This window comes from Mustelus asterias, chromosome 13 (assembly GCF_964213995.1).
Source record: "Mustelus asterias chromosome 13, sMusAst1.hap1.1, whole genome shotgun sequence".
NCBI classification, from domain to species: Eukaryota; Metazoa; Chordata; class Chondrichthyes; order Carcharhiniformes; family Triakidae; genus Mustelus; species Mustelus asterias.
In genome coordinates, this window is record NC_135813.1 from 105,123,703 (window position 1) to 105,246,795 (window position 123,093).

At 43.7% G+C, this 123,093-nt stretch overlaps 1 protein-coding gene and 1 non-coding gene across 2 annotated transcripts; one reads left to right on the plus strand and one right to left on the minus strand.

The window, feature by feature from the left end:
• Positions 1-17,097: 17,097 nt before the first annotated feature.
• On the minus strand, positions 17,098-81,447 carry LOC144502968 (cytosolic arginine sensor for mTORC1 subunit 2-like). The gene is made up of 9 exons (XM_078227416.1): positions 80,918-81,447; positions 71,241-71,311; positions 38,898-39,091; positions 36,913-37,045; positions 34,346-34,469; positions 31,413-31,520; positions 29,152-29,234; positions 20,167-20,261; positions 17,098-18,162 (listed from the first exon to the last, which is right to left on the minus strand). The coding sequence occupies exons 1-9, from the start codon at positions 81,076-81,078 to the stop codon at positions 18,097-18,099; spliced, it is 1,035 nt and encodes a 344-aa protein (XP_078083542.1). The 5' UTR covers positions 81,079-81,447; the 3' UTR covers positions 17,098-18,096.
• A 25,752-nt stretch (positions 81,448-107,199) lies between these two features.
• On the plus strand, positions 107,200-107,273 carry trnai-aau (transfer RNA isoleucine (anticodon AAU)). Its single transcript has one exon. It is a non-coding gene; the product is annotated as a tRNA-Ile (tRNA).
• Positions 107,274-123,093: the final 15,820 nt, after the last annotated feature.

The following is a 123,093-nucleotide window of genomic DNA, read 5'->3' on the forward strand; positions in this document are numbered from 1 at the left end:
CCCTTCCCTCGCCCTCCTGCCCCCTTCCCTCGCCCTCCTGCCCCCTTCCCTCGCCCTCCTGCCCCCTTCCCTCGCCCTCCTGCCCCCTTCCCTCGCCCTCCTGCCCCCTTCCCTCGCCCTCCTGCCCCCTTCCCTCGCCCTCCTGCCCCCTTCCCTCGCCCTCCTGCCCCCTTCCCTCACCCTCCTGCCCCTCTTTCCCATAGCAGCTGGTGCTGCCCTAGCTGGCCTCGTGTCCTCCTCCTACAGATGAAGGGGAATGCCGGCAAGATGCCGATAACCAAACATTCCCATTCTCCTGGTCATTTCTACACAAGTGTCCTTAGGAAAGCTAAAGTGATGCAATACTCACTTCCTTTCAGGTGGAGTCCTCGGAGGATTCCCAGAATAAATATTGATTAGGGTTGGTGAGCTTGTGTTGAGAGAGCCCCAGGAATTGCGCCAATGTGTTTTGAAACTTGTCTTCAGGATACCGACTTTTCAGCGGAATTCTGAATTCGAGGTGTTTAGTCATAATCCCACAGATGGTAGCTTCGCACAATTGGCTTCTCAGCCAAGCACACACATCAAATATCTGAAGCTGCGGTTCCCCTCGTGCTGAGCAGGATTACTATTGCAATAACACTTTGTAATCATCAGTAGGGTAAAACTAACCTGTCTCACGACGGTCTAAACCCAGCTCACGTTCCCTATTAGTGGGTGAACAATCCAACGCTTGGTGAATTCTGCTTCACAATGATAGGAAGAGCCGACATCAAAGGATCAAAAAGCGATGTCGCTATGAACGCTTGGGCGCCACAAGCCAGTTATCCCTGTGGTAACTTTTCTGACACTTGTTGCTTAAAATCCAAAGGGTAAAAGGTGATTACTATTAAGTAGAGCTCAAAATCTCCTGCAACAACTAGTTTACTCCCAATCAGCTGCTCCCCCTTCGGTGAGAGCATTAGCTCAAGGCCTGGGCACCAAAATGCCAGGCAGCCTCTTAAATTGCCCCTGAACGCTCATTAAAGTGGCAACCAGTTGCTTCACAAGGCTCCAATAATCTGTCACAAGCAACTGAAAAGCACCAACTACTCGATATTTTATGTGGTTTATCACTTCTGACCTACACAATTCGTTGCTTGGCAGCTCACTACCCAATTGAAAATAGCACAGGGAAAGTGGTGGATGTCAGCATATTTACAATGCTAAGTGCCAACTCATACCTCAATCATTCTAACTTCACATCAAAATAAAAGATAAAGCCTCTGCGTCATCAAACTGGTCAGACATGTCCAGCACCTTGCAGCCAACATCCCAGAAGAGGTTGCGCCCTCGTTCTTGCAAATACTCAAGAAACTCTTCTCAGTTCGATCAAACCTAAAAAAAAGTGAAGAAGAATCTTGCAGTCACTGAAACTTCACTTCTCTTCAATATCCCCTTGGCCCAATTCTTTTTTTCACCTTGTGGCTAATGCTGATGTCAGTAAACTTGACAATCGCTTTGCACCAAGCCGCAATGTTTTTTGTTAGAATCCCTGCAGTGCAGAAGGAGGCCATTCGGCCCATCGAGTCTGCACCGACCACAATCCCATCCAGGCCCTATTCCCACATATTTACCCTGCTAATCTCCCTGACACTAAGGGTCAACTTAGTACGGCTAATTAACCTAACCCGCATATCTTTGGAGTGTGAGAGGAAACCCGAGCACCCGGAGGAAATCCATGCAGACACAGGAAGAACGTGCAGACTCCACACAGACAGTGACCCGAGCCAGGAATCGAACCCAGGTCCTTGGTGCCGTGAGGCAGCAGTGCTGACCACTGTGCCACCTTGTTCCTTCGCAAAAACCAGTTTTCAATTCAGATCCGAATCTGGAGTCGCTGCGTTTGATGCACTGGGACACTGCACTGAAACTGCAGGCGAAAAGCAGCACTGTCAAATTCATTATGTTCAAATAATTCCATTCAACTACTCTGAGCATCTCAGCACTTATAAAAACTACATAAAGTGAGTGCCTAAAATCAAGAGACTTCTCCACGTATGTGTCACTCACTGATATTTACAATAAATGAATAACTATAGATGGTGCGAATTTAGAGTGCATCAAAACAAAGTGTGGGAATTATCCGCAGACCATTGAGCATTTCCCATTCACTGCCTCTCCTGGTTTCTGCGTGATGTTGAGGCACAGCCCAGTGCAAATTCCCAGCACGTCATATAGGAACATAGAATCCCTACAGTGCAGAAAGAGGCCATTAGGCCCATCGAGGCTGCACCGACCACAATCCCACCCAGACCCTAACCCCATAACCCCATGTACTTACCCTGCTAATCCCCCTGACACTAAGCCACACACCTTTGGACTGTGGGAGGAAACTGGAGCACCCCAGAGGAAACCCACGCAGACACGAGGAGAATGTGCAAACTCCACACAGACAGTCACCCAAGGCCGGAATCGAACTCTGATCCCTGGCACTGTGAGACTGCAGTGCTAACCACTGTGGGACTGTGCTGCCCTTAGTTGCCATAAGTGACCAATTCTCCTGCCAATGCTCAGTCAGAGTAAAACAGCTCGCAAATGCTGTGTAGGACACGACTGCCCTTACCTCGCCTCGTATCCATACTCACACCTACTTTCCAGTTTGATTATTAACACTCGCACACAGCAACATTGGGTCCGTTTATTTTCTTCCACAACAGCCACTGGTTGCAGAGGCCACTTGTTGCCCCTTCACCATTGCTCAGGTTGAGTACATCTAAATCAGCACAAAACAGGATAAAATCACATGCTTCCCTTATCAGTGCAGCCCAGTACCCACATCTAGTGCATTATCAATCAAGATGAGTCAATGCATTGGTAGATCAGGAGATTTGGCAAAGGTCACTAGTTTGGTTTAGTGGAGGATTTACTCCAGTATATGCAGTCAAGCCACAAACTGATAAGAAAGACTTTTTAAACACTTCTGAGAATCATTGAGTAGAAGATCTTAGATCTTTTCAATTTGGATCTGAGAGTATGATCGTGCAGGGTTAAAATCTTTCAGCCATCCATTCGATGACTATCCATTCCATTTGATCTATGTTCCCACAAAACCATTCAAACTTCAGAAAATTGCCCTCAAGTGTTTAAGGCCACTTCAGATGGTGAAATATTTCACACGTTTCAAGTGTAGTCACCTTCTATCAAATGATTACCGTTATGGAGGCATGTTGATGTCAAATATCACATTTCAATTTCACCTGCTGGGCTCACATTTGGAATGCTTTGGCCTCAGACTCTGCCTGCAGGGCTACCAGCCAACAATGGAAGCCTAACAAAATTGGTTATGTACAAGGGAAGCGTGAAGGACCCTACCCAGAGTCTATTACTGCTAATGGTTTGACCATGGGAGATGGAAGCTGCAGCAGAGATAAAATGACGAAAGGAATTGTGGTAACGTTCACGAGATCCATAGGGAATCATTGATTGATCTCCCTGTGGGACTTGTGGAGTATGAGCTCCCCTCGCAACAGGAAGTTACTTGTGCTGCTGGAACTCATTACCTAAGCCTTTTATATGACAAGCCCAAGACAGGGCTTGCTGAACTACTTATTCCAGCGAGGGACTAGTGTGTGTACACCACTGGAGTGGTTTTTATTTTGCATTCTGTAAATCATAGAATCCTTACAGTACAGAAGGAGGGCATTCGGTCTGTTGAGTCTGCCCCGACCAAATCCCACCCAAATCCTATTCCCATAACCCCACACATTTACCCTGCTAATCCCCCTGACACAAGAGTCAATTTAGCATGGCCAATCAACTTCATCCGCACTTCTTTGGACTATGGGAGGAAACCGGAGCACCCGGAGGAAACCCACGCAGACACGGGGAGAACGTGCAAACTCCACACAGTCACCCAATGCTGGAATTGAACCGGGTCCCTGAAGCTGTGAGGCAGCAGTGCTAACCACTGTGCTACTGTGCTGCCCCAAAGGTCGAAGGCTCATCCGGGATTTGAACCCGGGACCTCTCGCATTTTTTATGCAAATATCCTAAGCGGGAATCCTACCCCAAGACCAACGAGCCAATAGCCAAATAAACTATATTCCTTTCCAATCGGGCTTCCTGTGTTATTACACTGGCGACGAGGAACAAGAAAAGTTTTGGACAACGCTGCCTTTCAATGAACCCAATACGAAAGTGACGGGGAGATATTGAAAATGCTGCAGTTTGGAAAACTGGAATTTTAAGTTGCGCGTGTGGAGGATTAGCCCCGGTATGCCAAAGGAATGAGATATTTCTTCTGGGCAAATGGGATAGAAGTTGACGACCAGCAAAAAGTCATCCTCCTGACCGCTTGTGGGGCCCCGACTTTCAGCATCATAAAAAGTTTAACCTACCCGGCAGCCCCAATTCAAAATCTTTCAATGAATTGATAGATATAGTAGCGAACCACTGCAACCCTAAACCATCTATTATATTGCAACACTATAGGTAGAACACAGCAACTAGACTCCCTGGGGAACCAGTCACTGAATTCTTGATAAGACTGCAGAGACTGGTGGAACATTGGGTACAGATCAGCACTTGCGGAAATGTTAAGGGATCTTTTAGTATGCGGAATCAATGACATTGCTATCCAAAGGAAGCTACTGACTGAACCAACTCTGGACACCAAGAAAGCCTTGGACCTGGCCCTTTCCCATGAAAACACGGAAAAGGGGACCCAGGAGCTTCAGGGGTCCATAGACGGTACCACTATCAGCCTTGAGTGACCCCCATACCACAGAACCAAGCACCCACTGGGTAATGTTCGCAGTCCCCATTTGCTGCCCAGAAAGGGCGATTGGAACCAGAGGCCGCGAGATTCCAGAACTAGACGGGAAGTTTCTCCACAGTACAGTGGGAGCGACCACATCCGTGCTGCACTCGCAGTCATAGGATCCGCCCCAGGTAAGGCTACCGAAACGGGTAAAACTCATGCCACCCAGGTCAAACGGCGACACCAACTTAGGACAGGGCTTTACAAATAAACCAGTCCGAGAACGGGGAATCAATGCAGCTAAATTACATCGCCGCATCCAAAGCGGCTCCAACCAAGATTAAACTCCAGATAAATGGCCACCCCTAGACATGGAGGTAGACACAGGAGCCGCTGTATCTATTATTGAGGATCAAGCCATTAGGTAATTCCGATTGAAACTTACAGAATACCGAAAGGCCTGGATAGAGCGGAGGTGGGGAAGATGTTTCCATGAGTCGGAGAGACTCGGATCGGAGGGCACAGCCTCAGAGTAAAGGGACGACACTTTAGAACCGAGATGAGGAGGAATTTCTTCAGCCAGAGGGTGGTGAAAGTATGGAATTCATTGCCACAGAAGGCTGTGGAGGCCGGGTCATTGACTATATTTAAGATAGAGATAGATAGGTTCTTGATTGGAAAGGGGATCACAGGTTACGGAGAAAAGGCAGAAGAATGAGGTTGAGAATGTATCAGCCATGTTCAAATGGCCGAGCAAACCCGATGGGCCAAATGGGCTAATTCTGCTCCTATATCTTATTGTCTTATGACTCGCAAACCATTTACCTAAACCTCTCTCTTTGCAACTTACTGTGTATGAAGTTCTTAAGAGAGAGAGTTGGAGTTTAAAATATTTGTTTTTACACATCAATGTGTCACCTTGTTATACTTGCAAGAAAACCTGTGTGCGTCTCTTGCAGTTAAATATTTACCAAATTGGCAAGCAAATTCTTTTCGAACTTCTGCTAGTCAACCAAGAGTTGGAAATTCTCACCCCTTCTCACTTGGCTGTGATAAATGTGATTGTCCAAAGGCTGCTGTCACACATCTGTGAGCTGCCCTCACAACAAAGCTTCAGCCTTGTTCACTGTCAAGTCTACGTGTCACTATCAAGGTGACAACTGTCCAGAATCGTTTTGGCATCGGATCTCTGTGAAGTGCTGCGTCATCCCTCCTGTCTTTTAGTGTGAAGATTCACAGCTCTGTGGAGAGATGCTCCCCAGGATACACAGCTAGCCTGTGGTTGCTGAAGGGGATGGAAGATACCCCCTCGCCACCCCTCAACCCCATGATCAAAGGCAGAGAATCTACAGCGTCCCTCTGCTGTCCAAATGCTGTAACAAACATTACACCACTGGCCAACTTACCCAGGAAACCTGCCGACAGCACCCTCTGGTGGTCAATAGCAGAACTTTCCAACACAAGAGATAGAGGAAATTCAGTCAATATCATAAAATCTCACCCTCCAGATTTTCATGCTTTCACAGAGGGGTAATCAATTATATTCCTCCACTTAAGCACAATGATGTTAGTTTTGAGTCAGAGCAGGTCCTTAACCTTCACCACTGCTCATGAAGTGACAGAAAGTAATTACAGGGGGATAAATAATAGCCACCACCACACTAAACGGGATGAATTCAGTTCTGATCTGGCAACTCAAAACTGGGTGTCCACCAGGTGCTGTGGGGCCATCAGCAGAATTAAATTCAACCATAATCTGTAACCTCATGGACCAGCATATCCCTCACTCTACCATCAAGCCGGAGGTCCAACACTGGTTCATTGAGGAGTGTAAAGAAACATGCCAGGAGCTGTGCTCAGCAAACCTAAGGATGAGGTAAGGCTGCAACACAGGGCTCCATGCATGCTGAGCATCAGAAACAACATCTACAAACACAGCTAAGTGACCCCACAAGCAACTGATCAGATCAAAGCTTGGCATTCGTGCATCGTTCAGTCGTGAATGGCAGTGGATAGTTAAACAATGAACTGGAGGAGAAGCTTCCACCAGTCAAAAACAGAAAAATGCTGGAAAATCTCAGCAGGTCTGACAGCACCTGTGGAGAGAGAACAGAGCCAACGTTTCGAGTCTGGATGACCCTTCGTCACACTATGATACAAATATAAACTTCTCAAATTTTTCACCTCTCCACCCTCCCTCTTCTCCTTTAGGACTCACCTTGGAACCTCTCTCCAATAAAGCTTTTGGTTACTTGTCCTTGAGGTCACCTTCTTTGGTTCAGTATTCAGATTGCAATCTTGTGAAATGCCTTGGGATGTTTTATGAAAAGGTACCATATAAACGCAAGCTGTCATTTTGGATGATTATTGGAAAAGTATTCCCATAACACCTTGTTGTAATCAAAGCAGAACAGGGTGGCCATCCGAGACAAAGACTTTATGTGCATGTGGTAAAAAGAAAAGTACCACTAGCGTTACAAGTTTGAGACAAGAGCAGCACAAGCTGTAAGCACTCAGTCAGCAGGGGGTGGAATGAGCCAACCTCAGAATGAAAACACTGTTTGTGAGCATGCATATTAATCCAACTGGACATGTGTAAGATACACATATAACCCAGGGACATCATGATCAAAATTATCCAATCAAGTAGATAACAACATCAAAACATTAAAACACATGTGGATAAGGTGGTCAAGAAGGCATACAGCATGCTTGCCTTCATCGGCCCGGGTATCAAGTATAAAGGTTGGCAAGTTATGTTCCAGTTATATAAAACTTTAGTTAGGCCACATTTGGAATATTGTGTGCAATTCTGGTCGTCACACAACCAGAAGGATGCATCGGAGAGGGTGCAAAGAAGGTTTACCAGGATGTTGCCTGGTCTCGAGGGTGCTGGCTATGAGGGGAGATTGGATAAACTCATATTGTTTTCACTGGAAAGGTGGAGGTGGAGAGGCGACCTGATAAAAGTCTACAAAATTATGAAAGGCATAGATAGGGTGGGTCAGAGGTTTTTTCCCAGGGTGGGAGGGCACAGGTTTAAGGTGAGAGGTGATAAGTTTAGAGGAGATGTGCGAGGAAAGCTTTTCACACAGAGGGTGGTGGGTGTCTGGAACACAGTCAGTGGAGGTGGTGGAAGCTGGAATATTAGGCAAACAGAGGGATAGAAACCACGCATGGTGCAAGCTTGATGGGCTGAAGGGCCTGTTCCTGCGCTGTACAGTTCTTTGTTTGTATTAATAAAACTGAGCACGTGTAAAAGGTCAAAAGATCATGGGTTCAAGTCTCAGTTCCAAGACCTCAGGGTGAAGCTAAGCCCTGCGCTGTCAGAGATACCGGCTTGTACTTTCCGGCCGTGCCGGCTGGCAGGATCCTCCGGTCCCACCAATGGCAGACCCCTGCCGCGGGTTTCCCAGCAGTGCAGTGGGTGCATAAAATGGGAAACCCCATTGGCAGCGGCAGGAGCAGAAGATCACATCGACAGCCAATAGCAGGACACCTCTGCCACTGCAAAACACACAGTGAGAGGCACAGAACATTCTGTCCACCATCTCTCAGTTGAACAATTAAACACAGGCCAATGGCTGCCTATTTATAGATTTAGAACACTATGCAAAAAACAATAGGGGATATTCCCGGGTCCCTAAGTAACATTCCTCATTCAGCCAATACCATTACAGAGAAACCATTTACCTGCTTATGTTCCAGTGTATTATCAACTTTCAGACAATACTTTACAATTTTGAACACAAACTGTCTATTAAACTGGCCACTGCAAATCATGCAACCTTTAGCAGATAATCCTGAATCTCAACCTGATTAAATATGGACATTCACAACCATCTGGGAAATTCACATACCCCTTTGTTTAAGGATGGGCCGTCAAAAACAATTACAGCATTGCAGCTAACTCGTTTTCCATTTCACTGCGGACAAACAAAACATCAAGTTTAAAATCGAGTTAGTCAATTGTGAAATGGTTCCCATCAACTTTTCAATTAGCTATGTGGAGTTTGCACATTCTCCCAGTGTCTGTGTGGGTTTCCTCCGGGTGCTCCGATTTCTTCCCACACTCCAACAATGTGCAGGTTAGGTTGACTGGCCATGGTAAATTGCCCCTTTCTGTCAGGGGGATTAGTAGGGTAAATACATGGGGTTACAGGGGATAGGGCCTGGGTGGGATTTTGTCAGTGCAGACTCAATGGGCCAAATGGCCTACTGTAGGGATTCTATGATTATGGTGGTTCCTTATCCAAACTAGACAAGATGAAACAAGGTGTGTAATTAACACACTGCCTATCTGGGACATAGGACTTTGAACTGGCACAGGTAACATGGTAGACGCAACCATGTTTTTTCTGTCTACTTTTAAAACAGAAAAGGCTGTATGCAGAGACAGAGTTCCATCTGAGTCCATCGATAAATCCATCGAATCAGCTGCAAGTCAACTAAGCAACCAATATCATAAAAGTTCAAAAGGTTTTGAAAGCATGAGGATTCTCCCCACAGCCTGTTCCAACCTAGAGTCCACCAGAAAGCCAACCTCCTGGCAATTCAACTACAAGAAATCTCACAGTTACCCAGAAACCTCTGCTTTCGAGACTTTCACTTTAACTAAAAACCTAAAATTATAGAATCCAGTGCAGAAGAGGTCATTCGGTCCATCGAGTCGGCACTGACTATCTGACAGATTATCTTACCCAGGCTCTCTGCCCTGTCCTATATACAACATAGAGTCATAGTTTCAACTTGAGGGGTCAGCCATTTAGCAATGAGACAAGGGGAAATTTCTTTACCCATTTGGAATTCTCTACCCCAGTGGGCTATGTTTAGCTGAGAGCGTTTATGGAAGGGCATGAAGAGGACATGAGAGATTCAGATTGGCAGAAAATCCATATTAGGCACTAGTACCATCTTCCCACTCTGCACACCTCCGGCACACCCATGTTATTGCCCTCACAGGTACAGCAGCGGCTGTAGAGATTTGCATTCTAATTAGTATTCTGTAACTTGATTTCTGTGTCTGTGCACTGTTGGAGAACAGAGACCACTCCATCTGACGAAGGAGCAGCAAGCTCCGAAAGCTTATGGTATTTGCTACCAAATAAACCTGTTGGACTTTAACCTGGTGTTGTGAGACTTCTTATTAGGGCACTTAAGACAGGGCCGATCGGGCACCATTTCCTGGTCTCCAGAATCTGGTAGTGCCAATTAGGCAGAACTACGGAGACAAACTTGGCAGCCATTGGGTCTAGGAGCAAGTTCAGATATTGTTCTTGAAGCTTTTATTGGGCCCTTGCTGAAAAGTTGCACAAGGTTATTGATGTGGAGATGCCGGCGTTGGACTGGGGTGGGCATTGTAAGGAGTCTCACAACACCAGGTTAAAGTCCAACAGGTTTATTTGGAATCACGAGCTTTTGGAGTGTTGCTCCTTCATCAGGTGAGTGGAGAGTTGTGTTCACAAACAGGGCATATACAGACACAAACTCAATTACAAGATAATGGTTGGAATGCGGGTTTTTTCAGGTAATCAAGTCTTTACCGGTAGAGACAATGTGAGTGGAGAGAGGGTTAAGCACAGGTTATAAAGAGGTGTGTATTGTCTCCAGCCAGGACAGTTAGTGAGATTTTGCAAGCCCAGGCAAATCGTGGGGGTTACAGACAGTGTGACATGAACCCAAGATCGTCCTCATGTGTGCGGAACTTGACATTGGGCAGATTGGAAACATTGTTCACTCTCACACACTTAACTTTGCAGCCATGAATTTACACTGATATCCATTAGTTCCACTGATTCCAACCATAGTCCGAACCGTCCATAAACAATCCCATGGCGTTATACTATCCTGAGATAGTAGAATCTATGGGTCGAGAGTGCAAATATCAGTGCAAATTGAAATGGCCACAATCTGCAGTGTCGGTGTAGGTCTTTTTAAATAAATACTTTAATGGCTTTGCATTTGTACACCATCCCTTGGCACTTGAAATTCCATTTAGTTTTTTCACGCTTGATGTTCCCACTCTCCACCACCAGAGGGACCCTGTGAACAAGAACTGGAAAAGTTACCACTGTGCAAAAAATAAATTTTGATTAGAAATTGTGGCCCAGAATTTCCACTCCAGTGAAATTTATCCTAAATCAGCCAAAACAGTGCAAATTTAAAAACTGCAGAATTCCAAGTACAGATAACAATCAGCGCAAATAGAGTTTCTCTAATCTTTTGTGAATCTTTAGCTTCAATAACATTGAGCTGGAATGGTCCACCCACAAAAACTTGATCATATTAATCAGCCGAGCGAGTTCCATTGATCATGCCTGTTTGAGAACTTGAGGAGGTTCTTAAATACAAGATGGTTCTTTTAGGCACTGGGACACAGTAATTACTTTTTAAAAAGGATTCTATATTCAAATCGTTTTCAGATTGCTTAAGAAACAAACAGCTGAACACCAATATAACTAATGTTTCTGTATAATTGTTTAAAAAATTAAAATTGGGTTACTCAGGTGTTGGACTAGACCGATTAAAAATGGCTATATTTTGTGAGAAACCCATTCTCAGCTACAATAATACAACTGCAACAGGTTACCACTCAAATATATAAAAATATTTTTCCAGCAATTTTATTTTTAAACTATATTCTCAGTTGCTGGTTCCGCTGGACTTTTCCAGCAAATGAGTTTGATCACAAACTCTGAATGTGTGTGTGTGTGTGTAATGACTTTAATCAGGCAATTGAGGTGAGCCTAAAGAGAAAAGGCTGGAAAATCTCAGCAGCATCTGTAAGGAGAGAAAAGAGCCAACGTTTTGAGAACTGATGAACGCTTTGTCAAAGTCCCTTTGCCAGGATCATCCTGACTCGAAACGTCAGCTCTATTCTCTCTCCACAGATGCTGCCAGACCTGCATTTTCCAGCATTTTCTCTTTTGGTTTCAGATTCCAGCATCCGCAGTAATTTGCTTTTATTAATTGAGGTGGGCCTGTTAGAATATGAGCTCCCTGATTAAGGGCCAATTTGATGGGCCAATCAAGGAGCCTCTTGCTTTGTATTTAACCAGGACTGTCAGTTCCTCTGGCGCTCCGAGTGTAGGCTGCGAACTGAAAGCACTCTATATGCTGGTGTCAGACTTGTAAATGAAGGGATTTTGGTGAAGGGACTTCTGCCTCCAAGGACTTATTACAGTGTGTGACTCTTCAAAGATAACGATTGGTCTAGTTGGACCAAGGAGCGGCACAGGCTTGGAGGGCCAAAGGGCCTGTTTCCTGTGCTGTACTGTTCTTTGTTCTTTGTATAACTAATTTTGGACACAATTTATACGTGGATCAGAGATTCCCAATGGAAAACCATTAAAGACAGATAATCACTTTTCAAACCTACAGCAGCTCCAATATTCAGTTGCATCACTTCAGTAATTATTTCTTGCGAGCTTCATAAACACAATCAAGACTCGAGTGCAAATTGTGAACAGAAAATAAATTGAACGCGTCAAATAGAACGCTAAAGTCCTAGATTTACAAGTTAAAAACTGCCTTTGTCCAGAGAACAGGATTCCTTCATTCAAATACTTGCCCAGGTCTAACTGCAACAACTGGAGCATTACAGAACGCTTGGCACTGCTGTTCCCAAGAGTTCACATTGCCAATGACATAGAATCGCTACAGTGCAGGAGGAGGCCATTCAGCCCATCGAGTCTGCACCGACAACAATCCCACCCAGGTCCCATCCCTATTACCCCACAAATTTACCCCGTTAGTCCCCCTGACACTAAGGGGCAATTTAGCATGGCCAATCCACCTAACCCGCAAATCTTTGGATTGTGGGAGGAAACCCTCGCCGACACGGGGAGAAAGTGCAGACTCTGCACAAACAATCACCGAAGGCCGGTATTGAACCCAGGTCCCTGGCGCTGTGAGGCAGTAGTGTTAACCACTGTGCCAAACATAAACAGACATGAACAAATTAGAATATTAAAAAAATTAGAAACTCTTGTCACTGTAAAATTCGAACTGCGTATTAGCAAAAGGATTTTATCTTTCAGGAGAAATACTGGGTAAAGTGTGTGATTCCAGTCAAAATATGTTAACAAATCATCTTAAACATCTAACATGCTTCGATGTATGGCACCCAATAATTCTACAATACTGTCAGTTACACATTCCAACCTTGTACTTGGATCAGAAGCAGTTCGGAGAAGGTTCACCAGGTCGATTCCTCGGGTGAGGGGGTTGTCTCACCAGGAAAGGTTGAGCAGTTTGGGGCTGTGCAGATGGTAAGTTTAGAACAATGAGAGGCGAATTGATTACAAAATGTGGTGGTGAGGGTGCTCGCCAGGCTTGATGGTCCCCCTCATCCGGGAATCTAGAACCAGGGGACATATTTTAAGGGGTCTCCCATTTAAGATTGAGGAGGAAAGGTTTCTTCTCGCAGAGGGCAGTATTTGGAATTCTCTCCCACAGAGAGCAGTGGAGGCTGGGTCACTGAATATATGATGTGGAGATGCCAGCGTTGGACTGGGGTAAACACAGTAAGAAGTTTAACAACACCAGGTTAAAGTCCAACAGGTTTATTTGGTAGCAAAAGCCACACAAGCTTTCGGAGCTCTTAGCCCCTTCTTCAGGTGAGTGGGAATTCTGTTCACAAACAGAGCTTATAAAGACACAGACTCAATTTACATGAATAATGGTTGGAATGCGAATACTTACAACTAATCCAGTCTTTAAGAAACAAAACAATGTGAATGGAGAGAGCATCAAGACAGGCTAAAAAGATGTGTATTGTCTCCAGACAAGACAGCCAGTGAAACTCTGCAGGTCCACGCAGGTCCCACAGTTGTGTGTTGTTTCTTAAAGACTGGATTAGTTGTAAGTATTCGCATTCCAACCATTATTCATGTAAATTGAGTCTGTGTCTTTATAAGCTCTGTTTGTGAACAGAATTCCCACTCACCTGAAGAAGGGGCTAAGAGCTCCGAAAGCTTGTGTGGCGTTTGCTATCAAATAAACCTGTTGGACTTTAACCTGGTGTTGTTAAACTTCTCACTGAATATATTCAGGGCTGAGTTAGATGGAATTTTCAATGGCAAGGGTTCAGCAGGGCAGACAGAAAGGTGGAGTTACGGGTAGGCGGAGAAAGGCTCACCTCAACAAATGCAACGTCGATGTCAACGTCTGAGAGACTCTTGCTCAGAAGAAACCTACTTGGTGGAACCTCCCGATTGAAGGGACACAATCACCGGACAGCAAGAGGAGGCCCGGAAAAGGAACCGGAGAAAGGAATCCCAGTGATCTCGAATCCAAGGACCGAACCCACCTCCCACAAACACCTGCCAAGTGTGCGCTGGAAGATGCGGCTCTCGGATCCAGCACATCAGCCACGCAAAGACCCACAGAACCCAGACCAGTGGCTCGGAGCTTCTGAGGTGGACAATCATAGGTGTTAGCGAGTGACTGCCAAAGATGATTTCGGTTTAGCTGTAACATTAGCCATATCCGACAATTTGGTATCACCTGTAAATTCACCATGCCTTCAGCTCCCCAGTCTAGATTATGGGTCTGGAGAACAGCAGCAGCCCCAGCATGGATCCCTGCAGGGCCAACACTTCCCACTCTGTCTGAGAAACTTCCCCTCGCTCCTACCCTGCTTCCTGCAACCAGATTTCAATCAATTCTGCTACCCTAATACCTTTGACCTTTAAAGACCCTCTTATGCAGCAATTTATCAAACATTCTCTGAAGAGTCAGCTTCCTGCCACCACATCCATTGCATTGCTCTTCATCTATTCTCCGTTAGCTTTTCAAAGAATGAAAAAATGTTTGTTGGGTTAACATGACGTTCCTTTCAAAACGGTTTTTCTGGAGGAGATTAAGGTATGGACGCAGAGGCAAATCGAGTACAAAGCAGCTTAAATCAAGAAAGATGATTGAAGAGTGCAGCAAGTTTTGAAGAGGGTGGGCTAAAATCTCAGAGAACACAAAGCTCAAGCAGCCCGTGACTGTCCAAGCTTTCAGTTTATTCAGTGCAAACTCCAGCGGGAGTATGTAGGGAATTATTTGTGCCCTTGGAAATTTACTTACAACTGTATCCAATGCATTGTCCACTCAGGGAAAACAATGTCTAAGCTTGAATGGTGACCAGCTTTGTGATATGGGGCAGCACGGTGGTTAGCACTGCTGCCTCACAGCTCCAGGGATCTGGGTTTGATTCCTGGCTTGGGTCACTGTCTGCAGAGTTTGCACATTCTCCTCGTGTCTGCTTGGGTTTCCTCCCACACGCTGAAGATGTGCAGGTTAGGTTGATTGGCCACGCTAAATTGCCCCTTAATGTCCCGGGATGTGTAGGTTAGAGGGATTAGCGGGGTATCAGGAATAGGGCCTGGTGTGAGATTGTTGTTGATGCAGATCCGAATGGCTTCTTTCTGTACTGTAGGGTTTCTATGATTCTATGAATTGACACAATACCAGAATATATTGAATTGTAAAGTTCCAATGGATGGTTGGTGAGAAAGAAACCAAGTCTTTGCTTCTTCCAGGCAGGGTTTTATTCCAACTCACATAAAACTCTCCCCGTGTCATATGCACCCAGTGATGTGCTTAATATGTTATCTGCAATCTGCTAATTGCTAATTTAGTCACTTGTTGACCATAAACTATTTCCTACCTTAACATTAATTACTTTTAAAGCTGAAAGTTAATTGCTTTATGTTTCAGTTCAATGGAATTGATATAAATCTACAAGTTCACTGTGCACAATTTCCCAATCACAATGCAGTGGTTTAGTTGGGACGAGACAATAAGTAAACGGTCTCATTTCAAATCTAGGAAACAATAATTAATGATTTCTTTAGCATATTTACCTTTCTGTCATGACCCCTTACCCCCTCTCCAGATGGGTCTGCCCCACACACCAACCCCCTCTCCAGATGGTCTGCCCCACAGTCCCACAGCCTCCCCCACTCCAGTTTGGGTCTGCCCCATGCAACTACAAGGGGTCACTCAGCCATTTAAACTCAGGTACAGGCGCACCCTCCACAGTCTGAGTGTGAGTGAGTCATTGGCTGTTTGGATAGCCTACCTTACTTGTGCTTATTACTCTCCAGCAGATACTCATCATCCAACACAGGAAAATGATGATGATGATCTGCTCCCAGCTGCCCACTAACACTGCCCTGAGCTGGGTCACAATTGAGCCGCTTCCTGCAAAAAGGGGAGGAAATATTGTGCTTATCTCCACCACAAAAACAGTCACAATAATCACATCACTGATGCGCAGATGTTTGGGGAACGGAGCATACTATGGTATGCGGCACGGTGGCACAGTGGTTGGCACCGCTGCCTCACAGCGCCAGGTACCCAGGTTCAATTCCCGGCTTGGGTCACTGTCTGTGTGGCGTCTGCACGTTCTCCCCGTGTCTGCGTGGATTTCTCCAGTTGCTCCGGTTTCCTCCCACAGTCCAAAAGACATGCTGGTTAGATGCATTGGCCATGCTAAATCCTCCCTCAGTGTACCCGAACAGGCGCCGGTGTGTGGCAACTAGGGGATTTTCACAGTACTTCATTGCAGTGTTAATGTAAGCCTACTTCTGACACAAATAAATAAACTTTAAACTTGAAATTTCAATGGTCCGACGAATATGCAAACCTCCTCCTGTGACATTCGAATGTGCAAATTTAAAGCGTTCTACAAGGTCCGAACAAGGGAGTTTCACACCACTGGGATCATAAACAAGGCAACGCAGTTAGCTAAATCACAGCAAAGGGGACATGGTTACTGGTAAATGGAATAAAATCATCCATAATTGCCTTTCACGAATAGACTCATGCATGAATATAAGATGCTAAAGGGGATTGACAGGCTAGATGTGGAGAGGACGTTTACTCTTGTGTGGCAATCTAGAACAAGAGGTTATGGTGTTTGGATGAGGGGTGGCAGATTTAAGTGAGAGAAGTAATTTCTTCTCCTCTCTCTAAGGGTCATGAATCTAGAATTCACTACCTCAGCAAGGTGGGGCATTGAGGAGATAGACAGATTTTTAATTAGTAATGGGTTGAAGGGTTACGGAGAATGAGCAGGAAAGTGGAGTTGAGGCTAAGACAAGATCAGCCATGATTATATTGAATGGCGGAGCAGGCTCGAGAGGCTGAATTGCCTACTCCTGCTCCTAGTTATGTTCTTCTGAAGCCACTGAAAAAGCGAATCAGGCAGGGGACGGGACACCAGAAAACAGGAGAGAAAGGTAGAGCAAAAGGTGGAAAAAGATCAAGGAACACCTAACATTGAAAATAACCAGCACACTCAGCTACTGTTCTGTTCAATGTAGCACTGTCAGTTTCTGATCAGATTGTCTTTTCTAAAAGCACGCACACAGAAACACTTTGTTTGGTAAATTAATTATTTTAATAACACTTAATCTCAAAAACAAGTTTACAGCCAGCAACCCGAGGTCTGTCCAGCAAATAAACTTCACAGATACAGGACTTCAGTTCCTAATAGTAAAACAATTAACTTTTTTTAAGTCCAGCACACACTGGTTGCAGTGCGACTAAAGCACCTGTTATAAGTTTCATGAATAAAAACCGCAAGATGGCAGCTTTCTTATTCCACTCCCCTCGATCTCATCCTTTCAGCTTCCCGTGATAAAGGAAGCTCATTGTAGTGGAAGAATAGCAGCACCACTTAAATACAGACCTTGGAGGATTATAACTGCAAGTATATTAAAATACTTAGAAACCAAGTAGAATTAAATAAGACTTTCATGGATAATTAAATATAATTCATTACAGCCATACAAATCGGGCTAAAGATCCATCCAGAAATAGACTCCAATAACATATCAGAGAGGGTTGAATAATGCTATAAACCTCCCCACAACCACTATTCCCCATCCCCTCATCCCACCTTCTTCGTTTCTCTTCAGGCATAGATTCAAGGGGTAGGGGACTCGTAACAACTCAAACGTTTAAGGTTCATGACCCAGCTTACCTGCATTACATGGTGTTTGAAAGCTATTTCACACTACATCCAGTTTAACCTTAAGAAGCAAATGGAGCACTTTTGCAGGCCATCGAGAATTAAGACCATCCACACATTGGAAAAAGGTGTTAAATGCAAAACAGGAATGCAAATTCTCATGGCTGTTTGCAGGAGTAGTTCAATCATTGAAGTAGTAAACAGAATTTAACCCAATTTCCTGAAGAAAATTAGCTAACTTTAATTCTAAGTAAACTGTTTAACACCATTCGTCTAAATGTCGGTCTTGTGCTGACAGCGTAGGCTCCTGGGAGACAGTAATTCCTGGTTTTCAAAGCTTACACATCAACTTGATGGATGAAGTCATTGCAGTTGAAAGATCAGGTGATACAAGGTCAGGTGGTCTTTGCTATCTTTCACCGTTCTGACGCTTCTGCAGCATGGTGATAACACTATCAATATCTTCTTCAGGCACCTGGGGGAGGAGAAGAAGAAAACAGTGGTCGACTAATCTGGCTAAACAAAAAATAGTAAGAGTTTTAACAACACCAGGTTAAAGTCCAACAGGTTTATTTGGTAGCAAATGCCATTAGCTTTCGGAGCGCTGCTCCTTCGTCAGATGGAGTGGATATCTGCTCTCAAACAGGGCACAAAGACACAAAATCAAGTTACAGAATACCGATTAGAATGCGAATCTCTACAGCCAACCAGGTCTTAAAGATACAGACAATGTGAGTGGAGGGAGCATTAAGCACAGGTTAAAGAGATGTGTATTGTCTCCAGACAGGACAGCCAGTGAGATTCTGCAAGTCCAGGAGGCAAGCTGTGGGGGTTACTGATAGTGTGACATGAACCCAAGATCCCGGTAGCTGTAAAGATTCGCATTCTAATCAGTATTCTGTAACTTGATTTTGTGTCTCTGTGCCCTGTTTGAGAGTAGATTTCCACTCCATCTGACGAAGGAGCAGCACTCTGAAAGCTAATGGCATTTGCTACCAAATAAACCTGTTGGACTTTAACCTGGTGTTGTTAAAACTCTTACTGTGTTTACCCCAGTCCAACGCCGGCATCTCCACATCATAAACAAAAAATAACACATTTTTGAAGCTTTAATAAAGATACATCTTCCCAAGCAAAACCCCACATTGCCACTGTTCCTCACCTGGCCCAAATTAATGTAGAGGTATCTAAATGTTTATAATCAAAACCATATGGCTTTCATCTTTTTAACATCGTGTTCCTACCTTCCCTCAAACATCGTGATCCTACCTTCGCTCAGTGAAAAACTTTAAATACATGGAGACTAGAAAACCTGGGAGTACTTTTTATTTTATTCCTTCAAGAGATGTGAGCCTCACTGATAAGACCAGCATTTATTGCTTATCCCCAATAGCCCTCGAGAAGGAGGTGGTGCTGCCTCACCAAACTGTCGCAGTCCATGCGGCGTAGGGACGTCCACAGTGCCGTTAGGGAGTTCTGGAATTTTGGCCCAGTGACTTTGAGGTCAGAATAGTGAGTGGTTTAGAGGGAAACTCAGAGGGGGTGAAGTACCCATGCAGCTGCCGCTCTTGTCCTTCTAGATGGGAGGTGTCACAGGTTTGGAAGGTGATGTTGAAGGAGGCTTGGAGTGTTACTCTTCTTAGAAAAGATTAAAGGGAAGATATGATTGAGATGTTAACTGAGGAGTTGGAGACTAGAGGGACAGTCTAAAGTTAGAGTAAGGCCTTTCAGGATTAAAGTTAGGACACAAAAACATGGGAGAAATTTGGAACTCTATTCTGTAAATGCTAAGCAAATTGTTGGATCTATCAATTTCGGATTTAATACTCTGCAAACCAAAAACAGAGATATTGGACAGAGACAAAATATGGAATTAAATCAGGTCAGCCATAATCCGACTAAATGGCAAAACAGGCGCAAGAGGTTAAATGGCCACCTCAGTAAGATTCCCACATGAGCAGTTGGGAGAGAGAGCACATCCTGAGTGAGGCACAGCCAGAGTGTGAGTTTGGGAATTTGGTGCAGAGGGGAAAAGAGGTGCTGTTTCTGTTCTCTAACCTTTTAATCTTCAGAGAGTGGTCTTGCCCTGTTGCAAGAGGAGAGGCTACAAGAGTAGGGAGATGATTGGCAAGTGGTGGAGAAGCTGCTTTTCTCCACTTTAAAAACTACATTAAAAGGAAATATAAAAGAGTTCTAGCTTTTAAAAAAACATTGGCATCAATTTAATGCAAGTGTCTTTTAACTAAAAGTATGACTGGGGAGCTCAATCCCGCGGTTTGCGCAGTCAGCAATATGTGGAAACTCCTTGCAGTCTTGATGACTCTACAACTTGAGTAATAAATAAATTATCAAAAAAATTATCTTCACAAAAACACCTTCCTCTATCCATTGATATCCCATCACATCTATTGTTGTTAAGCAAACTGACACAGACGTAACAGGCTGTGTATAAATATGTGCAGAAAATGAAGTCTTTTACCAGAGCATGGTCAAAATGGAAGGTGCTGATGTAGTAAGCGGAAATGTCAGCATTCGCTAGAGGCTCAGAGATCTGTGCGACAATCCCACATTCATCTGAGGAGATAGATTTAACGGCATCAGGATTTGCAGAAATAGAATAATGGTTAGATCAAAGAACTGGCATCGTATTGACAACAATGATTATACTCACTGCATTATACTAACATTCAGGTGGCTCCTGCAATGAATTAAACCCTGAAAATTATCTGTGATCTCAACTCAAGCATTTGTTAAGAAATGTCACCTTTTCATGTCAATAAGGTGAAGGTCAGATAGTTGGGGAGGGAGTTACACCTTGATATTGGAGTTGAACAAACTACTAAACAATTAACAGGGCTTTTATTTCACATGTAAAGATTTCAGTCTCAGCAGCACAGGTTATATTTATGCTCAAGATAGCACAGTGCTGCCTCACAGTGCTGCCTCACCGCGCTAGGGATCAGAGTTCCATTCTGGCCTTGGGTGACTGTGCAAACTCCACACAGGCATTCTCCCTGTGTCTGTGTGGGTTTCCTCCGGGTGCTCTGGTTTCCTCCCACAGTCCAAAGATGTGCAGGTTAGGTGGATTGGCCATGGTAAATTGCCACTAGTGTCAGAGAGGTTAGCAGGGTAAATATTTGGGGATATGTGGGATTGATGTCGGTGCAGGCTTGAGGGGCTGAATGGCCTCCTTCTGCATGGTAGGGGTTCTATGAAAAGATTTCATTCTTAGCCAGTTGCCTGTGTGGAGTTTGCATGTTTTCCCCATGTCTGCGTGGGTTTCCTCCGGGTGCTCTGGTTTTCTCCCACATTCCAAAGATGCGTAGGTTAGGTGGATTGGCCATGGTAAACGCACGGGGTCATTGGATTAGGTAGGAGGGGAGGGCCTGAGTCGGATGCTCTTTCGGAGAGTCGGTGCAGACTCAATGGGCTGGATGGCCTTTTCCTGCACTGCAGGGATTCTATGGTTTTATAGCATAAAGATGGACCCAGAATGGCGTTCCAAATCTCTGAAATTTAAAATCCAAACTAGGAGAGATGAGGAGAGAGGAAAATCGACTAGAATCTCAATATTGTAACACCCTCCCCGAGATTAGAGCAATTACTGACGGATTCATTCCTTATTCAAGCAGATGGGGGAATAACTGATGGGCCAAAATGAAGCATCAAATACTTAAACCCATGAGACAGAAATTTCACAAAAAACAACCAAATAAAAGGAACATTTTGCTCATTCAGCTGGGCAAGTGCTTGGCATGTAAACTTTAAGCAAATGAGACTGGGATCCCATTACAAGGCAGTGCATTTAAAAAGGCAAAGAATCACGATCTCCTGCACATTTGTTAACAAAGCTATCCATTTTGATTTTTCAGCCAAAGTAAATGGACAAAAACCAATCCAGCCCATAAAATGTGCAAATCAACAGCCGCTTGTTGACTGCCACTATTAATTTGTTATTCTCCCAGGCACACAATACTTCAATTGTATCTCCCCACATCCCTCACCATTTCCCTCAAAGCATGCAATGAATATGGAATTTATACAGCAACGTGAAAACAGATCAGAATATTAAACAAATAGAAAATAGAAACCAGGGTTTTACGAGTTTTCCTGAATTGGATGTTTGTATAACTGGATCGGGCAGCTTTAAACGCATTTGTGATTTGGCGACTCATTTGCCAGATTTGGATGAACCACATCAAGCAGTATTGGGCCTCTCTCACTCTCTGCCCACTCCACCCACCACTCCACATGCACTGCTCCACCCATCCTAACCTAACCTGAACCTGTGTGTATCTCCGTCACATCTCCCCTCATGTCCTTCGAGCTCATGTTGCACACAGCCCGGATCTGCTGTCTTGACCCCCATTCCCATTAACTGATCCCCCCCCTCCCCCGATTTCTTTCCTGGCATCCCCGCCCCCAAAGCCTCCTTTCCTTCTGCCTCCCACCTCCCCCCCCCCACCTCATTTCCTGTTCCCTCAACCCCCCCACCACACCACAGCCTCATTTCCTGTTCCTGCCCCCTCTCCTTCCCCAGCCCACCTTCCTGTTTCCCCACAACTTCCTTTCCTGGCCCCCCTTGTGTGACAGACTCTCCAAAAGAGCATCCCACTCAGGCCCTCCCCTCCACCCTATCCCCATAACCCCGTGCATTTATCATGGCTAATCCACCTAACCTATGCATCTATGGAATGTGGGAGAAAACTGGAGGAAACCCACGCAGACACGGGGAGAACGTGCAGACTCCACACAGACAGTTGCCGAAGGTGCGGCTTATTGAGTGGGTGAGTACAGTAACATGTTGCTATTGCAAGCTCTCTAACATCCAGATGGGTGGTGAAACTTGGTTCTGGCCTTTGGCAGAATCATGATGCTCAGGTTCCGCTTCATACATTTCAGACATGGTGAATTGAGTAGGGCCCACATTCTCTGGTTATTTTCCGTGGGTCCCTTAAAACCACATGAATCCTTAGGGGGCAAACTGACCCTCAATTGATAATCCCTGCTTTATTTTAACAGATATAGCAAGTGATGCACCTCAATGAGCACCCGGAAACAAGGCTTTAGAACTGAAGGCTTTAATACATTAACAATGAAACTACTAACACAAATTCACCCGTTCAGACTGAAGGGGTCCTGCCGGAGCAGGGGGTCTTATACCCTGCCACCGGAGGCGGGACCCCACTGGAGTGTGCCATGATAACACTTAGGACAGGTAAACACCCTATCCCAACAACATAGTACAACCCCCATAACAACAACACCCTAGCCCAACAGTAACACAATAACAACCCCAGTGGTGAACCAACGATGGTTCACCACATTCACCCCTCCTTTAGGAACCAAAGGTGGCGGGGTGGATGAAAACAGACAATGACAAAAAAAAAAAATAACAGGATTCACAAGTCCAGACGGTCTGGAGGACCACACCGACGCTGCGATCTTCTCAACACCGGTTGCGAAACCGGAGCAGGTGCTTGCGGTGGCTCTCTCAAAGCAACATCTGGCTGTCCCCTCAAAGACTCCCGGGCCGGCCGGCCCTGATGAGGCGATGGTGCAGGGGATCTTGGAACGTTTGGTGGTGGTGGTGGTGGTGATGATGGTGGCGCCGATCTCCGAGTCTCAGGCAAGCTGTACATGGGAGTAAAAGTGTTATGCACTGGTCCCGGTGCTGACCGCGCCACGTCTGGGGAAGTAATGAGGAGTAGTGGATCTGTGACTGGGGGAATAGGAGCGACAGGAGTTGCTACGTCCCCTGCGGGCGCCAGGTCTCTAATGGAGACAGTGTCCTCTCGCCCGTCAGGATATGCCACATAGGCATACTGAGGGTTGGCGTGGAGGAGTTGGACCGGTTCGACCAAGGGGTCGGACTTGCGAGCCCTCACATGGCGCCGCAGAAGGACGGGTCCTGGGTACGTCAACCAGGCTGGCAATGAGGTCCCCGAGGACGACTTCCGAGGGAATGAGAACATCCTCTCGTGGGGAGTAGCATTGGTTGCCGTACACAGGAGGGAGCGGATAGAATGGAGCGCATTTGGAAGGACCTCCTGCCACCGGGAGACTGGAAGGCCCTTAGATTTCAGTGCCAGTAGGACAGCCTTCCAGACTGTAGCATTCTCCCTTTCCACCTGTCCGTTACCCCTAGGGTTGTAGCTCGTGGTTCTACTAGAGGCAATCCCGAATGAGAGCAGGAATTGCCTCAAGTCGTTGCTCATGAACGACGAGCCCCTGTCGCTATGAATATAGCAGGGGTACCCGAACAGGGTAAAAAGCTCACTGAATGCCTTGATGACGGTGGCAGTCGACGTGTCCGCACAGGGGAAAACAAACGGAAACCGGGAAAATTCGTCTATTATGTTAAGAAAATAGACATTCCGATCCGTTGAGGGAAGGGGGCCCTTAAAATCTACACTCAGCCTCTCAAAAGGGCGAGTGGCCTTGACCAAATGTGCCCGGTCTGGTCGATAAAAGTGTGGTTTGCATTCTGCGCAAATCCGACAACTTCTAGTAACTGACCTGACCTCCTCCACCGAGTAGGGTAGGTTGCGGGCTTTTATGAAGTGGTAGGGTCTGGTGACTCCAGGATGACACAGATCATTGTGGAGAGCCTTCAAGCGGTCCTCCTGCATGATGGCGCATGTTCCGCGCGAGAGGGCATCCGAGGGCTCATTGAGCTTCCCTGGACGATACATAATATCGTAATTATAGGTGGAGAGCTCAATTCTCCACCGCAAGATCTTATCGTTCTTGATCTTGCCCCTCTGCGTGTTACTAAACATAAACGCCACGGATCGTTGATCCGTGATCAGGGTGAACCGCTTACCTGCCAGGTAATGGCGCCAGTGTCTGACTGCCTCCACAATGGCCTGAGCCTCCTTCTCCACCGCTGAGTGCCGAATTTCGGGGCCTTGAAGGGTGCGGGAAAAAAACGCGACGGGCCTGCCTGCCTGGTTTAGTGTGGCGGCTAGGGCGAAATCAGATGCATCACTCTCCACCTGGAAGGGGATGGATTCATCCACCGCGTGCATCGTGGCTTTCGAAATGTCGCTTTTCAAAACCTTGAAGGCCGATTGGGCCTCCGGCGTAAGTGGGAAGGTCGTGGACTTAATGAGCGGACGAGCTTTGTCCGCATAGTTGGGGACCCACTGTGCATAGTACGAAAAGAACCCGAGGCATCTCCTGAGTGCTTTCGTGCTAGCGGGCAAGGGAAGTTCAGTGAGTGGTCGCATACGGTCTGGATCAGGGCCAATGACCCCGTTTTCCACCACGTATCCGAGGATGGCTAACTTACGCGTACGGAATACGCACTTCTCCCTGTTATAGGTCAGATTCAGGCGAGATGCAGTGCGCAGAAAGTGTTGGAGATTCGTGTCATGGTCCTGCTGGTCATGGCCGCAGATGGTGACGTTATCCAGGTACGGGAAGGTAGCCCGCAACCCGTTCTAGTCCACCATTCGGTCCATAGCACGCTGGAAGACCGAGACCCCATTGGTGACACCAAATGGAACCCTGAGGAATTGGTATAGACGACCATCCGCCTCAAAGGCCGTATATTGTCGGTCCTCTGGGCGGATGGGGAGTTGATGGTAGGCGGACTTAAGGTCTATGGTAGAAAACACTCGGTACTGCGCAATCTGATTGACCATATCAGAAATGCGCGGGAGAGGATACGCATCCAGCTGCGTGTATCTATTAATGGTCTGACTATAGTCGATGACCATCCGAGGTTTGTTCCCGCTTTTGACTACCACGACCTGCGCTCTCCACGGACTAGCACTGGCCTGTATGATCCCTTCCTTGAGGAGCCGCGGAACCTCAGATCTAATAAAGATCCGGTCCTCAGCACTGTAACGCCTACTTTTAGTAGCGATGGGCTTGCAGCCAGGTACCAGATTTTTAAAAAGGGATGGTGTCGTGATCTTCAGGGTGGATAGATTGCACGCGGGGCGTTTTGGGCAATTTGGAGGCTGCGGCTGGTTCCCTACGGCCAGTGAAGGGAGTGGCCCACCGTACTGTAGGATCACACTCTTCATGTGGACCATAAAATTTAGTCCGAGGAGAATTGGCGCGCAAAGGTGAGGTAACACAAGGAGCCTGTATTGCTCGTAGACTGTGCCCTGTACCTCAAGAGTTACCATACATCGTCCTTGGATCGGTACAGACCGGGACTGTGATGCCATGGAAATGGTCTGCTTGGCAGGGAGAACCCGGAGTCCACACCTTTTAGCAGTTTCAGGGTGTATGAAACTTTCGGTGCTCCCACTGTCAAACAGACAATTTACAGTTCTGCCACTAACCTTTACCTCCATCATAGAATGTTCCAGTCTGAAATGCCTGGTCTGATCCAGAGAGATCGACGCCACCGTTGGCCCCTGGGCGTCACTGCATGCTGCCGATGTGGATGCTGAGGACCCCTGCTGGTCGCTCCTAGTCGTCGTGGACCATGATGGCCGCCCCCATGAATCGCACATGGGCGAGGGCGCCAAGCGCAGCGACTCCTGGTGGTCTTCCTCCTCCTCTGTTTGCCACGATGGCGCCGTCCTGAGGTCGCACGTGGTCGGACCTCGTGGGTACTGCAGCGCCGAAGGAGATGGTCTCCGTTCTGGAGGGTTACAAGCTGCACTGCCGTTTTTAGGTTTGGACCTGCAGACTTTGCTGTAGTGGCCTTTTTTACCGCACTGGCTGCAGATTGCCGTTCTTGCCGGACACTGCTGCCGTGGATGCTTAGCCCCACCGCAAAAATAGCATCGCTGGCCCCCTGGAGCTGCCGCCGTCGTCGAATCGATCTGGGAGCGCGGGTTCGCGGGGCGAGGAGGGAGCAGAGCTTGCTCCAACCACGTTGACTGCACGTGGTCCTCGGGGTACAGCGCCAAGCTCTTCGACGCCGCCTCCAACCTCACGGCCATCCCCATTGCCTGGGTCAAGTTGAGTTTCCCCTTTTCTAGTAATTTAAGTCTGATATACGAGGACCCTACCCCTGCTACGAACGCGTCTCGGGCGAGGTCGTGCATGTACTGCTCGGCGGAGACGTCCTTACAGTCACAAGCCCTGGCAAGCTGCAGGAGTTCATTGGCGTAGTCTTCTATGGTCTCGCCCGACTGCCGACGTCGTGTAGCGAGGAGATAACGAGCGTGAATCTCGTTGGGTGGCGTAATGTACCTATTCTTTAGGAGCTCGACGGCACCCTGGTAAGTGGAAGCTGCACGAATGGCTAGGTAAATCGCGTCGCTTACCCTTGCGTGGAGGACCTGGAGTCTATCACTGTCCGTAGTGATAGCTACCGAGGCTGCCAGGTAGTCCTCGAAGCACTTCCACCAATGTTCGAACGTGTTAGCTGCACCGACCGCACGTGGGTCCAGTGTCAGACGATCCGGTTTTAGGATCTGCTCCATATTCTCAGTTAATGTATTAAATTGATGCACCTCAATGAGCACCCGGAAACAAGGCTTTAGTACAGAAGGCTTTAATACATTAACAATGAAACTACTAACACAAATTCACCCGTTCAGACTGAAGGGGTCCTGCCGGAGCAGGGGGTCTTATACCCTGCCACCGGAGGCGGGACCCCACTGGAGTGTGCCATGATAACACTTAGGACAGGTAAACACCCTATCCCAACAACATAGTACAACCCCCATAACAACAACACCCTAGCCCAACAGTAACACAATAACAACCCCAGTGGTGAACCAACGATGGTTCACCACAGCAAGCCTTCTGCATCTTTAGATTAAAATGAGTCGAATTATCATTTGGCCTCTAATTATCCTTCCCTTTCAAAACTACTGTCATCACCATCTCCCCTAAAATATCATTCTTCATCCGAGCAAATGTCCACCTCATCTCCAATCTCGCTTTCATCAAAGACCTCAAACGTCTTGGTCACCTCCCAAATCTTTGCCCTTATTCCCACAAATTCCAGAATACCCTGCTGGTATCTATCCAATCAGGATTCCACCGATCATGGTGCCAAAACGGACCCAAGCAAAGTAACCAATAACCTTATTTAGCCGAAGTAATTCACTTTTATTAGTTCTAAAAAAGTTACTTTTTTTTTGGAAGCAGCTTAAATCAGGCTCTATCGTCCACCCGACACGATGCCAGCATCTCTTAAAAGGCTGTGATGTTGCAATGCTTCAGCTGCTTTGCAGTTTGGTTATTGTTCAACAACAAAAACTAAATTCTGTGCAGTTTGCCTGGGCCCCACAGTCTACTTCATAACTTTCAAATCCAGTTCTAAAACAAAAGAAAGAGGATGGTGCTTCTGTGGATTGAAACATTCCATTTTGTTAATTCATGGGATGTGGGCGTCGCTGGCCAGCTCAGCGTTTAGTGTCCATCCCCGATTGCCCTCGAGAAGATGGTGGTGAGCTGCCTTCTTAAACCATTGCGGTCCATGTGGTGCAGGTACACCCACGGGGCTGTTGGGGAGGGAGTTCTGTGCAGCGTGCCAGTTCTGTGTAGCAATACCAACGTAGGGAGGGCACATGCTCAGCCCCTGGTCCTCACTGTGTGCGCCATATGCCAGGGCAGGGGTTTTGTAGTGTCTCGTCAAATTACACTGGCTTGTCTTAGGCTATGTGCATCATCAAAAGCATTCCTGAAACATTGCCAGGATTTTAAGAATATCATTCACATGGCTGCACAGTGAAATTCAGATGCAGCGATCACCATCTCCACAAACTGAATCAGCAGAAAAATCCCTGTTATTTTAAAGGTTTTTTCAGTCTGTGAAAATTCATGGGGGTCACCTAGGTGAAAGCATAATTTACTGCTGAATGCCAACCTTTCCTTACACCCTTTCTTAGTGAAACAGTGTCACCAAAGGAAACAAGATGGTAAGATGGTGGCACTGCGGTATTCCAGGGGCCCAGGCTAATGCTCCAGGGACAAAGGTTCAAATCCCACCTTGGGAACTGGTGGGATTTAAAAAATTCCTCACTAAATATGTTCACAGCTGAGATCGACAGGTTTTTAAAACCAGGAAGGGGATCGAGGGTTCTGGTGATAAGGTGAGAAAGTGGAGTTGAGGATTATGTCAGATCAGTCATGATCTCACTGAATTGCAGAGCAGAGTCAATGGGCCGAATGGTCTATTTCTGCTTGTCGATGTGCCTGCGAGCAATGTTCACCAGCAGGGACTTCATAAAATTGATTCCAGTAGATCCCAATAGCAGATCCCAATGCCATCTGCATTCTATTAAACCCGGGCATGACTAGGACATATGCATGCTCTTCAAAAATACATTTCTGGTCAAATAATGAAAAGGTTACCATGAGGGACTCTTGTAAAACTGATTGAAACTGTCTACAAGTCCTGGTGACCTCCACTGAAATCAACCTATACATCCATCAGTGGCACATCGCAGAGAAATTAAAACCAGGATCATTAGCCCATTAAATCTCAGTTTTTTCATCTCCTATCCAGCTACTCATACGACAGACACACACTCATAGTTACCAAATCCCAGGGGTTGTCCGCCTATCCGCACCATCCTCCATAGCTCACTCGAGGCACTTGTGAGTAGCAGGTTGCTGGGGAATCTGTTGAGAGGAAGCAGATAATCGGGTGAAAAGATGGAATGGCAAACAGTCCATTTGCCCGTGGGAAGGGCATCCTGCTGCATGTGGACATGGCCACAACCATTTGCATCACCCAAGGGGAAAGATCAGCGTTAAAATAGATAAACAATCTCCAACGATAAATCTAGTCAAGTATAGAATATTCACGCAACCTTACAGCTGCATCACTTGACCCTGGTTTGCTGCCCTCTAAACAATCGTCCATCCCAACCCTCAGCACAGGGGGTGGGACAATGGCACCACTGCCTCACAGCGCCAGGGACCCAGGTTTAATTTCCGGCTCGGGTCACTGTCTGTGTGGAGTCTGCACGTTCTCCCCGTGTCTGCATGAGTTTCCTCCGGGTGCTCCGGTTTCCTCCCACAGTCCAAAAGATGTGCTTTGGCCATGCTAAATTCTCCCTCAGTGTACCCGAACAGGTGCCAGAGTGTGGCAACCAGGGGATTTTCACAGTAACTTTAGCTTTATCCACATTGAGTCATAGAGTTTTACAGCATGGAAACAGGCCCTTCGGCCCAACTTGTCCATGCCGCCTTTTTTTTTTAAAACCCCTAAGCTAATCCCAATTGCCCGCATTTGGCCCATATCCCTCTATACCCATCTTACCCATGTAACTATCTAAATGCTTTTTTTTTAAAAAAAGCATTTTTTTTAAAAGACAAAATTTTGTCTTTTAAAAGACAAATTGTACCCGCCTCTACTACTACCTCTGGCAGCTTGTTCCAGACACTCACCACCCTGTGTGTGAAAAAATTGCCCCTCTGGACACTTTTGTATCTCTCCCCTCTCACCTTAAACCTATGCCTCTAGTTTTAGACTCTCCTACCTTTGGGAAAAGATATTGACTATCTAGCTGATCTGTGCCTCTCATTATTTTATAGGCCTCTATAAGATCACCCCTCAGCCTCCTACGCTTTAGAGAAAAAAGTCCCAGTCTATCCAGCCTCTCCTTATAACTCAATCCATCAAGAACATGGGTTCTATCTTTCCAAAATTTGCTCATTGGCCCGAATGAGAAAAAATTGTAATGTGGCCCCTCACCTGAAAAGGTTGACAAGTCTGATGTGGAACAACAGGAAACATTTAGTGGACACCACACTTTAGAAAGGACTCCAAGATCTTTGAGATGCTACAGAGGAAACTTACAAGAATGATACCAGGAATGAGGGACATCAGTTATGTGGAGAGATGAGAGAAGCTGGGATTATTCTCCTTGGAGTAAAGAAGAAGATGAAGGGAGCTTTAATAGAGATGCCCAAAATTAAATAGCTAAGGAAGAACAGAAATGTAACATAACGAGCAAATGATTTGGGATACGCTGCTGCAACAGAGTGACAGAAATAATTTCAATAGTAACTTTCAAAAGAGAACTGGATTCTGTCCTTGAAAAACGTAATTTCTTCAGGGATGTGGTCAAAAAAAAAGTGACTGAGATTAATTGGATAACTTTCAGAGAGCCAACACAAGCAAGGTGGGTCAAGTGGCCTCCTCCTGTGTTGTATGATTCAATGGATTGAAAGAGAAAGTAAGCAAAAGAAAACCAGTTTTATCTATGGGTATTTGAACGAGCACAATCTCCAGTAATCATTTGCTGCCATACTTCATAGAAGAAATCATAGAAACCCTACAGTGCAGGAACAGGCCATTCGGCCCATCAAGTCTGCACCGACCACAATCCCACCCAGGCCCTACCCCCATATCCCTACACATTTACCCGCTAATCCCTCTAACCTACACATTTCAGGACACTAAGGGGCAATTTTTTAGCATGGCCAATCAACCTAACCTGCACATCTTTGGACTGTGGGAGGAAACCGGAGCACCCGGAGGAAACCCACGCAGACACGAGGAGAATGTGCGAACTCCACACAGACAGTGACCCAAGCCGGGAATCGAACCCAGGTCCCTGGAGCTGTGAAGCAGCAGTGCTAACCACTGTGCCACCGTGCCACCCTAGGACAGGACAGAATAAAATTAACCCAAATTGCAATGCTGCCTCTGTTTGGTTAGTCCTTTGCATTGGTTGGAAAAACTGTTCAAATAATATGAAATGACAAAGCATAATTTTCAAAACACTTCAAACAAACTCCAAGCATTTACTGTCACCAGGTTCTCTTAAAAAGAGTTTCAAGTAAACCAACCTCTTCTGTGTCTGTGTGTCCACTACAATTGAAATATAGCCATCAATCAAGGAAAAGGAAAAGAAACGAATATAACCAAGATCCTGATCAGCAGAACGAGCTTTCAAACTGCAACAGAAAGACGATTAATCCTCTCACAGCCATTCCTTTTGAGCAGCAATTCATTTCATTCTGTAAAATCAAACACAGTTTGGCTATTCTCATGGCATTTTGTTCATTTGTCCATAGAGAGGGAAGATCCAAGTTCAGGCCCAATCAGGACGTGGGAGTGGTTTTGGTAGAGGTGAAAAAACAAAACACGCAAGAAGTCACTTGTGGGAGTGACGTACAGTCCCCCTAACACGTTAGGACAGAGTATAAAGGAAGAAATAATGGGAGTTTGTTAGAAAGGTACAGCAATAATCGTGCCAATTTTAATCTACTGGAAGAGAGGCTGGAAATATCAGATGGCCAAAGGACCCTGGATGGGGAGTTCATAGAATGTTTTCAGGATAGTTTCTAAGAACACCTAATTCTGCAGCCAACCAGCGAGCAGGCTATACGAGATAGATCTGGTATTGTGCAACGAGATAGGTCTAATTATTGACCTCATAGTGAAGGCATCTCTAAGTAGCAGCAACCATATTATGATTGAATTTTACTTTCAGTTTGAGGGAGAGAAGAGTGGGTCCAAGACTAGGAATATGAACTTAAATAAAGGTAAATTGACCTAAGGGATAGAACAATAGAGATGCAGCAGTCGGTAGACATGTAAATAAATATTTCAGAATACACAGAATAGATACATTCCAACAAGAAAGAAAAATTCCAAGGGGAGGACATGCCATCCATGGTTAACTAAAAAAAATTAATAATAGTAAAGAAAAAGTATATAATTGTGCAAGGATGGGTGACAGGTCAGAAGATTGGACAGAATATAAAAATAGCAAAGAATGACTAAAGAATTAGTAAGGAGGGAAAAATTAGAGTACGAGAGAAAGGTGGTTGAAATATAAAGACATAAGAATTTCTACAGGTATTTTTAAAAGAGTTAACAAAGTGATTGTTGGTCCTATAGAAAGTTAGTCTGGGGAATTAATAATGAAAAATAAGGAGTTGGCAGATGAATTGAACAGGTATTTTGCATCAATCCTCACTATAGAAAATGTGAGTAACATCCCAGAAATAGCTACAAATTAGGAAATGAAAGGGAGGGGGAGAACTCACTACAGTCACCAGGGAAGTGGCACTAAGCAAACCGTTGGAGCTGCAGGCTGACAGATCCTGACAGATGTCATCATAGGGTCTTAAAAGAAGTGGCTAATGAGACAGTTAATATTTCAGGGAAGATTCCATTAGATTGGAAAACACCAAATGTAACTCCTTTAATCAAAAAAGGGATGTAGACAGGAAGGAGGAAACTACAGGCCAGTTAGCTTAACATCTGTCATAGAAAACATGTTAAACTATTATTAAGGCTGTCATAACAAGGCATTTGGATAAATTCGTGGCAATCGGGCAAAATCAACATGGTTTTGTGAAAGGAAAATTGTGTTTAGCCAATGTATTAGAGTTCTTTGAAGAAGTAACATATGATGTGGATGAAGTGGAACCAATGGATGTACTGTACTTAGATTTTCAGAAGGAATTTGAGATGCTACATCAGGCTCATGGTGTGGGAGGTAATATATTGGCATGGATAGTTGGCTAGCTGACAGGAGATCATAAATGGGTCATTTCTGGTTGGTAAGATGTAATGAGTGATACGCCACAGGGATCAATGCTGGGTCCTCAACCTTTTACAATTTATGGAAAAGACTTCGAAGAAGGGACTAAGGGTGTGGTTATTAAATTTGCTGATGATACAAAGATAGTCAGGAAAAATGTGATTTTGTCAATTTTGGTGGGAAAAATAAAAAAGCATGTTATTTAGATGGTGAGAAATTGCAGAGATGTAAAAGGGATCTGGGTGTCGTAGTGCATGATTGTGAAAGGTTAGTATACAAGTAATTAGGAAAGTTAGCAGGACGTTATTGTTTATTGTGGGGTAAATATAATACAAAGTAGACATGTTACGCTTTAGTTATATGGGGCATTGGTGAGGCCACATCTGGGGTACTCTGTACAGTATTGGTCTCCTTATTTATGGAAGGGCATAAATGAACTGGAAGCATTTCAAAAGAGGTTTACTCACTAATACCTGGAATGGACAGGCTGAGTTATAAGGAAAGATTGGACAGGGTAGGCTTGTGTCCACTGGAATTTAGAAGAGGAGACAGCTTAATTGATACATACAAGATCCTGAGGGGTCTTAACCAGGTGGATTTGGAAAGGATGTTTCATCTTATGGGAGAATCTAGAACTAGGAGATCGCTGTTTAAAAATAAGGGGTTACCCAGTTAAGTCAGAGGGTATGAAGACTTTGAAACTCTCTTCCTCAAAAGGCAGTGAAAGCAGAGACCGAATATTTTTTAATGGCAAAACTAGATAGATCTTGATAAACAAGGGAATGAAAGGTTATCGGGGTAGGGGAAATGGCCAAATTGAGATTACAATCAGATTGGTCATGATCTTATTGAATGGCAGAGTAGGCTCGAGGGACTGTGTAGCCTACTCTGCTCCCAGTTCGGACGTTCATATGTCAATCAATTGTAAGAAGATAAAAGGACTGAAGTGGAACTGAAGATCACCACATGAACTATTCCAAATCATATGGTGAAACCTTGTGAGCCACGTAAAACATTAGGCAGAAGATTGAGCAAAAGCCATATTTACTTGCCTGAAGTTGCAGGTAAGGGTATTCCGTTAATAAGCAGAGAAAATAGAATCTTGGAAATGATAGCAGGCGGTCACTTAGCCCATCAAATTTAAGGATCAAATACAATGGCCTCTCTGTATTACAGCAAGTAATAATTAAGCACCATATATCCAACAACTTATCAAGAGATCCATACCTTGCAGAGTAGAACATTACATCCATGAGAATAGTGGCAATAGTGGGAAGAGTATCTGGGTCCAAGCTCATTACACAGAATTGGTTCTTGGGACTTAACACTGGATGAACTGTGGGGCTGGAAGCTAGAAGAGCAAAGAGTAAAGTTAAGATTCTGGTTAGCAGCTCACCACCAAGAATAAATCATGAGCCCTTTCCCTCTTCTCTGGTCCCTAAACATCATTAAAAGTGGCTATTCGAGCTCTCTCTCTTCCAATGAAGCAAGGGTTAATTTAGTTTCTTCTTAAAGATATGGACACACGTTCAGTTGGAGGAATGTGAGGAAGAACGTATTTTACCCAGAGGGTGGTGACGGTCTGGAATGCGCTGCCTGGGGGGGGTGGTGGAGACAGGTTGCCTTACATCCTTTGAAAAGTATCTGGATGAGCACTTGGCACATTACAACATTCAGGGCGATGGGCCAAGTGCTGGCAGATGGGATTTAGTGGGAGTTCAGGTGTTTCTAATGTGTTGGTGCAGACTTGATTGCCGAAGGGCCTCTTCTGCGCAGTTTGGTTTTATGATTGTCAACTTTTTAAAAGACATTTAAAAGCTGGGTTATTTTCTCTCCTTATAAGCTTCAGTTTCCAGTAGATTTCAATGACCATTTAATTCAAATTGCATCGCAGATGTCCCTGTGGAAGTACGTCAAGTTTAGAATCAAGTCCAATTGTATGAAACAAAAGTCTTTTGTATTTGCTTAAGAATCACAGAAACCCTACAGTGCAGAAGGAGGCCATTCGGCCCATCGAGTCAGCACCGACCACAATCCCACCAGGCCCTATTCCCGTAACCCCACGCATTTACCCTGCTAATCCCATGACGCTAGGGGCAATTTAGCATAGCCAATCAATCTAACCCACATATCTTTGGACGAGACAGCAGTGTTAACCACACACCCACACCGCCCCCCCCCCCCCCCCCTTTAATACAAACAGTCCAGACATTAAATAAAGCTGTCACTGATACCGATGCCTTCAGTAAAGGTGCGACAACCTTGAAAAAACGTGCATTCACTATCTACGCACTTAGTACTTTACCACTGATTCACATTTAAAATTAGATAAATGCTCTTTCAAGAGGAATCAATGCAGGACTATCTGTCCAAACTTTTTTTTTATCTGATCCAATCTAAATAGAAAGGAAAAGGGCCACAAGGTTTAAAAAAATTTCTAAAACAGAAAAGGACGAGGGAGTTTTTGAATCAATCCTTATTGTGTCCATCACAGGATATTGTAAAAGGGCCGAAATGTCAAACTCCCCGAGTGCCAGCCAGTCACACAACTTAGGAATTCTAAGAGCATTTCCGGTACACATTTCAGAACACAAGCCTAAAATGGTTTTGGCTTTAATTTGAATGTCATTAATTAGTGTCACAAAGCATGCAGAACAGACACAACACAGGTCCAGCATCTCTTCAGCCTCACCAGGAGAGCTGGGTGCTGTTGACGCAAGTCAGGAGATCTTGAGGGTGCCACAATGTGGAAGTGTCCTCAGAGGCATTCATAAAGCCCAAAGTGGTGAGGGCCGGAGACAGTAAGCCCCTCAGAGCGGAAGGGAAACCCCGTGTAGAGGATAGTTTGGGCCAGGGGTGTGGCCTTTTCTGCTCACAGCCCCACCATTGGGCCTTGGAGCCTCTGGCTTCAATAGACCATCCCCCAGACTGCCACAAGGAAGACACCTCCATTAAGCTGGTACCCTTCACATTTACTCATACTGTGTTTACCCCAGTCCAATGCCGGCATCTCCACATCAAGCCTCCACATGTAGCAGGGGAGCACTCGACCCACTGGCAAAATCCAATGAAGGTTGCAAAAATCACCCCTACTTCAGGCCTTAAAGCATTAATTGGTTGTGCATTTCTGTGCTGTGGGCAATTCAGTTCCCGTTCACCCCTGAGAAACTTTCCTGATGATGCGATTGCAACAGGGAACCATCCTGACATGGCTTCCCACAATTTTCCCAGACCTTCCACTGCCTTCTCACAACTCCAACACCATTTCCACAGGGCCAAGAAAGTCTGGCCAATCAATATTGGAACAGAAACAGGACATTTGGCCCAAATGCTGACATTCATCTTCTGCATGCACTTCCTCCTATCCCTCTTTATTCAAGCCCATAAACTTATCTTCTACTTGTTCTCCCTTAAATTCAGCTAGCTTCCCTTCAAATGCAATTATGCTAATTGACTCAACTACTTTTGAGTCCCACATTCTTATCGCTCTTTGGATGTTGTTCTTTCTCCGAAATGTCCAACTGCATTTATTAGTTACTAACTTGTATACATGATACCCGATTCTGGAGCCTTCTCAACAGTGCAAAGATTTCCTTCTATATCTACGCTGTCACATCCTTTGTGGTCCCCTGTGGAACATCCACTGGTTCCCCTTTATCCACCCTGCTTCCATATCTTCCTGTCACATTGTTATAACTACACGTATGATTTTGGGTTTTGTTCTCAGATGCCTGTTGTAGTCATGTGAAAAATAGAACAGTTATGAACACTTTAATCTGGTCATTTTACCGTACCGGTTTTGGGTTTTATAAAGCCGTTTGTGACATTGTTACTGTCCACTGGAACCGATTCCCCATTCTCCTCCTTGTAAATACTAAATTCTTCAGACAGGGTGTGGATAACTGCTGGTAAATCACTCTCCCGTACCTAGGCACACACATTCAAGGGAATATTATATTTGCAAGCAGACTCATTACATAAGTTCTAGACAAAATATATTTGCACCCAATCATACCTGGGGTTTTAGTAAGTACCAATCCGCTGCATAAAACCACAATATTTCACAGCAAGTAGTTTGACTTCTGCACACCTCAAGGATAATCACTTGGTGCAGAAGTTGGAGGTTAACACATATTGTTGAGCAGTGGACTGGTACTTCACTCTGTATCTGTTCCATAACAGACCCAAAATTGCTTGATGTCTATACTGGATGTAAAAAGCAAAATAGTGACAAATTCCCAAGCATAAGCACAATGAGCAATTATAAATGAATACTATCGGAGAGACTGTTCCCAACATTGCAAAGCATTGTGCAGTGGAATATAAAATCTCTGTCTGTTGGGATTATATCAAAGCAAAATTCTCCAGACCCAGAGTGATAACACTGGCTGATCACTTACTAGAATTCTGTTCAATTTCTCTTTGCTGAGTTGGGCTTTTTTTTAAAACAAAGAGGGAGATTGTTGCTAGTGCATATGTACAAGTACCCAATGGAAAATCTATGGTACCAGTCACAGTGCAACCAATACTCAGGTTTATGGCACTGTTATTAGCTTGTCCATTGCTTAAATTAGTGCTACAGCAGATATTTAAGTCACTTTTAAAAGGACCTGGTTTAAAAGAAAACTACTTTAGGTTATGACAAAATATTAGGAACATTGATTAAATGGACAGTAGCTCACATGTTGATTTTAACTCCCGGTGCATTTAGACAAGTTTTCAACTTGTACAGAACCATGAGTAAATAGTTCAAAAATTATCAAAATCCCTGTCACCCATAACCAGAAGATCTGATGTATGCCCAAGACTGCACCATCCCTGAATCAATCAGATTAATGTCATGTTGGTTGACTAGATGATTGAACTCCATCATCAGAAACCTTGCTACAATTACTAAAGGGGCATCATACAAGATCTTAAAATAGGTACAGATGAGGGAACCAATTAAACACATCTTAATTTATCCATTCTGAAAAAGGCCTACATCTAGCCATCACACTATTAAAAACTCACTTGAGTGAGTCTTTGCCTACATTATTCTACCAGGGAGCCCCTTCCAAGTTCCGATTATTCTTTGCCTTAATGTTTCTCGGTTTTCGCCCATATTCTTTGTTTTTAAAGTAGGATTCCAGATTAACCTCATCCAGGATATTTAAATGTCCTATTGAAGTATTAACTTTCTCAAGTTCCTTCATTTCAAGATTAAAAAGAGTTCTAGAACTTTCTGACGTTAAAAATCATCCTTCTGCTTCCCTCAGTGACCACGAGACATTGTTTCAAGATAGATTGTTTGGCAAACCTCAAGTTCAGGAGGGGCAAAAGAAGCAAGTATAATAAAACTGTAGCATCTCATGTACTATTACGATGAGGCTGTAATCGAGAGACACTGCATTGCTATTTTATTTCTTTGCACTGTAAGTAAATGGAATTTTCCAAAATGCACATAGGCACGAGACTGCAATGACATCCAGTGCCACTTTTTCTTTTCATTTATTCATTCATGGGATGTGGAGCATCGCTGGCTAGGCCTGCATTCATTGTCCATCCCAAATTGTCCAAGAGTAGGGTGATGGTAAGATCCCAACTTGAACTGCTGCAGTCCGTGTGGTGTAGGCACACCCACAATGTTGTTAGGATGGGAGTTTTGTGCCCAGAGTAGTAGTCTGGGTCTTCTAAATTATTGGCCCAGTGACATCATCACCACCCCATCACCTCCTCCTAAAGGAGACTGCACAAAAATAAAACCAGCAGCTGAGAAAGAGATCGACAGCACGCTCACCAGGATGAAGTCAGTCTGGTAGGTCGACAACATGAACACAGAAACATTATGTTGGGCTAGGGGAGCAATCACAGACTTTGCTATCTTTGTCACTCCAATTGTCTGAGAACAGGTTGACGAATGACCATTGGACACAACATTCAGCGCCAGCCATGTTGCTTCTGCCACTTGTAGATAGTCTGTTTGAGGCAATTCTGAAACCAAGAAGAGAGAGGGGAAGAAAAGATATTTAGACTTCTAACAACAGACCAGTTCGAACTTGCTCAATCAGAATGTAATATGGAGGAAGAAACAGTCACTCAAACACTTTTCTTTCCACAGACCTGATACAAAGACCAACCCAAGGTAAATGAGGAACCACAGATACAATTTGCAAGATAAATCCCAATGAAAGGCCAGCAAACCTTTGTCATTTCAAATCTCCTCCATTGAAATGTTGAGGAATGGTCAGTCAGCACCCAGGAAGGTCTTTGGCATTTAAGTAACTTCCCAGAGAGATGTTCAAAACTGTAGGTGTGTCTACACGGAAAGCACAGGCGGCGACACCTGGCTTTCTGAAGTCTATTTTGTGGAGGAACAGTGTCCATACTCCATGTTGCTTTTTTAAAAAGTAACAAAGTGTCCATCTCCCAATAACCTTTATAAATATACCATGATTGTTACAGTAAGAAGTCTCACAACACCAGGTTAAAGTCCCAACAGGTTTATTTGGAATCACAAACTTTCGGAGAGCTGCTCCTTCATCAGGTGCTCCGAAAGTTGGTGATTCCAAATAAACCTGTTGGACTTTAACCTGGTGTTGTGAGACTTCTCGCTGTGCCCACCCCAGTCCAACGCCGGCATCTACACATCATGATCGTTACAATACACGAAAGCTCAACAATCTGACATTGTAAGGTTGATAAACTGAACACAGAGCAAAGTACACAAGGCTGCAAGTTATCCTATTACCGAATATAATGTAGACACACATAGGAAGTGTGCTTAAATCTCTGACTATGAACCCCACCCTCTGTAATCTTCCTCGAAATTAAATCTTACCTTGTAAACTTTCTCTGATCTTATACCATCTCATCTTCAGGGTGGCACAGTGATTAGCACTGTTGCCTCACAGCACCAGGGACCGGGTTCAATTCCCGCTTGGGTCACTGTCTGTGTGGAGTCTGCACATTCTCCTTGTGTCTGCATGGGTTTCCTCCGGGTGCTCCGGTTTCCTCCCACAGTCCAAAAGATGTGCTGGTTGGGTGCATTGGCCATGCTGAATTCTCCCTCAAATGTACCCGAACAGGCGCCGGACTAGGGGATTTTCACAGTAACTTCATTGCAGTGTTAATGTAAGCCTATTTGTTATCATAGAATCATAGAAACCCTACAGTGCAGAAGGAGGCCATTCGGCCCATCGAGTCTGCACCGACCACAATCCCACCCAGGCCCTACCCCCACATATTTTACCCTCTAACCTTCGCATCCTAGGACTCTAAGGGGCAATTTTTAACCTGGCCAATCAACCTAACCCGCACATCTTTGGACTGTGGGAGGAAACCGGAGCACCCGGAGGAAACCCACGCAGACACGAGGAGAATGTGCAAACTCCACACAGACAGTGACCGAGCCGGGAATACCAATTTGCGATACCAATTTTAAAAAAAACTTAAAACTTCCAGCTCTCCCCCCTCCATTCCTTCACAATCAGCATGTCTTTGGCTACCTCTGTCCAATGCTCAGGAATTCCCTCCATAAACCAGTCATATAAGACACTTTAAGACATACATCTTTAGCCAAGCTATTGGTGATCCCTCCCCAACCTCACTCTTTTACTTTAATGGAGCATCCACTTTTCTCATGTTACTGCAGTGCCCTGGAAGATTTGATATTAAATACATACGGATATGGTTCTCGTGGTTAGACTACTGGATAAATACTCCAGAGGCTGCAAATCCAAATCCCACCCTATCAAATTATGAAAATATATTTTTCTTTTAAAAAGGCATTAATTTGTTGACAATAAATAACAGTCACCCACATCTCCAGAACTGTTATTTGAATTGGGCAAAACTATTTTTGAGACAGTGGCATAAACAAAAAAATAAGCAATCAAGAAATGCAATTTAGAAATGGATTCAGAAAAGATGGATGGCAAAAAGTGTGTGTGGGGGGGGGGGGGGGGGGGGGAGCACCAATTAAATACTAAGCCAAAGACACTGTCTCGATTAGTGGGTGAACGGTTGAGGAGCTGCAAGACATATTTTGATTCGATTCATTATTGTCACATGTATTGGGGCACAATGAAAAGTTTTGTTTCTTGCGCGCTATACGGACAGAGCATACCGTACATAGGGGAGAAGGAAAGGAGAGGGTGCAGAATACAGTGTTACAGTCATAGCTAGGGTGCAGAGAAAGATCAACTTAATAAATATCCAATATTATTTTCGAATAGTCAACGCATGGAAGATTGATCCAAACATCGCTTACAACACAACCTGCAGCAACTTTCAAAAGTTTTAACAAATTGCCTCTTAATGCATTAACATGTGGTACATGTTGCCATCTAGTGTTGCACAGGGTCAGTATTTAAAAAATCAAATCAAATCTTTCATTTCAGTTTGGAGTGGAAAGCTATTGCTTTGTATGACGATGGTCTCATTATTACAGATTGCTAAAAGCAAGAAAATCTCAGGTTTTATTACCATGAGCAAAATTATTTCTGCTGCAACTAACCAGCTCTCTCACAAAAATAAAAAAACTTTTATTTCTCCTAACACAATATTAATGCTTTTCCTTGGTCTCACCCAATAATTCTGATCATGCCTTTTAAAGTGCGATCCATATAGTGGACTTATCTGTAGCTATAGTTAGTCTGTAGACAGCAATTAGAGCAGAGTTTAGAATGTAATGCAGAAAATCAAATTCCACATTTACTACAGTAGATCACCAGATTACATGGTTCCTGCCAATACAATTGCATATTTTAGCTACTGCGTCAAAACGTGTTGTTAATGTACATTCAATTATCAAATGGCTTGGTGCTGTACAATATTTCATTCTCAAAGTCTCACTACAATTAATGGTCAGTGGCATTGCAGTGGGGTCTAAAGTTGGTGTGATGCTTTTGGAGCATATTTTCACTAGCAAGACATAGAATGAGTCCCGCCCCCCCCCCCCCCAAAAAAAACAGGAGAGCTTAAACGTACTGACAACAACTAGTAGATTACTTCAAGACATAGAATTCTACAGTGTAGGAGGAGGCCATTTGGCCCATCGAGTCTGCACCGACCAAAATCCCAGCCAGACCCTATCCCCATAACCCCATGCATTTACCCTAGCTAGTCCCCCTGACACTAAGGGGCAATTTAGCATGGTCAATCCACCTAACCCGCACATCTTTGGAGTGTGGGAGGAAACTGGAGTACCCGGAAGAAATCCATACTACACAGGGAAAATGTGTAAACTCCACACAGACAAGTCATTAAATTATATCAAAGTCCAGTTAGATATAACAAGACAGGCCACTATTTATTTTTTTCCTCCATTTCGCTGTACTTAGAAGAACTGAATGTGTCTAACATACTGTTTATTAATATTTACCAATTCACTTCCAAATGTTCTCTGAACAAATACAGGCATTAGCGAGCTTGCAATTTAGAACAAAAATCATTGCTGCAATATCCCTCCACCCCACAAGAAAATGGTTTCTCTGCCCACTCCCTTTCCTGCTCAGATGGACTGAGCAATAACCTGTCTCATCAACGTGACAGTGCCAGCCACAAGGAGCAATGTCCCAGTCAAATTAATGCATCCATCAAATCTGGCAGCCTGACATCAGGAATTCACTACATTAGATAAAAATCTAAATTTCAAGCATGTTCAACTCCTGCACCGCAGTGATAATAACAACATGACCCAATTTCAGTCAGTCAAATCCACTGGCATGGTTTTTCTTTCATGGGTCCCCGTCGTTGGGAATCTGGACCTCACACTTGCCGGTGCCAGGACGCACCCAGAGATTCAAGGAGATGGACAATTCAGTCCAATTAACAATGACTGGTGGGCTCCTAAGGCTGGAGGACCAGTCAAAGCCCCTCCAAGATAGATCAGCAACTCCGCCAGAGGTGGGCGAATAGAGGTGCCCTACAAATGTTTAAAATCAAAGAGGACACAGTTGCAGGACAGTATCGTTGAGGGGAAACCAGCAACCACAACTGTGGCTCGTCAGCTATGGCAGGTGGGGGGGGGGGGGGGGCGCTATCATTTGGATTTCCTAGCTGGATGGAGCATTAGCCCCATGGTCTGCCACTGGAAGGTTGCCTCCATTCCTCACTTCAGTGAGGGGCTTACATGACAACTGGAAAATTTCATTGGGTGCGTGCAGAGTGGTCTTGATGAAGCCTATGTTTGGTCCAATTAGCTCAGCCATGACTGAAGAGTTAGTAGCCATCAACCACCACCTCGTGCACTCCCACCCCCAAATTCTGCCTGGATTGATGGCAATTTTTAAAAACATGAAAAGGGCAAAATGTAAACTTGGTCTCATATCACTCTCATCCCGATCTTCCTTTAATTTTGCTTTTACTACCCAATTTGACACCGAATTCACTATTCTGACACTTCTTCAGACTTTGCACTACCTATGGGCACAATCTGCTGGGTTAAGGAGATTTGCAGTAGCTTGCTCCATCCGAGTAGTTCTGCAACTAGCTAACAGAAACTTGCCATACAAAAGTTGGATAAATGCAAGTCTCTTCACACACAGCGAATCTAGCCCAATGTAAACTGAACTTGGAACAAAGAGAGAGAGAGAGAGAGGTCCAGAAACTTGCCATACAAAAGTTGGATAAATGCAAGTCTCTTCACACACAGCGAATCTAGCCCAATGTAAACTGAACTTGGAACAAAGAAAGAGAGAGAGAGTAGGGTGGTGGAGGCAGGCACGCTGACATCGTTTAAGACTTACCTGGATAGTCACATGAGCAGCCTGGGAATGGAGGGATACAAACGATTGGTCTAGTTGGACCAAGGAGCGGCACAGGCTTGGAGGGCCGAAGGGCCTGTTTCCTGTGCTGTACTGTTCTTTGTTCTTTGTCCAATTTTAGTTAGAGCAAGATTATAATAAACCAACACTTGTGTCCTCGAGAGAATGGAAAATTACTTTATAAAAAAAATCAGCTGAACAATGTAAGGAACATAAGCCTCGAAAAGGACACAGATAAGAATTGGGGCCCTTAGTTCAAGGTTTTGTACCAAAAATAGTTATGTGACCTCTGCCAAGTCTTTGAGGGATTGTTACCAACAAAGAATCAGAAACAAGGAGGTTTGGTCTGATTTCGGAGCAGCTTCAGCTACCTCTTATCGAAAGCCACCCGGGGCGCCAATGTTATTTGGCTCTAAACTTAAACTACTTCCAAGAAGCAGCATTTCCAGAAGATGGAATGAAAACCTGGGTTAGGTGAACTCAGCATTTAGGAACAATCTCAACCGGTGATACCCTACTATTGTCCCCCATCCCAAGGCAACATGTAGTTGCATTGCTTGCTTGGGTTACTTTATCAAGGTAATCTGACTCCCAAGTCTTGAGCCTTTATTCACAGAGTGCAGATCACTCCAACAGGAAGGAGATGACAAGTTTTCCAGTGTGGTCAAAGAGAAAAACAATTACAACAACAGCGGTCATAAGAATGATAATGACAATACTAGCTGTAAAAGTAATTGTGACAACGAGAGTCAAGCAAGTTGGGACTTTGGTCAAGTTATAATCTAAACAGATGCAGGTCATAAAGTTGCTGCAAGCTGTGACCTGGCCTGTGAGCTGTGGCCTGACACTTCCTGTGTTGACAAAATAAGGATAGTTGTTTGAACTAAGCTAGATACAGCCGAGCCACATCCATATATGGGCAAGGAGCAGGAGCTCAAACCCCCACATCACAAAGGACCGCAAAAGGGCCCTTTGCATCCAAACAAAAATGGGGGGGGGCGGGTTAGTGAGCAATGTGGTGTTACAGAATGGAGAGAGAAAGGAACTATGTCCTCTCACCTTCCCCAGGAAATATTGTAAATTAATTGGCAAGATACAAAAACTTCCTACAGATAAACCTCTGAGCAGGAAACCGGTTGGGAAACTCAGTTTCATTACGAAACAGACAACATGGATGGAATTTTACCACCCCGCCTGGCACGAGAATCAGAGCGGGTGAGGGGCAGACCATGGAAAGGTCCGTTGACCTGGGGTGGGATTTTACTGTTTTGGGGCGAACGAGGCCATAAAATCCCACCCCACGTGTTTGGGAAAAGCTAATTAACAGCCTGGGGAAGATTTCTGAATGGTTTCATTCTGAGTGCATGTTTAAAACACAAGGTTGATTCAAGGAAAGCTGAGCTGATAAGTTGAGTTGTTGTTTGTGTTGCAGTGTGTGACAGAGATTTCTTTTTCCTAGTTTAAGTCTTCAGTTATTCTGTATGGTCTGGTTGTTTGTTCAATGTATGTTGTTGGATTAGATTGAGGAGAGGAGTTGTTAAAGCAATTGCTTTGTTCTGGTGAGAGTGGGGATTGTGCAGTAATAAAATGTGATGCATGAACTTTAGTTTAACTTTAAACTATGAGAAAGTGTTAAACTTAAGTTTAAAATTGCTTGAGAATTTGAGTTTTGATTGCAGTTTTGAAGAAACTGTCTTGATCTATTTCCTTTATTTTTATTCCAGTTTAAATCATTAAGATTGAATAAAAGCAAAATGCTGTGGAGATTATGGATCTGATTTTACCATCGCGTTGCACCCGTTTTGGGGCGTGAAAACTTGGTAAAGTTGGGCATGAGTTGAGTAATGCGATCCGCACTTTTACCAAGGCCTGAAAATGGCTGTGACCGGGACCGCGCCCAAAACATCTGCATGCATTTAAATTGACTTAATGGGCTGCACGCCCAACCTTATCAGCACTTCCCCCTTTACCACTGCTTTCACCCATCCAGAATCGGCGCCAAACAGACATGCTCCACAAAAGTCCGATTTGGGCACTCCAGTTAGTCCAACGGCTCTCTGCACGAGATCGGTGGTGGGGAGAGGTTGGGAAAGTGGGGGTCCACTGCCACTCTGCCTGAGATCAATAGGGAGGGGGGGGCGGTCACTGCCACTCTGCCCAAGATCAGTGGGGGGGGGGGGGGGGGGGGGAGAAATGGAATAAGAGGGTCAGTAATGTTGTGGGGGTGGAGCAATGTCTGCCAGGAAGAGGCATTATTCAGCAGCAATGTGACAGGGGAGCAGCATTCTATCATTTTTTTCTGTGCATGCTCAGTTGAAGGCGCCGATCACAGCTGCAGGATTTTGGGCGTGTTAAGCCCCTCCCACAGGCTTGTGCAGCACAATACGGAATTGCTGATATGTTTTCAGGCAGGGTGCGTATGGGGGTGCCTGAGAACGGGTCTAAAAGTCGGCTCTGAAACACTCCCAGTTTCAAGTCCGCCCGGCACTTAGGCCCCTCATTTACCATTTTGATTCTATGTGTTTGGAAACTTCCATGAGTGAATGTATATATGTGCATGTGTGTCTAATAAAGAATGTGTGGATTTTCTTTAATGCTTTAATATTTTCCACCCAATTGTGATTTTGAGTTTAAAATCAAATGGGAGTTGTGAGTTGGATTAGAAGTGTAATTTGAAACAAATGTTTGAAATTCCTTAATCTAGAGTATAATTGAAGGCCACAGTTACTCTCAAGTGGTGTAGGTTATACACATATTACATGTGTGGAAAGTTACTTTGAATACAATTTTTGCAAAGCAAACAACCAATCTGAATTTCGAGTAATCCTGGGTTAAAACTGTGAAAGAAAAGGATTTAAACCTTGGCAGGAAACCATGTGCCCACTCGCTTGGTCTTCAGTCTTCGAAGGTGTGGTGATGTTATTACATTTGAAACAGTTCCACCTCTTTTGTTTTCGAACTGACAGAGATGTCACTATTTTCTGTTTGATTCATTCTAATTTGGCGACTGAGAATTGATATACACTGGAGATTATGAATTTTATTTTTTATTTTAATTTGACAGATTTCTAGACCAAATTACCTCATTTAGCTCTAAGGCAAATGTATTTTTTGTGTTTTGTTTTTGAATAGGTGGATTGTGAATTACAGATGAACAAGTCTAGCAGCTTCAAGACTGTAAAAGGCTCTGCCTTTGTAGAAGAGTTTAACTCAGATTTTTTCCTGTTACCTCTTGAATTAAAAAGAGATTGGTTTCAGTTAATTGTAGGCATTACTTTTTCTGACATTTAATTGATTGAATAAATTAAATGCATTGAATAGGCAACTCATAAATAAGTTACCTAAATTGAGATAAATACATTTTAATTTTTGACAAATAAAGAGTACGAGAGTCTGTATGGGTTTTGTGTTTCAAGAATATAAACTTTTCTTTTGTTGTTGAAGAGAGACAAATTGAAACATATTCTCAGTTCATGGTGTCACTATTTGAATCTAGAATAGGTTTTAAAGTAATATTTGTTTTGCGTGTTACCTATATTGAGTAAATGTTATCTAAGATAATGCATGTGAACATGTAAAATCTGTTTTGATTCAATGTACCTAAATCCTAATAAATTGGGAGTTAATAACTTTCTGTGAAAGGATAAGGCTCTCAAGTGTTTATGAGCAAGGTGATCTGTAAGTGGAAAGATAGTGTTAAATCTGGGGAGTGTCAATGACGTTGCAACAGATGACAGGATTTTCCTATTATCAAGTTACCTGGGGTTATGGAAGTCAAAACCCTTAGAGGAATAAAGTAAACCATTTGTGCAGATCACCCTATTCATTAACTAAAAAAAATGGTAAAGAGAGTTGATGAAATAACGGGGGAGTTTCCTCTACAATTTTTTAAACTGGAATAAAAATCACTAGAGTTACTTCTTGCTTATACATTGAACCTTAAAATAACATAGCACGTGTGTGCTAATCGGAGTCAGCTTTCTGAGCTGTGACTATTGGGAATTTAGATTTACAGTGATAGCTATGACAAAAAGGGATTCTGCAGTATAGAGTAGAAAGCACTGGAGCAATGATAGGATCTGGATCAAAACAACGTTCAAAACAAAACCCAACCAGTTAATAATATGTCCCTATCCTATCTATGAGACTGACAGAACTAAATATGGATTTAGATCAGGAAAGGAGGTTAGTCGTACTTGGGAGATAGAGAGAAGTGAATAGATGTATGTAAAAGTAGGGTATATGGGAGATGGAAGATACTGTGTACGTGCTGATGAAGTAGAGACATTACAGTACAGAAATCTGCCCTATTCATCACCCTACTTGCTGTTTTAGCAAGGATGGGACAAATTGACCTCATTGACGTACACGTTAGATAATGAGTTATAATTAATGTCATTGACGAGGTGAGGGACATTTTCAGAAAATTATTTGGCAGATATTCAGAAACTAGATGAATTGAAAATCAAGACAATAGCATGTACAGATTTCACAAGAAACTTAAGGGAATTGATGAGGAAATTTAATGATATTTGGGATAGGGGTGCAAATGTACAAATTCATCCATGGATTCATCATGTCACAATATTAATCTTACGTACTTTAATTTATTTGTTCTTTGCAGTTCGGTTTGTAAGATGGAAAAGGGAGAAAACGCAACAGTTGAATGTGGAATTTCTGTTACATAAACAAGAGTTTCATTCATTGTAAATGTAATATCTGTCGTATGTTAATAGTTTAACCGAATTCTGATGCTACCTGGTTGAGAGAGTTTGGTCGTAGTCTGTGATCCATTTTGCTTTATGTTCCAGGATCAAGAGGAGGAACTGTGGTCAGACAGGAGAATGATGACAATAACAGCAATTATAACAACAATAATTGTGACAGTAAGAGTCAAGCCTGCTGGGATTTTGGTCAAGTTAGAATCAAAAACAGATGCAGGTCATAAAGTTTCTGCAAGCTGTGACCTGACACTTCCTGTGTTGACCAAATAAGGATAGTTGTTTGAACTAAGCTAGACACAGCAGGGCCACCCCATATATGGGTTGAGGATATGAGACCTACATGCCATTTCAACTAAGCATTATGGAGTTGTCTGTGAGTAACTCCATTGGCCTGGTCGAGCAATGTAATCGGCTTCTGGTTACACCATTGGCTGAGTGCCAGAGAACTTTCCGGAAGAATCAGAGAAGCTTAGGATAAAGGCATGTGTTTCAGCCCTTTATCTTCAGCGATAACTTAGAGATTAACCATCACAAGAGTACCCAGAAAGAACATATTCAGAGAAGACAACGAACCACATGGAAAATCTACATCACGAACGGATAGTATCCGTGTTGCAACTGTTGAGTTTGATACCAAAAAAATGTTAAATAAACAAAAGTTTAAGTTTGTTTCAGAGAATTTGAGTCGACTCCTGTCCTTTTGATTTGTAGCGCTAAACTAAGTACCTGGAAGGTGGTTTAAGTTTAGAGCTAAATAACACCAGCAAGACTGTCACTTAAACAGAAACGTTGCATCCATCATCATTGTGCCACCTACAAAATCTGCTACAGCAACTCACCAAGGCTCCTTTAATAGCACCTTCCAAACCCTTGACCTCTACAAACTAGAGCAGCAAACACACGAGAACACCACCCACACTTGGAAATACATCACCATTCCATCACTATCGCAGCATCAAAAATCTGGAGCTACCTCCCCAACAGCACTGTAGGTGAACCTACACCACATGGACTGCAGTGGTTAGAGAAGGTAGCACATCACCACCTTCTTAACAACAATAGGGATCAACATTAAATACTATCCTTGCCAGTGACACTTGCATCCAAGTACAGTCATGACACTCCTTGAGGTTCCATCTCAGCAAGCAAACAATGGTTCAGAAAATACCAAAAGTGGGAGCAATGCCAAAACTGGCTGGCAATGTCCTTAACCGAGTTCATGCAACAATTTTGCTCAAGTGCAAAATTTGGTCTTGAAGTGGGTGTAACAAATACATTCGAATCCTAAATACAGAACTTAACATAAATAGTTGGCAGGGGGTTAGGAAGGAGAGTTTTAAATTCTACTGAGAGTTGGCTAGAAAAAAAGTTAAATAAAATGCTGTAAGGAAGATGAAGAAGGAACAGAAGAGGTTTACCAGGATGTTGCCTGGTCTGGAGGGTATTAGCTATGAGGAGAGGTTGGATAAACTCGGTTTGTTCTCACTGGAACGACGGAGGTTGAGGGGCGACCTGATAGAGGTTTACAACATTATATGGGGCATGGACAGAGTGGATAGTCAGATGTTCTTTCCTAAGATAGAAAAGTCAAGTACTAGGGGACATAGGTTTAAGATGCGTGGGGAATAGTTTAGAGGGGATGTGCGAGACAAGTTTTTTTTTATACAGAGGGTGGTGAATGTCTGGAACGTGCTGTGGGGAGGTGGTGGGAGCAGGTACGATAGCGGCATTTAAAAGGACAGCTAGATGAATACATGAATAGGATGGAATGGGAGGATACGGACTCCGTAAGTACATACGGTTTTAGTTTAGGCAGGCATCATGATCGATGCAGGCTTGGAGGGCCGAAGGGCCTATTCCTGTGCTGTAACTTTTCTTTGTTGTTTGAAGTGGGTAGAATATACCTTCCAGCACCAGATATAAATGCTGCTTTCCCTACGAAGATGAATGTTTCCTCACTCTGCTTGGTGCCAGCATCACAAGTGAAAGGAGTTAAAGAAGCTTCAACTCAGCTCCAGGGTGGCAAAATTCCACCGCACTAAAGCTGCCAATTTATTGCCCAATGCAACAATGCCTTTTAAAAGCCAAGCACAAAAAAACACAAACATTGACATTCAAATAAGCTCCGAAGAAGAAGATCTTTCTACTGTAATTAACAATCCTCCCATTCACCCACAGCTCAAAGACACATTTATTTATATCATCTTATTTGGATTGGCACAAAAATACTGGATGGAGATAGGGGAAGAAAGAGGACAAAAAGGTTTGAGCAAGCATGCATTTTTATAGCATCCAAATCCTTACAGAAAACCTGCATTGCAAAGAGTTCAAAAACACCAAGAGTAAACATCACAACAAATTTTATTCGGGGCAATAAAGATGATGTAAGGCAGGTTGTCTCTTTTAACTGTTTTGTAACCCAGAAGTGATAAGCAGCAGATAACCCATTGATATGCACACCAAGCATTGCTATTATAAAATGGCTTTTATCTTTACAACCACTAGGATTTACAACGTAATGTCTTGATAACCAGGATTTACTGCACTCTGCAGGTTGCCACTGGAACAGAAAAAATATACAGCATGGAATATATGACCATCCAGACACAGATCAACTCTACTTGAGATTACAATCTTGCATCCGAGGACCTTGAACTTGTTATTCCTTATTCAGCTGGTAAATGCCGACTTTGCAGTATTCTTTTCCTTTTTTATTCTAACGAATGAGGACAGAGGGGAGGCTATCTACCAAAGCTGCATATAGTGCAGTTTTAATGGAAGGTTTTCAGTGACCATGAAAACTCAGACAGCTCTCCCTTCGGTTTTCCTTTGCTTTCGCTCCCTTCTCAAAACCAACACATCTGATTGTTAATTGCCATTTAAAGTTGTAAAAGTATTTGTGTAGAATTGGAAGACTCGAGTTGTCTTTGCATATATATTCCATATTGAGTGGCTGCCATGGCCCTATTGGCAGCACACTCATTCCTATTTATTTGCGGAAGGATGTATTGGCCTTGGAGGGAGTACAGAGAAAGTTCACCAGGTTGATACTGGAGATGAGGGGGTTAGCTTTTGAGGAGAGATTGAGTAGATTGGGCCTGTACTCGTTGGAGTTTAGAAGGCTGAGGGGAGATCTTATAGAGACATATAAGATAATGAAGGGGCTAGACAGGGTAGAGGCAGAGATATTCTTTCCACTTAGAAAGGAAACAAGAACTGGAGGACACAGCCTCAAAATAAGGGGGAGTCAGTTTAGGACAGAGTTAAGGAGGAACTTCTTCTCTCAGAGGGTAGTGAATCTCTGGAATTCTCTGCCCATTGAAGCAGTGGAGGCTACCTCGTTAAATATGTTTAAGTCACAGGTAGATAGATTTCTGATCAATAAGGGAATTAAGGGTTATGGGGAGCAGGCGGGTAAGTGGAACTAAACCACTATCAGATCAGCCATGATCTTATTGAATGGCGGGGCAGGCTCAAGGGGCTAGATGGCCTACTCCTGCTCCTATTTCTTATGTTCTAAGTCACAAGGTTCCCACTCCAGGATTCAAGCACAAAAATCAAGGCCAACATTACGTTACAGCTAGTTCGAGACACCACACTCTAGAAAGGCTGTGACAGTATTAAAGGGGGTGCAGAAAAGATTCACAAGAATGGTTGGCCCTTGAGATGAGGAACTTATATGGATTGACTGGAGAAGCTCAGGCCATTCTCCTTGGAGAAGAGAAGAGGAGAATTGGCCATCATCATGGCCAATGCGGAGGGGCACTGGGCAAACTAGGGAAAAACCTTTGTTGGCAGAAGGATTTGAGAACCAGATGACGCTGATTTAAGAAAGGTAACAATGACACGATGGAAAACCTCCTCACACCCAAGCAGTTGGGAATACTGAGTGTGCGGTGAGGCAGATTCAATAGAAAATTGGATAATTACATGAAGGGGAATGTGCAAGGATAGACAGAGGAGTGGGACTAGGCAAGTTGTTGATTGAGAGCCAGCACAGATACGATGGGCCAAGTGGTGTCCTGTGTTGCAAGCATTCCATGAAGCTATGTGATGCATGTATTTTGAGTTTTCCTTAAAAGTTTTCAACAAACTGGTTTAATTAAAATAAACAGTTTGGAGCCTTCGTGCAAGCAACACAAAGCCCACAGTCAAAATAAAATGGACTGGGGAGAACAAAGAACAAGAACAAAGAACAATACAGCACAGGAACAGGCCCTTCGGCCCTCCAAGCCCGCGCTGCTCCCCGGTCCAGGATTGAATCCTGAATCCAGGATCCCCGCCCAATTTTCCAGCCTATCTCCATCCTAATATCCTATCCACCGAGCTGTCCCTCACAGCTACGATGCTTTGTTCATCAGAGAAGGAAGGGAGGAAAAAGGAAATACTTTTATTTTAAAAGTCTTTCACGCAAAATTGGCATCACTAGCTAGGCAAGCATTTATTGCCCATCCCTAATTGCCCTAGAGATGGTGGTGAGCCTTCTTGAGCCAGTGCAGTCCACGTGCCACCTATTGCCTAGGCTAAGGGCTGTATTACTTCCTAACAATGCAAGGATGCCACGTTTTTGGCATCTAGAAGCCAAAGCTTAGTGTCTTCCACTAGCTCAGGATGTCCTGAGATGCTTTATAGTCAAGTAAATACTTTTGTGCTGCCATCACTTGTTGTAACAGGAAACATGGCAGCCAATTTGTACATAACCAGGCCCCACAAGCAACAATAAAGTAAGTGGAAAGGTCATCTGCTTTTAAAGTCTTAGTTTGAGGGATATAGCCTGGATGTCTTGCTTTTCTTCAAATACTGTCAGGTGTTCTGCTACGTAACTTGAGAGGGCAGACATTACATGTCTCAAACAGACAGAATCTTCAACAATGCATCATTCCCCTCAGTACGGCATCCAAAGGTTGTACTTTCTGAAATGGGGCTCGAAACCACAGGTCAGAGTGTGGCCATTGAGCTGTGGTTGACATGGAATGGGACACTCGGCCACACCACTGGGAATGGGGAAAGGCAGGGTCCATACATTATTTCAAACAGGGGGCGGTGGGTATGACTGAGTTGCAGGCGGCTATCCGGTGTAACGTGCCAATTGTCCAACTGACAGGTGACAATGAGGCTGCCGGACTTTTTGAGGCCTTGACTTCGGCTGCGTTGGAAAAGAAAGTTGCAGAGCGCCAAAGTGGAAAGTGCTGAGGATCAGCAAGGAGAGAGTGGACGACAGAGGGAGAGAGCGAGAGAGTGAACATGAGCGAAAAGAATACATGAGAAAGAAAAAGAGATGGTATAATCACAATCACCGCGAGGATGGAATGCAGACAGACACCTGAATTGTCATAGAGCCTACAGGCTCTATGACAATTCAGGTGTCTGTCTGCATTCCATCCTCGCGGTGATGTCCTTTCCACTTACCTCCAGTCCCACAAACATACCTTTGCTGGGCCTCTTTTCTATCACCCATGGAATTGATTACGACAATATCGCTTACTCCAATTAATTCTTTCCTAAAATATGTCCAAAATGGTGTCACAGGCCCCCCCCCAATTTTCACACTAGAGTCTAAAACAGGCAGGTGATTCACATGCAGCAGCAAAGCCCATCATTTGAATTAACACAACAGTAAAAAACAGGCAAGAAAAGAAGTTCAGGAATTGTGCTTGGTACCAGTGCGATGGGTATAAATGAACGCATTGAACCTTCTCCCCTTTGACTTCCAAATTGCTCACAGCTTGCTTGAAAGTAACACTTCACACGTGCATCAAACTTAAACACCTTCCACCACCGTCTATTTCCTCTACACTCAAAATTAGAAACGTTCACATTTTATATTTCTCATTTTTCAAGAAGTGCTACATTTTACAGAAGTAGGTTTTATGCCCACTAGACAAGTACATGGAATAGATTCTAAATCAGCCTGAAGCTGGAAGAACTCGCAATGTTAAGTCTCTGTGACTTTCTTTACTTTCATACTCAACACTTCTGTAATCAATCCTGATAAAAAACTGACTTTAATTTCGAGCCAGTGTTTAAGATGCAATAAATGTGTCAAAAAAAAAAGCAATTTCTGGCAGAGGGCCACAGATTTCAGGTGTCCCACTCAAAGAACAAAACAGCACAGGAACAGGCCCTTCGGCCCTCCAAGCCCGTGCCGCTCCCTGGTCCAAACAAGACCATTCTTTTGTATCCCTCCATTCCCACTCCGTTCACATGGCTATCTAGATAAGTCTTAAACGTTCCCAGTGTGTCCGCCTCCATCACCTTGCCTGGCAGCGCATTCCAGGCCCCCACCACCCTCTGTGTGAAATATGTCCTTCTGATATCTGTGTTAAACCTCCCCCACCTTCACCTTGAACCTGTGACCCCTCGTGAACATCACCACCGACCTGGGGAAAAGCTTCCCACCGTTCACCCTATCTATGCCTTTCATAATTTTATACACCTCTATTAAGTCTCCCCTCATCCTCCGTCTTTCCAGGGAGAACAACCCCAGTTTACCCAATCTCTCCTCATAACTAAGCCCTTCCAAAACAGGCAACATCCTGGTAAACCTCCTCTGTACTCTCTCCAAAGCCTCCACGTCCTTCTGGTAGTGTGGTGACCAGAACTGGGCGCAGTATTCCAAATGCGTCCAAACCAACGTTCTATACAACTGCAACATCAGACCCCAACTTTTATACTCTATGCCCCGTCCTATAAAGGCAAGCATGCCATATGCCTTCTTCACCACCTTCTCCACCTACTCCCCCACCGTTCCTATGTGAAGCAAACACTCAATGCTGGGTAAAACCAGGCTCGCTCACAATCATACGGCTGACACTTGCTGTGACGGCATTAATCACAGAAATTCAATAAATGACCCGCACTTCATTTCCCACAGCACCAACAGTTCAAGTCGGCACATCTTGGCAACCACTTAACGAAGGCACAGCCAGTGACATACTGCTATGGTGTTAAAAGCTGGTGAAATTACAGCAGCATGGTAAATATTCAAGATAGAGATACGGTGACAGGTCAGTCTCCAGCCACATACAGCAATTTTTTCTTCTAAATTGGTTTTCTTTCAAAGAACAAAAAGAACAAAGAAAATTGTAGCACAGGAACAGGCCCTTTGGCCCTCCAAGCCTGCACTGACTATGCTACCTGTCTGAACTAAAACTCCCTACCCTTCCTGGGACCATATCTCTCTATTCCCATCCTGTTCATGTATCTGTCAAGACGCCCCTTAAAAGTCACAATCGTATCTGCTTCCACTACCTCCCCCGGCAGCGAGTTCCAGGCACCCACCACCCTCTGTGTAAAAAACATGCCTTGTACATCTTCTTTAAAAAACTTGCCCCTCGCACCTTAAACCTGTGCCCCCTAGTAATTGACTCTTTCATCCTGGAAAAAAGCTTCTGACTATCCACTATTCAAGGAATCTGGATCTATATGTGGTATGCATGGTTTAATTGGTAGAGAACACACATTTCCCTCACCACCCCCTCCAGTTAAAAGAACAGGATCAAGTATTTTGAAGTGAAACATGGTACATACGAAGTGCAACAATCACTGTATTCAATGAGTGCACAGAATCTAATATTAAAGAAAACCCATTTGCCTCCAAAAGAAGAGAATTTGCATTTATTAGCGAACAATAGTAGTTTATCACTCTTTCGGCCTTCATGATGCTACATAAAAGTGATTTGTGGTTGGGTTTCATTATTCATATCATTACTCTGTTTCTAAACAGTGTTTTGGCAAATCCTTTGCATCAAGGGAAGCCTACATTACTGCTGCACAGAACACTCACAGGCTTCTGTTATTGAGAAACAGCATTTTGTGGGAAAATTGCAAATGATTTTTTTCTTGGAAACGAAGTTGACAGATTTCATCAAGTTTCTATACATTTCATTAATGCCACCAAATGCACACTCGCCTTTTAAACACCAGTTCAGGCTGGTGACTCCCTTTTCTCCTTGTGGCAAGAAGTAAATGTGCAACTGAATAAAGTATTTTGTTTTGGACAAGAAAATTGTGACGAAACCCAACCACAAATCACTTTTATGTAGCATCATGAAGGCTGAAGGAGTGATAACACACTATTGTTCACTAATGTCTACACAGAATGAGGAATGTCAAACTAGCACAGGTTAAATTTCTATTAATTCTGAAGAGCATGTCCAATTAGGAATGTTATTCAGGCAACTTTACAAATGTTGATGCATCTTAATGCATTAGTATGCCCATAGTTTCACAAAATAATAGCACACATGTTCACACATAGCAAATAGTCTATGCATCTTTCAGTCATGCAGAATCAGAGTGCAAACACCAACGGGAAACAGAAGACATAGAAACTTAAAAAAACAGGGACAGGCAAGATTATATTTGCAACTCGATACCACACTTGGCCACCTCAACAATGACTAGTTTGAGAACTTTTCTACAAAATAAAAGGATATGCTATAACAAACACTTGCTGTTTAATAATATCTCAGTGCCAATGAAGTGAGAAGGAAATGCGAAAGCTGATACTGTCGCAATTGACTATAACATTTTTTTTTTAAACTGGCTCCTTCAGATTCCACCATTCTAGAACAGTGGCGGGCAACCCTGAGACCCAGGGCCACATGCGGCCCATGGGACATTTTGTTGATCATTGCCCAGGTGTGCTTTGACCTGAACAGGCTCCGGAGTGTGGCAACTAGGGGAATTTCACAGTAGCTTCATTGTAGTGTTAAAGCAAGCTTTACTTGTGACCAATAAATAAACTTTACTTTACATGCAGGGTTGCCACATTCAGCTGATTTCCATCTGCATAGATATTTTTCTACTGGTATGACGGAATTAATATGCACACAAAGCAAGGGCGAGTGAAGTGAGGTGTATATGATTGCTCACAACATTCACTGTGAGAGCCGTGCGCTCTCTCTGTGCCCAAAGTGCAAATATTTATTTTGTTTTTACCATTTGAAGTTGATAGTTCTGAATGATTAGATATTTTCCATAACTTATGAAATATTCAGTCTGTATTCAATCTTATTCATGGAGTCATAGCTGGCAAACAAGCCTGATTTCAATGATGCAGTGCACTGAGGTGAAGGAGGGCCATTCGCACAGCCCACTCGCCGGCCTAGGTTGCCCATCACTGTTCGAGAGCCAACTTCCAGAACTTAAAAAGCTGAAAAGGCTTCAAAAAGCCTGCAGCCCCACAAAACCCAAAGAGTCAACAAAGAAAAATGAACCACTGTGAAATATGTTTACAACCAAGGACATTGCCGCAGGCAACTGAAATTATTTACTGTCCTTTTCACTGCACTGTATTTCAGGACTTTATATAAATCAGTTTGTTTTACTGTGAAAGCTGAAACCAAACGACCTCTGTCAGGTTTGTACCATTGTCAATCCTCCTCCAATAGCATCTCTTTACATTAAGACATCGGGCATTTCGGAAATTGAACTGCAGGTGTATGGATAAATACTTTCAAACTTCCCTTTAACAACTAAACTTCAACATTAGTAGAAACATATTCCAAATCTTTGATGCAGAAGATTAATGTAGAGGACCAACAATTTAAAAAGTATTAGTTAAGATCATACAGGAAAACCTGAATGAGAGAACAGTTAATGCTCCCGTTTTGAACAAAAATGAAAATCAAACTCAAGATTGTACCGAATTAGGAGTCTGAGAGAAAAGTCAATTCCTTATATTGTGGCACCAAATAGATAGATCATCTTTCCCCATCATTGCTGGGTCAATGTCCTGGAACTCCCTACCTAACTGCATTACAAGTTTAAAATTTTAAAGTTCATTTATTAGTGTCACAAGTAGGCTTACGTTAACACTGCAATGAAATTACTGTGAAAATCCCCTAGTCGCCACACTCCGGCACCTGCTCAGGTACACCGAGGGAGAATTTAGCATGGCCAATGCACCTAACCAGCACGTTTTTCGGACTGTGGGAGGAAACTGGAGCACCTGGAGGAAACCCACGCAGACATGGGGAGAACATGCGGACTCCGAAAGACAGTGACCCAAACCAGGAATCGAACCCGGGTCCCTGGCACTGTGGGGCTAACCACTGTGTCACCGTGCTGCCCAAATAGCACAGAATACCCACATCTCACAGGCTACAGCTCACCACCACCTTCAAAAGGGCAACGAGAGATGGACAATAATTCCTGGCCTTGTCAGCAACACCCACATTCTATGGATGAATAAAAAATAATCCTCAAAATTGAACGAAAAAAAATCATTCACCTGCAACACAGGATCATTGGCTGACATCGCACTGTTTTTTTCCATTTATAAACACAAGTTGTTCAAGTTCCATGTACTCAGACACTGTTCTACAAAACTATGTCTTGCATCAGTAACAAGCTATACCAAAGGTCCTGTCCCTTTAGCTAAAACTTAACAGAATAAAACCACAGGCTGCCAAAGCCAATTAACCTTGCCTTCATCAGAAGACTGTTAAGAACCAATAGTGTTCAGTTAAACAAGTATTGCTGTAGTTTCACAAAAGGTCTGTGTTATAGGTCAAAGAAAGTTGGCTTATTTACAAGGTTAAGCAATGGCTTTTTAAAAAATCACAATCATTTAACAGTTTTATGGGGTTGATCTTTTCAAATCTACATAATTCTTTATTATTCATAATTCTTCAGTATTCACAAAGGAGAGGGACATGTTGACTGGTAGTGTCTCAGAAAGATGTGTTGACCCGTTCGAAAAAATCTCAATTACAAGGGAGGAAGTGTTAGGTTTTTTAGGAAACATTAAGACAGACAAATCCCCAGGGCTGGATGGCATCTATCCTAGACTCCTCAGGGAGGCGAGAGATGCAATTGCTGGGCCTCTAACAGAAATCTTTGTCTCTTCGCTGGACACAGGTGAGGTCCCAGAGGATTGGAGGATAGCAAATGTGGTCCCGTTATTTAAGAAGGGTAGCAAGGATAACCCGGGTAATTATAGGCCGGTGAGCTTGACGTCCGTGGTAGGGAAGTTGTTGGAGAAGATTCTTAGAGATAGGATATATGCGCATTTAGAACTGAATAATCTCGTTAGTGATAGACAGCATGGTTTTGTACGAGGGAGGTCATGCCTCACAAATTTGGTTGAGTTTTTTGAGGAGGTGACAAAAACGATTGACGAAGGAAGGGCCATGGATGTAGTCTATATGGATTTTAGTAAAGCGTTTGACAAGGTCCCTCATGGCAGGCTGGTGCAAAATGTTAAATCTCACCGGATAAAAGGTGAGCTAGCAAGATGGGTGGAGAACTGGCTTAGCCATAGAAGACAGAGGGTAGCAGTGGAGGGGTCTTTTTCCAGTTGGTGGTCTGTGACTAGTGGTGTTCACAGTAAGGAGTCTAACAACACCAGGTTAAAGTCCAACAGGTTTATTTGGTAGCAAACGCCACTAGCTTTCAGATGGAGTGGAAAATGGAAAAAAAACAGATTTCCACTCCATCTGACGAAGGAGCAGCGCTCCGAAAGCTAGTGGCGCTTGCTACCAAATAAACCTGTTGGACTTTAACCTGGTGTTGTGAGACTCCTTACTGTGTTCACCCCAGTCCAACACCAGCATTTCCACATCATGACTAGTGGTATTCCGCAGGGCTCTGTACTGGGACCTCTGCTGTTTGTGATATATACAAATGATTTGGAGGAAGATGTAGCTGGTGTGATCAGTAAGTTTGCAGACAACATGAAGATTGCTGGAGTTGCGGATAGTGATGAACATTGTCAGAGAATACAGCAGGATATAGATAGGCTGGAACATTGGGCTGAGAAATGGCAGATGGAATTTAATCCAGATAAATGCGAAGTGATGCATTTTGGTAGATCTAACGTAAGGGGGAGCTATACAATAAATGGCAGAACCATCAGGAGTATAGACACACAGAGGAACCTGGGTGTACAAGTCCACAGATCCTTAAGGGTGACAGCACAGGTGGAGAGGGTGGTCAAGAAGGCATATGGCATGCTTGCCTTCGTTGGACGGGGCATAGAATATAAAAGTTGGCATATGATGTTGCAGCTGTATAGAACGATGGTTAGGCCACATTTGGAATACTGCATCCAGTTCTGGTCACCACACTACCAGAAGGACGTGGAGGCTTTGGAGAGAGTACAGAGAAGGTTTACCAGGATGTTGCCTGGTATGGAGGGTCTCAGCTATGAGGAGAGATTGGGTAAACTGGGGTTGTTCTCCCTGGAAAGACGGAGGATGAGGGGCGACCTAATAGAGCTGTGTAAAAATTATGAAGGGCATAGATAAGAGTGAACAGTGGGAAGCTTTTTCCCAGGTTGGAGGTGACGAACACAAGGGGTCACGGGTTCAAGGTGAGGGGGGCAAGGTTCAACACAGATGTCAGGGGGACGGATTTTTACACAGAGGGTGGTGGGGGCCTGGAATGCACTCCCAAGGAAGGCGATTGAGGCGGACACGCTGGGATCGTTTAAGACCTATCTAGATAACCACATGAACAGACTGGGAATAGAGGGATACAAAAGAATGGTCTAGTGGGCACATGAGCTGCGCAGGCTTGGAGGGCCGAAGGGCCTGTTCCTGTGCTGTATTGTTCTTTGTTCTTATCATTTAGGTTTAAACTTTTGTTTTACATTCAATGAGGGGCGATCCTCATCTGTGGTACATCAGCATGAGAAAAGGTAATATGGAAGGAAATCTGCCAGCCTTACCTGGTGTGGCCTAAATGTGACTGCAGATCTGTGGTAATATGATTGACTCTTAAAATCATAGAATTCCTACAGCGCAGGAGGCTGCCCACTTCCCATGAAAGAATGTGTCACGTGGTAACTCAAGGACGCTTCTCCTGCCCTGGACAACCATATGTGCAAGAGATGTTGGGAAGGAATTCAACTAACTTGGCAGGGAGTGAGAATTGGTTTCTCCTTCCTAATGATTCATTGAAAGTGAAAAAGCGATTGGGAAAGATACTAGACTAAGAAGAAATAGTAAAGTAGTATGTCAAGTCAAACTAAGACAGAATACAACATGGTCTAAATTAGTTCGACAGCACAGATATGCAAATACACAGAGTGGTAAATAAGGTTAGTGAGCTAAGATCAAGGGTGCTCTATAAGGACAAGCTGTTGCTGTAGTGACCAGGCAACATCATCATTATGTAAAAAGGTCAATATTTTCAAGGGAGCTTAGAAACAAACCACTATATTTTTATCTTTAAGAAGGGGCGGCATGGTAGCACAGTGGTTAACACTTCTGCTTCACAGCTCCAGGGGCCTAGGTTCGATTTCCGGCTTGGGTCACTGTCTGTGCGGAGTTTGCACATTCTCCTCGTGTCTGCGTGGGTTTCCTCCGGGTGCTCCGGTTTCCTCCCACAGTCCAAAGATGTGCGGGTTAGGTTGATTGGCCATGCTAAAATTGCCCCTTAGTGTCCTGAGATGTGTAGGTTAGAGGGATTAGTGGGTAAAATATGTAGGGATATGGGGGTAGGGCCTGGGTGGGATTGTGGTCGGTGCAGACTCGATGGGCCAAATGGCCTCTTTCTGCACTGTAGGGTTTCTACGATTTGGATTTCTCTCTTCAGGTTTCAATGTTGCTCCAGTATGTTTTCACCAACGTGGGGGGAAGAAACGGTGGATATAATCAACAGATAAATTACTAACCTATGTAGCTACTTGCTTCTACTGTTCATAATTTGGGTTAGTCTTGAAGCGTCAGCATTTTAGGGAACTCAATTTGTCTGATTATTGATGCTTCTTTAAGCCAACATGTGCTTCCATAAGAAACTTCCGTGGACAAGAATGCAACAGCTGCTGGAATGTGAACACTTTCATCTGTAATTCAGCTAAGAATCAAAGGGGTTAAGCAAGTACTGCACCAATCATTGTATTTGGAATTCATCCAGTGACATAGCTGCAACACAGGATATTTAATTCCCTCAGATTCCCGTGGCCCACTGGACTCCACCAAGTATAATCATGCCCCAAGTTAATAAATGACTGTCTAATAAAGAGACTCTACCAAGAAATTATATTTCTCAATTATCCTAATTGGCAGTTAAAAAAATCAGAATCCTGCTCAACAAACCATGAATCAAATTTCTCCAATAAATCATTCAACAATACTGATAGCTGGGACAAGACGATTATTTACCCAATTAGCTACTAGTCTACATAATGTGGAATCATTCACACAACTAATTGTACTTTTTAAGTGGAATCAATGTTATTGTCATGCTCTAAATCCCCCCACACCATGACCAGAATGAAGCTAGTTGACATGGATTTAAAGAGTAATCATTACAGAAAGGCCACTGCCTGCATTTAAGGGGGTGAATTTTATCACACATTATTGAAGAGTAAATCAAACAGCAACTTGCAGAAATCAGGAAGCTGCTGCTCAGGTTCCTCAGCTCCTTCAGAAGATTCATTATCTCATCAAGAGACTCGGAATTCAAATACATGCAAAGTGGGGATAATTAAGTGATGACTACTCACGATACTTACAAAAATTGTGAAGTGTTTGTCCATTCAAGTAGGATTAATTTTCTTATGGCTTAGTTTTGAAATCTCAATTACTGACAACTTCTTCAGCACTGAAAATTAACTTTTACAAGTGTGGAGTTCCATTCTTGCATCAGCTTTTTTTTTAAAAAAAGAGAATCATCTTTCCTTTGCATTTTGTACTTGATTTGACAAGAATCAAATATCCTAACTGATACTTCCTAATTCAGACTCTACACTGTTCAAAGATTCTTCAAACCTTGGCTAAGGACGCACTGTTGTTGCCGGTGCAGAGATCCCAGATCCCCTCGAGAGCCCTGCACTATTTAGGATTTCTAATTATGGCAACGAGTGGCAGAGTTCCTAAACTGTGGCACTGCATGCGAAACATCGCCCCAGGGGGAGGGGTTACATGGGAGAATGATGGAACCTCTCGCATGTCCCTCCACCCACACTCTTCCTTGCATGTCCTATTTTCATAACAACTTGTTACAATACACATTAAATTAGGAACTGTAGACCCTTAGTCACTGGCATTGATGACACTATGGGCCCGATTGTACCATTTTCATTCTAAGTGCTGAATCTGGGTGCAATGCAGATCCAACTTGGAAATCTGCTTTCAGGCGCCCCCATATGCACTCAGCCCGAAAAAAAAATCATGGGTCCCATTCGCGCTGTGGGTGGGGCTTAGCGCGGCCAAAATGATCGGAGCTCTGAACTGCGCATGCGCAGTTAGAAAAAAATTTGAAAAAGCGCACCCGTGTCAGATCGCTCCTGGGCCACAGAAAGCGGCCTGGGAGCGATGGACCCCGCAGACATCACTGTCCCCCTTATCCACCCCCACCACCCCAATACCTGGACTGATTGTGACCCCTTTACCAACCCCACCGCTACCCAGACCAATCGCGACTCCCTGCCCCCCTCCCCCCCCCCACCGATCGCCCGCAGAGTGGCAGCGGACCCCCCCCACCCCAAGAGATACATCTTACCCGCCTCCCCCCAGGTAACGATCTGGCCTCAAACCCCCCCCCCCCCCCCCCCGCCAGAGAATGGTCTGGCCTCACTCACCACCAGACATCTGACCCGCCTCCTCCTCCCTCCCCACCAGACAACGATCAGCCCTCCCCCCCCCCCGTCCCCACCAGAGATACATTTGACCCACCTCCTCCTCCCCCCGCCCCCCCAAACCAGAGAATGATCTGACCTGCCTCCCTCCTTCCCCCCCCACCGCTGATCTGAATCAGAGAGCCGTTGGAAGCTCTGAACATGCTCTTCAGCAGCTGGAGCGCCCGATTCAGACTTTTATTTAGCAGGTCCATTACGGCGCGGTTCCGGATTGGCAAACGCCACGGTAAAGGGGGAAATGCTGATAAAGTTGGGCGGGCAGTTCATTAATTCAATTTAACTGAATGCAAAGCAGATCGCCGCCATTCCCGGGTTTCGGTAAAGTGGCAATCTGTGCGGACGCGGATCGCGTTAATGGCCTCACACCCGACTTTACCACGTTATCGTGCCCATGCAATGGTAAAATCGGACCCTACGTCAAATTAAATGAAAAGGATCTTCAGAGATCACTGGCAGCATTTGATCAGGTTTAAACCTTTTTTAGTAAATGGAGCTGCTACTTCCTTTGTTAAGATAGTTTAAAATTAAGTCTACTACTGATCAGACATTTCAGGAAGTGGTGGTGTATGGTCACGTATCTGCTGGGGTGTGTACTCGGTTAATATGTCAATGAAATTGAATTTCGTTGACCAAGACTTTCTCCATTGCAGTCTATCATTCAAACTGCTAGCGCTGAATTAAAAAAAAATTTTTTTTGGAAGAATTCAAATTACATTTGAAAACAGAGAAAATCTTGACTTATTTTCACCAACTTCACAGGCTGACTGATCTGGTCTCTTTGTAGAATTGATTCTTTTTATTAAGTGTGCACCAATCCCATTTTAAATCTAAAACACTTGACTAAGAAAGACAACATCATTAAAATGTGAAATGTTTTATTCCAAAAATGTTAACACTTTGAAGAAGCTAAATATTCAAAGCGACTGCGTAAAGCAATCCTATTTTTAGATGTGGTGGATGTTAAGTACAATAGGCTGCAAAATGTGTTGCTGTTTACAGGTACAGTGATTACAAAACTATTTTTAAAAATGCAAAATATCCAATTCAATGGAAGAAGTGGAAGATGATGTGATGGACGGATGAAAGTGGCAAATCTGTTCCAGAGTGGGATTCTAATGATGATGCCATAGCCAAAATGACTCAATTAAACCTATAAACTCTCCCTCAGATGCCAAAAACACTTAATTTGATGGTTTTAAAATGGTTAAAAGTTATGGTACAACTATTAATTCAATAAAATAGCATCCACTCAGTTCACACAATCTCCATTCTTGTGCTAACGCATTGACTGAATGAGGTCCTGACCCCAACCAACCCTTCAAAATGGCAAAAACAAACTTACTGGTCAGTTTGTCAACACCATGTCCTTCTCTTTAATTCCTCATAAGAACTTCTTAAATGATGGCGCAGTGGTTAGCATTGCTGCCTCACAGTGCCAGGGACCCAGGTTCAATTCCAGCCTGGAGTCACTGTCTGTTGGAGTTTGCACTTTCTCCCCGTGTCTGCGTGGGTTTCCTCCAGGTGCTCCAACTTCCTCCCACAGTCCAAAGATGTGTGAGTTAGGTTGATTATCCATGCTAAATTGACCCTAGTGTCAGGGGGATTAGCAGGGGAAATGAGGGTTGTGGGAATAGGGCCTGGGTGAGATAGTGGTCAGTACATACTCGATGGGCTGAATACCCTCCTTCTGTACTGTAGTGACTCTAAAGCCTAAATTAACAATTTGAAGACTGCTCCAATATCCGAAAAAGCTTTTCCAGCAACTTCCTTGCACTCAGGATACATGACAATAAACTATGATAGAAAATTCCTTTATTACTGCTAGGCTGCATCTTATTGTTTCAGAAGGTCCTGACATTTGGACAGCAGTAGTGAAAGAAACCTTCCAAATTTCAGTGACATGCAAGTCTTCCCTATATTTAGATCACCAGCAGTGACTCCGCACACTCATACCACAGAAAATAAAAATCAGCATAAGTTTATTTTTGACATGCTCGTCACCTCAGATTCTTAATTTTAATGAGACATCATAGAAAAGATGTTCTTAAGATGCACTTTCACAACCTTCATTAATTAACACAAAAGATATTTATTAATAAGAATTGTACAGCAGCCACATGGCTGTAGCTAGCTCCCAAAAAGTGTCTCTGCCCAGGAGGCTCGCTCACCCTGGGGTGATTCCACACAACAGGCCTGCTTGGTTACCCAGGCCTGGTCACCCTTACTGTGTGTTGCCCTGAGACAATCACCAATTCCTTCCCCCTTTAGGTCCTTCACACAATAACTCATTCACTCAGTCCTAAATACCAACAAAGTATTTATGTACCAGTTGGACAATTATAATTCAACTATTTGGGGAGGTTTTCTGTTCCTTCTAGAGTGATGAAGTTCTGTTGTCTGAGACACTTCTGCAAACATTAATCGATATTAACAGTATCTGCAATAATGGGTGCCTCTTGTAGCACAGGCGATTCATCACAATTTGCTTCCATGGAGACATCAGTTATGTCGATAACAGGTACTTTGGTGTTTATGGGCTCAAAAATATTTTCTTGATGGCAACACTGCTGGAGCATCTCTCTACTCGGTCCATGTTTATATATGATCTGTCCCTCTATGTCCACTTGGTCCAAGTGTGGTCCAGTCTTGGACAATAATTCGGGGATCCAACTTAATCCACTACCCATGTTTCACACATATACAACTTCATTTACCATAAATGATAGTACAACACAATGTGAATCATGGCTTGCTTTCTGATTATTTTGGTTGGCTTCTACCCTCTCTGGCAAATTTGGAAACATGAGGCTCAGTCAATTCTGAGACAATGTTTCATTAGCAGTTTTGCTGGCAGAACCCCCATTGTTGCGTGTGGTGTGGTACACTAACCAAGGAGGAATCGTGAGCTTTGGCTACCAAGGTTCCTCTTGACAGTTACTCGAGGCAATGACTTGAAAGTTTGGACTCAACTAATCCATCTGATGCTAGATGAGAAGGCGAAATTCCAATGCGTTTAACACCGTTGAAAGTGGCGACGTTATGAAACTCAGCACTTGATGACTTCAGGTAATCTACGAGTTGAAAACCATTGGCGTAATCTTTCGATCCTCACCTCAAAAATGTCCATCCGTTTAGAGTGTGTATCAATCACGAACAAAAACATTGGGCCTAGGAATGGACCAACATAGTTTATATGGACCTGTATCCGTGGCTGGCCAGGCCATTCCCAAGGGTGCAGTGAGGATGTAGCAGGCAACTTTTGTTCCAGTTGGCACTGTTGACAGTGCTTGACTAGATTCTCAATGTCAGCATCAATACCAGGCCACCTAGCAAGCATCTTCATCTTAGAGATGCCAGGATGGAATTGTTATGTAATGCTATGGAATTCAATTAGCACTCTCTGCCTGGTACAGGAACAACTGTGGATCTGGAGTCACATGTAGGCCAGACCAGGTAAGGATGGCAGATTTCCTTCCCCAAAGGACATTAGTGAACCAGATGGGCTTTTACGACAATCATAGTCATCATTTAGACTATTTTTTAAATTCAGATTTTTATTGAATTCAAATTTCACCACCTGCCATGGGGGAATTTGAACCTGGGTCTCTGAATGACTAGTCCAGTGACAATACCACTACACCACCACTTCCCCTGTTGAGATAACCCATTCTGGGGCATACTTTTTTTTTCAGACTTTGATTAAAACACGATGCTCACAGCTGTCAGGCCAGAGGCAGTGTTAGAATAATTTCTCACCACCAGATGTAAAGATGCACTTTGACAGACTTCATTAATGAACACAAAAGGTATTTATTAATAAGAATTATACAGCAGCCGCATGGCTGCAGCTAGTTCCCATCATGTCGCTGCCTGGGAGGCTCTCTCACCATGGGGTGATTCCACATCCTCAGTCCCGATTGGTCACCCAGGCCATGTGACCCTTACTCTGCTCTGTTGCCCTTAAAGCGACAATCACCACACATGGGAACTGACAAAGGCTCATTTGGAAGCTTTTCATGCTTTCATCCATTTTCTTGCCATTGATTCTCTCCTTCTTGGGGTCCTCCAGGCAAACCATTCCGGTAGCTGGTGAGACATTGCCAGCACCACTCAAGGCACAAAGAAGTGTGTGCGCTGACCTACATTTTCTCATTTTAAAAATCTTCAGTGAATTCTTCAGGTCATTACAATGAGAAATATCACTGCTGGCAATATTTTTCTTCAATATGAAGAAACTCGTGTGATTTTGTTTCTTTAATTTCCCCTACTGCGCAAACACTTTTCTTCAAAAAGGTGCAAATTCCAACTGATGTGTGGATTCATTCCAGCTGGCAACTCTCCAGTAGTTTACTCAGCCAGACAGAGGGTGAGGCTGGACAAGAGAATGCAAGCAGGCCATTCAGTCAAGAAACAGACCATAAACAATGGCCGGAACTTTACCACCTCACCCGCCACGGAATCGGAGTGGGCGAGGGTCCGACAATGGAAATCTCCTTTGACCTCAGGTGGGAATTTCTGGTCTCATTAGAACGAAGCCGTAAAATCCCGCCCAATGTGCCCATATGTGCACAGTTTTCAACACAGACCACCATCAGGTAAAAGGAACCCTCTGTGTTTCCCCATTCCTCACCAATACAGCAAAGTGTAGATATTATAGTGATAATACCAGTCACAGTGCTCGGTCTGCCGTTCTGCTGGAGAGCAGGGATGAATCCAGCATCTTCTTGGCTCTATTGCTTTGCAATACACGAGGTTGCAAAGGAAGCTAAATTTCCTCTTCTTTAAAAACAGACTCCCCTTCCTGCACAACCCAAATACTCCTTCCTGTGATGGAGTTTAAAACAACCCAACCCTCCAAATAAGGGCAGCACCATCTGAGAAGGTGAGAAACAGAAAGCCTTAGTTAAAATAAATTAAATCTGAATTGGTGTCAAGAGTGTCAATACTTCAAAATAATATACAATTTGATGTTTTACAAAAAAAGAACAATTGCGTAACACACCTGGGCTTTGCACTGATTTTTCAGTGTAAAAAGGTGCATGTTCTGTTTGAGATTTTCAGGGATTAGGGTCAGTGCACATGGCCAACAGCTCACTTGTCCAGTATGTGCCAAAACTTTACAGCAGTGAACTCAAAGTTCATTTTTAAATGTTAATTCCAATAAAGAATACTTGGAGCTGGTCAGTTCTGTAACTTGCAAATGAACAGTTGAATCTTACCGAACTAGAAAAAGAGATACGCAATACAATTTGAGAATTTATTTGGACAGAAGTATTGAATTGATTTGTTATTGCCACATGTATTGGGATCTAGTGAAAGTATTGTATCTTGTAGTCATTGATGCTAAGTTAATAGTTGAAGTACTGATGAAGGTATATTCCAGGGTGGCAGTGGTTAGCACTGCTGCCTCACAGTGCCAGAGACCCGGTTCGATTCCTGGCTTGAGTCACTGTCTGTGTGGAGTTTGCACATTCTCACCGTCTCAGTGTGGGTTTCCTCCCACAGTCCAAAGATGTGTGGGTTAGGTGATTGGCCATACTAAATTGCCCCTTAATGTCAGGGGGACTAGCTAAGGTAAATGCAGAGGGTTATGGGGCTGGGCCTGTGTGGGATTGTGGTCAGTACAGACTCAATGGGCCAAATGGCCTCCTTCTGCACCTAGGATTCTATGATTCTAACTGGACGAATATGTGACGAGGAACAGAATCCAGTGCCCTTCAATCAAAGTTAGACTACAGGAACATGATAGATTTTGAGCTATTGCCACCTCAGAAATGCTACAACAAAGAGCCATGGGTGAATAACATAACGCTTAGAAGTAAATGGGTACTTGAATTTTTGCTCAATTCATTTTACGGATCTGGAAGAAAGACTGCAGAACATTTCCTTGGGAGATTAAACACATTCAAAAGTTATCTGCGGTCTGCAAAGGGAATCAGCTTGATCAAGTGACCGATCTTTTCTCATCTTAGTGGAAGGTTTAAGAATAAGGAAATAGGATTTCATTAAAAAACAAAAACATCAGAGCTTCAGAGCCAAAACAGCACAAAGGGAGCCATTCGGCCCATTGAGTCTATATTAAATTGCTGTTGAGCAATCCAATTAGTCCCATTCCCCCGCGCTGCTCCCAAAGCTCCACAAGTCTATTTCCGTCAAGTAGCGATCCAGTATGTTAAATATTTTAGCATAATTTTGTTTCGGACTGACTTTTAAGATAGGTGCTGCATGGATGCATTTTGTAGAAATTGACTTTACCACTTTATTTGAGTATAGAGTTTAAAGTGAAACTTTAGCTTCGTGGGAGCATCCATACAAGTCCAATTTTAGGATTCACACACACCATCTGGCTAGCACTTTTAGTATGCTAATATGTTCTGCTTCATTGTTGGAGGTACTACCTTTCTGATAAGGCAATAAACCAAGACCTCTTCTGGCTATTCAAATAAATATAAAATATCTCATACTACATTGAATAGGAGCAGGTGGTTCTGTCAAGGTCCTCAACCAACATCCAAGCAGTTTAACTGGTCCTTCATCATGACACTAAGATCAGTAGGACCTTAGTGTCAGAAATTAATAGCCATGTTGCTCAACAAAATGATGCTAGACCACACTCCAAACAGTAATTAACTGACTACACTTTGCAATTTACTGAGGTGTTGTACAAATCCTTATTTAAACTTTGTTCATTCTTGGATTGGCCATCATGTAAACATTTCCCTGTATTATAAATGCAATTGTTAACCCATTTAAAACATGTCAACAAATGAATTAAAACAGGGCACAGCGCAGCACGTTAATCAATGTCCTGGATGGGAAAATTATACAGGTATCTAGGATAGCTTAACAAGCTTATTAAAGTAATGCATAGAGGAACCAAACTAACTAGTACTAAATATTGCAAAGGTAAATGAAATCCATTGTTGTTGAGTTTAATTGTCATCTGTAATAAAATATCCTACTGCAGGATTGCTACAGCATTGTAACTGAGGCAGGTGAACAAACGTTCAACATTGTGGAGAGAGAGGTGCTTTTTTTCAAGCAAAATAACATTGTACCTTTAAATCCCTCCTCGTCCAATACCAGCGTGTAGTCATCAGGCATTTCAGTCAGGCTGAAAAACTTACACCTGCAGAAGCAGAAGATAGGGATATTAGCATATTACAATGCATAATTCAGGATGCCACCTAGCTGAATGGAGAGAAAAGAAATGGGCAGTTGTTCATTTCAATTATCAAGATAATTTTATCAGTCAGCACCAAGAGAGCTGAGGCAGAAGAAAAGCTCCCCAGTCACTTGTTTCTATAGTACAGGAACATTGTCTTAATATATCAGCTGATTCCAGTGTGTGCTTAAGAACAATCAACAGTATTATATAGTACCTTAATAAAAACACACACTCTCATTCCTCAACTAAGCAATGATTCTGGAACCTGCACCAAGAAGCACGTCAGTGAAATTGTAGCAAGTTCACATCGCTGGTAAAATTAACAACATAAAATCAAATTCAAAGAATATCTTGAGATTGGTGCTGCACTATTAACTCGCCTCAATCTTGCGTTGGATTCCATTTCAAAATGAACCCAGTTTAGAAATCTTTGCAACAAAATGTTTCAAGTTGCCTTTAAAAAGCCACCTTCAATTTTTAGAAGTTACTAATTTAGGAGGTAATGTAAAAGTCGGAGTTAACATTGCACTGCAGTGAACATTTAGTATTAACTGTGTTATCAGGCTATTTTTGTTAAATAGGCATTTTTGTTTAAAAAGTAAATCTAACATTACTTCAACCTCTAACACACCAGTCTCTAGTACTGCCTGCCTCAACCCACATGCTTTTGGTATCTCCAGATGCAACTATTCCAAGCTCTCCCAGCCTACCATCTTCCCCTCTTCAAAAGCAGGAGCTCATCCAAGTTTTGCTGCCCATATCCTTTACTGCCAAATCCTGTTCATTCATTTCACCAGTGCTCACCAAATCCTACGGGCGGCACGGTGGCACAGTGGTTAGCGCTGCTGCCTCACAGTGGTTAGCACTGCTGCCTCACAGTGGTAGGGACCTGGATTCAATTCCTGGCTTGGGTCACTGTCTGTGCGGAGTCTGCACGTTCTCCCCGTGTCTGCGTGGGTTTCCTCCAGGTACTCCGGTTTCCTCCCATAGTCTGAAAGACATGCTGGTTAGGTGCATTGGCCATGCTAAATTCTCCCTCAGTGTACCCGAACAGGCACCGGAGTGTGACAAATAGGGGATTTTCACAGTAACTTCATTGCAGTGTTAAGGTAAGCCTACTTGTGACACTAATAAATAAACTTTACATTAACTCCTGGCCTGCCCAATGCTTCGATTTTAAAATTAACATCCTCACGTTCAAATCCTTCCATGGTTTTGCCCGCTCTCTCTCTGCCAGGTTTCCCCAGGTACTTATGGAACCACCACCCAAGGATCTGCTGTCCTCCAATTCTGGTTTTGCATGCATCTTCCTCTTCCTTCATCTCACTCCAGAATTGCCACCCAAAGCTACCTGTCCCCCATTAGAACATTATGAAATCTACCTCTTTAACCAAGGTTAAATCATATATCTCATTGTTTAGTTGTGTCAACATGTTTCTGATCACACTGGTGAAGTGCTTTGGGATTTTGTACCATATTAAAAGGCACTATATAAATGTGAATAGTTACTGTTGAAGGTGGAACCTTAATATAACAAAATTATAGATCAAGCCAAAGATTTGCTGCAGTAGACACTGGAAATGAAAACAGAAAATGCAGGAAATACACAGGTCAGGATGTGTTGCCAGAGAAACAGCTTTAACATTTTGGGTTCACAAAAGCAAAATACCACGGATGATGGAGATCTGAAATGAAAACAAAGTGCTGGAAGAACTCAGCAGGTCTGACAGCATCTGTGGAGAGAGAAACAAAGTTAACAGTGAGTCCAATATAACTCTCCATCGGAACTGATGAGTCATACTGGACACAAAACAAACGCAGTTTCTCTCTCCACAGATGCTGCCAGACCTGCTGATCTTTTCCAGCTATCTCCATGGTCTTGCCACAGGATAAGCTATTGAAGTCCCCACAATATCAATTAAAAATCACTGAACTGATAAGAACTTGCCCTTTAATGATATTAGTCTTGTTGTAAAGATCTTTGGAAATGTTACATCTCAGATGTAACTGGGTTTTCAATGGGGTTCATAATTACCACTGCACAATGTCTCAGGCCCCAAAAAAAATTTTATATTTGCAGTTTGTTAAATTTTCCTGATAGAATAAAAATTCCTACATGTTAAAAGAATGTTTTCCAAGATTTAGTGATTCAGTTTCCACCTTAATCCCAGGCTCATTTATTTCACTGTCAAATGTATTTAAAACCAAGTGCATTCACATTCTGGTTTGCTGTCCGTGAGAATATTTCAATATGACTGGCCGCTTACCCTGTGTGATGACTACCATTGTTGTTGGATCCAATGATCCCCTTGCCTTGGTACCAGATTAAACTGGCATCAGGAAGAGAGGAAATCCACACCACAGGGATCACTGGATCCGAGAGGGAAGCTTTCTTTAAAGGACAGTGGCAAACAGCAGCACGTCACCGCTGACTGTGAAACCCAGAGCAATATCTGGCACTACATGTGACACAAATGCTGGCCGGTAATGACCATTCTGGACAAGAGCAGCTCCACTCTGTCTAACCAGGAATGGCTAATGAAAAGTAACGTTCCATTTATGACAAACAGAACTTTGACAGATGAACGATCCTTCACCAACTAAATATTTAATCCAAGATAAAAATTCAAAGTCACGGTGGAGTCCAGTGTTACCACAGTAACCATGAAAAGGTGTTCTTTCACATTCTGATCTTAAAATTGCCCTGTTCAACACGCAAGTGTTAATTGCTCTGTCAATACGCATGTGTTATTCCATTACATTTTCAGGAACAGTGAACTCAAGAGGAACTCAGAATAATGCGATAAAAACACTTTCAAGTGTTATAAGTGGACAAGCACTTCCTGTAGCTCGCAGGGAGGTGCGACTTGGCAAGTTTCTTATGTTGCTCTGGAATATATTTCAGCCTGCCACAGAGTGGCTTGTTCCCAAGGTACTGGGTGGCACACTGATGTAATACTTAGCCTATCATATCCAGTATCTCAAATGGTATGAGAAGCTAGGTGGAGGGAGGAGGATTACAGAGTTAGGGCTTGTATGTAAAAAAAGTACAGCATCAATGTAAGTATGTTTGAGTCAACAACCTGCAGTCATAAAGTGCCTTTAACAGAATAAAATAGCCCAGCGTGCTTCACAGGAGTACAAAACATTAAACGGATTAATTTGCTGTAAATGCTAATAAACTAACCACTCAAACACCCTTCATGTTTCTCCCCATGATTACAAGAAAATCAAAGCAAAAACATTTATGTGTCCAAATATATGGCCCATTGCAGAACAAAAAGCCATTTGCGTGAAGTACCATGTTCACAGCCTAAAATGGTGTCGAGGGAATTTGGCTGGTTCAAACCAATGCATTATGGTCTCTGTTGTACTTAGAGAATGGTGATCATCTGGGTATGGCTGAAAATATCCTAAATCACCCAAGTAAATTGTGCTATGCGACAATTATCAAGTAAACAGGCATATCAAATAATCTGCTGTATAATTCCCTTCATTGTCCTTGCATGATTAAAACCACAAAATGTATAATACACGCAACAAAATGAACACAAATGACACCTTCACTGACAATAATCGAGGCAGGCCTTAGCTAGAACTAATGAATAAACCTTTCACCCTGGATTACTAAGAAAGCAGAATAACACAGATGCTGGAAACACTCGGCAGGTCGAGAGAGAGTGGGAGAGCAGTCGAGAGAGTGAGAGAGAGAGAGAGAGAAACAGTTAACGGGCAGAATCGTGAGCCCGCAATCTCCATCTGCAGAAATGGCAATGGGGGCTCAAGAGCCAGCGAGACCCAGAAATCACGATGATAATCGATTTTCACTGCCCCTCGCCAGCGGCAAAATCACATTCACGCTCATAATGGCCGTGAAGCTGATTTCGATACACTTAAATATAATTAAATATTCTCCCGATCATATACTAACCCCTGGACATATTTTCATACCTTGCCAATGTGACGTTACGCCAGCGTGGTTTACAACAGGTTCACCCAGCTGTGAACCTGTCATGGGATACCCCCAGGAGCGTAAAGGTGACTATAGCCCCTGGGGGGGGGGTTTGGGGGAAGAGAGACATGGCCATGCAATGCCCTGGCCATATCCGCTGGCAGTGCTCCCTGACACAGGGTTAGCACTTTTGAATGGACTTACCTCACATTAAGTTGATCTTTCTCTACGTCCTAGCCATGACTGTAACACAACATTCTGCACTCTCTCCTTTCCTTCTCTATGGCTGTACAGCGTGCAAGAAACAATACTTTTCACTATGTTAATACATGTGACAATAGTAAATCAAATAATAAATCAAATCAAAACAAGGAGGGCTGAGCCAGGGGGCAGTGCCAAGGGCAGACCCTAGTGAGGTCTACATGGTGGGGGGGTGCCAGCACTGACGGATTTGGGGGCTGGAGGGAGCCCCTGAGAGATCTCAGTGCAGCTAGGCTTTGCTAATGTGTTTAAGCCACACCCCTCAAAATGACATCATGAGACACACCACTGTTTTGTTTTGGGACAGAGTGGGTAAGAGGATCTGGAGAGAAAACTAGCCTGTTTCTCTGAAGAAAACACATCATTGGCCAGTCAAATTCTGGTAAGATCGCCCCCATCATTTCAGGATTGTGTCAAGGTGAAAGGTCAAACCTGAAACTCTGCTTAGCTCGCCACAAAACTCTGCCCGACCAACTGCGTGTTTCCAACATTTTCTGCTCGATCAGGCTAGTGGCTGATTTTTACAGTTGGATCAGAAATTTAAATTAACTTGCACCTTTTCTTCACCAATAGCACTGCAATAGTGTTTGTTATTGTAGAGTCACTATTGATGTTGTCATGCCTAACTTAAGGACTTAAATATTCTTAACTTCCCTCCCTACTCAAATAATCTTTTAAATTAACTCTTTCTCTGCTGTTGTTTGTGCATGAACACATTTTAAAAGGGATATATACACATCTATTACTGCCATGCCTAAAATGATCAAATGGGTAGCACGGTGGCTAGCACTGCTGCCTCACAGCGCAAGGGACCCATGCGCTATTCTGGCCTTGGGCAATTATGTGGAGTTTGCATGTTCTCCCCATATCTGCGGGGGTTTCCTCTGGGTGCTCCAATTTCCTCCCACAGTCCAAAAATGTGCGGATTAGGTGGATTAATCATGGTAAATGCATAGGGTTAAGGGAATAAGGTGGGGTTTGGGCCTGGGTGAGATGCTCTTTCAGAGAGAATCAGTGTAGACTCGATGGGCCAAGTCGCCTCCTTCTGCACCTATTCTATACCACAGGTCTGACAAAATATTTAGTTAAACCTGAAAGAGACGCTCAACTTGCCCTACAGAGCTTTCAACAATAGTCACAAAAAGTGCAAGTTGTGGATCAATGTACACAGGCACAAAATGATGAAAAGGTGAAGAAAAAGCCTGAAAGAAAATGAGGCAGACTGTGCATTGTTTCACAGAGTGCAGAAGATGAAGATCAGGAAGACACTTCCTCCTTCTAGGGCTGGAGGCCTAAGCCTCCTTTGCATATATCACACACTTAAGAGTGCAAGGACTCTACAAGAGAACAAACTTCCATAGAATCATAGAAATCCTACAGTACAGAAAGAGGCCATTCGGCCCATCGAGTCTGCACCGACCACAATCCCACCCACGCCCTACCCCCATATATTTTACCCACTAATCTATGCATCCCAGGACACTAAGGGACAATTTTAACATAGCCAATCAACCTATCCCGCACATCTTTGGATTGTGGGAGGAAACCGGAGCTCCCGGAGGAAACCCACGCAGACACGAGGAGAATGTGCAAACTCCACACAGACAGTGACCCATGCCGGGAATCGAACCTAGGTCCCTGGAGCTGTGAAGCAGCAGTGCTAACCACTGTGCTACCGTGCCGCCCACTTACGTAGCACATTTTAATGATCTCAGAATATTCTAAAGTGACTTACAACCAATTACTTGCTTTTGTTTGAAGTGTAGGGTGATATTGAAACATAGAGCAAAAGAACAGCAGCCAATTTGCACACAGGAAGGCTGTACAAACAGCAATGAGAGAAATCATCAGGTGATAGGATCATTTAGAACCTTAAAAAACAGATGGGGCCTCGGTTTATCACAACAACCGCAAGACAGCAACTTGTGACAGTGCAACATGCCCTCTGTACGACAGCAGAACAGTATTAATTTGTCATTTTCCCCTCTAAGGCACATTTAGTTATACTCATTAAGTATTAATAGCAATTTCCTGATTTACTGTACAAGTTGCTGACTAAAACCTGTGCTTCTACGCTTGCCAGTGATAAGGTTGCCATGAGAGCAACAATGTCGTGTCCTCGGGCAAATAGGTAAGACAAATAGAAACCTCAAAAACAGCATTGCCCCATTGAGTGCAAATGCAAGATTAGGTGGCACATCAGATACTGGTGCTTAGCAAGTGTACAAATTAAAACATTTTAAAATAATTTGTACAGTTGAATGTTCCTCCAGGGAGTATGCTCAGAATTCAAATCTCTCATTTAAAAAAAAGCTAATTTTGCATGGAAGTGTTGGCAAATACGGGCTTTGCAGGTGCTATTGTTGTATAATATTATTTTGTCCATACTTTTGGGGAGTGGCCCAGAAATAAGGAATACATTCATCACTTTGTTTGGGAAACTCTGTCATTATTTATTTCTACTTGCAAGGATTGGCTTTATGAAATCAACTTTGGAAAATAACTACATGCAACATTTATTTTTACCTGCCTGCTGCTTCAGCAATTGATTGGAACCTCCAATCCCAAAAGTCAACCCTAAAGATCCAATTTCAATACTGCCAGCCTTGTTTAGGAGTTTTTTTTCCACCCAGACAGGCTTTCCAGAAGCAGAAGAAATGGTAATCCATGCTCCACAAACAAAGGGTCCATTTGCCAACAGATCAACCAGAAAATCAACAGAGTGGCACTCTTCCAAGTGGATGATGGATTCCAGCAAGTTGCTGGCAGAGAAAGAGAGAGAGAGAATGTGTGGTTCTGTGTACGGGTAGAATCTGGAGAAGGAGCAAATCATATTGAAAACATTTCTCAAATAATGACCCACGCAGATACAGGGACCCCTTCAACATCACTATTTCAATATCGGTTTATTCACCACAGCAAATAAGATGGTAACAATCGGGCATGTCCCTCACTCCTACCTGAATGAGGTAATACAAGGACATTGTGATAAACAACCTGTTAGTCATATGACCAGAAATGCTCACAAAAAGAAAGGGTCTCACTCGCATACAAAATTTAGAAAAGATCATTTGGTCTTCTTTAGTTTACCGACTGTCTAAAAATGTGCATGGTTCATCCACAGAAGAAATGTTAAAAGTCAGGGGTCCTCCAGAGTGTAGTCAAGAAGTCTTAAAGACAGCATCCTTGAAATTATTGTGACACCATTTGCAGTTAAATCTCTAGTCTACCTTTCCAAGGTAACAGTAAACAGAGGCCTTCCTCTGCTCCAATTCCCAAAGAGGAGCAGGAGTTCTCCCAATCTCCCGGAATGTGTTTATTGCTAAGGTACCGTTACAAAGAAAAAAAGGAATTTCGAAGAAACCGCTTTCCAGTGAGCGGTGACAATGTGGAACTTGCTACCACATGAAGCAGTCAAGGCAAATAACATCAATGCATTTCAGGAGAAGCTGGATATCTACATGGTAGAGATAGAAACTGAAGGAATTACAAATAGAGTTAGATGAAGTGGAGTTGGGAGAAGGCTATAAACATTGGCACAAACCACAAGGTGTGGGTGGACCACACTCACTTTTAGACAGCTTTTCAGTAAACTAGAAGACTGAATGATCTTTTCTAATTCTTGTATTCGAGGGAGACACCTTTTGCAAGTTTGCAATTCTGGTTTTTACATTTGACTAACAGGCTGTTTATCAATAATGTTCCAATATTATCTCATTCAGGCAGGAGGAGTGAAGGACATGCCAGATTCTTGCTATTTTGTTTGCTATGGTGAATAAACCAAGATTGAAATTGCAATGCTAACGGGCTCCATTATCTTGGAGAAATATTGTTGGGATGGAATTGGTAGTTTTGGTGCTGTAAATGCCACATAAATACGGAAAGGTAGAAGTGCTAAATGTCTAGGGTCTCCCATCATTGGAAAGAACACAGTCAAGGAGGGATAGGCAACATCTTTGTCATTCTTTTCTTTGCTGTTTGCAGAATCTTGCTGTGCACAGTTACCACATTTGCCTACAGAGCAAAGGGTAATTCAATTTATTGAATGTGCTTTCAGGCATCCTGAAGGTGCAAGCTCTTTCTGCCTAGAATTTTATCATGTGCAGGAAATCTGCAGAATCAAACACATTCACAGCTGATCTCGGTTATGCCTTCACGGTAGCAGTGGTTAGCACTGCTGCTTCACAGCGCCAGGGACCGGGTTCGATTCCCGGCTTGGGTCACTGTGTGTGTGGAGTTTGATGTGGAGATGCCAGCGTTGGACTGGGGTAAACACAGCAAGAAGTCTAACAACACCAGGTTAAAGTCCAACAGGTTTATTTGGTAGCAAAAGCCATAGTGGCTTTTGCTACCAAATAAACCTGTTGGACTTTAACCTGGTGTTGTTAGACTTCTTGCTGTGTGGAGTTTGCACATTCTCCCCACGTCTGCGTGGGTTTCCTCTGGGTGCTCCGGTTTCCTCCCACATTCTGAAAGACATGCTGGTTAGGTGCACTGACCCAAACAGGCGCTGGACTGTGGCGACTAGGGGAATTTCACATTAACTTCATTGCAGTGTTAATGTAAGCCTTGTGACTAATAAATAAACTTTAACTTTTAACTTAGCGTCAAAACATTTACCTGGAGTTTTTAAGCCAGTGATAAAGAACAGGACACCCCTGGTCGGATTTACACTCTCCCTATTCACTGCAATACCCCACAACAATGTCCAACCCAGATCATCCAACTACTATACAGGCCATGAACATGGAACGAGGGCCCTGTGGAAGTGAGCTGAACTGCCAGAATTGGCCTTGAGGCGGAGTATTAAAAAAACAAAAGATGAATGAAGCAGAGCTAAATAACAAAAAAAACTCAGGTTTCAACATTTTAAACGCCGGGGGATTGTAGAACTCGTTGCACAAGAGAGGAACATTTCTTGGCACACCCATCTTGCTCATACGTCCCAGACCCTTAATGTTGCCCAAGATGGGACTGTAGACTTGTAAAATTAGAGTAACTATTTAACCTAAATATTAACAGCACCCCAATACAACAATTGGATTTTATTTCTCTTTAACTATCAAATCTGTTTAAGAAGCTGTACTCTGAACTTAAAGCTGCAAAAACAGAGTTCTTAGAATGACTGACCTCAAAAGTAAAGACTTTCCGCCACACACACAAAAAAATATATTTTGTTCTAAACCTTAAGGTTAGACATTAATTCCAAAAAGTGGTTAAAAGCCATCAGAAGCCGTGGATAACAGCAGTGGGTAGAAGCAGTGGGAGCGGGTTCTGCCTGGGCAGTACCTGCCGGAGCGGCTGTAATAGAACAGGGTGAGTGAGTGAGTGAGCCAGTCAATGGGCGCCGTTACCTGCTCTTGTCCCGCAGGAAGACCAGTTTGATGAGCCCGTGTGTGTACCGCTCCAGGCCAGCTTTGCTAAGGCTCGTTACCCTCAGCCGGTGCTCCAGGATGTGAAGGTCCATCTCTCTGGCAGACTCTGCGGTGGAATGAAACGCCCGAGCAAATCGCATCGGGTTTTGTGTCTGGAATGTGTTCGCTAAAACAAAAAGGCAGCAGCGAGCGAGCTGCTGGAGAGAGAGAGAGAGGAGCGCTCTTACATCAGGCTGTAACCCTCTGTAAAAGCTCTTGTTCCGGGGAGGAGGCTGCCTCGCGTTTAAATGGGCAATGCTTCACTTCCGAGCCACCCAGAGGGTTTATTTAAAACAGCTCAGCGCTCTCTCCTTCCACCAATTTTTACTGCTACACTGGGGGGAATCATTCAGAGCTGTCTCTTGAATAAAATCGAACCGTGCAGCATGAAGGAAGCCAACTCCGACCGGATCTGAACCGGATTGGAAAGCAGCTCAGTTCATCTGGAAAATTGCCCACAGTCTTTCCTCCCAACCAGAGTTAACAAAGAGCAAAATGCTGCCCAGTCTGGAAATCTGAAATCAAAACAGAAAATGCTGGGTAAACTCAGCAAGTCTGGCAGCATCTGTAGAGAGAGAAGCAGAGTTATCATTTCGAGACTGGATGACTCTTCAGAGCTGACGGGAGGGTTAGAAATATCATCCCAGACTCAAAGCATTAACTCTGTTTCTCTCTCCACAGACCTGTACAAGATTATGAGAGACGTAGAGAGATAGAGTGGATAAGGAGCGACTATTCCCCTTGGTTGAAGGGTCAGGTCACGAGGGGACATAGATTCAAGGTGAGGGACAGGAGGTTTAGGGGGATTTGTGAGGAAAAACATTTTTACCCAGAGGGAGGTGAGGATTGCACTGCCCGGGAGGGTGGTAGAGGCGGGTTGCCTCACATTCTTTATTAAGGTTTATTTATTAGTCACAAGTAAGGCTTACATTAATTCTGGAATGAAGTTAATGTGAAATTCCCCTAGTCGCCACAGTCCGGCGCCTGTTCAGGTCAATGCACCTAACCAGCACGTCTCTCAGAATGTGGGAGGAAACCCACGCAGACACGAGGAGAATGTGCAAACTCCGCACAGACAGTGATCCAAGCCGGGAATCAAACCCCGGGTCCCTGGTGCTGTGGAGCAGCAGTGCTACCTTAAGCACTTGGCACATCAGAACATTAAGGGCTATGGGCCAAGTGTTGGCAGATGGGATTAGGTGGAAGTTCAGGTGTTTCTAATGTGTCGGTGCGGACTCGATGGGCTGAAGGGCTCTTCTGCATTCTGCTGAGTTTTTTCCAGCATTTTTCTGTTAATGTTAGGGTGACAGGGACCCCTGAACTTGTGTGGGGTCTACCTGCTCTGATATTTCTGAGCACCTAGATAATACTCCAATGGTGTGTTGACAACTTTTTACCTACAGACCAAATTTATTCAGCGTCAGGAATCAAATTCAAGCTTCGCTTCAGACCTGAAACTAACTAAAAACCCATTAAATGTTGCCTTCCTCCAATGGCTGGCCTTGGTGAGGTCAAATGGACCCAATACAGAATTGCTGGGTTAATTTTAAGAGTGCCGACAGCACTCAGGGTTGTCACTCCTCCAGTACTACCCTGGAGTCTCCAGGAACTAAAGATTAATCCAGGACACACCACCAGTAACCCATAAGAAAAATCATTGGACCATTTAAAATCATGCTTCTTCGCATTCGCTTCGGACTATTGGTTTAAGATATTGAAGATAGTGGCAACGGCTAACAGTCAAGAATCGTCTAATTGGAAAATAAAGACTCTCAATGTTGAAAGGAGCATAAGAACTAGGAGCAGGAGTAGGCCATCTGGCCCCTGCTCTGCCATTCAATAAGATCACGGCTGATCTTTTCATGGACTCAGTTCCACCTACCCGCCTGCTCACCATAGCCCTTAATTCCTTAACTTTCAAAAAGTTACCTATATTTGCCTAAAAAACATTCAATGATATAGCCGCAACTGCTTCACTGGGCAGGGAATTCCACAGATTCACAACCCTTTGGGTGAAAAAGTTCCTCCTCAACTTCGGCCTGCCTTGCAATTTTGATATGGTTTCTGTCTTTCTCTTTTGAATGATGGCATTTCTGTCTCCCTCCAACTTATGTGCATTACAAGCACCTCAACTAGTGCATAAAATACCCCAAACTGCCTTCCAGAATCCGTGGCAATACCTAACTCTGTAATTCAATCTTAGAATTCCTAGAGTGCTGAAGGAGGCCATTTGAGCTTGCACCATCAACAATTCCACCCAGAGCCTATCCCCGTAACGTCACGTATTTACCCTGCTAATCCCCCTGACACTAAGGGGCAATTTACCATGGTCAATCAACCTAACCCGCACACCTTTGGAGTGCAGGTGGAAACTAGAGCACCCTGAGGAAACCCATGCAGACACGTGGAGAACGTGCAAACTCCACACAGACAGTGACTCGAGGTCTGACTTGAACCCAGAAGTGGAGATGCCGGCGTTGGACTGGGGTAAACACAGTAACACACAGCTGAACCCAGATCCCAGACGCTGTGAGGCAGCAGTGCTAACCATGTGCCACCCATTAATCCTAAAGAAATTCATTCACTGTGCGTATCATGTCACACCTTCATTGCAGTGTTAATGTAAACCTTCTTGTGACACTAATAAATAAACTTAAAACCTCTCCAAAAGCATTACACTTGAGTGGCCCCACGTCTGAGTTCCAGAATTCCAACTCTTTTAAGTCAACCAACTAAACTAAATCAAACCAAGGAATTCCTGAGCTCCGATGTGTTATATTTATGGGGCTACAGAACGATGATTAGCACAAGTGACGACTTATCTGTTAAGTCACGAATTAAATATCCGATTGATTCACTGTCAATGCATTAAAAAGTAGCAAATTGTACTGCCGAGAGAAAGGAGTATCTAACAGAAACCCCAGCATTCAGATATCTCGGCTTTTAATTCCAACATTATTGTTCACAAAACAACAGGTTCCATAAACCCAACCTTTCAAATCGCTCCAATAATTACTTCAGTTATCAGCTTGGATTTTCCGGCTTCATTTAAGCCAGTTATAGACCTGGAATAACATTTACTTGGAAATTAAATGGCATCATTTTCTGAATAAATCAACAAACTCGGTTATTTAATGTTTAGAGAGTTCGGCCTGTTTCTTTTGTCTCAACCTGAGTTTTAGGTTAAAAACGTTTCATTCAGCTTTCTTGATGGTGAACAAATTGTGTGTCTGTGAGTTCTCTCACCGGTAGGAGTGAAGCATTGTCGGAATTGTAGTTTTCAGCTTGTTTCTCTGTAACTACATTTCCCGGAATGCACTCACCACCAAACAAAACATTTTCATCGAATAACTTGCGAGACACTATCAGTGGGGGGAATCCATCAAATGCTAAAATGTTGCATGGTCCATACTGATTAAGTCATTGAATAAAGCTCTGTAGCTGATGGTGTTTGCTTTCCTTCAGCAGGGCCTCTCAGTATTGTTTTGCATGGCCAAGCCACCGCGTTTACCCGTGTCAACGGCAGCACAGACAGTTCCATTTCTTAAAACAGCTTTTCAAGCAATTAAAATTGAGACTTGTTCAAGTGATTCGGCCAAATGGTCAGCTGTTTCGGCTAGCCATGGGGGGTCACTAATAAATGAAGCTCTCCCACAACACATAGCGAAGCCAACGGGGAAGTATTTCCCCAACTTTTAACATTCATACCCTTCTATTTCCTTTCTCTGGAAGAATTTCAATGTTTTTTTAAACAATTCATTCACAGGATGTGGGCATTGCTAGCAAGTTGCTGGTAACGTTTGCTACCAAATAAACCTGTTGGACTTTAACCTGGCGTTGTGAGACTTCTTACTGTGTTTACCCCAGTCCAACGCCGGCATCTCCACATCATTGCTAGCAAAGCCAGAATTTATTGCCCATTCCTATTGCTTTTGAGAAAATGATGGTGAGCCGCTTTTTTAGTGGTTTGACCATTTGAGGGCAGTTGTGGAGTTAACCACATTGCTGTGGGTTTGGATTCACAGATAACCAGACTAGCTAAAGATGGCAGGTTTCCTTCCCTAAAGGACACTGGTTTTTACAACAATCAATGTTAGTTTCATGGTCACCATTAGTATTAGCTTTTTAATTCCAGATTTATTTAAATAACTGCATTTAAATTTTCCAACTGCAGTGTGGGATTTGAACTTTTGTCTCTAGATCATTAAGCAAGGACTCTGAGTGTCCAATACCATAACCACTCTACTACCATATTGCATTTTATTACCCCTATTCATTGTAAAACTTTACACTCTGTCTCAGCAAGTCTGAGTCAGTAGATTTTGGAAGATCAGGTGCTGTTAGGTCAGGCTGACAAATTTTGGGTAGCTCATTGATTTTGTTCAATAGGTTTGAATTTTGTTCTGAAACTTGTGGCTTTCCTCCTTGGAGTAATATTTGCTATTGGTAATTAATGCTGTCTGGTGCAAGTCACTCCACTTGGAGGAAATTAAATACACAAGGAAATGGGACTTTAACCATGGGCTATTCACTTATTGAATTTATTGAACATGTTTATTATTGTAGTCAATGCTAAGTGATATAACCTGATACCAGTTGGATGTGTTTAAGTAAACAAAAGCAATGGCCTACATTTATATAGTACCTTTAAGGTGGGAAAGCATCCCAAGGTGTTTCATGGGAGCATAATAAGATAAAAATTGACACTGAGCCAAAAAAAATAATATTAGGACAGGTGAGTAAAAGCTTTGTCAAAGACATAAGTTTTAAGGAGTGTCTTGAAGAAAGAGAGAGAGATGTTGAGATACAGAAAAGTTTAGGGAGAGTACAAAGAACAGTACAGCACAGGAAACAGGCCCTTCGGCCCTCCAAGCCTGTGCCGCTCATTGGTCCAACTAGACCATTTGTTTGTATCCCTCCATTCCCAGACTGCTCATGTGACTATCCAGGTAAGTCTTAAACGATGCCAGCGTGTCTGCCTCCACCACCCTACTTGGCAGCGCATTCCAGGCCCCCACCACTCTCTGTGTAAAAACCGTCCCTCTGATATCTGAGTTATACCTCGCCCCTCTCACCTTGAGCCCGTGACCCCTCGTGATCGTCACCTCCGACCTGGGAAAAAGCTTCCCACTGTTCACCCTATCTATACCCTTCATAATTTTGTACACCTCTATTAGGTCACCCCTCATTCTCCGTCTTTCCAGGGAGAACAAGCCCAGTTTACCCAATCTCTCCTCATAGCTAAGACCCTCCATACCAGGCAACATCCTAGTAAACCTTCTCTGCACTCTAGAATGTGAACTTTGTTCAGTCCTTATCGCTGCTGCCTTTGAGCTGGGATATTGTAAACTCAATCTCAAAGAACAAAGAACAATACAGCACAGGAACAGGCCCTTCGGCCCTCCAAACCCGTGCCGCTCCCTGGTCCAAACTAGACCATTCTTTTGTATCCCTCCCTCTCTCTAAAGCCTCCACGTCCTTCTGGTAGTGCGGCGATCAGAACTGGACGCAGTACTCCAAATGTGGCTTAACCAGCGTTCTATACAGCTGCAACATCAGACTCCTACTTTTATACTCTATACCCCATCCTATGAAGGCAAGCATACCATATGCCTTCTTCACCACCTTCTCTACCTGTGCTGCCACCTTCAAGGATTTGTGGACATGCACACCTAGGTCCCTCTGTGTTTCTATACTCTTGATGGCTCTGCCATTTATTGTATAACTCCCCCCTACCTTAGTTCTTCCATAATGCATCATTTCGCATTTATCTGGATTAAATTCCATCTGCCATTTCTCCGCCCAATTTCCCAGCCTATCTATATCCTGCTGTATTGTCCAACAATGTTCATCGCTATCCACAAGTCCAGCCATCTTCGTGTCATCCGCAAACTTTCTGATAACACCAGTTACACCTTCTTCCAATTCATTTATATATATCACAAATAGCAGAGGTCCCAGTACAGAGCCCTGTGGAACACCACTGGGCACAGACCTCCAGCCGGAAAGAGACCCTTCGACTGCTACCCTCTGTCTCCTGTGGCCCAGATGTGGAGATGCCGGCGTTGGACTGGGGTAAACACAGTAAGAAGTTTAACAACACCAGGTTAAAGTCCAACAGGTTTATTTGGTAGCAAAAGGTTTGTGTGGCTTTTGCTACCAAATAAACCTGTTGGACTTTAACCTGGTGTTGTTAAACTTCTTCCTGTGGCCAAGCCAGTTTTCTACCCATCTAGCCACTTCTCCTTGTATCTCATGAGCCTTAACCTTCTTAACCAACCTGCCATGAGGGACTTTGTCAAATGCCTTACTGAAATCCATATAGACGACATCCATGGCCCTTCCTTCGTCAACCGTTTTTGTCACTTCCTCAAAAAACTCCACCAAATTTGTAAGGCACCACCTCCCTCTTACAAAACCATGCTGTCTGTCACTAATGAGATTGTTCTGTTCTAAATGCACATACATCCTGTCTCTAAGAATCCTCTCCAACAACTTCCCTACCACGAACGTCAAGCTCACTGACCTATAATTACCCGGGTTATCCCTGCTATCCTTCTTAAATAACGGTACCACATTCGCTATCCTCCAATCCTCAGGGACCTCACCTGTGTCCAATGAAGAGACAAAGATTTCCGTCAGAGGCCCAACAATTACTTAAATGGAAAAAAATTACAACATGCTACTGTGCAAAGGGACCTGGGGGTCCTTGTGCATGAGTCGCAAAAACTCAGTCTGCACGTACAACAAGTGATCAAGAAGGCAAATGGGATGTTGGCATTTATCGCGAGGGGGATAGAATATAAAAGCAGAGATGTCTTGCTGCATCTGTACAGGGCATTGGTGAGGCTGCAGCTGGAATACTCTGTGCAGTTTTGGTCCCCTTACTTGCGAAAGGATATATTGGCCTTGGAGGGAGTGCAGAGAAGGTTCACCAGGTTGATACCGGAGATGAGGGGTGTAGATTATGAGGAGAGATTGAGCAGATTAGGTTTGTACTCATTGGAGTTTAGAAGGCTGAGGGGTGATCTTATAGAGGCATGTCATAGATCCTACAGTGCAGAAGGCGGCCATTTGACCCATTGAATCTGCACTGACCACAATCCTACCCAGGCTCTATCCCCATGCATTTACCCTAGCTAGTCCCTCTGACACTAAGGGAGAATTTAGCATGGCCAATCCATTTAACCTGCACGTATCTGGACTGTGGGAGAAAACCGGAGCACCCGGAGGAAACCCACGCAGACACTGGGAGAAGGTGCAAACTCCACACAGACAGTGACCCAAGCTAGAAATCGAACCGGGGTCAAAGCTTGCTGTATGCAAATTGGGTCCTACAAATTTTGTTCTTTATTCTTTCCTGGGATATGGGTGCCACTGGCAAGGCCACATTTATTGCCCATCCCTACTTGCCCTTGAAATGTGTGGTTGGCTCTGGGTCTGTGAATCATATCTAGGCCAGGTCAGGTAAGGATGGCAGATTTCCCTCCACAAAGGACATCAGTGAATCCAATTTGGTTTTGCAACAATCACTGATAGTTGACTGGGTCACCATTACTAAAACTAACTTTCTATTGTAGGTTTATTAATTTAATTTAAATTAAATTTGCTGAATCGCTGTGCAGAGCTTTGGTTTGGGGATTTTATAAGGTATTGATACAAAATACAACGTACTTCATCTGATGTCACTTGATCCACTCAGGATCCCATTCACTTGCACAAGTTGCATATATTCTTAATGCTGCTCCTAAGGGTGAAACAAACATTACAGGTAGCCTGGCTCCCGATGATCTAAAAAGTATTCTTGCAATAATAGATTATCATAGAATCCCTACAGTGCAGAATGAGGCCATGAGGCCCATCAAGTTGGCACTGACCACATTCCCAACCAGGCCCTATCCCCATAACCCTACTTATTTACACTACTAACCCCCTGACACTAAGGGGCAATTTAGCATGGCCAATCAACCTAACCCACACATCTTTGGAGTGTGGGAGAAAACCGGAGCACTCGGAGGAAACGCACGCAGACACAGGGAGAATGTGCAGACTCTACACAGACAGTCAGTGACCCAAGCCGGGAATCGAACCCGGGTCCCTGGCTCTGTGAGGCAGCAGTGCTAACCACCATGCCACCCCCAGTGTTGAACTTCCCATTTTAAAAATCCTTTTTTAAACCTAGTCTTGAAGACTACTGTCAACACCATTTTGTAAACCTTAACATTCTCATTTCCTTGAACGGATACCTGGCCCTGGCACACTGTTTCTGAGATTCAGAATAAATATGATCTGTGCTGATTATTCAAAATTCAACGAGGTTTAGTTCTACCACAACGGATCCTTGAACTGACCCCTCTTCATGAGCTCTAATAACAGAGAAATATTTGAACATTGCCTATTTTGAAATGGTTTTGTATCTCTTTATCATATTATCGTCAATGGTGTGTAGGTGTGTTTGCAGCAGCTGTCTTTACTCTTTAAGATTTGTTGGTGTATCCAGTTATTTCTTTATTGTTTTGTAATGCAGTGTCTCAATTCTATACCACCTAGTATGAATATCATGAAGTTTAAAAAGTAAAGGAAAGTGCCCATGAAGTTCAGCTCCAACTTATTGGCACTATTTAAAATCAGACCCTGAATTAATTGCCAATGACCAAGCCATGTGCTGACTATTCAAGCAGCCATTGCAGTAACCAACTGGAGATTTCTTTCACCCCATAATCAAACATAAAAAGGCAGACTAGCAACAGCTTAAAGGATACTGCTGATTTAAATGAAATTTTCATTTAATGTGTACGGTGGAGGCAATGCTTGTTGGGGGGGGAGGGTGAGTAGTTGTGCCTATGAAGAGTGGTGGGAGTGGTGCCTGGATAGGGAAGGGTACTGCCTCGGTGACTTTGCGGGGAGTGGGGGAGTAGATGGGTGGAGGAGCAATATCTGTGAGTGGGGTGAGTGTCCTGAAGCCCAGAGTGGGTGATGCTTCTGAAGAAGGGGGGGAAAGCTCTGATGCCGGGGGAGGCAGGAGGGGGTACCCTGATCTTCGTGTTGTGGGTGAAGGGAGGTTTGCACAATGTTTGCGTGATGAAGGTGGGGGAAGGGGGGTTATTCACCTTTTGTATGTGGGGGTTGGGGAGTATTCCCTTGTTTGCCAGGGGGTCCAGATCTCCACTGGGGGGAAGTCCCAATTTCCATGGGGTTGGGGGGGGCAGCGGGGTAGGTGGGGAGGGAGGCCTTAATTTTAACTTTGAGATCAAGTCACCCCTCAGTCTTCTCTGCTCCAACGAAAATAAACCAAGGCTTTACAACCTCTCTTCATAATTTAAATGTTCCATCCCAGGCAGCATCCTGGTGAATCTCCTCTGCACCACCTCCAACGCAATCACATCCTTTCGATAATGTGGCGACCAGAACTTCACACAGTACTCTAGCTGCAGCCTCACCAAAGTTTTATACAACTCCAACATGACTTCCCTCTTTTGTAATCGATGGCTCGACTGATAAAGGCAAGTGTCCCACATGCTTTTTTCACCACCCTAAAAAACATGTCCTTCCACTTTCAGAGATCTATGGACAAATACGCTAAGGTCCCTTTGTTCCACAGAACTTCCCAGTGTCCTACCAGTCATTGAATACTTCCTTATCAAATTACTCCTTCCAAAGTGTATCACCTCACACTTTTCAGGGTTAAATTCCATCTGCCACTTATCTGCCCATTTGACCATGCCGTCTATCTCTTCTTGTAGCCCAAGACACAACGCCTCTCTGTTAACTAACCATCCAATCTTTGTGTCATCCGCAAATTTACTAATCCTACCCCGCACATAGTCATCAATGTCATTTATATAAATGATGAATAATAGAGGGCCCAACACAGATCCCTGTGGTATGCCACTGGACACTGGCTTCCAATCACTAAAGCAGCCTTCTGTCATCACGCCCTGTCTCCTACATCTGAGCCAATTTTGAATCCACTTTATCAAATTACCCTGTATCCCATGTGAATTTACCTTCTTTACAAGTCTCCCATGTGGGATCTTGTCAAAGGCTTTGCCGAAATCCATACAAACTATATTGACTGCACTACTGTCTACACACCAGGTCACCTCCTCAAAAAATTCAATCAAATTTGTTAGGTGTGACCTCCCTCTGACGAAGCCATGCTGACTATCCCTGATCAAGCTTTACCTCTTTAAGTGGAGATAGATGCTCTTCTTCAGAAGTTTCTCTAAAAGTTTCCCTACCACTGACATGAGACTTACTGGTTTGTAGTTCCCTGGTTTAACTCTACAACCCTTCTTAAATAGCTGATCTCCAGTCATCTGGCACCTCCCCCATAGCCAGAGAGGAATTGAAAATTTGGGTCAGAGCCCCTGCAATCTCCTCCCTTGCCTCCCACAGCAGCCAAGGGCACAATTCACCTGGACCTGGAGATTTATCCACTTTTAAGGCTGCCAACACCTTCAGTACCTTGTCCTTCCCTATGTCAATTTGCTCAAGAACCTCACAGTCTCTCTCCCTGAATTCCACACCATTGTCCTCATTCTCTTGGGTGAAGACGGATGTGAAGTATTCATTCAACACTCTACCAATGTCCTCTGGCTCCACCCACAGATTGCCCACTTTGTCCCTAATTCTTTCCTTGGTTATCCTCTTCCCATTGATATACTTATAGAATATCCTTGGATTTTCCCTACTTTTACCAGCCAGAGCTTTCTCATATCCCCTCTTTGCATTCCTAATTGTTTTCTTAAGCTCCACCCTGCACTTTCTATACCTCACTAATGCCTCCACTGATTTGCTCCCCTTGCACTTTTTAAAAGCCTTTCTTTTCCTTCTCATTGTATCTTCAATATCTCTGGTCATCCATGGTTCTCTGGGTTTGTTATTCCTATCACCCTAGAGGGAACAAGCTGGGCTTGCACCCTCCCCATTTCCTTTTTGAATGCCCCCCACTGCCCTTCTATAGATTTTCCCATTAGTAGCTGTTCCCAGTCTACTTTGGCCAGATCCTGTCTTAGAATCTGCTCTCCCACAATCCAAAATATTTTTTGCAGCTTGTCAATTTCCTTGTCAGTAATAAGCTTAAATTGCACCATGTTGTGATCACTATCACTAAAATGCTCCCCCACTACCACCTCAACCACCTGTCCGACTTCATTCCCCAGAATCAGGTCCAGCACAGCTCCCTCCCTTGTTGGACCCCCCACATATTGATTTTAAAAAGTTCTCCTGTACACATTTCAAGAAATCTACTCCAACCAAGCCCTTAACACTATGTGTACCCAGTTAATGTTGGGAAAGTTGAAATCACCAAATAAGGTAACCCTAATGTTATTGTTTTTACACACCTCCACAAACTGATCACATATTTGCTCCTGAATATCCCTCTGACTATCTGGGGGTCTATAATAAGCACCTAACAATGTGGCTGCCCCTTTTTTATTCCTAAGCTTTACCGACAAAGCTTCATTTGATGCCCCCTCCAAGATAACATCTCTCCTCACTGCAGTAACTGACTCCTTAACTAATAATGCAATGCCTCCTCCTCTTTTACCCACTTCCCTGTCTCGCCTGAAGATTCTACATCCCGGAATGTTGAGTTGCCAATCGTATCCTTCCTTCAACCATGTGTCTGTGATGGCTACTATATCACACTTCCACGTGTCAATCATTGCCCTCAACTCATCCGTTTTCCCTGCAACACTCCTGGTGTTAAAGTAGAGGCCATCCAGCCTAGCCTTATTCCTATGAAATTTAATACAGCTGCACTCCCTCTGACTTGTTTGTTTTGCTATATGATTCCGTGCCCTTAATCTGCTCACAGTCTGTGTTCCCTCCCCTTGCCAAATTAGTTTAAACTCCTCCCAACAGCACGAGCAAAACGTCCCACGAGGATGTTCTGGTTCAGATGTAGACTGTCCTACTTTGTACAGGCCCCACCTTCCCCAGAAATGGTCCCAGTGATTCAGGGATTTAAAACCCTCCCTCCTGCACCAATTTTTAAGCTACGCATTCATCTGCACTGTCCTCCTATTTCTGTGGCACTGGGAGTAATCCTGAGATTACAACCCGGGAGGTCTTGCTTTTTAGTCTACTGCCTAACTCCCTGAATTCTTGATGCAAGATCTCATCCCTCTTTCTATCTGTGCCAATGGTACCAACAAGTACCATGACCTCTGCCTTATCAGCCTCCCCCTTCTGGATGCCCTGACGGCAAGTTTCATAAAGGTTTTCCTGCCTGATCCAACACCCTCCGCAATTTTGTGAAAATTGCACCCTGTATGTAAATAGTTGGCCAGAACAAATGTGGAATTTTCCCAGTTTCGTTATTTTTTCTGGATAACAGGATTATTCAAGCTGCCACTCAGACCTCTCTCCAAGGGCATGGTAAAACTATGCCCCCTCCCCACTACCCCCTGGATTCACTTTCTGGCCTATAGGTATTTCTGTGAAATGAATTTCCAAATTCATTCCTAAATCCATTGCCATTGTTTATATAAAAGAAAATGTATTCACCAACTGACAATGAGCAATCACACAGGCAACTTATTACTATTAGAATAACATTGATACGAGCACTTCTCTGTCACACTTCAGGGCTTCTGACATCCCACTTCAGCATCTATATAAATCATGTGAATTTCAATGTCACATTTCAGCTTGACTGGCTCAGATTTCATTTTTCTGACGCCGTGACGTATCACAAATGAACTTGTACTGAACATGCCAATCAAAAGGTAGCAAGAAAGAACATGCTATTAACAATTGCAAAAACCTCCAAATAAAAATCAATCGTCAGCAACAATAAACAGCTAGCAAGGAGCAGAATCAATTAACTTCCTCCAAATACTTTTAAAAGTATGTCATCTGCAACTTGAGTATTTATTAGCACCGAAAATAAGGAGTGCACCACAGTAAAAACAAAAAAATCTGCTCATACAACAGATTTTCTTTGTACACAACACCGTTTCTCATTGGATGTCTTACTTTATGCAAAAACATAGATTCAATTGATTTGAAAGACAAAAGATATTAGGGCTGGGATTTTATGGCCTAGCTCGAGCGAGACTGGAAAATCCTGCCTGAGGTCAACAGACATTTCATTGTCCTCCCCTCGCCCGCTCTGATTCCAAGGTAGGCGAGGCGGTAGAATTCCTGCGTAGGAATTCTCAGCATGCACATGTCCCTACAATTCCCATCATGCTGCAGGCTAAACATGGACACAGTGGGGGAAGCTTGCTATGATAGCTTAGCATTTGCACAGAAATTCTGAGCGGTGCTTGAAGCAAATACATTTGTAATGACTTCAACCAAACCGATGAGGTTGGGCTCTTTGAGTATGAGCTCCCTGATTGAGGTCATAATTGCCCAGCCAAACAGGGAGCCTCACCTGTATATAAATGTGGGAGTGTCGGGTCCACTAGCACTCCTGATTCTGACTTTGTACCTTACAAACTCTATTCTAGGAGTAGAATAGAGTTTGTAAATAAACAGAAATCTGGTGAAGGAGTACCGGCCTCTGAGGAGTTATTTCAAAATTATTAATCATAATTCTGAGTTTCTTTTTATCCCAGAAACCCTAACACAAATTAAAACACAAATACTCAAAACTATTTTTGAGAAAAGTTTTGACAAGAATCTATTTGAATTGTTTATTAACTGATACTTGATAAGAACGGGAGAGATAGAAAAAAGTTAAACAAAGAGAAAGATAGAGGGAGGAAAACGCACAGAGAGAATTCACCAAACGGCACATTCACATTACAAATTTAGCATCCTTTTAAGCATTGCATTACGGTGAAATGTGTAGTGAAAATCCAGAAAAGTCAAAAAGCTGAAACTCCCTCCACCCTAATACTCCATTTTGCACAATTCAGCTCAGGCCTTAACACAGTGTTTAGACTGGATTTACATTATAACTGCCATACAATGTGAATTGAAGCCACTTCATGCTTATGCTAGAGTTGTATTTGAATGCACAGAAAGCTAGAGATTATTACAGATGAGCAGACAAAAACAAGATACAGATGAAGAGGAATAACCACACACACCTTGGTGATGCTACATATAAGGTCAATTTAAATATAATATTTATTTCTAACTTTCCTGAGCTGTCTTATTTCCTGCAATGAGTTTATTGTAAAATGATGAGCATTATTTTTAATTTATTTAAGCTTTATTTGCCACTGTCGCCTCGTTGGATCATTCTCGGCAACTGCTTGCTTCTCTCTCTATTTACTGCTTATCCAGATCATCATGGGCCCATGATTGACAGAACATCTGCCTCCACACTTGAATTTGTTGATACACACTTTTTAAAAGGTGCTAAGGCAGGCTGGTTAGAAGGCCCACCTCACTTCTCTAGGGCTCTATCCCAGATGTTATGGATGCTGTTAGGCCCTTTAGCTCTCACCCCTTATGCCCCCCACACACCCACCATGACCCTCTCATATCCCCATGCCACCTTCATAGCCACTCACCCAGTATCTACCATGGCACACCTTAGGAGTTATGTGGAGATGAAAATAATGACATTCTAACAACCTATTACAGCTCTCACTCATACACAATTGATAAAAAAAACCTCTCAAGAAACCCATTCAAAGCTTCTAAATTTCAAGTGGTTAATGTCTTATAAAACAAACAAACTTCTATTCAGACTCCACATCAAAGACAGCTAATTCTTTAATAGCCTATTTAAGCTCTTGATCAAACTATGAACTCAGAACACCCTGCTGAGATAATTGTAGGCCTTTGATGAACTTCAGCCCAAGCATTCATATAACACAATAATAGCCCTGGGAAATGACAACAAAGTTTCTATTGAAACTGCATGGCCAGATAATAATGTTTTTTTTCTAACCTACATCCGGTGACCTGTAAATAAAATCAGTTCAGCAGAGGTTCATTTTAACTCTCAATGACAGCTTAAGCCTGTTCTTTTTATGTTTTAAAGAAAGGGTAATTTAAAAAAAAACTTAAGATCATAATACTTATATAGATTTTATCCATCCTTCAAATCAATCTCTGACTCCCACACTGCCGATTTAACAGCCAAAAATGGGTAGAATAGTCCAGGATTGAACTATTCAGCTACTACAGAACCCAGCTCCATGGAGTGGAAGAAAGTCATCCCCAAAAAAGGCCTATGTGAGCTCAGCACTAAGTTCAAATGACTCTGCTGAGTTCAGATATCCATCCTGAGTGATTCACAACCTGCCTCCTTCCATCTGGTGGTGAAAATGGGATCTTTTGGAAATGGGGGCAGAACTTCCCTATCCACTTCCCTTCCATTATTTTTTAACGTCTGCGAAGTCTTCCAGACACTGCAAAAATCAACCCTTGGTAAACTGTTTTATGGACCAAGCTGGTGGGAACAAAGGAAATGGAGATGAGGGATGTGGAGCAGGAAAGGGAGGAGATGAAATGAAAGGGGATAGTAATGAGTGATCTGTATCAATAGATCTTAACCACCATTCGCTCCCATTTTACAGACAGCAATTGCTGGGAACAATTCTGCTTTTGTCAGATTCAGCTCCTCCAGATATACCTTCTGCTTTTTATTATGGTCCCATTATGATCCTATTTGTCCAACACTATTATCAGTTTTATCATTTAATCTCTCCTCCGTTTCATCCTATCATAGACCTTCCCTTTTGTTGTTTCCTCCTCTCTTTCCCTGGCTCAGTACACGCTTAACACTTTGTTAGAGCTCTAACTTTCTCTCGTTCTGATGAAAAATCAAAACCCGCCCATTTGCACAGACTAAAAATCTGGCCCACTATCTTGGGTTTCTCCTTTCACAGATGCTGCCTGACCTGCTAAGTATTTCAGCACTTCCAGTGTTTATATCAGATTTCCAGCATCTGCAGTCTTCTTTGGCAGTCCCTCAGGGTCCAGGATGACTCACTCCCACTTTGGGGAGTTGGGTTCTGCAGTGGCTGTATTGTCCAATCCTGGAGCCGCGGATTCTGCCATAAGTTTGGCAGGTGGTGTTTGATGGGGTGGGTGGGTGCGACGCTCTGGATTCTGCATTCTTTTTCCACTGTTCACACTTGGCCACCGCGTGCTCCACCGGTGACTCTCAAGATGAATGGCGCCTTCATGGGTGCTTCTTCTCCAGTTTGTGCATTTCAAGGTACGCGATTCCCACGTGTCGATGGGGTGTTGCATTTATTTAGGGAGGCTTTCAGAGTGTCTTTGTAGCGTTTCCTCTGCCCTCGCTTGCCATTGCAGAGCTCGGAGTAGAGCGCTTGTTTTAAGAGTCTTGTGTTGGGCATGCGGACAATGTGGTTGAGTGTGACCAGTGCCTTGATCTGGGAATACTAGCCTGGGAGAGGACACTCATGTTGGTACATCTATCCTACCAGTGGATTTGCAGGATTTTGCAGAGGCAACGTTGGTGATGTTTCTCCAGGGATTTGAGGTTCTGCTGTACTTTGTCCATGTTTCTGATGCCTGCAGGAGGCAGGGACCACAGCTGCTCTGTAGACCATGAGTTGGTGCTGGATTTGAAATCTCAGTCCTTGAACACTCTTGTCCCTCAGTCGTCTGAAGATTGCACTGGCGCATTGGAATCGATGCTGGATTTCAGCGCTGATGTTTGCCTGCACCAGGAGGAGGCTGCCGAAGTATGGGAAATGATCTGCATTGTCCAGGAGCTCCCCCTGGATCTTGATGGCTGGGGGCAGTTTTGTTTGGCAGGAACAGACTGGGAGAGAACATTTGTTTTCCGGATGTTTAGTCAGAGGCCCATTCTCTCATATGCCTTGATGAATGCATTGACGATGGTTTGTAGCTCGGCCTCTGAGTGTGCGCACACACAGGTGCCATCTGCAGCTGGATGACAAAAGTTGGGGTGATCTTGGTACTGGCCAAGCAGAGGTTGTTGCCTGACCTGCTGAATATTTTCAGCACTTCCTGTTTTAATATCAGATTCAGTAAGAAGTTTAACAACACCAGGTTAAAGTCCAACAGGTTTATTTGGTAGCAAAAGCCACACAAGCTTTCGGAGCTCCAAGCCCCTTCTTCAGGTGGCAGTGGATTTGAAATCTCAGATTAATATCAGATTGCCAGCATCTGCAGTATTTCACTTTTGAACAAAATGCTTATCAACAGCATCAATTATTACAAATTCTGGTAGCCCTAGGTTACAATTCAATTCAATTAGAATAATTATAATTATTAACTACTTTCCCGAGTCCAGTTTACAATTTTGCTCTTGATTGCACAACGTTTCACTTCAGTCCCAAGTCTTTTGTGAAGGGGTTGATTGTCTGCTTTCTGCAAATCAAGATATCTATTAATTCGATCACGCTCCTACTAACTCAGTTAAATGAAAGATCCCAATTGTTTCTTCACAAATTTCTAACGGTTTCATTTTTTAAATTTTGCCTTTAGTGTCACATGAAGTAAATATCATTAATATCCCCATTATAAATAGCCACATGTTATTGATTCCGATGATCAAGCTCCTTAACTGTTTTTAAAGATGAAAACTCTTTGGAATACTCTCCAATCTTTTGGTTCCACCAGTGTATCGCAGACTAAAGTAAAGTAAACCAACTCCAAAGGAACTCGCTGTGACATTTGTGAACTTACCTGATGCAAATTTAATGTTATGTTTAGCTTTGTGGCACTCAGACCATGACATTGCTAATCAGCATCATTGAACATTTGATTTCACAGAATCACAGAATCCTACAGTGCAGAAGAGGCCCTTTGGCCCATCGAGTCTACACTGATACATGAAAGGCCCTCCTGACCTGCCCCACCTAATCCCACTTGCCAGCACTTGGTCCATAGCCTTGAATGTTATGGCGTGCCAAGTACTCATCCAGGTACTTTTTAAAGGATGTGAGGTATCCCGCCTCCACCACCCTCCCAGGCAGCGCATTCCAGACAGTCACCACCCTCTGGGTAAAAAAGCTTTTCCTCAAATCTCTCCTAAACCTCCCATCCCTCACTTTTAACTTGTGTCCCCTCTTAACTGACCCTTCAACTAAGGGGAACAACTCTTCCCTATCCACACTGTGCATGCCTCTCATAATCTTGAACACCTCAATCAGGTCACCCCTCAGTCTTCTCTGCTCCAGAGAAAACAACCAAAGCCTATCCAACCTCTCTTTATAACTTAAATCATCCCAGGCAGCATCCTGGTGAATCTCCTCTGCACCCCCTCCAGTGTGTTCACGTCCTTCCTATAATGTGGCGACCAGAACTGCACACAGTACTCCAGCTGTGGCCTCACCAAAGTTCTATACAACTCCATCATGACCTCTCTGCTTTTGTAATCTATACCCTGATTGATAAAGGTGAGTGAGCCATATGCCTTTTTCACCACCCTATTAACCTGCCTTTCCGCCTTCAGAGATCTGTGGACAAAAACCCCAAGGTCCCTTTGTTCTTCGGAACTTCCCAGTGTCAGACCTTTTATAGTATACTTCCCTGTCAAATTATTCCTTCCAAAGTGCATCAGCTCACACTTTTCAGGGTTAAATTCCATCTGCCACTTATCTGCCTATTTGACCATTCTGTCTATATCTTCGAGTAACCCAAGACGCTTGACCTCACTGTTAACCACCCGGCCAATTTGATTTGATTTAATTTGATTTATTACTGTCACATGTATTGGGATACAGTACTGTTGATGCTACGATCTTAGTAGGATAAACAGTTAGAACATTTGCTGATCTAGAGGGACCCTGTTAAGATGACTCTACTGAAAGAGTAACACAAGGAGCAATTGTAACCCTACCTGCCCCTTCAAAACACTCGTGGGAGTTACCCACTGAGATTCCACTGTCTTCCCACAGGTTTCAATTTTAATTTGCAAGATAGTTATCCACCGGAAACTCTTTAAATATGCATATTGGGTTTTGAAGATGTCTGGCCAACATAGTTGCCAGAGGGATCAGGGCCTGAAGAGCTCTGTCTAGTTTTTTCTTTGTTTTAAAACTTGCCATCTGGGGCCAGGAACAGCAGAAGTGTTTAAGCTGCCTTTTTCCTTGGCTTCTCACCTCCCCTTGCCATCCCGCCTCCCCTTGCCATGCATCCCAGTTAGTCACAAAGTTCTGTGCTTGGTCTTGTTTCTTTGGTCCCAGTGGCAGCCTCCCTTTCCCAACATTTTTCTCTTCTCCACCAGGGTAGCTGCCACATCCAACCAGTTTCGGGCAGGAGACCAATTGGTCCTATGCAGAGGAGGTGCAGGAATTAAAATCTTTGCGGCCTCGTACTGCTAAGGGCTGGACGTTTTAGCACTCACCTCAAATCCTACCCGCACACTCCTTTGAAAATCAGGAGATCATTGATTGCACCGATGTTGCCATCAGAGATGGAGAGAATAACAGTTGCACTTAACTCATGCTGCTCTCGTGAGGTCATTAAAACACATCCAACATTGAAGCCAGTTCTGCGGGGTGCCGCTGCTGGCACTGACCCTGTTAGCCACTTCTTTCAAGGTGTGCACAGTGGCTGTACCAGGGATGCTCCTGTGGGTGCTGCCAACCATACCTCTCCACTTTTCCCTGATATCCTCAGGACCTCCAGGAAAGTGTCCTCAGTTCAAAGATTCCCCCTTTGCATCAACATAATATTGAAATGTAAGGGCACAGAGTGAAGCTGACTTAAATAGGCCTAGGGAGGACTGCCTGAAATTGCACAGAGAAACTGGGCAGGTTGCCTATTTCCTGATGAGACTGGGTGGATAAAGACAATGAAAAGTGGTATGGTGGTACAATAAATTGTCATGCTTGTGTGGCATCCATCTAGTAGTGAAATAGCAATTTTCTGATTCTTTGAATTCTCAGTCTAAGCCACGCTGAACTGTGAAGCTGACAGGCAAGCCTTAGATGTTGTTCCATAAGGGTGGGGAAAGATTAGAGAGAAATCTTCTGGTTGTCTTTTAGAAATTCCATTGCCACATATGGAAAGGCACTGATAGTGCGCTCTAGTTGTCAAAAGGGCTCCAATGGCATAGTCCTATCGAAGGAGAAAAATGAATAAGCATTTTAACAATTGTCTTGAGTTAAAATACAGTTTGATCTGATGTCATAAACATCGAAAGCAGCATCGATCAGTACAATTTTCAAAACAAATCCTCTCAAGTGAACTCTAGATGGTCTTGAGAAGGCACATTTAATTCACCTGGAATCATGCAACCATCAAAGATATAAAACCATAACAACCTATACGTACATAGTACCTTTAATATAATAAAATGTCACAAGGTGCTTCATAGGAGTATTATAAAACAAAATTACACACCTCACTACATATGGAAACATTAGGGTGGATAAATAAAAGTTTAGACAAAGAGGTAAGTCTTAAGGAACGTCTTAAAGGACCAAAGTGAAATAGGCAGGTCGGGTGCTTGGGAAATTGTTCCAGAGCTCAGGGCCTTGATGCTGAAGACACAGTCACCTGTCGTGCAGCAATTAACATCGGGGATCCTCAAGAGGCAGAACTAGAGGGACGCAGATAACTGTTTATAGAGGGTGAAACGTGGGAGGCAGCTCAGGAGTGGGTTGGAATAGTCAAGTCCAAAGCATGGAAGAATATTTCAGCAGCGATGTACTGAGGCAGCAACAGAGTTGAGTGATGTTCTGAAGGTGGAAATGGGTGCTTTTAGCAATGGCATTGATATGTGGTTGACAGCTTACTGTGGAGTCAAATATGACACCAAGGTTACGGGCGATCTGGTTCAGCCCGAAACAGTTGTCAGGGAGAGGAATGGAGTCAGTGGCTGGGCAAGAGGGTTTGTGATGGGGACTGAAGATAATGGCTTTTGTCTTCCCGATGTTTAACTGGAGGGAATTTCTGCTCAATTAGTATAGGATAGATTGGTCAAGCAGTCCAACAATTTGGATCAGTGGAGGGATTGAGGGAGGTTGTGTTGAGCTGAGATGAGATGCTTGTCTGATTTAATTTGTTTGAGCTTGTGTCAAATCCAGAATGCACAGATAAAAGGGTCCTATTTCGATCTACTGCAACATCTCGCTTATTATTTTGCCTTCCTTAATTTCAGTATCTTTTTTGGCTCTGTGTCAATGGGCAGTCTCTTGAGCCCGTGTTCGCCATCTGCGAGATTGCTGCCGGGGGCTCTAGATCCGGAAGCAGCAGTTCTCGCCAACGAGAACGCAAGTTCGGATCTTCCACACCCCTCACCGCGACATCATCAGGTTAAAGTTTTAAAGTTTACTTATTAGTGTCACAGGTAGGCTTACATTAACACTGCAATGAAGTTACCGTGAAAACCCCCTAGTCGCCACATGCTGGCACCTGTTTGGGTACACTGAGGGAGAATTTAGCATGGCCAATGCACCTAACCAGCACGCCTTTCGGCAGGTCAGGTGTGGGTTGAAGTAGTCAAGTCCAAAGGGAACAAAAGGTTCACACCCACAGTGGGTGTGAATCTGATTTACATACATTTCCATGGATTTTAATGTAAGTAACACGCCCCCTCACTGTATCTTGGTCCCTCGCCATATCTTCAAACCAGGGTGACGTGATGTCACGCTGGCGCTGTTTACGACAGGTTCACACAGATGTAGACCTGTCATGGGGGTCTTCCCAGGGGCATAAAGGTATGCATAGCCCCCAGGGTATGAGGGACATGGCCAGGCAGTGCCCTGGCAGTGCCACCCTGTGCCAAAGGGCGGGGCCCAGTGGGAGCTTCATGAGGGGCACGTTAATGCAGATATAGTTGTGGGCCAGGAGCAGACAGACAAGCAGGAAATCGGGGGATGCTGGCGATGGCCATGGGGGGGCGGGGGGGGGGGGGGGGGGGGTTGCCGGCTCCAACTGTGGGGGGATGGGGCCAATGGGAGAAGAGAATGATGATTGGCGGGGGGAGTGGTTGGAGTGAATGCTGGCTCCAATTGGGGGTAGGGAGGGGAGCCCCTGAGGCCTCCATGGTAGGGTAGGAGGGGGAGGTTTATTGCTGCTCTGAAGGGGGCACCCTTTAAAGGTGGCACCCCAATCTCTGTGCACTGGGTTTTGCCAGCGTGTTTAGGCCCCGCCCTCCGGTATGACGGCGTGAGTGTTGTAAGATCTGGGGAGAAAACCAACCAGTTTCTCTAGAGCGAAACACACTGGTTTTCTTGCCAGAAACAACACTCTGCCATTTTTTGGTAAGATTTCACCCTTTTAAACAATGCACTGGGTTGAATGCCTGTAGATCCATTATGTAAGACATACTCTGATTTATATACAGCAGACCCGGCATGTAATCTGAGATAATAGCCCAGACATTGATTTACAAACATGTGATAATTACATTGTATATACATGAATCTGACAAACACAAACCATGTTTTTTGTCACCTTTCCTATTATCTTACAATAGGATTTTTAAAATCCAGCAATCCTGAATGCCCTTTGTATGTGAGAAGATAGATGGTGGAGCTCTACACTGATGTAAATGCTGGGAAATTGAACAGATAATCAAATTAAATAATCAGGACCCAATTTTAGTGTAACAAATTCCAAACTAGTGGGAGAAAACAAAAGCAAAATACTGTGGATCCTGGAAAACGGAAATAAAAACAGAAAGTGTTGGAAATACTCAGCAGATCAGGCAGCAACTGTGGAGAGAGAAACAGAAAGGCCAATTTTGATAAATTCTTGTTCAAACAGGAAAAGGGAAATGAAGGTGAACAAGGTAAATCAGTGAAACAGCAATCACTTCAGAGAAGTAAGACCATAGATCTGAAACCTTAATTCTGTTTCCTTCTCCACTGTCATAGCAATGGACCATATCCCCAAATTACTTAGGACATATTGAACTTTTAAATAAGACATGTGTTTTTAAAAGAGGGACATGCAAGCAAAAACTGGCCAATAGTGCAAAGTAAACCATTTGCTAGAATTCCTATGTGGATTACACTTGACCAATTAGTTCAGAGAGAATGGAGTGTCACATCTGGAGAGTGGCACTTCTTCAAACAGGGATTTGAAAGGCAGATAGAAAAGAAATGCAAAAAACTGAATTTTAATCTCCTGAGGTTACAGAAACAATGGAGGCTGATTACCTCCTCAGCAGAAAGCATTTCCTTTCGATTTGATTTGATTTGATTTATTATTGTCACATGTATTGGGATGCAGTGAAAAGTATTGTTTCTTGCGCGCTATACAGACAAAACATACCATTCATTGAGTACATAAGGGAAAAGGAAAGGATAGGGTGCAGAATATAGTGCTACAGTCATAGCAATGGTGTAGCAAAAGATCAACTTAATGCAAGGTAGGTCCATTCAAAAGTTTGACGGCAGCAGGGAAGAAGCTGTTCTTGAGTTGGTTGGTTTGTGATCTCAGACTTTTGTATCTTTTTCCTGGCAGAAGAAGGTGGAAGAGAGAATGTCCGGGGTGCAAGGGGACCTTAATTATGTTTGCTGCTTTTCTGAGGCAGTGGGAAGTATAGATGGAGTCAATGTATGGGAGGCTGGTTTGCATGATGGACTGGGCTACATTCACAACCCTTTGTAGTTTCTTGCGATCTTGTTTAGAGCAGGCGCCATACCAAGCTGTGATACATCTGGAAAGGATGCTTTCTATGGTGCATCTGTAAAAATCAGTGAGAGCCGAAGCAGACATGTCCAATAGCCTTTGAAAGTAGAAGCATTGGTGGGCTTTCTTAACTTTGACGTCAGTGTGGAGGGACCAGGACAGATTGTTTGTGATTAGGACACCTAGAAACTTGAAGCTCTGGACCATTTTCCACTTCATCACTGTTGATGTACACAGGGACATGTCCTCCACTACGTTTCCTGAAATCGATGACTATCTCTTTCGTTTTACTGACATTGAGAGATTATTGTCGTCGCACCATTTCACCAGATTCTCTGGGCGGGATTTTCCAGCCGCGCTCGCCCCATGACTGGAAAATCCCACCTGAGGTCAACAAATCTTTGCATGGTCCTGTCCCACCCCCTACAATTCCCATGGCGGGTTGGACCCTCTTTCACTTTCCTGTGCTCTATCTCGTCTTTGGTTGAGATTCAACCCACTGCAGTGATGTCATCAGCAAACTTGAAAATGGAGGTTTGCGCGGAATTATATCCTAGACTGTGGACATGATGTGAGTTGAAAGAAAGCAGTTTCTGGACAAAAGACATGTTTATTTTTTCCCTGTCCAGGAAGACAGAAGGAAAGGGGTTAAAGGCCAACTGCAACCCTGGTCTCTGTGTGCTAATTTGGTGTTCTAGTCTACTTTGCTAGTGCGTGCTGTGAAGGTCACAGTTGAAGAACATCCACTAGACACCCCTGCACTTGCAGGTAACAAAATCTCTCTCTCTCTCTGATTGCTAAAAGAAAGCCACAAGTCAGCAAAGCCACAGTCAAAAAAGAAACAGGACAAGTGCTATCAGCTAACCTGCAGAACCACAAATCTCCAAATCATCTGTTCAACTGCCTAAGTCAGCGCTCCCGGAATCACCCCACTTAACATTTCACCATCCACTCCTCACAGACAAGCCAAAAACTGATTCATGTGTCTTTTTAAACTTTAATTTTGGGACTCAACTCTCATTTCTAGTCCATATTTATTTATGTTGCTTTTTATTACTCTTTCTTGCATTTTGGTAACCAATAAACTCACTCTTTCTTAAACTCAAGAAAGCCTGGTTAAATTGGCTCCTTTTAAAATATAAATACATTTGGACTGGGAAAAGGTATCCATGAGGCGAATGATTCTTTTTAAATTAACCCTGTTGTAATAAACCAAGGGGGTTGAATAGAGAAGGGGAGCTAGTTCGGCCCTCCTCATCCGAGAGCATAACAAGTTAGGGTTGTCCCATCCGGAATCATAACAAATTTGGGGACCTTGCCCGGGGACCGGTCATAGCACCATAGATGCTGCCTGAAATCAAAAGAGAAAATGCTGGAAAATCTCAGCAGGTCTGGCAGCATCTATAAGGAGAGAAAAGAGCTGACATTTCAAGTCCAGATGACCCTTTGTCAAAGCTGTTGCCTGAAATGCTGAGTACTTCCAGAATGTTCTGTCCAAACTGGTGGGTGTTTCCACTGGCAGTACAGAACCTAACCAAACACTGGAGAAGGCACTAAACAATGCAAATCCTGCCTAATGTTTATTCAGCAAATGTACACTAATGTCTTTGTATAAGAAATAAATATCCGTAGAATGCAGATGCTGTCAAACTTTCCACCTATGTGCTAATTACAGGAATTATGTCTCAACTTGTTCCCAGTGACAATGATTATCATAGATATTCAATTGTGAGTCTACGGTTTTATGTCCACAGGTACCTCCAAATAACATTCGTACCATTATTCTCATTTCTATTGCATTCTTGTTTAAAACTCTGCATGTTTTTTTTTTCGATATTGTTATTAAATAGCACATTGCTAAGAGTTGAATATCCTGTTATTTCCCGTCAATCAATTGCAAATTGTGGATAACAAGCAAGACATTATATCAACATCCATTAGTTAGCATGGTTGCCTCTCCACAATAACAATATGAGCCTGAGTCATCAACCATAAGAACCCACAACTGATACCAAAACAAGGACCCAGAAGAAAAGAAAACCATGAAGTTCTGCGTTTACGTATTGTAACCTGACATCTGAGAATCCGATCATTATAAATAATTTGAAGTGGCCTTTGTGGTTTATGACGTCAGATCAGACAATTGGCCTGTAATCTCTCAGCTATCCACCACTCAGCATGATTTTCACCTCCAGTCACGACATGTATATCACTTCTTAAAAGTCTGAAACATCAAAATATACATTTAAGGACTAAATTGAAAAGTATCACTAGCAAAAGATTCTTATGAATATTACAGCTCAGTGTTACTGATTTATTCTCACCAACTTTAGGGAGGCACAGTAGCACAGTGGTTAGCTCTACTGCCTCACAGCGCCAGGGACCTGGGTTCGATTCCTGGCTTGGGTCACTGTCTGTGTGGAGTTTGCACGTTCTCCCCGTGTCTGCGTGGGTTTCCTCTGAGTGCTCTTCTTTCCTCCCACACTCCAAAGATCTGCAGGTTAGGTGGATTGGCCATGCTAAATTGCCCCTTAGTGTCGAGGAATTAGCTAGGGTAAATGCATGGGGTTATGGGGATAAGGGCCTGGGTGGGATTGTGATTGGTGCAGGCTCGATGGTCTTGAATGGCCTCCCTTTGCACTGTAGGATTCTTTGATTCTATAACTTTGAAAAGCAAATCACTAAACTCTCATTTGTATATGCCATTGTGCTGCGCTGGCCGGTTAGCTCAGTTGGTTAGAGCACGGTGCTAATAATGCCAAGGTTGCGGGTTTGATCCCCATACTGGCCAACAACCATTAAAAAAGCTTTGACAAAGGGTCATCTGGACTCAAAAGGTCAGCTTTTTTCTCTCCTTACAGATGCTGCCAGACCTGCTGAGATTTTCCAGCATTTCTCTTTTGGTTTCAGATTCCAGCATCTGCAGTAATTTGCTTTTATCTCATTTGTATGACCCTTTTTCCAAAAAAGAATTTTCAAGACAATGAAAGCTACTTTTGGAGATTCGTGCAAATCTTCGACAACAGTATTTTATCCCCTTCATGACCAGCCTACAGCCTTGGATCCAAACTTTAAATCAGACATTTTTAAACCTTTTTTTTAGGCTACTTGGGTATCATGTGCATTTTTGTTTTAGCCATGAAAGGATGAGGGGATCCTTTTTGACTTGCTAATGCCTTTCTAATATCTGTATATCGAATCATCATCTGAATTGATCTTCGTAAAGTGTTAAACACTTGATGCCTCTCTTTCAAATCTGTTCGGACATTGTTGAACCATTTAGCAGCCACTTTAAGATAGTAGTCATTACAATTTTGCATTCCTGGCCTCCTTATAATTCTCCTATTTCCCTTTGTCAGTGCACGTCCTGACTTGTCCTTGTCAATCTTATAAACCCCACTTCTTAGCTGATCTTGCCTTTTAACAAAAGATTACAAATAAATCTTGGACTCGCTTTCTTTTTTAGTTGTAAATTGACCAAGAATTATATTTTCTGGGGCAGCAACTAAATAGTGCAGATCCTGGAACTCTTAAATAACAGAAAATGCTGGAAACACCCAGCAGTTCAGGAAGCATCTGTAGAGGGAGAATCAGTTAATGTTTCAGGTCGGTCAGCTTTCATTAGAACTCAGAGATTTCTCCCCACACCGGCACTGGCTAACCTGCAGAGATATTTAGATATTTAGAATTTTCACAGACCTTACCCACTGGGAGCGTGTGTGTAAAGGTTGGGGGGAACCCACCATTGGAATCCCCCTCACTGCTGACACACTGTGGAGTTTTAGTGTGGAGTGTTTGCACCTTCATGGATTGATTCCCTGCCCTGAGGTGCAGTGTGTTGACATCTGGGCCTTCAGTCAGGTGGGAAGCCATTCAGTGATGGTCAGAGCCACAATAAGTTCACTTGGGAACAGGGTGATAGAACCTCAAACTAGAGGGGAGGAGGGGACAATCAGAGGGAGAGATAATCAGGGTGGTTGGTAGTGGGGGTGGGGGGTAAAGAGGGGGTGGGAGGGACAACTCAAGGAGGTTGTCTATGCTGGGTGGGTGGGGAGCAGGTCAGAGGCCTCCGGATGAAAGGATCAGAAGCCTTAGGGTGGGAGGAATTCGGTAGTCGGTGGGAGAAGGCCCAGTTGTGGAGATTGTTCAGGCAGATACCTGGATACGGAAGGTAAATGTGAAGGCAATTACCACCTGAACAAACCAAGTCCTTGCTTCAAGGAAGCTGTCGAGTGCTAGGATACCCGAGGTACCCAGATGACAGCTGTTAACTTTCAAAACCTGCATGACAATGAGACTCAATGAACCAAAAGTGGCCGGGAAATGGACTTCTGACACTTTAGCAACACCTACCACCCAATCCAACCTGCCCAATTTTTCTCAGTTAATATTCAACCCATTATCTGGGTTTGTTTCACAGTTCAGCACATGAATTTTGTTTTAAATCGCTAATAAAAGAGAATATACTTGCTTCATACATTTTGAAAACAAATGCTCACAAGGAGAGTAACATTGGCTTAAATTGAAAGGAAGCATTTTTTTTGAATTGTGAGATTGGCTCTTATTTCCTAAAGCGATTGTCAAGTCACCTTACAGCTGTCAGCAAAAGTCAAGAGAGAACAGAGGGAAGCTCATCATGAAACTGCTTCTTTTTGTGCTGCTGTCAGACTCGGGTAAAGAGGGAAGTAATCAGACTGTGGCTCCAGTTTCAGTGCTGCAATAATATCTGGGAAACCAGTGGTCCATCACAGAGTTCATCGTGGAATTTACCATGTTGCTTATATATACATCTTTGAAAGAAAAACAGTGGGGGCTTGGGGAGGAGGTGGGAGCTGGGGTCAGGGGAGGGGGGTTGGTGAGCGGATGTTTCCTAGGCAAAACATTAATTAAAAATATATTTTTAAAAATATATGACACCAGTCAGCCTGCCAGCCTTTAGACCTATTGAAGTCCTTAAGGGGGCCTGATCCCTCACCACCCAAACATCCTGGACTTAGCTCAGTCTGGTGTCCTTTCTTCAAATTTTATGGGACCCCTTTCAGCCCCAGCAGTGCAAACTATTCCCATCTGGCTCCATAAGACCATAAGACCATAAGACCATAAGACATAGGAGCGGAAGTAAGGCCATTCGGCCCATCGAGTCCACTCCACCATTCAATCATGGTTGATTTCAACTCCATTTACCCGCTCTCTCCCCATAGCCCTTAATTCCTCGAGAAATCAAGAATTTATCAATTTCTGTCTTGAAGACGCTCAACGTCTCGGCCTCCACAGCCCTCTGTGGCAATGAATTCCACAGACCCACCACTCTCTGGCTGAAGAAATTTCTCAGCTGAGACTGCAAGAGTTACTGTCAGGGGCGGCACACTGGCACAGTGGTTGGCACTGCTGCCTCATAGTGGCAGGAACCTGGGTTCGATTCTCGGCTTGGGTCACTGTCTGTGTGGTTTGCACATTCTCCCCGTGTCTGCGTGGGTTTCCTCCGGGTGCTCCAGTTTCCTCCCATAGTCAGAAAGACGTGCTGATTAGGTGCATTGACCTGAACAGGCACCGAAATGTGGTGACTAGGGGAATTTCACAGTAACTTCATTGCAGTGTTGAAGAAAGCCTTACTTGTGATTAATAAACAAACTCTTACTTTTAAGAGCTGCCAGCCAAACATCAGTTCTCCAGTGTGGGACTTACTGCCACTGAGAGGTCTATGTCCAACCCGCAGCTTGTTAAGAATGCCTGCAATGTCATATTACAGCCTTCTGATAATATTTTTATTTTATTTCATTTGATTTATTGTCACATGTATTAGCATACAGTGAAAAGTATTGTTTCTTGCGCGCTATACAGACAAAGCATACTGTTCATAGAGAAGGAAACAAGACAGTGCATAGCTTGGATGTAGAGAAAGATCAGCTTAATGTGAGGTAGGTCCATTCAGAAGTCTGATGGCAGCAGGGAAGAAACTGTTCTTGAGTCAGTTGGTACGTGACCTCAGACTTTTGTATCTTTTTCCCGACAGAAGAAGGTGGAAAAGAGAATGTCCGGGTGCATGGGGTCCTTAATTATGCTGGCTGCTTTGCCAAGACAGCGGGAAGCACACAACTTTACTTCTGGGGTAGGGGGCAGAAAACCCCTTCACTCCCACCATGGAAAAATTCAGCTCATTAATAATTTTATTTTGTGTCCAGCAAAATAACAGAATTATAGAATATCATCACCTACAAGTTTTGTTATGTCTTCACCATTGCTAGATCAAAATACTAGAATTCCCAATCTAATACCATCATGGGAGCATCGTCAGTTCAAGGACTCCAGCAACTCAAGGAGAGAGTCCATTATTTTCTTTGGCCAACTTGGGGCAGGCAATAAAAAGATACAGAAAATGCTGGAAATGCTCAGCAGATGAGGCAGCATCCATGTAGAAAGTAGAAAGGGTCAAGAGCTTCACGTTTTTTAGGTGTCCCCAGATCACCAATAACATATCCTGGTCCCCCCTGTGCCGACACTATAGTTAAGAAAGCCCACCAACGCCTCTACTTTCTCAGAAGACTGAGGAAATTTGGCATGTCAGCAACGACTCTCACCAACTTTTACAGATGCACCATAGAAAGCATTCTTTCTTGGTGTATCACAGCTTGGTATGGCTCCTGCTCTGCCCAAGACCGCAAGGAACTACAAAAGGTCATGAATGTAGCCCATTCCATCATGCAAACCAGCCTCCCACTTCCCCTGCCTTGGCAAAGCAGCCAGCATAATTAAGAATCTCACACACCCTGGACATTCTCTCTTCCACCTTCTTCCTTCGGGAAAAAGATACAAAAGTCTGAGGTCACGTACCAACCGACTCAAGAACAGTTTCCTCCCTGCTGCTGTCAGACTTTTGAATGGACTTACCTTGCATTAAGGTGATCTTTCTCTACACCCTAGCTATGACTGCAACACTACATTCTGCACTCTCTCCTTTCCTTCTCTATGAACGGTATGTTTTGTCTGTAGAGCGCGCAAGAAACAATACTTTTCACTGTATGTTAATACTTGTGACAATAATAAATCAAATCAAATCAAATGGAGAGAGAAACAGAGCTAATGTTTCAGGGTGAAAGGTCATCGACCTGGAAAGTTAACTCTGTTTCTCTCTTCACTGATGCTGCCAGACCTGCTGAGCATTCCTGGCATTTTCTGTTTTTATTTCAGCATCTGCAGTACTTTGCTTTAATGTGATTCACCCAGCACAAATAAAGCAAAGCTCTGTCTGTGGGTGTCAGGGATTCTGTGGGATTTACCGGGTTTTGATTGACCACAAAGTTTCCCTTCGCTGAGATGAGATCAGCCAATCTCACGCCAAATTCTTACAAACCAGTGAACATGGCATAAAATATGAACAGATTTCAAATCTCACTCAGAAGCCAGAAGGTTGGCTTGTGTTGAAAATGAGAATGTTACAAAGCTGCAGTAGGGGGTGCTCTAGTGCTGTTAGAGTGGGACATCTGCTCTGTATCTCAAGCACGTTACACCGGAATTGGGAATATTTGATGCTGACAATGAGTGACTGGAATGGACAAGTATTTTGTTCTCCAGCGCTGACATCACCCACATTGTTGATCACAAAGACTGACCAAAAATAACTTTACAGAGTTCATCTGTCTTTTGATCTTTTTGTGTGTGAAACAAATGTAATTTAAAATAATTAATTTGGTTATAATTAAACAAATTTCCAAACTGCTCAGAAGTCTGTCAAGTACAATATTTCTCAATAAATGTAACTTGCATCATAAGAAACTTCTAATCCAACAGGATTTCACTGTATTCAAAAAGTCTATTGTTTAGAACACAACAGAAAAAATTAAACGTAATTCCATGACAGCATAGAATTAGGCACATACAAAATGTTTCCAGAGGCTACAACAGGCTTATAAAAGCCTTTGTGCTAATTAAAACAGCTTACCCAGCACAAGAGAAATTTACACCAGTTATTTAATCTTATTGTTTGGTAATCACTGTCGCTGAGCCCTTTAAAAATGAATTAAGGTAATACCAGAAGCATTTTGTTCTTTTTAATCAGTTGACTGCGACTTATTATTATTTGAGACAGTTATAAGTGCTTGTCAAGTACTCTCATCCATATTTAACAGAGCATTCATCATTATAACAGGTGAAGAAAGAAGTGTTGCTGTATCCCTATTGAATAAAGTGCCTTCTCATATTTGCTGACCCTTCCATTACATGAAGGAATGCAAAAACAAATTAAAGTAAAACCTGTTGGAGACAATTTGATAAAGTATAACTAATATGGGACACAAAGTAAGAGGGATTGATTTTCCACCGCTTCCCCCTTCTTTCCAAGTACAATTCAGGCAGCAGGCAGCTAAAATGTGCCTGTGTGGGACACACCTGAGCCCATCTGTACACAGTAAGAGTTTTAATAGCACCAGGTTAAAGTCCAACATGTTTATTTCGTAGCGAATACCATTAGCTTTCGGAGCGCTGCTCCTTCGTCAGATGGAGTGGAACTGTCAGTACTTTCCACTCCATCTGACGAAGGAGCAGCACTCCGAAAGCTAATGGTATTTGCTACCAAATAAACCTGGTGGACTTTAACCTGGTGTTGTTAAAACTCTTACTGTGTTCACCCCAGTCCAACGCCGGCATCTCCACATCATGACTCCCATCTGTACATCCAGGGTGATCTTCATCGCCTCAGCATGCTTAGTCCCTAAGGATTATGTATAACCCTCATTGAAAGTTTAAAGTTTATTTATTAGTTACAAGCATGCTTACATTAACATTGCAATGAAATTACCATGAAAATCCCCTAGAAGGAGAGAATTTAAAGCTTACAACTACTTTAGGTGGAAATTGCTGTTTGGAACAATTGTTTCACTGTACAGTTGAAGAGGTGCCTCACAGATATCAAGGCAGAAGCAGGGCCCTTACTTTAAAGTAATAGAAATCTTGCTGCAGTTCAGACATATTCTTTCCATACAGTGGGTATTGAGTCACAGATTTAATGGGGTACAGAGTTTGATAAGTGATGCCAAAGTCCATAAAAGCCAGTTGCAGTATTCAGTGATGTGGCTGCATGCCTCGAGAAATTCAATAACCCCACCAGGAAGGGCAAGGCCAGGCACTACATTACTTTACTAGCAGTTGCTATCATGAATTATCCATTCCCATTCCCAAGCATGCATTTCCTCACTTAGGAACGTAAGAATTGCTGAACAGAAAATAGTGGTCCAGCTAGTTCTCATCCTACTCAGATGATACAATAATAAAGGTGCTAATGACTCACCATGGCAATTACTCTTCATGGCAATCACCGTCCCATCGTATCAGGCAATGGGACCCTTATCCAGCTACATCGAGGTCATCCTGAAGCCCATTGTACAAAGAACCCCCAGCTTCTGTCGCGACACTATGGACTTCCTACGGAAACTCAGCACACATGGAGCAGTTGAACCAGGAGCACTCCTTGTCACAATGGATGTCTCGGCACTCTACACCAGCATCCACCACGACGATGGCATTGCTGCAACTGCCTCAGTGCTCAATGCCGACAACTGCCAATCTCCAGATGCAATTCTACAACTCATCCACTTCATCCTGGACCACAACGTCTTCACCTTCAACAACCAGTTCTTCATCCAGACACACGGAACAGCCATGGGGACCAAATTCGCACCTCAATATGCCAACATCTTCATGCACAGGTTCGAACAAGGCTTCTTCACCGCACAGGACCTTCAACCGATGCTATACACTAGATATATCGATATTTTCTTCCTTTGGAGTCATGGTGAGCAATCACTGAAACAACTATATGATGACATCAACAAGTTCCATCCCACCATCAGACTCACCATGGACTACTCTCCGGAATCGGTTGCATTCTTGGACACACGCATCTCCATTAAGGACGGTCACCTCAGCACCTCACTGTACCGCAAGCCCACGGATAACCTCATGATGCTCCACTTCTCCAGCTTCCACCCTAAACACGTTAAAGAAGCCATCCCTTACGAACAAGCCCTCCGAATACACAGGATCTGCTTGGATGAGGAGGATCGCAACAGACACCTCCAGACGCTGAAAGATGCCCTCATAAGAACGGGATATGGCGCTCGACTCATCGATCAACAGTTCCGACGCGCCACAGCGAAAAACCGCACCGACCTCCTCAGAAGACAAACACGAGACACGGTGGACAGAGTACCCTTCATCGTCCAGTACTTCCCGGAGCGGAGAAGCTACGACATCTCCTCCGGAGCCTACAACATGTCATTGATGAAGACGAACATCTCGGCAAGGCCATCCCCACACCCCCACTTCTTGCCTTCAAACAACCACGCAACCTCAAACAGACCATTGTCCACAACTACCCAGCCTTCAGGAGAACAGTGACCACGGCACCACACAACCCTGCCACAGCAACCTCTGCAAGACGTGCCGGATCATCGACACAGATGCCATCATCTCACGTGAGAACACCATCTACCAGGTACACGGTACCTACGCTTGCAACTCGGCCAACATTGTCTACCTGCTACGCTGCAGGAAAGGATGTCCCGAGGCATGGTACATTGGGGAAACCATGCAGACGCTACGACAGCGGATGAATGAACACCGCTCGACAATCACCAGGCGAGACTGTTCTCTTCCTGTGGGGGAGCACTTCAGCAGTCACGGGCATTCGACCTTGGATCTTCAGGTAAGCGTTCTCCAAGGCGGCCTTCACGACACACGACAGCGCAGAGTCGCTGAGCAGAAACTGATAGCCAAGTTTCGCACACATGAGGACAGCCTAAACCGGGATGTTGGATTTATGTCACATTATCAGTAACCCCCACAGCTTCCTCCTGGACTTGCAGAATCTCACTAGCTGTTCTGTCAGGAGACAATACACATCTCTTCAACCTGTGTTTAATGCTCCCTCCACCTACATTGTCTGTACCTTTAAGACCTGGCTGGTTGTAGGGTTTCGCATTCTAATCAGTATTCTGTAACTTGATTTTGTGTCTCTGCGCACTGTTTGAGAGCACATTCCCACTCCATCTGACGAAGGAGCAGCACTCCGAAAGCTTATGGTATTTGCTACCAAATAAACCTGTTGGACTTTAACCTGGTGTTGTGAGACTTCTTACTGCATTCCTATGAAAGCCAGGATCAACAGACCCCAAAGGAAATGCTCAACAGCACTGAGTTTGGGTAATTTTCAAGCAATGCGCCAGTCTGATCATCATTGCCACTTCTTGGACCATTAGGTTTACGATACGAACAGACTTTTATCAGCTCTTACAATCTGGAGACTAGAAAATTTGGCCCAATGTTTGGAAGAAAAATTCTGTTCAAATTAATTCTGCTCTCATTTCTCAGCCTGTAATTGTTCTTTGTGCAGCATGATCCTCAACTAAAGCAATTAAAAATTTGTGCTGTTGATCATATACATACGTAATCCAAGAGAACTCAGGGGCAATAATATATTAAGGGGTACAGGTAATGTTGTAAATTGAGAATGAAAAGGTCTATCAACGCTATCTGACCCAATCGTCTATGATGTATTATTGTTTGGAATTGTACTCGTGCCATCATATTTCAAACTACTTTGACAGGATATTCACTGCTTTTAATTATTCCTGTCATATATAATTTCATCACCTGCAGCCCTATGCAATGTGTACCTGTTTGGACTTGATTTCATTGCATCCATAAATTGAATGAGATCATATACTCAATCAGCTATTGTAGTGTTTGCTATCTGGGCGGTTTTGTTTGTTTATTATCAGAAGTCAAGAAAAAATTTAATTTTTTATCTCCTTGGAGGTTTGACCTATGGTTATTCAATTATCTCAATAGATTAAATAAATTAGATAAAGTCCATCACTGGGCAGTTTTTATATGGTCTGTTGTTAGTAATGCATTAATATGGAAAATAGTTACGTGGCAAAGTTATTAATCAGAAAAGTGACTATGAAGATTGCAATATTGACATACTATCTCAAAGGATTCAATAATGTTGTTTAGGGGATGCAGCCTTACAGCCCTATCCAGTGTGGCCTTCACATGATTATAAAGAATCACTGCTAGATTCAAAAATAAGGGGTAAATGAATTAGATTAGATACACTGGAAATAGATTCCAATGATCTCAGTCCAGTTAAGGCTGCAAACCCCTGGTGCCTAAATTAGCAGAAATGTCCCTTTGACAATCAACAGCCCGACATAATTGTATTCATAGAATTTTATCTACCAGCCACCATCCAAGGTTCTAGCAAAAGTATGGGCATGACGGTTTACAGAACTCTGTAAGAAGCCGTATCAAGCCTGATGACTGGGGACGTGATGGTGTAGTGGTATTGTCGCTGGACTAATAATCCAGAGACCCAGGGTAATGTTGTGGGACCCAGGTTCGATTCCCACCACAGCAGATGGTGAAATTTGAATTCAATAAAATTCTGAAATTAAAAGTCTCATGATGACCATGTTGATTGTCGTAAGTACCCATCTAGTTCACTAATGTTCTTTAGGGAAGGAAATCTGACGTCCTTACCTGGTCTGGCTTACATGTGACTCCAGATCCACAACAATGTGATTGACTCTGAACTGCCTCTGAAATGGCTTAGCAAGCCACTCAGTACAAAGGCAATGAGGGATGGATAATAAATGTTGTGTTAAGGGGAACCAACTACATTCAAACCTAACAGCCCAAAGCCAAACATCCATGAGGCTCTGTGGGTCATCAACGGCTGCAAAATTATATGTAATCAAAATCTGTGATCCCATGGCCCAGCATATGCCTCACCTCTCCATTGTTATCAAGATAGGAAACCAATATTAGTTCAATACAGAGTATAAAAGGGCATAACCCGGGTAACTTTATAGTGGGGATTTTAATCTTCATATAGATTTTAATCTTCACATCAATTGGACAAATTGACAAAGGTAGCCTGGAGGATGATTTAATGGAACGTATTCAGGACAGTTTCTCAGAACAATATGTTCTGGAACCAATCAGGGATCAGGCTACTGTATACCCGGTAATGAGACAGGATTAATTAATGACCTCATCTAGATAAGAATGATCAAAACATGACAGAATTTTACATTCAATTTGAGGGTGAGAGTTCTGGGTCTGAAACTTCCTTAAACTTAAATAAAGGCAATTACAAGGTTTGAAGATAGAGTTTGCTAAAGTGGAATGGGGAAAAATGGTTTAAAGGTAAGATGGGAGAGAAGTAGCATCCGACATTTAAGGAGATATTTCATAACTCTCAACAAAGATATATTCCATTGAAGAAGAAAGACACTACAAGACGGATGTACCATCCATGGCTAACTAAGGAAGTTATGTACGATATAAAATGAAAGAAAATAGGTACAATGCTCCAAAGAGGAAAGGTAGCCCAGGAGATTGGAAACATTTTAGAAACAACAAAGGATGACTGAAAAAGATAATACAGTAAGAAGTTTAACAACACCAGGTTAAAGTCCAACAGGTTTATTTGGTAGCAAAAGCCACACAAGCTTTCGAGGCTCTGAGCCCCTTCTTCAGGTGAGTGGGAATTCTGTTCACAAACAGAACTTATAAGACACAGACTCAATTTACATGAATAATGGTTGGAATGCGAATACTTACAACTAATCCAGTCTTTAAGAAACAAAACAATGGGAGTGGAGAGAGCATCAAGACAGGCTAAAAAGATGTGTATTGTCTCCAGACAAGACAGCCAGTGAAACTCTGCAGGTCCACGCAACTGTGGGAGTTACAAATAGTGTGACATAAATTCTGATTCTAGGATCGCATGATAAAGACTCATAGATACAGAGGTAAAAATTTAAGTATGAGGGAAAACAAGTAAGAAACAAAAAATAGACAATAAAAGTGTCTCAAAATACAGGTACCAGACCGCAGTCAGGAAGCCCAGGACCAGATAAAAGCAAAATACTGCAGATGCTGGAATCTGAAACAAAAACAGAAAATGCTGGAAAATTTCAGCAGGTCTGACAACATCTGTGAAGAGAGAATAGAGCCAACGTTTCGAGTCTGGATGACACTTCATCAGAAGCAAAGTGACGAATGAATGCTGTCAGACCTGTTGTGATTTCCAGCATTTTCTGTTTTTGTTAGCCCAGGACCAGATCTGTTTTTAAAATTCATTTTATGGGATGTGGGCATTGCTGGCTAAGTCAGCATTTATTGCCCATCCCTAGTTGCCCTTTGGAAGGTGGTGTGCCTTCTTGAACTGCTGCAGTCCCTGAGGTGAGCACCCACAGTGCTGTTCGGGAGTATTTTGACCTCGTATTTTGACCCAGCAGCACTGAAGGAATGGTGATATATTTCAAAGTCAGGTGAGTGCCCTGGAGGGAACCTCTAGGTGGTGGTGTTCCCATGTATCCCATGTGCTGCCCTTGTCCTTCGAGATGGCAGTAGTCATGAGTTTGGAAGATGCTGCCGAAGGAACCATCATAAATTCTTGCAGTGCATCTTGTAAATGGGGTACACACAGCTGCCACTGTTCGTCGGTGGTGGAGGGATTGAAAGTTTGTGAAAGGGGTAGCAATCAAGCAGGCTGCTTTGCCCTGGATAACGTCAAGCTTCTTGAGTGTTGTTGAAGTTGCATTCATCCAGGCATGTGGAGAGTATTCCTATAGATTCCTGACTTGTGTCTTGTAGATGGTGGACAGGATTTGGGGGAGGGGTCAGAAGATGAGTTACTCGCCACAGGATTCCTAGCCTTTGACCTGCTCTGGTAGCCACTGTATTTATATGGGTAGTCCAGTTCTGTTTCTGGTCAATGGTAACCTCCAGGATGTTGACAGTGGGGGGATTCAGTGATGGTAATGCCATTGAATGTCAAAGGACGATGGTTAGATCCTCCCTTGTTGGAGATGGTCATTGCCTGGCACTTGTGTGGCGCAAATGTTATTTGCCACTTGTCAGCCCAAGCCTGGATATTGTCCAGGTCTTGCTACATCTGGACATGAACTGCTTCAGTATCTAAGGAGTTGCAAATGATGCTGAACGTTGTGTAGTCATTTGCGAACATCCCCATTTCTGACCTTATGATGGAAGGGAGGTCATTGATGAAGCAGCTGAAGATAGTTGGACCTAAGACACTACCCTAAGGAGCTCCTGCAGCAATGTCCTGGAGCTGAGATGATTGATCTCCAAACACCACAACCATCTTTCTTTGAGCGGGTATGACTCCAACCAGCAGGGAATTTTCCCACCGATTCCCATTGATTCCAGTTTTGCTGGGGCTCCTTGATGCCATTCTCAGTCAAATGCTGCCTTGATGTCAAAGGCAGTCACTCTCATTTCATCTCTGGCAATCAGCTCTTTTGTCCATGTTTGAACCAAGGCTATAATGAGGTCAAGAGCTGAGTGACTCTGGCGAACCCCAAACTGAGCATCCATGAGCAGGTTACTGCTAAGTGCCGCTTGATAGCACTGTTGATGATACCTTCCATCACTTTGCTGATATCGGGAGTAGTCTGATGGAGTGATAATTGACCGGGTTGGATTTGTCCTCTTTCAATTTTCCAGTTGTAGCTGTACTGGAACTGCTTGATTAGGGCCGTGGCAAGTCCTGCAGCACAAGTCTTCAGGATTATTGCCGGAATATTGTCAGGGCCCATAACCTCTGCAGTAGCCATCACCTTCAGCCATTTCTTGATATCATATAGAGTAAATCAAATTGGCTGAAGATGGACATCTGTGATACTGGGAACCACAGTAAGAAGTTTAACAACACTAGGTTAAAGTCCAACAGGTTTATTTGGTAGCAAAAGCCACAAGCTTTTGGAGCCTTAAGCCCCTTCTTCAGGTGAATGGGAGTTCTGTTCACAAACAGGGCATATAAAGACACAAACTCAATTTACAGAATAATGGTTGGAATGCAAATACTTACAGCTAATCAAGTCTTTAAGATACAAACAATGTGAGTGGAGAGAGCATTAAGACAGGTTAAAGAGATGTGTATTGTCTCCAGACAGGACAGCCAGTGAGACTCTGCAGGTCCAGGCAAGCTGTGGGGATTACAGATAGTGTGACATGAACCCAATATCCCAGTTGATGCCGTCCTCATGTGTGCGGAATTTGGCTATCAGTTTCTGCTCAGCACGGCATCTCCACATCATACTGGGAACCTCCAGAGGATGCCGAGATGGATCATCCACTTGGCACTTCAGACTGAAAATTGTTGCGAATGCTTCAGCCTTATCTTTTGCACTGATGTTCTGGGCGCCTCCATCATTGAGGATGGGGATATTTGTGGAGCCTCCTCCTTCATTGAGTTGTTTAATTGTCCACCACCATTCATGGCTGGATGTCAACCTGGTGAAACTACAACACAGTATTACCTCCTTTTGATTACCACGTACCATATTCCCCTCAGCTGATTAATTAGTCCTCCACCATGTTGAACACCACTTGGAGGAAGCAGTATTACTTGCGTGTCAAACAGCAAGTAAGAGCTTAGATCTGATCCATTGGTTGTGCAATCGCTTAGCTCTATTATTTGCCGCTTATGCTGCTTGGAATGTAAGTAGTTCTGTTGTACCTGCACCAGGTTGACGCCTCATTTTTAGGTATGCCTGGTGTTGCTTCAGGCATGCCCTCCTGCATTAGACCAGGGTTGATCCCCTGGCTTGGTGGTAATGATTGGGTGGGGGATATGTCACGCCATGAAGTTGCAGATTGTGATTGAGTACAATTCTGCTACTACTGATGGCCCACAGCCTCATGGATGCCCAGTCTTGAGTAGCTAGATCTGTTCAAAGTCTACCCATTTAGCACGGTGGTAGTGCCACAAAACACAATGGAGGGTATCCTCATGTGAAAACGGGACTTTATCTCCACAAGAACTGTGCGGTGGTCACTCCTACTGATACTGTCATGGACAAATGCATCTGCAGCAGACAGATTGGTGAGGATGAGAGCAAGAATATTTTTCCCTCTTGCTGATTCGCTTACCAACTACCCCAGTCCCAGTCTAGCAGCTATGTCCTTTAGAAGCCAGCCAGCTCGGTTTGTGGTGACATTGAAGTCCCCCCCCCCAGAGTACATTCTGCACCCTTGCCACTCTCAGTGCTTCCTCCAAGTGGTGTTCAACATGGAGGAGTACTGGTTCATCAGCTGGGGGGGGGGTATGATACATGGTAATCAAAAGGAGGTTTCCTTGCCCATGTCATGAGACTTCATGGGTCCAGAGTCAATGTTGATGACTCCCAGGGCAACTTCTTCCCGACTGTATACCACTGTGCTGCCAGTACCTCTACTGGGTTTGTCCTGCTGGTGGGACAGAACATACCCAAGAAAGGTGATGGTAGTATTTGGGACATTATCTGTAAGGTATGATTCTGTGAGTATGACTATTCCAGGCTGTTGCTAGACTAGTCTGTGAGACAGGTCTACCAAGTTTGGCACAAGCCCCCAGATGTTAGTAAGGAGGACTTTGCAGGGTTGATAGGGCTGGGTTTGCCATTATCATCGTTGGTGCCTAGGTTGATGCCGGACGGTCCATCCGGTTTCACAGTATGAATGTAAGCCTACTGGTGACTAGCAGACTTTTTCTCTTAACCCCTGTAAAGCTCATAGCATTATGATGAATCTATTTTTATGGGCAGTACAATTGCAGAAACTATGTTGTGGAATAAATCCAGCCAGTCAAATCTGCATTCAAAATACTGATGTGGAGATGCCGGCGTTGGACTGGGGTAAACACAGTAAGAAGTTTGACAACACCAGGTTAAAGTCCAACAGGTTTATTTGGTAGCAAAAGCTTTTGCTACCAAATAAACCTGTTGAACTTTAACCTGGTGTTGTTAAACTTCTTACTGTGTTCAAAATATTGGCCATCCCTGGCATGTAATTGCTAAATATTTAGCCCACCATTTAAATTAAGTACCACTGGGAGATAGAACCAAGAAAAGCTTGAAATACAAAGAAACAAGTGTATGTGGTGTCCAGGGACTCATTCTCTGAATTCCATAGTGGGATGGGGTGAAACTGCAAAACCATTGAGCTTCGTCGCAGGTTTTAACGTCAGCATTAACAAAGAGGGTTGTAGTTTGTGCAAGTTTGCTGCCAGCTTGCTGTGAGTAGACAATTCTAACACTGACAATGTGTTGCACACTGACAGCAAGTGCACCAATTGCTGCTAAAGTTTACAAAATACAAAGATCCTCACTCCATGATCCAACCTCTCAGTAAACTGGACATGGGGGCCAAAGGAAAAAGAAGTCTGCTTTCCCACATTAACAGCCCACTGGTGTCATAGGATAGATTACAAATAGAATAGGTTTATAGAAGATTCATAGAATCCCTACAGTGCAGAAGGAAGCCATTCAGCCCATTGTGCCTGCACTGATGACAATCCCACCCAGGTCCTATCCCCATAACCCCACGTATTTACCCTGCTAATCCCCTGACACTAAGGGGCAATTAATCATGGCCAATCAATCTAACCTAAACAGCCTCCCATCACTGACTCCATCTACATTTCCCACTGCCTCCGCAAAGCAACCAGCATAATTAAGGACCCACGCACCCCGGACATTTTCTCTTCCGCCTTCGTCTGTCAGGAAAAAGATACAAAAGTCTGAGGTCACGTATCAATCGAT

Bases quoted from the DNA above. Each gene is read 5' to 3' on its own strand.
- LOC144502968 (XM_078227416.1), bottom strand. From the start codon at position 81,078: ATGCGATTTGCTCGGGCGTTTCATTCCACCGCAGAGTCTGCCAGAGAG. The intron at 34,470-36,912 runs GTACGGTAAAAT...TTGCTCTTCTAG, and splicing joins CTTTATAAAACCCAAAACCG to CTTCCAGCCCCACAGTTCAT. The intron at 20,262-29,151 runs GTAACTATGAGT...CTATCTCCTCAG, and splicing joins CGGACAACCCCTGGGATTTG to ATGAATGTGGGATTGTCGCA.